At 55.2% G+C, this 121,896-nt stretch overlaps 1 protein-coding gene across 1 annotated transcript; it reads left to right on the forward strand.

Moving 5' to 3' along the window:
• Positions 1-18,109: 18,109 nt before the first annotated feature.
• On the forward strand, positions 18,110-121,653 carry PTPRS (protein tyrosine phosphatase receptor type S). The gene is made up of 35 exons (XM_079917099.1): positions 18,110-18,325; positions 57,377-57,578; positions 64,169-64,314; positions 64,885-65,026; positions 71,123-71,311; positions 77,482-77,604; positions 88,392-88,661; positions 90,154-90,735; positions 91,801-91,934; positions 92,183-92,327; positions 97,564-97,869; positions 99,244-99,437; positions 99,587-99,613; positions 101,695-101,812; positions 103,426-104,034; positions 104,490-104,587; positions 105,184-105,437; positions 106,318-106,411; positions 106,504-106,719; positions 107,208-107,365; positions 107,885-107,896; positions 108,075-108,187; positions 109,903-109,950; positions 111,183-111,280; positions 111,360-111,483; positions 112,068-112,243; positions 112,323-112,442; positions 115,245-115,399; positions 115,498-115,783; positions 116,006-116,184; positions 116,928-117,054; positions 117,141-117,266; positions 119,208-119,362; positions 119,554-119,689; positions 120,359-121,653. The coding sequence occupies exons 2-35, from the start codon at positions 57,488-57,490 to the stop codon at positions 120,425-120,427; spliced, it is 5,820 nt and encodes a 1,939-aa protein (XP_079773225.1). The 5' UTR covers positions 18,110-18,325; positions 57,377-57,487; the 3' UTR covers positions 120,428-121,653.
• Positions 121,654-121,896: the final 243 nt, after the last annotated feature.

Below are 121,896 nucleotides of genomic sequence, written 5' to 3' on the forward strand. Positions count from 1 at the left end.
GACCACATTTTGTTTATCCGTCACCTGTCGATGGACAATTGGGCTGTTTCTGCCTTTTGGCTACTGTGAATCATGCTGCTATGAATACCTGCGTGCAAGTTTTTGTCGGAACACCTGTTTGCAATTCTTTGGAATATGAGACTGTCGTAACTGGTCCGCGTGGATGGACATATAGGTTGCTTTCCATGTTCTTTCTGCTTTTGGAGCTAGTGCTGCAATCAAACATCTTTGCCAGCTCTCTGCCTTTGGCAAGTCGTGTTTTCTCTTGGTGTATCGGTCTCCCCACCTATACTATGGGGCTCATGATACAGACATCCTACCTTGTAGGACTGTGAGCGAATTAGATGTGGAAACTGTAATAAAGGCCTTGGAACAGGGCCTGGTACATAGTAAGTGCTCAATTAACATTATTCCTCTTGGGGCGTTTGTATGTGCCTCACCCTCCTGCCCCCCTCCAATGTGACAGGTTTTGAAACTCACAGCCGAGAGGCAGCTGGCAGGAGGAAACACGTGGCAGGGGATGCGGGTTGGTATTTTACAGGGGTGACGCTGGCCCAGGTGGCCGCAAGCGTCCTGACCCACATGGGAGAACAGCCGCACACGCTCCCACATGGGCTCTCTGACGAGTGGCTTGGGCATGTCCCCAGACAGAGATGTAGCGGCCGAGACCCACTGGATGTTATAAGCCCATCTGCCTCCCTCATAGGCAGAAGCAGGGATGTATATGGGGGACACAAATGCCACAGTGACATCTGGACCCAGCACCCCTTCACTTAAGCCCAGCTCATTGGCCCCAGAGAGACAGAGCTCTGAGAGGCCACCAGAGAGGGGCTAAGCAGGATAAACTTGGGCTCTGAGAGGTAATGAACCTGTTCATTGTTTGTTCATCCATCCATTCATTTATTGGCGCTGTTCTAGGTGCTGAGATGCAGCAGGGAACAAGATGGCCAATTGTGGGCCCACTGCCTAGTGGCTCATACCCCTATTTGACAGATGAACAAACTGAGGCTCAGAGGAAGGCAGAGGCTTGCCCAAGGTGACACAGCTCTAGCAGGAGACATGGACGCTGAACAGGTAAGTCATCCCTGACAAATGCAGGGATTTTTTTTACCAAATGGGGATCGGAGCTAAGAAGAAAATGAATGGGGCAGAGAATAATTGGGCATGTGCTCAGATAGGGTGATCAGGGAAGGCTTCTCAGCAGAGGTGACGGTTAAGTTAGGTTTGGCCAAGAGTCTGGGAAACAGTGTGTCAGGCAGTGGGTACAGCATGTGCAAAGGCCCTGGGGCAGGACTGTGCCTGGAACGTTGGAGGAACAGGGAGGAGGCCCATGTTCTGGAGCAGAGCGAGCGAGGGGGAGAGAGGGAGGAGGGGAGGGCAGGGAGGGGATGGGGGCAGGTGGTGCAGGGCCTTGTGGGCCGCGGGGAGGAATGTGGACTTTATTGAGAGGGTACTGGACTTATGGAAGGATTTGGTGCAGGAGTGACAGGATCTTCTGATTCAGGTTTTAAAGAGACGCCCCTGGCTGCCGTGTGTGAAACAGGCTGACAAGCACAATTCATTCGTTTGTTTGTTTGTTCATCCATTCCTTCTTTTTTTTTCTTTTTCCTAAATATTTATTTATTTATTTGGCTGTGCCGGGCCTTAGTTGCAGCATGCGGGATCTTTAGTTGAGGCATGCAGTATCTAGTTCCCTGACCAGGGACCGAACCCCAGGCCCCCTGCACTGGGAGCGTGGAGTCTTAACCATTGGACCACCAGGGAAGTCCCATTCCTTCATTTATTTTTGAGTCACTCATTGAACAAGCCCCACCTGCAGTCATGATCTGCAGATGAGAGAACAGGATCCAAGATGGGTGAGGTCACTGATCCGAAGTCATACGGTGCATGGGTGGAACAGCCAGGTTTCAAACCCTAGCCAGCCAGGCAGACCTGTGTTCTGGTACCTGAGTCATGGGGACCCTCACGGAGGTGACTCCCTGGAGGGGTGAAAATTCCATCGAGATGATGCATATCAGGAGCTGGGGCTCAACAGGCGATCGGAGCTTTGATGGTAGACACACAGGGAGGGGCATCTAACCCAGACTGGGGTCGGGGGACGTCATCAAGGGGGGCTTCCTTAAAGAGGTGACATTGAAGCTGAGACTTGAAGATTGAAGAGTTGGCCAGGTGAAGGGGAGGGAAAAGCACTTTGGGTAGAGGAACAGCATGCGCAAAGGTCTGGAGGTGAGACCAAGGTTGGCCTGTGAGAAGCATGAAGCAAGTTCAGAGACTCAGAGTTTAGCCTGGAAGGGGGGCCAGATGGGGGAGGGGAATGAACAGGAAGAGGATGGCTCAGGGGGCCTCCTAGGCAGTGGAAAGAGTCTGGGATTTAGCCCCGGGGGTAAAAGCAGCCGCAGAAGGATCCAAGCAGAGGAAGGAGAGGATACAGTTTGTGTTTTTAAATGTCCCTCTGGGGACTTCCCTGGCGGTCCAGTGGTTAAGACTCCGGGCTTCCGATGCAGGGGGCACGGGTTCTATCCCTGGTCGGGGAACTAGGATCCCACATACCCCATGGTGTGGGAAAAAAAATGTCCCTCTTGTTCCTGAGCGGAGGATGGAGTGTCGAGGGGCCGGGGGGGGGGGGTTGGGGGGGTGGGGGGGTGGGGGGGGTGGGGGTGTGGGGAGGGAGCTGGGAGAGGCTGCTTCTGCCTCCTGTTCCCCAGGTTGGTTTCACCCTGTCTCCTCCTGCACATTTACTGCTTTCCAAAGTCACCCTTGGGTCAGGCCCCAGCAATATGCATTTGTGGTGTCCCCCACTCCTCAGAGTACCCCCAAATCCCTCCATCCGTGCCAAGTAACAGGGGAGGAAAAGTGGCCCCAGCCACCTGCAAGCATAAATGCTGATGGTGGGAGAGCAGGCCAAGAGCTGGGAGGCAGCCAGGCATTGGGACAGTCCCCACTTCAGTTGGCAAGGAGAACCCTCCCTGGTGGGCCCAGTTTGGGGGGCAGCCAGTGGAGGCCAGGTGTGGGAAACCTCCCCCTCCACGAGAGTCCCAGGCCATCTGTCCCTGTGCCTACTTTGTTTCATGCACACCGTCACCAGGTGGGGGCATGTCTGTGGGTGATGGATGCCAAGGCTCTGGCAGCTCTGGGGACAGAACCCAGGTGCAAGACACAGCTTAGGGTATCTGCCAAGGTCTGGGGGACAGAGTTGGAACCAACCCTGGAATTGGGTCTGGAAATAAAATGGATTCAGCTTCAGAACCTGGGCCGCAGCAAGAGGGGCCTGGTGAGGCCAATATCCACTACAGCCAAGTCCTACTGCATGGCAGGATGTCCCACATGCCCCTTCGTACAATCCACAGACTAAGTCCGTAGGGTGAGATTTCTGCTCCTTCTTCCCAGAGGAGGGAATGAAGCTCAGCGTAAGAAAGCAACTTACCCGAAGCCGCACAAGGAGGGGACACTCAGGCCAAAAATTGAACCCTGTCTGTCTGGGTCCAGGATCCATCTTACTGTCCTTCCCAGGAGGGTGGAGAGAATTTTCTCTGAGCAGAAGCAGCCTCTTAGCCCTGGACAGCAAACATGTAACATACAGACAACCATAGGCTGTTCAGTTGCCTGTGACAGACATCACTAACCAATAGCAGAACTCTATCACAAGGAGACGGGACCCAGGCATCACTAACAGATTGCAGCACTCCTTTCCCTGCAGAACTGGGACTCAGGCTCAGAATCCTTCTTAACACAGACCCCAAGCAGCAACTTCCCATCAATGAGCAGATGTGCAGTCGGGGCTGTGGGTTAAACACAGGCTGGCTCTTTTCAGGAAATGTTGCTCCTTCATCTTCTAGATTGACATTCTTAAGCCACAAATTTAATCCCTTTCCTGTTAAAAATCTCTTCAGTTTCTTTTCATTGCCCCAAGGATGAAATTCAAACTCTTTGCTCTGCCTTTGCCCTTGCTGTACCCTCTGCTCTACGTGCCATCTCTTAGCTTTTCAGAGAGGTCCCCCACCCCCCGCCCCCTTGACTAAAGTTTCTTCCACACGTACCCCTCCATCATATTACCGTGCTTTTATCTCTTTGTAGCAATTGTCATGATCTGCAATTACCATCTTTATTCTTCAGTTTGCTTGTCCCTCCGGCAAGGCAGTGGTATGTTCTGCATGCTTTGGGGCCCTCACTCCAAACTCCTAGAGGAAAGAATCTGATTGGCTCAGCCAGCTTCCCTGGTCTAATCGCTTAAGACAGGAGGGTGGGGTAACACTGTGAATGAGACAGAGGGCGCTGTGCTAGTGGGACTGAGGGGCAGGGGCAATTGTCAGGAAAAGTCCAGGGGCTGGGCATACTCCCTGCAGATAGGGTATTATAAAAGCAACAACAAAAACAATACGAAGAGCTAATAATAATAGCAAATAATCATAACTAATGTTAAAACTTTAATATTAAATTATTGCCTGTATTTGGCAGATAGGGAAACTGAGGCACAGAGAGGGTGGGCAATGTGCCCAAGGTTACATAGGGGTACTTGGATGTTCACTAGAAACCTCCCTCCCCAGGAGGATAAACATCTGTGTAAGACCTGACCGAGACAAGACTCCACCTGTAATAGGCAACAGGGCATGAGAATCCCTTCTCCTGGAGGCAGAGCCCCTCCGCTTCCTATCTCCTGGGAGGGCCCCAAGGACAGTTCCTTCCCCACAGCATCTCACATCCTCTGTGACCTTCATCCAATCTTGGCATGGCTCTGCGAACACGTAGGGCTTCAACTCCAGAGCAATTATAGTCTCTTTGCGGCCGCCCTGCCCCAGCCATTCTGCAGGGCCTGGCACTCACAGCTGTGGGTAAAGTTTGCGTGTGGAGGACAGGAAGTGTCTATCTTTATATTCCAGCATTAACGAGCCTCGATTTTATTGAAATGGCATTTTCTTTCTCCTCCTAATACGCGAGAATGTATTTTTTTTAGCTCTTCGCCATCACTTGATTCTCAAGTCTGAATTGTCTGAAGGCTTAAAACACTTCTGACTACATCAACATATTTTAACATTTTCTGCTCCTGAATGAGAAAAACTGAAAAAGGGGGGGGGGGAGTGAAAACATTTTGATGGTATTAAGAGGAGTATGGAGTGCAAAAACAGGGAGGTGATGCTACCCCTTTCTCCGTTTGCCTCCTCGCTAGGAGGAATGTATTCAATTCAAATAACTGGTAAACTGGAGCATAGGGAAGAAACAGGCAGAATGGTGGTATAACACAAGTCCTTCATTGTTTTCACTCACAAGCATTTCTCAAGCGCCTAGTATGTGTCAGGTGTTGTCCGAGCTGCTGCGGCTACAAGTATGAAAAAGCAGATAAAAAGTCCTGCCATCGTGACAGAATGTGTGGGAAGACAGATATTAAGCGGTTAATTACATAATTCACTATCACAGTTAATGATTTAAATGCAAACTGTTTGAGAAGGGAGGGAGCTGGATGGAGGACTCCTCAGCTGCCCAATAAAGGATGAAAAGCAAAGCAGGAGGGAAGAGCATTCCTGGCAGAGGGAACAGCGTGTGCAAAGGCCGTGAGTCAGGAAGAAGAGTGAGGGCAGAGCAGAGAGAGTTTGTCTGGGTGCTTGGTGAGGGGGTTACTCTGGAATGCTCTTAAGAAGGGTCAGATTTGGGGACTTCACTGGTGGCGCAGTGGTTAAGAATCCACCTGCCAATGCAGGGCACACGGGTTCAAGCCCTGGTCCGGGAAGATGCCACATGCCACGGAGCAACTAAGCCCGTGCGCTACAACTACTGAGTCTGCGCTCTAGAGCCTGCGAGCCACAACTACTGAGCCCACGAGCCACAACTACTGAGCCTGCAAGCCACAACTACTGAAGCCCATGCACCTAGAGCCTATGCCCCGCAACAAGAGAAGCCACCGCAGTGAGAAGCCCGCTCACCACAACGAAGAGTAGCCCCCACTCACCACAACTAGAGAAAGCCCGCGTGCAGCAACGAAGACCCAGTGTAGCCAAAAATAACTAAGTAAGTAAATTTATAAAAAAAAAAAAAAAGAAGGGTAAGATTTGGAGCATGCAAGTAGTAATCAGTGGACCAATCATTGAAAGGAAAAACATTCGTTTGACAAATGTTTATTGAGTATCTGCTGTGTGCCACACCCTGAGCTGGGCATGGGGGCCACAGGGGCGACGAAGATGGGATATTGCCTTCTTTTTTACAAATGAGGAAACAGAGGTTCCAAGGGATCACATGACTTGCCCAAGGCCGCAGAACTGCCAAGTGGCAGGTGTGTCTGACTCCAAACCCTGGAATTCATTGATTCTCCAATTCTGCTCCTTAGACTGAAAGCTGAGGGCTGCCTGGAGGCGGAGGAGAGGAAGTGGGGGAGGGAAGGGCAGAGGAGAAGGAGGAGGGCGAAGAGAGACACATTTCCTGAGCAGCCTCCAGAGAGCAGGACCAGGGCCAAAGGCGGGAGGTTAAAGGGAGAGGTCAGAGACCAGATGAATTAAAGGAAAAACTAGCTCTTGGCATAGTCCAAAACCAAGGCAGCTCTCTCATACAGGGAGTGCGGGTCCCATCGCTGGAAGCATTCAAGACTGGCCTGTGTCAGGGAGGGGTTTCTGCTCTGGGAAATCCACTGACCTTCCAGGCCCCTCAAGAGCCAGCAGTACAAGGGCAGAGGGGACCACTAACCCAAGACCACAGGGCAGCATTGGCTCAGCTCGACTCACTGAAGCCTGGGCTGTCCTCGCCCTCTCTATGCCTCACCTGTAAAGTGGGAACAGTATCATCACAGACCTCCCAGGGCTGTGAAGGGTCACTAGAAAGCGCTGGGAACAGAGTCTGGAACAGAGAGTGTGCTCAGGAAATGTCATTTCTGGTGATGCCTCCAGCCCCAGTCACTGGTTGGCTGTGCTTGTCACTGGGGCCTCAGCAGGGTGTGGCACACACTGGGAGTGGCAATGGGCCGCTAGGTTTGATGTCATTGGTGTCTCCGGCTCAGCATTCTGGGGAATTCTGCTCAGGTGCTCAGGGTAGAGCGGGCACCTGGTTACTGAGGCTTGGGGGCACAGGCTGCCCTGCCTGGGGGGCGGGGGCTCCTGCATCTCAACCTCGTTACACAACACCTGTGGCACAGCTGCAGGAGCCAGAGGACTCAGGCGGCGGGTTGCAGGCACCACCCCTTATCGGGGTTTAGAATATAAATGTGTCCCCATTCAGTCCCTTCAGGTTGCCCAGGCCCCAGAAAGACTGCAAGGGAAGTGTGGTCAAGGATCACTCTGTCTCCCAATTCTGTCCCCCATCTGGCCACTTCTCCCCCTAAGTTGCCTGCACCCTGGTCTGACACCGTCATCAGCCACCTGAACCAGCATAGGCACCTCCCGCCCTCGCCCTCCACAGTCTGTTCTCCCTGCAACAGCCAGAGGGCGCCTGCGAGCACCTGAGTCAGGTCCTGCCTCTTCTCTCCTCACAGCCCCCCAGGGCTCCCACCTCCCTGGAGGGAAAAGCTCAAGTCCTCTAGGTGGCCCACAAGGCCCTGCACGACCTGCACCTTCCCCTCCCTGCCCTCCCCTCCTCCCTCTCCCCACCCCCTCACTCTGCTCCAGACACACAGGCTCCTTGCTGTTCCGCCAACATGCCAGGCACGGTCCTACCCCAGGGCCTTTGCACTGACTGTTCCCTTTACCTGGGATGTTCTTCATCCAATGCCTTCAGACCTTTGTTCATCACAGCATAGCCTTCCCTTACCACCCGATTTAAAATTGCACCCCCAACCCTTCCCCGCTCCTACTTCCTCTTCCTCCCTAGCACTTCCCACCTTGCGTTTATTTATCTGGTTTTATGTCCATCTCTTCCTCTAAAAAGTCAGCCAGGGATTGTTGCCTATTTTGTTCCTTGCTGTGTTCCCACTCCCTGGCACACAGTAGGTGCCCAATAGGTATCTGTCAGATGCATGAATGGATTAAGAAATGAGCTGAATCAAACCTGGTGTCCTATACCCAGTACATCCCTTCTCTCTCTGAGCCTCAATTTGCTCTGCTGTGAAATGGGCAGAAATCATCAGTCTTACTCCATGGGGATGATTCCAGCTGCTTGGCGACAAGGGAAGCTCTCAGCCCACAGCCCAGCACATAGTAGATGCTCATCAGATAGATTCTGTTATCCTGTGTCAGCGACCCTCCCCTTTCCCTCAGCAGGAGGCCTACTCCCAGCTCAGAAACATACGAATATTTTAGTTTCTTTCAGTTCAGAAAAGTCACGACAATACTGGGGGACAAGGGCAGTGACCATAGCCTGGGGGACCCGTGTGCAGTGTCTGAAATGCTGCAGCTGCTTTGAGTCTCACGGGCACAGGAAAAGCACCCCCCTCCAGGGCCCCAGAGTGCCAGGCACCAGGAGAGGCGCTCCACGGGTAACTGGGACGCCAGGCGAGTGGATTTATTTAGCACTTCCTGTTTTATCCTGCGCCACATCTCTGCTGCCAGGACGATCCCACTTGTGGTCGGGTGGGAGCCAGGGAGGGTGGCAGGGAGAGGGCTAAGCTCCAGCCCTGCTGGGACATCCATGTCTGCTGTGTGTCCTGCCCACTGTGTGTTCTGGCTAAGCCACGTCCCCTCTCCGAGGCTTGGTTTCCTTTAGAGGTGTGAAAAATGAACGCTCTGACATCTATTAAATGCCTACTATGCATGTGATTAAATTCACACAGTGGTTAAGCCAGGGTTGGTTGAATTGTTGCGCCGCTTAAATTTTTGGAAGAACGTACCATATACCCAAACTGCAGATAGGTAAACTGAGGACAGCTCCTGGGGGGGGACCCCCCTCTGGATGCCTGCACCTCTCTGATTGGTTCATTATAGGGAAAAGGAATGTCACTCTAACTAAGCCCCCCCTAGTAGTTAGGGTGATCTGTGCCTCACTCCTGCCCATATCCCCCGCTCAGACCCTTCTAGCTCTGCCCAGAAGAAACCCTATCCCTTTCATCCACTTCTCCTGGTGCTCCAGGACTACCCTCCCACCCCTACCCCAAGCCCCTGCATCGTGCTGCAGTCTGTTCCCAAAATGCATCTGGGCATGGTATGCAAATGAAGTGAGTTAACCCTTTTCACACACAGGGACGGTCCCACACACTGCACAAGTATTCAGCAAGCCCCAGGGTGTGCTTGGCTCTGTAAGAGGGACTGATGAGCCCCCAGCCCATCCTGGGCCCCCAGCCCAGCTTTCAGAGTGATTTGGGGGCTGGAAGAGTCAGAAGGGCCTCCTGCAGGTGGCGGGCAGGAGTTGTCAAAACTGTGAGGTGGCAGAAAGGGGCGGAGAGGGCAAGCCAGCAAGTGGGAAGAGCCTGGGAAACGTCTGGAGGGAGGACCGTTGGGGAATGAAAGAGTATAACTTCTGCAGTCAGGCTAATCTTTGTTCCACACTTGTCCCTGAGCTGGTGATGTCACCTCCTGGAGCCTCAGTTTCCTCATCTGTAAAATGGGTCTCATGGAGGCCCATACTGCTCGGGCATCACCAAGTTTCATCAAGACAATTCAGTCTGCCCTGGACTTTAATCCTCCTCAAACATGGGGGAGGTGCTTGACCATCGGTTACTTCATATTTTCTTTATGCCCACTTGTTTGCTTCTAGGTAACCACACTTCTTTTTACAAAAGGAACATTAGGCCACCCTTCTCTAGAGCTGGATGCAAATGAAATGAATACACAAAAGCAAGTAAAAGTAACCAATCCCACGAATAAGTAAGGCCAAAGTTTACAAGGAAAAAGGATGAAGGTCCAGCCTTGAAATTATTCGAGGGCAATGATCCGATCTGAGCTGTGACCACCATTCTCGGGCACAGACTCCCAGCAAGACCATCTCTCTCCTTCCTGGAAGAAGTGTTGAGAGAATGTGAGCAGGCAGGCGTTCATGACTCAGCTAGCACCACCCAAGACTTTCTCCTGGAAAAGAAAATAGAGAAGCGAATAGCTTTGGCCAGCGTGATTCTGTGGCGTTTCATGCTCTGTGTACGTAGAACTTAAAATCACCTTAGGTCCACCCAGATGTTCAGGTGCTATGCTTGGGGACCCAAGGTGTTGGCGGTAGGAGGACCCTGGCTTGGTGAGGTTGAAGCAGGGGGTCTGGATGGTGAGACTAGGTGTGTCCCTTGGGCCCTGGATATAAGACTCAGCCCCCACCTGGTGGAAAATCCAGGCCACTGTCCCTTAAAGTGGGTGAGTCCAGAGACCACATCTACACCAGGTAGGAGGTAACAGAGGCCAGTTTGGAAGATTGTCATTGAGTTCCCAGGAAGACAGTGCAATAAAGTCCCTTGATCTCTCCATGTTCCAGGCAGGCCTTAGAGCTGACCTGAGGCATGGCATCTCCAGCCTCCCTGAAAGCCTGGATCTTCTTGCCATCAGCAAAGGGTGCTCCTGATGTATGGGCCACGGTCTGGTGTCTCTAGTAGTATGTCTTGGGGATGCTAAGCCCCTTAATTACCCAGCAGCAGCTGAAGTCCTAGATGGATTTCAGCTGAGTCACCTTCTGGGCGAGGCTGTTCTGGGTTGAATCATGTCCCCCCACAAACAAGTTATGTTGGAGTCCTAACCATCAGGACTTCAAAAAGGGACCTTATTTAGAAATAGGGTGTTTACAGAGGTAATCAAGTTAAAATGTGGTCATCAACATGGGTCCTAATCCAAAATGACTGGTGTCCTTAAAAAAAGGGGAAAGTTGGACACAGAGACAGACATGCACGGAGGGAAGGTGATCTGAAGAGATACGGGGGAAGATGGCATTCTGTAAGCCAAGGAGAGAGGCCTGAAACAGAGGCTTCCCCTCACAGCCCCGCCAACACCTGGATTTGGACTTCCAACTTCCAGAATTGTGAGACGATAGAATTCCATCATTTAAACAACCCAGTTTGTGGTGCTTTTAGGAAACCAATACAGGTTCAAAATGCCAGGGGAGCAGAGGGGTCCAGACATAGAGGCCTGGGCTCCAACCCACATAGGCTCCCTATTCTTCATGCTCCAAAAATTTAGGGCTGCCTCACTTTCTTCTCTCACTAACCGTCTGTAAGAGCTTAAACGGAGAATGGCTGGGTTTGGAGAGTTAGGGAAAGCAGCTTGCGTGGATGGGTGAGAATCAAAATGTTTAGCATAGTGTTGTCTGTAGGCACTCCAAGTAGGGAAGCAACACCCATGCCCAGCCCAGTCATGGGGAGCAGACAGAACATGCACACCGCACCTCAGCCACCCAATATGCTCCTTGAGAAGCATTTATCTTGAAATGATTACAGATTCACAGGCAGTTGCAAAGATAGTACAGATTGGTCCATGTACCCTTCACCCAGCTTCCCCCAGTGGTCTAATCATAGAACATTGTCAAAATCAGGAAACTGACATTCTACTGACATCTTCCAGACTTTTCAGGTTTATAGGCACGTGTGTGTGTGTGTGTGTGTGTGTGTGTGTGTGTGTGTGTAGTCCTTACCATTTTATTGCATGTTCAGATTTGTGTAACCACAACCACAATGAAGATTCAGAACTATTCTGTCACCACAAAGAGAAAGATGTCATTTTAAGAGAAATGTTTGAATGACCCATCCATCCCATCTTTTGTGTATTTTGCATGATGGTGGTGAACTGGCTTTATAGATATGCAAATGTATGCATTTGCTCATATTAAAATAAGGAAGGATAAGCTGAAAACTTAGGTGGAAGGTGGAAGGTGGAACAAAGCTCTCCACTTGCATTTATCATGAACAAATTATCCTGGAGATCCTTCCTCATGGGTCCATGCTACCAATTCTTTTTCATAGCTGTATACTAGTCCCCAGTGGGGTTGTACCTGGTAATTCAAGCTTTTTCCCTTCCACTGGATTCAAGTATTTCTTTACACTTGCCAAAATAATTTCCTGTGACATGGCTCATTTGACGCTCACAGAAAGCCTGAGTGGGGTAGGTCTAATTATACCTGATTTCAGGACAAAGAAACTGAGAATAACAGAGACACACATGGTTTGCTCAGAGTCATGTAACACAGAGGTGGCATAACCAAGTGTTTTTGTTTGTGTGTTTTAATGTCTTCTTAAAATTTGAAGTATAGTTAATTTACAATGTGTTAGTTTCAAGTGTACAGCAAAGTGATTCAGTTATACGTGTACGTATATATTCTTTCCCAGATTATTTTCCATTATAGGCTATTAAAAGTTATTGGGTAGGGCTTCCCTGGTGGCGCAGTGGTTGAGAGTCCGCCTGCCGATGCAGGGGACACGGGTTCGTGCCCCGGTCTGGGAAGATCCCACATGCCGCGGAGCGGCTGGGCCCGTGAGCCATGGCCGCTGAGCCCGCACGACCGGAGCCTGTGCTCCGCAACGGGAGAGGCCACAACAGTGAGAGGCCCGCGTACCGCAAAAAAAAAAAAAAAAAAAAGTTATTGAGTATAGTTCCCACTGTTATACAGTAGGTCCCTGTTGCTTACCTATTTTATATATAGTAGTGCGTATATGTTAATCCCAAACTCCTAATTTATCTCTTCCCCCCACCCCCACTATCCACTTTGGTAACCATAAGTTTGCTCTCTATCTGTGAGTTTGTTTCTGTTTTGTAAGTAAGTTCATTTGTGTCTTATTTTAGCTTCCACTTATAAGTGATATCGTATGGTTTTTGTCTGACATACTTCACTTAATCTGATAATCCCTAGGTCCATCCATGTTGCTGCAAATGACATTATTTCATTCTTTTTGTGGCTGAGTAATATTCCATTGTGTACACATACCACATCTTCTTCATCCATTCCTCTGTCAATGGATATTTAGGTTGCTTCCATATCTTGGCTATTGTAAATAGTGCTGCAATGAACATTGGGGTGCATGTATCTTTTTGAATTACAGTTTTCTCCAGATATATGCACAGGAGTGGGATTGCTAGATCATATGGTAGCTCTATTTTTATTACAGTTTTTTTAAAGAAACTTCCATGCTGTTCTCCATAATGGTTGTACCAATTTACATTCGCACCAACAGTGTAAGAGGGTTCCCTTTTCTCCACACCCTCTCCAGCATTTATTGTTTGTAGATTTTTTGATGATGGCCATTCTGACTAGTGTGAGATGATACCTCATCGTAGTTTTGATTTACATTTCTCTAATAATTAGTGATGTTGAGCATCTTTGCATGTGGCTTTTGGCCATCTGTATGCCTTCTTTGGAGAAATGTCTATTTAGATCTTCCACCCATTTTTTGACTGGGTTGTTTGTTTCTTTGATATTGAGCTGCATGAGCTGTTTGTATGTTTTGGAGATTAATCTCTTGTCAGTTGCTTCATTTGCAAATATTTTCTCCCATTCTGTATGTTGTGTTTTTGTTTTGTTTATGGTTTCCTTTGCTGTGCAAAAGCTTTTAAGTTTAACCAAGAGTTTCTTAAATGACAGCTTTATTGAGACATAATTCACACTCCATACAATTCATCCACTTGAGTTATAGAATTCAATAGTTTTTAGTATATTCACAAACCACCATCATCATCACCAATCATTTACAATCTAATTTTAAAATATTTTTTTCATCCCCAAAGAATCCATTGTCCAGTCTAAAATCATGAAGATTTATGCCTATGTTTTTACCCAAGAGTTTTACAGTTTTAGCTCTTACATTTAGGTCTAAGATCCATTTTGAGTTAATTTTTGCATATGGTGTGAGGTAGGGGTCCAAATTCATTCTTTTGCACGTGGATACAATTTTCCCAGTGCCACCATTGAAAAGACCATTCTTTTCCCCACTGAGTGGACAACCTTGTGAAAATCAATGAACCATAGATGAGAGGGTTTATTCTAGACTTTCAGTCCTATTCCATTGACCATCTATCCTTCTGCCAGGACCCCACTGTCTTGATGACTGTAGCTTTGCAATAATTTTGAAATTGGGAAGTGTGAGCCCCTCAACTTTGTTCTTTTTCAAGATTGTTTTGGCTATTCTGGGTCCCTTTAATTCCCATATGAATTTTAGAATCAGCTTGTCAATTTCTGCAGAGAAGCCAGCTGGGATTTTTATAAGGATTGGGTTGAACCTATAGATCAACTTGGGGATATATTGCTATCTTAATATTAAGTCTTCCAATCCATGAACATGGGATGTCTTTCCATTTATTTAGGTCTTCTTTCATTTCTTTCAGCAATGTCTTGTTGTTTTCATAGTATAAAATTTTGTATTTCTCAGTAAAGGTATCACTAAGTATTTTATTCTTTTTGATCAGTTGCAAAGGGAATTGGTTTCTTAATTTCATTTTGCTTGTTTATTGCCAATGCTTAGGAAATACAATGGATTTTTGCGTAATTGATCTTGTGTCCCGCAGCCTTGCTGAACTTGTTTACTAGTTTTAATAGTTTTGTTTTAGTGGATTCCTGAGGACTTTCTATCTACCAAATGATGTCGTGCAAATAGAGATAGTTTTACTTCTTCATTTCTAGTCTGGATGCCTTTTATTTCATTTTCTTGCCTAATTGCCTGGCTATAACCTCGAGTACAATGTTAAATAGCATTGGTGAGAGCTGACATCCTTGTCTTTCTCTTGATCTCAGGGGGACATCATCCAGTCTTTCACCATTAAGTATGATGTTAGCTGTAGATGTTCTTTATCAGGTCAAGGAAATACCCCCTATGCCTAGTTTGCTGAGTATTTTATCATGAAGGGATGTTGAATTCTGTTAAGTGCTACCACCAGGATTTGAAACCATGTCTTTCTGACTCCAGAGCCTTAATGCTTACCTGATAAACTAAATCAGGGGCCCCACAAGGGGGTCCCACATTGAACCCAGTAAAGAGCAGCCAGTCAGCAAATGGGGTGTTTCCATCTGCCCCTTTTCTCTTTGGCATTTGAAGTGAACTTTGGAAGAGACAGAGAGAAATGTTTAACTTGAAGGAATGCACAGAGACAGTGGACTCTCTGGCTTAGGGCAGAGTTGTAAGGGAGATGTTTTGGAAATGGCTTGTAAGAATTTAAGGCTGGGGGCTTCCCTGGTGGCGCAGTGGTTGGGAGTCCGCCTGCCGATGCAAGGGACACGGGTTCGTGTCCCGGTCCGGGAAGATCCCAAATCCCGCGGAGCGGCTGGGCCCGTGAGCCATGGCGGCTGGGCCTGCGCATCCGGAGCCTGTGCTCTGCAACGGGAGAGGCCACAACAGTGAGAGGCCCGCATACCGCAAAAAAAAAAAAAAGAATTTAAGGCTGGGTTCCGTGAACTTGGCATGAGGAGTCCTGTGTACATACCATGATGGGCAGTTGATGGTTTCTCTGGAGTTGTCTCAATGAAAACACAATGAAGCTAATTACCAGGTTCTGGGAGATACTGGGGTGGAGGTTGGGCGGTCAGGGAAGGAGGAGGAGGGTGGAAGGGTGAAGAAAGCCCACCACTCCCCTGCAAAAGGTGGAGATGTTCATTAACTGAACGTTTCACCCAACAAGAATTGAGTCACATCCACAGCTTGCCAGTCCCTGTGGTTGGCAGACACAAAAGAGACCCAGAACCTACTATGCCCCACCTTCCAATTCTAGTATTTTCCACCTTGTAGAACTTTGAGGCTTAAGCCGTGCTCCCAGGGAGAACATTCTCTCCTGTTTCCTCTACAGGCTTCGGCTTGCAGGAGGTCTTGGTTTGGTGTTACAGGATCTTTAATGCCCTTCTGACACTTGTCAACCCTCTGGGGATGGCCAGAGGCTGCAACAATATCAGACTAGAATGTTCTGTTTTCCCTGTATTGATTTTTATGATCACCTGGCTAGACATCTTGGTTTTTCCATTGACAGTGGTCACATTTATCAATGCTTCTAGACTCTAGATGGTGTAACTCATTTCACCCTCCTAACAACCTTAGGAGATAGAGACTATTACTATCCTACATTGGCAGATGGACAAACAGGCACAGATAAAGTGGGGAGATAGACAGAAAACAAGCAAACTTCCCCAGAGAGTAATCAGTCCCAAATTGTAATAAATAATCTGGTACTGAGATGAAGATAAACTTTGGCAGGATGGTCAGGGAGGGTCTTTCAGAGATTTGAAGGATGAGGAAGGTCCAGTCTTGGGAAAAGCAGGAGGAACAGCATCCTAGGCAGAGGGAACAGCCAGTGCAAAGGCCCTGAGGCTGGACTGTGCCTGATGTTTGCAAGGAACAGTGAGAAGGCTGGCATGGGTGGAATGGAGTGAGCAAGGGGTGCAGATGGAGGAGGTGAGGGCAGGGAGGTGATGGGGGCAGGCATTGGGGGACCTTGTGGGCTGCAAGGAGGACTTGGGTTTTTACCCCAAGTGAGATATTGTCTATTTCCTCCACTGGACTCAACTCCTGGAGGGCAGGAATTTTTTAGCCTTTTTGTTTATTTCTGTGCCCCAGCCCTAAAAACAGCCTGGCACACAGACTGATGGCCTGAATGGGTTGGTTTCCTGCACCATATTTTACAACTGTTTTCCTTTGCCGCTCACAAGAACTCTCAGAGGTAGATGTGGTTGTACCCTTTTTGCAGATGGTAACAGTGAGCCTCTGAGTGACTTGTTCAAAGTTCCTCTCCTAATAGGTGGCAGGGCTGAGTGTGGCTCATGCCCTCTCATTTCACTCTACCTCCGTCGAGTATGCAAGGCTTGAGCATCTACTGTGTACCTCAAATCAGCTAAGCGTTTGTGCACAGACCATCCCATTTGATTCTTCAAGATGAGGCTGTTTCCCAATTGCTTGGATGAGAAAACCAAGGTTAGATTGTCAATGGCTAGGTCAGGGTCACACTGCTAGGAAGGAGGACAAAATAGGTTCTGCAAACCTGCACTGGCCTCTGGGAAACTCCAAGCTTAATTTAGGTTGCTTGTTGAATTATTCATTCTCTTCCTCTCTTTTCTCCTATTTATGACTTCCGCCTTCTCATTTTGTTCCCTGAGTTAATGCCTTTTGTTTATATCTGCATCTTTGGCCAGGAATGAATGAATCAATGGTTTTGGAGGAAAAAACCCCAAATTCTAAACTTGAGTCGTTTTGTGGGGATGAGGCCCTCTCCAAACACATACCTTGGAGAAATAAAACCCTTCCAGCAGGTTCAGAATACGATAATTTTATGTGCAATCTTGTTTGTTGTCTTTGAGCCCTCCCACCCTCCGTGGTAATCTTTCCGTTTTTCTTTTCTTTTTTTTTCCTCTTCTCATTATCCCATTTTCAAGCACCAACTACAGGGCAAGCAGGCACAGTATCACACTTCATCCTTACACTCTCTTGTGAGCAGCAGACACCTTGCCCCATTTCACAGATGGGAAACTGAGACCCAGAGAAGCAAACCCATTTTGCAGGTGGGAAAGCTGAGGCAGGGCCCCACACGGCAAGTTAGTGTTTGAGCTGGGGTTCCTACTTTGGTTTGTCCTGCCTCAAGGGCAACAGCTGATGGTAATTAGAAAAGATGTTTGTAAAGTGGTTACTCTGCAGGAAGTGTTCCCTCACTCATTCCCTTATTCATGCAGCCAAGACACAGGGATCTCCGGGCCCCATGAAGATCCACACCCTAGCATGACCAGAATTAAATCAGGACAATGGCACAGAGAATGGAGCGTGGGGTGGCTGATGGTCATGGTCAAGGAAGGCTCCTCCCAGGAGCTGCAGGTTAAGCAGAGACGGGGAAAAAAGAGAAGGGAAAGATCTTGGGGGAAGACTATTCCAGGTGAAGAAACAGCAGGGGCAAGGGCCCTGAGTCAGCAGTGAACAGATTGAAAGAACTGTAAGAAGCTGGCTTGTCTTAGGTATAGACACCTGGAGGCAGAGTGATGGGTGCGAACACAGAGAAACGGGCCCCCCAGAGGGGGCTGCATTTTACACGGAGGGCACTGGGGAGCCATGGCAGAGTTTACAGCAGCACATGGCAAACACCATGGCCTTTGGGCCAAGCGCCCTGGGGCTAGCGGGCGGACCCGCGGACAGACGGGTACCCCGGGCTGACGCCGCCACCCACGTGTCGCGCGAAGCCCCACGCCCCACGTGCTCCCACAGCCCTTTAAACGCCCAGGGCCACGTGACCCCGCCGAGCCGCCTCATTGGACGAGGGGCGTGGCGACTACGCGGCTGCGCAGTGACACGCCCGTGCCAGCCCCGCCCCGGCCCCGTCCCCAGCCGGCGGCGGCGGCGCTAGCGGAAGGGATGACGTCACCGACTGGGGGGGCGCGCGAGCCGGCGCGAGGGGAGCGCGAGCCGCAGTGAGTGTCCTCGCGCCGCCCGCCCGGCAGCCCGGCCGGCGCGCGCACGCCGCGAGCCGCTGGCGCTCGGGCTCCGCTCGAATCCCATGCAACAGCCAGGATGTGAAGCGGGGCAGAGCCGGGGGAGCCCAGCCCAGCCAGCCTCCAGGTAAGGGGGGAAAAAAAATCATGAATTCGATTTAAAAAAATGCAGGCGCTCCAATGGGGTTCTCGGAGGCAGCGGAGTGGGCAAAGCGCCGGCTTTGTGCCGGGGAAGCCTACACGGCCATTGTGCTTGGAGGATGCTCCGTTGCAGCCGGCTGCACGCCCAGCCGCTGAGCCTGGCAAGCTGCGTCCGAACAATGCCCCTGAGGGGCTGGGTCGGGGCAGACAGGGGCAGCGGGGAGGGCTTGGCGGGCGGGGTGGGGGGCTTCGCCGCGGCGGGGGAGGGGGCTGGGCTGGACTCGCCCGGAGCGCGGCGTTGGAAGCTGCCCAGCGCCGCCGGCTGCACCACCCCGGGCTGCGGGCGGGGCAAAGGCGCGGAGGGAGGACGCGCGTGTGTGGGGAGGGGGTGCTGGCCCCAGCGGCGCCCGGCCAGGCTCCCCGGCCGGGTCCCGGAGGCAGGGAGCGCCCCGGAGTGGAGACCAGCCCGGGACAGTCGGCTCCCGGTGGGAGCGAGGGGGGCACCGACTGGCCGGTGCGCTCAGAGCCGCTGCTCTGCCCGCCACCTTCGCTCTCCAATCCCCCTCCCCTAGAGAACCCCCCTACTCAATGCTGTCTCCCCCTAGTGCCCTCCCGGCCTCATCTATCCTTTGGTGGGGAGCCTTCCGCTACCTTAGCCTTGCCCCACCCTACTGTGGCCCCAGCTCCCCCTCCCAGTTTCCCCAGGTAGGGCAAGGCAGCCCCCAGCCCCAGGGACTCTGGCGGACGGGCGGGCGCACGCGCCCGGCCCCCGACCTCCCTTCGGAGCTGGGGGCCCCGTGGGGATCCCGGGAGAGGGGAAGCCGCCCCTGGAGCTGCCAGCCTCGCGGGTTCTGCACGCCCCGGGAGCCCCCTCGGGGGCTGCGGGGGGGGAGGGGCGGTGACGTCATCCCGGGGGCGGAGCCGTCTGAACCAGGTTGAAGGGGGTGCGGGTAGGGGGGCGCCGTGCCCGGAGGGAAGCCCTCCGAGTTCGAGCGCCCATACTCTGAGCGCAAGGGTTTTGGCCGGGTTGCGGCCAAGTTCACTGTTCCTTACGGAAATCACTCCCAAATTTAGAATTCCACCCTCCCCCCCTCAGCACACAAACAAATCCTGGGCACTTACCCCCACGAAACTCCCCCTAGATCAGAGAACTCTCCTTCGTCTGCCTTCTCTCCAAAATTCCCAAATCAGAGAATCCACCCCAAAGTGGAATCTTTTTTTCAGCCACACCCCCCCCAAATCTAGAGCCTCCTCTTTAGTGATTCTTCCCCGATTTCAAATCCTCCTCTAGGAGCCGTAAATAAGCAGCTTTTGAGCGTCCTTTCCTCTGCAACCCTTCCTCAAATTTAGCCACCCCCTAGGGTCCTCATCCCCCAAATTAACAAACCTCCCCAGCGCCTTCGTCTGGGAGGTGCCTCCCCTCCCCCTCTCGGGCTCAGCTGGGATTCCCCTTTCCCCCCATCTCCATCTGGGGGAGTCTTCATTCTGAGTGTGGGGCCCTTCTGCCTCTGGCCAAACCCCTGAAAAACCAGCCTGGCCCCCAGCTCGCGAAGAGGTGGGTGGGCGTCTGAGGTGTCCAGGCTGGGTATTAGGACTCTGAGAAGCGGGGACAAAAGCCGGAGGGTCCCCGAGGGTCCCGAGGACAGGGGCCCACCTGCTCTGGGTTCCCATTGGTCTCCTCGCGCCCCCCCCCCCAGGACTTTGGCTGCCGGGGTTCTAGTCTTCCCTTGATGTTCCCCATTGTTGCTGTTCCTGGGGTGCAGGGGGCAAGAGTTCCTTTTGTTTGGGGTGCCCTGCTTCCCCCTCTGAGCCACCTTGCGCCAGTGAGAAGAGAGAGCCAGCCCGCGCCTCTACTCCTGTGATACCAACCGCCGCTGCTGGAGCTTTTATTAATCGCTGAGGGACTCTGTCGATTCTACCATTTGCATAGCTCCCCTCCCCCTCCCAGGGTCCCCTTCCTTTGTGCCCCCTCCCCCTGCCAATCTCGCCTACCTTCTGTCCCTCAGCTCTCTTCTTCCTCTGCCAGCTGATACTTTGGCTGCGGAAGGCAGGCAGCTGGGGCTGGGGGGCGGCTGCTTCCCACCCCCCAATCCTAGAGCCCACCAACTTGGGCCTGGGTCTCTGGCTGGCTCCCCTTACCCGCCCCCAACAATGCCCTCCGAGAGGCATCTCTTGATGCCTGCTGTTGTGTCTCCATTCTTCCCCCTCCAGAAAGCTTCGTCTTGCCCTGTGCCCGGGCCTGGGGGGCACCTTCACCATGATGGTGCACTTCTGCCTGGGGCCCCGGCCCCCCCCAGCCCCCTGGGGGCAGCCACCCGCCATACTTGATTGCCCTGAGAGTTTGGTATAATTGGGCACAGGCAAACAAAACGTCGTGGGAGACCCGGCCTACCTGGTGAGCTCATGCGCTTTTCTATTCCTGCCACCCAGCCGAGGACATTGGCCCCCAGGAGGGGACGGGGGCTGGTGTTGTCATGTCGGTGGCCATCCTGCGAGGAGAGGCCACGCCTGGCCCACTCCTCACCCTCTGCGGGGACAGGGGGATGGGTCATTCTGGTGTGGCCGGGGTGTGGCATTGGAAGGCGCTGCTGGGGTGTGGGCTGGGCTCCTTGGGGGAACCCTCCTCCCTCAGGGACCCTGGCCTTGTGGTGGGCACAGAAGGAGGAGCACTGCCAGCCAGGCGCCTGCCTGCTGCCCGCACAGGAATCATCGCCCACTGACCGTGCTTCTGTTTCTAGCTCCTTGCAGCATTCCAAGCACCTTTCTTTTTCCCCTGCTTCCCAGGGGATCTCGGGCATCTTCACATATCTGTGGGCCCCATTCAGAGACATGGGGCATTTTTTTCCCAACACTGGGGCTGTGGTTCTGGGCCGAGGTGTCAGGACCAGGTGGAAGGGGAGAAGCTCCCTGGATGTCAGGGATTTAGTTGTGGCATCTGGGGGGACAATTCTGGAGCCATCCCTGTGCGCTCATTTTCTTCTTTGGGCTGTTCAGAGCGTGGGGCTTTGCCTGGTATTCCCTAGACCCGGGACGGGTTGGGGAGACAGATCCACTTCCCCTCAGCAAACGGCTTTCCAGGGGTGACTCGATTTCCCCTCCTGCCTTCTGGGTTGGCACTGAACAGCCTGTCGCAGGTGTTGGAGCACAGCGCACCTCCAGCTGCCGCTCCCAGGAGCCAGGCGCTAGGAGACCTGTGGCTTCGCTGATTACTCCACCGAACAATGGTCAGCGAGGTGGCTGGGAAGGGGCAGGCAGGAACGGGCAGGGACTACGTGGCTCTGAGGCGCGGCACCCGGGAGCCCCAGGTTCACCTGCTTCGCGTGACTTTAGTGTAGCCATTGCGTATGGGGGGGGGGGGCATTGAGAGACTTCAGGAAGGGGAGGAAAACCCTAAAAATAAAGACGGATATTTATAAACCTGGCGGGTTTGGGGGATAATTGACAAAGCTTAATGTTTGCAGCTGAAAGCTATCCCCGCCCCACCCCACCCCCCACCCCCAGATGGAGCGCATTAGGTTCCATTTGTAGAGTCATCTGGAGCCTGAGAAAGGTCCTTGGGAAGTGCAGTGGGCTTGGCCAGCACGTTGCGGGCCGTGGCTCCCTTTCTGGGGGTAGAGGGAGGGCTTGTGCTTCTGGAAAGAGGCAGGGGGCCTAGGCAGGGGCACTGAGATGCCACCCCGCTTTCCTCTGCACCTAGGACAGCCTCCTGGCACACCCTCCGTGGGTGGGTGGCCTGTTTCCCAGAATTTGCAAGGAGGAGGTGCCCCTCTCTGCCCTTGCCCTGTCCTTCCCCGCTACAAAATATGCCTGGCGGGGGAGTGTGGAGAGACCCCAGCTGCCCGCCGCGCAGGGGGGCTCAGCCTCCAGTGGGGACAGTGGGCAAGATCCAGGTGCCAAGCTGACAAAAGCCCGTGTGGGTCCGTGGACAAAAGTCACACCACTGCGCTGGGGAGGATGAGGGCTTTTCAGATGGTTTCAAACATTTTGTCTGACTTCAGCCTGGAACCAGAAAGCTCCTGGCTTATAGCCGGAGAAGATGGGGTGTTGGAAGGGGGTGAAATTCAAGCGCATGCCAGCCTGTCACCAGGAGGACGGACAGCCCGGACATGGGCAGATCTTAGCTTGGGATGCACAGGAAGCGGTGATACCTGGGTCTGCTGACCCAGCGGTCCAACTTGTCACACCCTCTGGCCTTCTAGAAGCTCACGGATTTCGAGTGTGGTTTGTGGGTTTTTTCCCCCTTCTCTCTTTTTTCTTTAAGGAAAGAAAAGGCGCACACACACACACACACACACACACACAAAGGGAAAAAAAAAGAACCCCGACGTACCATTTCTGTCTTGTCTCTGATATTTCAGAAGCGTTGTCGGGGGGCGGGGGGCGGGGTGTTGTGTGTGGGGAGCATGAAAAAAATCAATTGGCTTACACTTCTGCAAAGGCGAAAATTAACAAGCGGGTGGGAGTGACTCACGGACAGGCCCCGACTTTCGTGTTGCTTTATTTTTGTCTCTCTTCTCTCTCCCCTCCTCTGAGGAGCTGCCGATACCGCTGCCCCTCCCCCGGGTCTGGCCAGGCTGGACCTGGGGGTTGGTGCTATTCCGGGCTGGCCGTGGAATCCCGGGCTGGCCGTGGAATCCCTCTCCTGTTCTCGGAATCGAGGCGCCCTCCCAGTCCTGCGGAGGCCAAAAGGATTCCAGACCTGAAAACACACCGAGGTTTCTTTCCCCGGAGATCCCCATACTCATTCCCATGGATTCCACCCTGATCTGGGGCTTGGAGCTTGGGTTTCTGGGTCACAGTGACCCCGCTCCCATAAATACCCTTTTTTTGAAGCAGATTTTCTCCAGAACTCCCTGGATGGTCCCTGCGGCTTTTGAGTTTTTTTCTGTTTGTTTTTTGAACTCTTTGCTATTACATTAGTCCCCTGTAGGAAGGCCAGGCGTTTCCTCCTAGGGAAACTGAAAATCCCGATATTTTTGTTTCCTGGTTCTCTCCTTCCTCTCTCCCTCTCTGTGTGGCATCGCCTCTGCCCTTTAACCTCTCTGTGTGGGAGCCTTCTCATTTGCAAAATGAAGTTATGCCTCTGGCTTGGAGGGGGGCGCTGATTTCCAGCACCCACCCTACTGTGCATACTTGGGCTGGTTGGTTGACCTCTCTGTGCTCCTTCATCTCTAAGATCAGAGCAATCACAGCCTGCTTCATGGCAAGCCTGGACAGGAGATGCTGTAGGTAAAGCGCCTCCCTCAGCTCTTGGATGTGTCATCGGTTGCTGGCTGCATCTGTCTTACGACGCCCGGCCCCCAAATGGTGTCGCATCCTCAGTGCCAGAGGCCTGGGACCCTCGGATGGAGGCAGGCTAGGTGGAGTGGGGCCGGGAAGATGCTCTATTGTCGTGCTGTCGTGTGGGTAATGGAGTGTTGGTGGAGATTCAGGGGTTCTGGGGAAGGGAGGTCGATGCGTCTGTGTGTGTATAATTTAATGCCACTTATAATTAACCCTGTGATCAGCAAATGAGGGGATGTCGGGGGATAATAATAGCTGCTCTGACTTATTTGGGGTTGGTGCCCGTGCCAGGTCCTACGCTGAGTAAGCACCTTAGGAGCATGCTCGGAACCCCATTTTGCAGACAGGGAAACTGAGGCACAGAGAGAGGTCTTCACTGGCCTGAGGTTACACAGTCCACAAGTGACAGAACTGGAAATCTTACCCAGGACTAGTGGCTGCCAGAACCTGAAGTCTTAACCCCTGGGAAGGAGCTGGGGCTCTGCCCCATTGTCAAAGAAGTAGCTTTGATGACGGTTCACCTGCTGGGTGCGAGTCACTGTGGAGACTCCGGGGCTCCCAGCTGCCTTCCTCAGAGGGTAAGAGTATGGACGCTGGTCCGAGGTTGCTTGGTTTCAAATCCCGGCTCTGCCTCTCGCTGGCTGTGTGACCTGGGGCAAGTTGCTCAACCTCTCTGTGCTTCCATGGTCACATCTGTAAAATGGAGAGTAATGCTATCCACCTCATAGCTTTGTTGGGAGGATTAAATGAGTTAATGCGTGTAAAGTGATGTGTTGATCCATAGCCAGACCTGCCCGGTGGGGGCTCCCCAGCAGCACCCCCCAACCCTCAGCCCCTCACGGGGTCTAGCATGGGAGAAACATTAGGATGACTCAGCCACTGCAAACTGGGGCGTTCCCCGTCACTGGCTGCCTAATCAAGGCCGCCCCACTTCTGCAGCAGGACCGGGCCAGGGCCTGGCAGGATCTGAGCCATGGGAAGCCAGACAAGGCAGGCGGAGAGGGCAGGTGGCTCCCGCACTCCTGAGACCTCAGACAGTGGACCCCCGACTTCCAGAGCTGTGGTGGATCTGGGTGAGTGCCTGGGGGAAGGTCCGGGACAATTCAGGGCCGTGTGGGCTCAGCTTTGCCTCGGGCCCTGCTGAGAGGTGTTCAGGAAAGCAGTCAGTTTATAAGCTTGGTGTGTGAGCCTTCATTCCTTCATTTGCCAATTCATTCATTCAGTCAATCAGTATTTGTTGAATACCGGCGGCCAGAGAACTCAAGAGCCAGACTCTGGGTTCAAATCCCAGCTCTGCTGCTCACCAGCTGTGGGGCCTCAGACTATGTATGTAGACCAGCTGTGGAGCCTTGGACTAGTTATGTAGCGGCCGTGCGCCTCAGTTTACTCATCTGTAAGATGGGTGCTTTGGTGTTGCTTTACTCATGAAAATACATGCCAGGTAGACAGAAAGCGCTTTGTACATTCTTTTCCTTTCTTTCTTTTTGTAAATAAAAAAGTCGAATTCTGGGGATACAGCAGTAAACAAGGCAGGCTCGGTCCTCCATCCCCTGGACCCTGCAGTCTGTTGGGAGAGGCTGAATACATAAATAAGCTAAGCAAGAAAAAATATCGGCTGCAGTAGGGCTCTGCAGAGACTGGAAATCCCATGGCCCCCGACAGGTCACCAGGCCACTGTTTTGTCTGGGGGTGGGCATCAGGGGGACCTTTCTGAGTTGAACAGGTATTGGGAACAGCAGGTGCAAAGCTGGGAGGTGGAGCATCTTCAGCTGTGTGGCAGGAGGTGAGGGAAGCAGAAGCAAGAGGTGGGTGACCACATGGGGTCCTGACACTGAGGAGTTCACATTGCAGTTTCCACACGTGCAGCTAGAGTTTGCTGAAAGCCCCCAGAGCTTGGGTGCAAAGATCATTGCTAGTGGAGACCTGGGAGTTGGGGAAACACCTCTTGGAACAACTGTCATGCCGAGGCCCAGAGAGGGAGAGCAACTTGCCTAAAGCCACACAGCCATGCCTGCCTGCCTGCCTGCCTGCCCGCCCGCCCGCCCGGCTGGGCCTCGCACTAGAAGGGTGGGCTGGATGTCTTCACACCAGTCCAGAGAGGGTAACACGGCAGAACAAACGTTTGGATACCAAGGGGGAAAGGGAGGCGTGGCATGAATTGGGAGATTGGGATTGACATATATACACTATTGATACTGTGTATAAAATAGATAACTAATGAGAACCTACTGTATAGCCCAGGGAACTCTACTCAGTACTCTGCGGTGACCTGAATGGGAAGGAAATCCAGAAAAGAGGGGATATATGTATGTGTATAGCTGATTCACTTTGCCGTACAGTAGAAACGAACACAACATTGTAAAGCAACTATACTCCACTAAAAATTAAAAAAAGAAAAAAAGACATAGCAGAAATGTCATTCTCAAACCCCAGTGCGCACGCATCAGGGCTGGGCAGTTCATGCCAAGGGGTGGTGGGCACCAGACGGGCAGCCCTGAATGGCTCCACAGCCAGATCTGCTTGGTTTTCCAAGATAAACCAGAAATCTAGATTTTTTTTTACATGAAATTGCCCTATTTTTCCATTCTTTGATCGTTCTTCTCCTTACAACACCTCCGTTTGCCAGTTTTGTGGACTCGACAGCTCACTTGCCGTCCCCAAGCCTCAGGTTCCCGGGCTGTAAAATGGATCGAAGAATCACAGCCACATTGAGGAGCTATTTGGAGGCAGCGGCGCGATTATTCACAGGGAGGGCGGAGAACAGGGCCTGGGCCAGCAGCTGCGCTCGATAAACGTTGGCTCTGATTATATTAATATTGGTCGTAATGATAAACTTAAATGCTACACAGAAGGAAGCCGGCTCGTCCCACGGGGCAGGGCTGTGACTTACCTTCTGTCTGCGGGAGGGTCCCTTGCCTCTTGTCTTTTCTGGAAATACCTGTTTGCTCTCGGGGCTGGGGCACCGGGTCACCTGCGTTATCAGTAGAGTTCATGACAGTGGTTCTCAACGAGGGGCGATTTCGCTCCTCCAGGGGACACAGGGCGATGTCTGGGGACGTCTGTGGTCATCACGACTGGGGGCTCTCCTGGCATCGAGCAGGTGGGGTCAGGGATGCCGCTTAACATCCCGCAGCGCCCAGGATGGCCCCCCACAGAGAATGATCAGGTTCTAAATGTCAGTAATGCTGAGCCTTAGAAAACCTGATTTGTGCTCCAGACCCCAGTGGTGAGAGAAATCAGGCGGCCGGGCCATTGGCTTGTCCATGAACGTCCGCCTCCCGTGCCTTGCACCGTCTTGCTGGACTCAAACGCCGAGACTGCTAACGGGTTCCCGCTGCCCACCTGTCCCGGCCCCACGGCCCAGTTGATTATCACAAGCGGGTAGTTGCGCCTGACGTATGGATTCTAGAAGCACGAACGGCTGGGGTTTCTGGTGACAGTGCTGGATCTGGGAGATGGAGGGGCTGCTGCGGGCAGGTCTTTCCCCTTTTTTCCCACCTGGCCTTTGGAGGCCGGAGCACTAAGTTCGAATCCTGGTACAGGCCCTACCTGGTTGTGTGAGGTGACCCCTTATTCCCTGCCCCCAGCCTCACTTTTCTCATCCATGAAATGGGAATACATCTTGCCTGCTGTGTCATTGGGAGTTAAATGCTGTCACGCTGATAGGGGACCTGGCACCCAGGGTACACAAGCAGGGACTAAATGACTGTGCTCTCCCATCCCCCATCTTCATGAACCGCTGGGGGAGATGTGGATGGAGCTCCACACCCACAATTTCCCAAACAACTGCAACGGAGGAGAAATAACCCAAACAGGCATGAAGTCCCCGTCATGGAGCCTACACTGCGTGTCTGGCCCTGGGCTCCGGCTTCACTCAAATTTTCTCCTTTCATCCTTAGAACAGCCCTGAGAGGTGGCAGCTGTCGCCCCACCTGGCAGATGGGGAAACTGAGGCACGGAGTGAGGATGAGAAACTGGCACGCTGGAGCCTTTTCCTGGGGCTGCCTATGTGCCCACAGGCGAACTGAGGTGGCATTTCTGTGCTTGTGGAGGTTCAGGGGGTCTTTACTTGGTTGAATGATCTGCTCTTGCTTTCTTGAAATTCTTTTTTTTTTTTTTTTAAAGAAGATGTTGGGGGTAGGAGTTTTTATTAATTAATTTTTCTGTGTTGGGTCTTCGTTTCTGTGCGAGGGCTTTCTCTAGTTGTGGCAAGTGGGGGCCACTCTCCATCGCGGTGTGCGGGCCTCTCGCCATCGCGGCCTCTCTCGTTGTGTAGCACAGGGTCCAGACGCGCAGGCTCAGTAGTTGTGGCTCACGGGCCCAGTTGCTCTGCGGCATGTGGGATCCTCCCAGACCAGGGCTCGAACCCATGTCCCCCGCATTAGCAGGCAGATTCTCAACCACTGCGCCACCAGGGAAGCCCTGAAATTCTTAATTTTTGCACAAGGAGGCTCTGCGGTTTCATTTTGCCCAGCTGGAGCACATAGCAATTATGGAGCCAGAAGGCTGGTCACAGAAGGAGGGACATGTTGTCGGCTGGTCTGGATGTGAGATATGTTTTTGCCTCTTACGAGCTGTGTGACTTCAGGGAGGTTGCTTTGCCTCTCTGGTTGGCACACCCAAACCCTGCTTGCCAGCCAGTCCCCTGCCGGCTTCTCCATCCACTCCCTCCTCACTCATTCTGTACCAACCACCTTGACCTTCCTTCTTCTCCCACCTCCAGGCCTTTGTCCTTGCTGTTTCCTCCGCCAGGAGCTCCGTTTCTGGCCAGGCCAACCCTATCCAGCCAGTGTTCCCCAGCACTCTTTTTATTTTACTTCTTCAGTTGCTGTTTTGCGGTCTGTCTGCCCCCCTTTTCAGGATGGGAGCTCCACCTGGCTCCCCCTCCCCAGACCTGGTTTTGGAGAGCCACTGCCCTCCTGCACTAGACCCAGCGTGTCTAATTGTCCAGATTAGGTGGGTCATGGTGGCTGGGAAAGCCCCCGCATCAGGCGGCTGAAACGCCCTGACTCAGTTCCCACTGCCCTGGGCAGGGAGGCTAGGACACCAAGTCCCCAGTGGAGGTGCTGTGTGACCTCGGCCGCTTGCCTGCCCTCATGAGTCTCTGCATGTCTGAGCTGTTTGGCGCAGAAGCCATGATGATTGGCTGCTGAGAGCCAGGGGCCCTGAGGCCAGGTGTCATGGGGTGAGGGAACCCTGAAACAGTCCATGAGGTTTCTTGTCTCCTGGGGAGGAGGTGAGAAGCCCAAAGGAGCAGGGAACCCCCAAAGGGCATAGTAACTGGGCCAGGGGATTTTTAAGACTCAAGGAGCCCTGATGTTCATTTGACACCGTGTGCATCCGGCCAGATAGGTAGAAAAGTCACTGAGGAGCCCCCAGGAATGGGCCAGGCTTTCTTTGAGGGATTGAATTGGACATCTGAATAACCCACGTTTGAATCTTGGCCTCATGCACAGCATGACCCTGGGCCTCAGTCTCCTTGTCTAAAATGGGAGCAAAGACCGTCTCTTGAATGATTAGAAAGATCTGTACCGACTGTGCTTGGAAAGTGCTGGCATGGCAAAATGGAACTGGCTAAACATCGTACAATACAGCCTGATGATGAATGCCTTCTGGGGGCAAATTGGGGGACCTGCATACAGAGCTTTGGGGGACAAAGGGTTTGGGGGTCCTGGGAGCAGCAGGGCCCAAGTCTGGCTTCTCCCAGGGGTGTCGAGTCTCCTGCTACAGTGCTGAGAGCAGGCTGGCAGGAGGCCTGCCCCAGGACCACCTGAGCCGCGGTGGGGAAACTGAGTCACACCTGTGTGGCCAGAGCCCTCGACAGGTGCAGGGGGTCAGTTCTGACCTTCTAGTTCTGTGCCTCAGTCACCCTGTGGGCTGCGTCGAGGCCTCTGGACTCCGCATCCAGTGCTCTCCCCGACATCACCCAAATTTCAGTCACTCACTTTGACGTGTGCCTTTTGCCCCATCTACCTGGTCCTCCTAGTGACTTGGTAGTTTTCTTGAAACCCATTCTCTTTGAAAACTTAAAGGAGAAAAATTTGTCTTACTCTCATGAATGGGCAACGTGGTATGTCCTTGACATAAGAAGGCAGAACCTTTGAAATAAATGTGATGAGAGCCAAACGAAAAAAAGAAAAAAAAAAGGACATTAAATCATCCTGCTACCGCCACAGGCTTAAAGCAGAGGCCAAGGGCTACTGAGGCGTTAAAGCCCAGTTAGCACCCACCGGAGACTTCCAACCTCGAGAAGGCTGGAAGAAGCCGGGGAGGGGGATGGCGCCCTTGCTGGTTGAGTTCATGTGGCTAGAACCGTTCAGGGGTCTCCACCTTCCGACCAGGGTGCTAGGACTTTCTTGTGTGTGTCTTGAGTATTCCTTCTCAACAGCCTGGGGAGAAGGTTATTTCTCCCTGAATTCAATTAATGAGCCTATTAAAAACTATTTATTTTCCCTGACAGTTGTTTACCAAGGAGAAGGAGATGAATTGGCTGGGCGTCCTCACCAGGCAGGCGCAAGGTGGGATGGGAGATGCCTGGTGCCTTGGGCCCAGGTGCTTAGCGAGCACAGACCGTAGGTGGGGTCCTGCCTTCCGAGGGGCCCCTGGAAACACGGAGCCTGAACTTGGGCTGCAGCCAGTTTCTGACCTTGGGGTATTTGGGGAGGCGGAGCCTGGGATGAATGAAAAGCATCCTGGCATGGAGGCAGGGGGCTGGCCCTGATAACATCTGTCTTCTCTATGCAGGCCAAAGTCTCTCAGATACACTGGTTTGAAAGTAAGACCTAACCCCGTCGGGCTACGTGTTTTTGGTGGGGTCTACCAATATCCCGTCTTTCTCCTCCACAGCAATTGAACCCTTTGACTTATCTAGGCACATAGCCACCTGGTGGAAAAAAAAAAAAATTTCCCATTGTACCTTGCAGCTGTCTGTGCTATATGATTCAGTTCTGACCGGTGGGATAAATGAACAGAATTTCCTGGAAATGCCTTCAAAGGGAGGTAGCACATGCTTCCTTCTCCCCACCCCCAGCTGGAATACGGAGGTGATGGTAGGCACCCAAGCAGCCATTTTGGACCATGAGGCAGGTATCAGGGATAAGAATGGGGGATCAAAGAGATGGAAGGAGCCTGGACTCTGATGATTATGGGGTGGGCAAAATAGCCCTGAAAGGACGACCTGGGAGCTTCTTTTATGTGAAGGTGCCTCTCTTGTGAGTTTTTTGGCATCCGCCGCCCAACTTGATCCTAATAGCGGCAGTAGGTGAGCCTCAGGACACAGTGCTTTTCTTCCTTCTCTCCTCGGGTCTCTGCTCATTTTTAAGTGAGGCTTCCCCTGACCGCCCTGTGAAGATTTGCAAAGTTATTACTTGCGAAACGATTTGTAAGAGTGTTATTTGCAAATCCGCCTGTCTACCTGGCCACCATCTTCCCCTCTCCTGCTCTGCTTTTACTGGAATCGCTGTCACCATCTCCATGTCTTATGCCTTTTACTTGTCATCCACCTCCTTTTCGGCCGTCTCCTCTGCTATGTCCACAGCAGCGCCTGTGCACAGTAGGGCCCCGTGCACGTTTTGCACCCACAGATCTCCATTCACAGGGCAAGAGATGAGGCTCTGAGACGCCTGAGGTCCTCCAGCTGGCTCGTGGCAGCGCCTGCGTTGGCACCAACCAAGCAGGTGGCTCCCGAGTTCTCCCTTTTCACTCGCCTCTCCCCCCTCCCCCCCCCCTGCAGGCGGCCAGTTCGGGCCGCCCAGCGGCTGCTCCTGATCCTTCCTCCCGCCCCCGTGTTCTCACCTCGGCCTCCAGAAATAGCCCCTTTAAAATAGCTGTGTCCCTGCGTTCTGGGGCTTCTGCCTGCCCACGGACGTGATGCCGTGCTGACGGTCCAGCCTCTTTATTCCTGTGGAATTTTTAAAAATACAGTTGGTGTTAGGTGTTCCCCCCCCCCATTTTTACGCCTGAAGAAGCCCAGCCACCCACAGGCTGTTTCCATGCCGACACTTGTCATTTGGGGTTTCGCACTGTGTGTCCCCGTGGATCCTGCCCCTCCATCGCGGCCAAGGGGTGTCTGGTTTGCAGAGCTGAGAGCTTCCACTGCAGGCTCACGCCAGCCCACAGTTCCAAGTCTGGTCAGGAAGCCCTGGGTCCGAGTCCCAGGGCTGCCTCTTGCTGGCTGTGTGGCCTCAGGCACATGGAGCAACTTCTCTGAGCCTCGGTTCACCGGTCTGTGAAATGGGGACATCTCGGGACCCAGGCACATGGCTGAAGTTCTCTGAGCCTCAGTATACCCACCTGGAAATAAGACCCCTGATGGTTTTTCACTCGGGCCAGCACACAGTGGGTGTTCTTGAGATGTGAGCCGACCTCATTCTAGCACTCGGGCCACCTCTGAAACAGCCTGCATTACCCATCCCAGGGAAGGATGGAGTGAATTTGGTGCCAGGTCTGGGCACTGCCGCTTCTGGGGACCTTCAGGAAATCACTACCTCCCTCGGGGACTCAGTTTTCCTCATCTTTAGAATGAAGCATGTTACCAGATTGTTGGAAGATGGCTGAGGGATAAGGTACACTCGCTGTTTCCCCCTCCCCCACGAGGCCAAGGACACAGCCAATGGTCCGTAGGTGTTGCAGATGTTTTCCTGCCGTGTTTTATACTTGTATTCATTGAGACCATGTAGACTAGTGGTTAAGAGGCAGACTCGAGGACCAGATGGCTTGGGTTCAAGTCCCAGCTCTATTCCTCATCTGCTGTGATTTCACCTCCCGGCCTCAGTGTCCCCATCTGTAAAACAGGGAAAATGATGACCCCACCCTCCCAGGGTCCTTGGGAGGATCCGATGAGTTAGCAGGGGTGAAGCCTTACTGCTGGGCTGCGAGTGAGGGTGACACGGCGCCCCTGAATAATACGTCTATTCCCTAAATAGTTATCAGGCACCTTCCAGAGCGGCACCTCTTCCTGGCAGCGGGATCGGGGAGGTGGATGCTTCTCGAGTCGGTCTGTTTGTTTGGCTTGGAGGTCCTGGCTCAACCTCTGGGGCCTCCCTTCCAACGGGGCAGGGATTAAACTGCCCGGAGGAACATGCCCATCCCAGGCCACAGGCACCACGGAGGCCGCCCCTGCTTCCTGCGTTTCCTCAGCAGGTGTTGGCTGGAGGCTCAGGAAAGGGGGCAGAGGGCAGAGTCTAGGGATAGCTCAGAAATGGGGACAGGAAGGGCCCCCCGGAGGAGGCGTGGATTTGCTTCCTCCGCCAGCCAGCCCTGGAGGACCGGTGGCTGGTTCAGCTGTGGCTGCCGCCTCCCCACATCTGTGCCTTGTCATCCGGGCACCTACTGTGTGCTGGGTCTCTGCTGGGGCCCAGCGGGGAAGAAGAAGTGTATGCCTTTGTGGGGCTCACGTTCTGATCAGGAAGAGGTAATAAGCAACATAAACTATGTGTCATGTCAGGTGGTGATAAGAGAACACAGTAAAAGAGAAAAAGGGGTACGTGAGTCGAGGGATGAGGGCTGTCGTGTATGTTATTTAACTTTTTAAGTTTTAAAATTGATCTTTATTTTTTTAATCGATGTTTATTTTAAGTTTCTTTTTCTTTTTCTTTATTTTTTTTGAAGCATGCGGGATCTTAGTTGCCTGACCAGAGATCGAACCCACGCCCCCTGCAGTGGGAGTGCGGACTATTAACCACTGGATCGCCAGGGAAGTCCCAGGGCCGTCATTTTATTTTTATTTATTTTATTTTTATTTATGTGGTCCATTTTTTAAAGTCTCTATTGAATTTGTTACAATACTGCTTCTGTTTTATGTTTTGGGGTTTTTTTTTGGCCGTGAGGCATGTGGGATCTTAGCTCCCTGACCAGGAATCGAACCTGCACCCCCTGCATTGGAAGGCGAAGTCTTAACCACTGGACCACCAGGGAAGTCCCAGGGCCATCATTTTAAATGGGGTTGTAGGGACGGCTTTTTATTGAGGAGTTGACAATTTGAGTAAAACCCTGATGGAGGTGAGGGAGGAAGCCAAGTGGCTGTGTCAGAGGAGAATGTTCTGGGCAGAGGGCACAGCCTGTGCAAAGGCAGCACCGTGCCTGGCGTGTTGGAGGAACATCGAGGAGGCCAGTGTGTCTGGAGCAGAGTGAGTGAGGGGGAGAGAGAGAGGAGGGGAGGGCAGGGAGGGGATGGGGTGGGGGCAGGTCATGTAAGAGCACAGGCAGGGAGGCCTTGGGCTTTTACCCAGAGGAGGGAGGTGGGTACCTGACTCAGACACTCACAGGAGCCCTTTGGCTGCTGCAGGGAGGCTAGACAGTGGGAGTGGGGGGCACAGGGCAGAGGAGACTGTACTGGTCCAGGCAGGATGGTGGGATGGAACAAGTAGAGACAGAAGATGGGGAGAAGTGGGAAGATTTGGGATAGAGTTTGAAGGCAGACTTTTCATAGGTTTAATCTTCATGGTAGCTCTGTGAGGCAGGGACTCTTATACCCATTTGGTGGGTGGAGAAACTGAGGCCCAGAGAGGTTGAGTCATTTGCCTAGTGTCACACAGCTAGATGTTGCACAGCGGCTGGGTGGCCTGGCTGGGGTGCAGCTTGCTCTCTAAGCGCTTCACATGTGTCACTTCCTCCTAATTTATGTATAGATTGACCCTCTTTAGTTATTTGTTTATTTAAAATTTTATTGGAGTAGAGTTGATTTACAGTGTTGTGTTAGTTTCAGGTGTACAGCAAAGTGATTCCGTTGTACATATATTTATTCTTTTTCAGATTCTTTTCTCATATAGGGTATTACAGAATGTTGAGTAGAGTTCCCTGTACTATACAGTTGGTCCTTTTTGGTTATCTATTTTATATATAGTAGTATGTGTATGTTCATCCCAAGGTCTGATTTATCCCTCCCCCCACGTCTCCCCCTTGGTAACCATAAGTTTGTTCTTTTTTTTTTTTTAACATCTTTATTGGAGTATAATTGCTTTACAATGGTGTGTTAGTTTCTGCTGTATAACAAAGTGAATCGGCTGTATGTATACATATATCCCATATCCCCTCCCTGTTGCATCTCCCTCCCACCCTCCCTATCCCACCCCTCTAGGTGGTCACAAAGCACGGAGCTGATCTCCCTGTGCTGTGCGGCTGCTTCCCACTAGCTATCTATTTTACATTTGGTAGTGTATGTAAGTCCATGCCACTCCATAAGTTTGTTTTCAATACCTGTAAGTCTGTTTCTGTTTTATAAATAAGTTCATTTGTATCTTTTTTTTTTTTTTTACGCCGTGTATTTAAAGGCTCCTGTGAGGTTGAGTTCTCTTAGTCAAGATGTTGGCTGGGGTCCCCGCCCTGCCCTATTTTAGAAAAATACATTGTAAGTGCTGTTGGCAGGTAGACCGGGACAAAGCCAGGGATCCTGGATTTGAATCTGCCCTTACCTCTTACTTTGCTGTGTGACTTCATGGCTTTTGCCCAACCTCTCTGAACTCTCATTTACTGTGAAATCAGACTCAGCTCGTCATCCCAGTAATATGTTTTGAGCTCCTGCTGTGCGCCAGGTAGTTTTAGGCAGATTGGTTATTCCTGTCTTGACCACTGCAGCCCCCAAAATGTTAGTTGACAAAACCACAGTGCTTGGGCCACACGAGGGTGGGTGGGAGCCTTCCATGCATTATCAGTACCTTCCGTGGATCCCTTAGTGCGGGTGTCAGAGGCTTGGAGGGAAATCTTGGGGCAGCCACCCATGGGAAATGCTAGGTGCCTGGGGCCTGGCCGCACAGGGACCGGTGCCACGTGCAGAACCCCAAGTCAGCAGCACTGGGGTGAAAAGCAATTCAGAAGAGGTGGGCTTGGAACACAGAGGTGGTTTAGAAAAACTTGAACCATATGTTTTACTTACACTTTGCATTTATGTTCAGGAGAGAAAGGTGATCAAAGTGTACGTCCAAAGAAGTCTAACAAAGCTCTTTCAGTTGCTGTCAAATGATAATTCTGTGTGATAAGGAAGTCATGTCCAGTTTAATTGGCAGCATTTTTTCTTTCTTATTGACGCGTAATATAATTACGCAGCTTAAACTCAATGAAATACAGAAATCGTCAGCTCTGGAACTGGGATGAGGAAGAGGGAGAGAGGATGCAAGGCTCTGAGAGTGAACAATGGGAGGGGAGGTCAAAGAAGGCTTCCTGGAGGGGGTGGCAGCTGATCTGAGATGTGGTGGTTGAGTAGGAGTTACTTGGGCAGAGAGAGGAGGGAATGGTGTTCCAGGCAGAGGGAACAGCATGGGCAAGGATTCCCATGCAAAGTCACTGTGAGCCTTCAAGGTGAAGTGGTTAAATCTTGTGTCTTTCATGGGGCCCAGCTCATAGTAGGTGCTCACTGAATGGATCATGGTAGATGTTAGACCAATGGGTCCGTAATAGGCAGCCGGTCAGTGGGCACGAGGTAGGTGCAAAGTAAGCAGGCGCTGCCCTCAGTCCCAGATCTGGATGATGCCGTGTGGATGTTGCTTGCCAGCATCTGCGTTCTGAAAGATCTGAGACCCAGAGGTTTGAGTCTGTTTGAAGTCCCTCAGCAGGTTGACTGTTGCGCAGGGATAACCTTGATGGTTATCCTCAGCTTCCTGCCATGCTACTAATGAAGCTCTATCCTCAGTTGCACAGTGGGCATGCAGCTTGAAAGGAGGAGAAACCCAAATCAACTGACTTTAGTTTTTTTTAAAGAAAGCAGATGGATTGATTGGCTCTTGTAACTGAGAAGACTGATGTTAGAATAGACCAGCTTCAGGCATGGCTTGATCCAGGGGCTCAGACAAGGATCCTTTAACTCTTTGTTAAAGAGAAAGAAAAGCAGACCCAGATTGCTTAAACTGCTTGCCCGAGGCCACTCAGCTAGGAGGTTAAGCCACAGTTCAGACTCGGGTTGCTCTGAATCTAAAGCCTGTGACTTGTCCCAAGCCAGGGAGTGATGACTCCATTTTACAGATGGGGAAACTGAGGTTCATGGAAGGGAAATGACTTACTTCAGGTCATTGAGTAAGCAAGGAGCAGAGCCTGGGACCAAACTCACATCAAACTCATGGTCTTGGACCTCATACCATATGGTTCTCTGTAAACACAGGTTGAATGGTGAGTTGGTCCAACTGAGGCAGAGCAGAGGAAAGGTTTGCCAGGGACCACATTGACCTTGGGCCAGGCTCTCCCCTCCCCCCGCCAAAAGGGCCCACGCACACTCCCTCCTGCCACCCACCCTGGATGGTTATGACTTTCCCCTCGCTCTTGATGAACACATCACAGGTGACAGGTCAGGAGGTCCCTGCTGGCCCTGGCTTCATGCCAGCTGTGGGTTCCGGCCAGCCCTGCCCATCTCTGTCACAGGAGGAAATGAGATTGGCAGCCAGTTGTTCTCTTCCGAGCCAGCCACCTCGCTCCCCGATGCCCGGTTTCCAACGTTTGCATTGATTGCTCAAGCCCTCCTCCCTTCTGCTCAGTAACTCTCACCGTTTCCCTCTGAGCAGTCCTTCCTCTGCTCCCTTTGCCCTTGGGCATCTCCATGGCATTGGGCACCTACTGTCTACCAGGTGTTGAGCTCGACTGCTAGCAAGCTTTGTTCACCTCATCCTAGGTCAGGCTCTGGGCCCAGGTGACCTGTGCTCATATCCCCTCTTTGCCACCTCCAAGCTGTGTGACTTTGGGTAAGTGGCCTGACCTCTCTGAGGCTCAATTTTGTCTTCTGTAAAATGGAGAGAATTAGGTGAGATATGTGTCTAGCAAATAATACACGGTCTTAAAATATTAGCAAGTATTCATCTTATTATTTCAGCATTAGTACCTCTAGGTCTGTTGGTCTCCTCGCTCCTTTCCCACACATCCTACACCCAACTCTCCCGTGCCGTGCTTTTTCACAAACAGACTCAGTATGTACAGAGCCTTCATCTCCTTTTTCTGGGCTGTGTACTATGCCGCTGGCTTGTCCAGCCCCTTCCTGACCGTCATGCCCACCCATCTCTCTCTTTCACTTTCCTGTGAGATGAGCTGCAGTGCTTTTCACACACAGGCTTCAAGCACGAGTAAGAGGTTCTATGTGGAATGCACGTTCTAGAATTCGCTGGATCTCACCTGGTCACCCTACAGAGTGTCTGTAATCTCCATTCCAGCCACCAGCAAGTGAGCACAGGCTTCCGCTTAACGGTTTAGTAGGATAGGAATGTTTTTATTCTTTGGCGGTTCCCACCAGACCAGTAGCAGAAACCTCCCGTGGTTTCAGATCTAAAATTTTATTTTAGGCCCCAAGAAAAGCTTCTAAGTGTTGAGAAAATAATCACAGTGCCTCCTCTGGGTCCAAGATCCTGCTGGGGAGCATCTAGAGGTTCATCAGTGGATATTTATTGAGCACCTACTGTATGCTGGGCCCTGACCCAGGTGCTGGGAATAAAGTGGTGAAGAAGACAAGAAAAAGTCCTGTCCTTGTGAAGCATAGCAGGGAGAAGAACAATACACAAATAAATAGGTTAAATATTTAAGGAGCTATAGCATGCCTTTAAGAAAAATGAAGCCAGGGAAAGGGGTAGGTGATAAGGAGGGACTATTTTAGTTATGGAATCAAGGTAGGCCGCTCTGAGGAGGTGACTTTTCAGTAAAGACCAGCAGGAGGTGAGAGAGTGAATTATGTGGCGATCCAGAGAAAAGGTGTTCCTGGGGTGGGGGTGCTGGGGGGAGAGCCGTGCAAAGGCCCAGGGACAGGACCATGCCTGGTGTGTGGAGGCCTGTGTGTCTGGAGCAGAGTGAGCGACGGGGAGAGAGGGAGGAGGTGAGGGCAGGGAGGGGAGGAGGGCAGGTCGTGCAGGACCTTGTGGGCTGAGGGGAGGACTCGGTTTTTTGCTCTCAGGGAGGTGGGAGCCCTGGAGGGCTGTGGGCAGAGGAGGGACGGGGCCTGACTCAGGTGCTCACAGGCGCCCTTTTGCCACTGCAGGAGCTGGGGAACAGGGTGGGGGCGACTGCCCTTGTCCAGGTGAGCAATGATGGGGCTGGACCAGATGGAGACAGAGAAGGGGGAGAAGTGGGTGGATGCTGGAGAGATTTTGTTTTGGAAGAGCCAGTGGATTGGCCAAGCAGTGGGTGCAGGGCGGGCTTGAAAGTCATCAAGGATAACTCCTAGATCTCTGGGCTGAGCATCTGCAAGGATGGGAGGGACAGGTATGGGGACCCCCGTGTTAACAGGACACCTGCCAAGGTTTCCAGAAGGCAAAGGGAGTGGTTCTCTCTGCAGGTGTTGGAGGGGACCTCCTGGATCTGGTGACTCCTAAGTTAGCCCATGGGTATGATCTGGGGCCAGGGTCCCATGCTACAAGCAAGGCAGTGGCCCCTGACCAAGGCACAACCTTTTCTCAGCCTCAGTTTCCCCATCTGTATAATGGGGATGGTAACGGAAGGGAATGAAATGAGTTAATATGTACAGAGTACTTAGAACACAGCCAGCTACACGTTTGGGTTTAGGTGGGGCTGGGCCTTCGCCAGCTCCAAGCTCCACTGGGGCTCTTGGGGCAGAAATTCTGAGATTCACTGAACTTCCAGTTCAAGATACAGAGGAGGCCTGGTTCACAGACCAGGAGGGTGAAGCCCAGAGAGGTTAAGGCACTTGCCCCAGGCCATACACCCATGGGCCCACACGTCCTCCCCACCTTGCTCCTCTCCCTTCTCCTCTGTGTGCTTTCCACCCCTGGGGCTGCCGGCTTTAGTTCTTGGTGGTTTCCAGGCTCCCCTTGGCTCCAGCTTGGCACTCACCTCCAACTTCCACGCGCTCTGGGTCCAGGGCCTGGTGCCAGGCGGGCCCAAGGGCGGGAGGTGGGGGTCTGGATGGACACCCTCTGCTTTATACCCAGGGTTCCCTCTGCCCCTGCCCCTTCCCCGTTGCTCCCACAAATGATGGAAGTGGGACAGGAGGGAGCGAACGAAATTATATACACACGAACATATAAAAATTAGTTTAGGATCTGGGCCAAGAACCACTTGCGCTTGGCTCGGCATTGTGGGTAATTCATCCCCGATTACCATAAAAGCCAGAGCCTAGCTGACAGGCAGCCGTGCGGCTTTTGTTTAAGATTCTGATGAATATATAATCTCTCTCCCGCCTGGAGCCCGAGGTTCCCCCCACCCTGCCCACACCCCCTCTGCTGAGAATGGTCCCCGGGAAGGATGTCCCCAGGCTCCTGCCCAAGAGGCTGCTCGGGAGCCAGGCCGGCCCCAGGTCCATTGGTAAGCCTGCCTCAGAGAAGCTCGGCTTGGCATTCGATGCCCGCTGCTGCCCCCCAAGGATCCCAGACCTTGTAATGCAGCCCCAGCCCTGGGCCCAGTTCCCTCAGACCCTCATTCATCCACTTGACACACATTTATTGGGCACCAACTGTTTGCCTGGTCCCACACGGGTGCTGGGATGCTACAGCGACTGAGATGGATGGGGTCCCTGGCTTTTCAGAGTCTGGGGGCTGATGGATGAGTAGACAAGCATTTATCCTATATTTAAAGATTCCCCATCTCTTGCCCAGAAGATGCAAATTAAAACAAGATCCATTTCTTGCCTGTTCACTTGGCAAAAATGTCTGAAGCTTGATGATATCCAGAGTGGAAATGGGAGGGGGACCCCTGGGCGTCATCAGCGGGAGAATAAATTAGCATTGCCACTTTGCAACATGTTTTATTTTTAATTTTTTTTTCTGGCCAGATAATGCATATATGTAAGACACAACTGAGGATGTACAGAAGAGTACACAGGGGAGAGGCTCTCTACCACCATTCCCTTCATATCCTCAGTCCCCTTCCCCACTCCTTCCTCAGAAGCAACAGCAGTGTCCTGCTAGGACAGGGTTTGGTGGACTTTTTCTGTAAAGGGCCAGATAGTAAATCTTTTCAGCCCTGCTGTGAGGCGGGTGGTCTCTGTCAATGCTATTCAATGCCACCATTGTAGCATGAAAACAGCCAGAGACAATAGTGAATGAATGGCTGTGGCCGTGTGCCAATAAAGCTTTATTGACACAAACAGCCAGTGGGCCAGATTTGGTCCATGGGTTGTAGCTTGCTGGCCCCTGCTCTATATCAGCGCTGTCCAGCAGAACTTTTGTGCAATGTTAGAAATACTCTCTGCTGATGCTTCCTAATAAAGTAGCCTCTGGCCACATGTGCTGTTGAGCATTGGAAATGTGGCTAGTGCAAATGAGGACTCAACTTTTAAATTTCATTCCATTGTATTGCATTTAAATAGCCACGTGGTGGCCTGTGGCCACCATTTTGGGCAGCGCAGTTATCTAGACATCTTCGGTGAACATTAAGTAGGCAGGTAGATTTGTATTCCTTTGTTTAACCAAATGGTAGCATCTGTTCTGTACCTTGGGGTTCCCCCCCCTTAAAAATGTAGTATCTTAAAAGTAATTTCATAATTATACATCTGGCTCTCTCCTTTTCACAACTGCAATACTAGTCTCATAATATTAAAAGATACTAATCTTTTGTGGCATTATTTGGCCCCTTGCACTGTTATATGTTTAATCAATCCCCTATAGTTGAGCACTTAGGTTGCTTCAAGTCTTTTGCCGTGAGGACTTTCTACAGATGTCATTTCATGGGGATGTGTCTTTCAGATAAGTTCCGAGAGGTGATGTTAGCAAGCCCAGAGGGAAGGTGCAGACACCCCAGCTGCCCATCTCTCTGCATTGAGATGTGGGAGGCATGGACGCAAAGATTCACAGGCATTGGTCGAGAGTGAGAAATAAGATGGAACCAACCTAAGTGTCCATCAACAGGGGATTGTAATAACTGGGCACAGCCTTGTAATGGAAGATTATACACAGCAGGTGGAAAGAGTTTTGGGATGTGTATGCACACTGTAGCTACAGTGTCTTGTGAAAGAGCACAAGTTGGGAAATGATACAGACAAGATGATACAATTTCACGGAAGAAAAAGAAAAACATTCTGTATTCTGGTGTTACCTTCGGTCTGTAGCTGCTTGGGAAAGATATGCAAAGATTGACACAAACCAGCAACAGAGGTTGCTTCTAGGGGCAGATAAGAGGGACTCGCCATTCCACAAAGGTTTGCATCTGCTGTGTGCCAGCTGCTTCCTGGCCTCAACAGGAGGAATTTGAAAGAACAAATCTCCTGCCCTCTTGCAGCTAGCACTCCAGCTGGGGAGCTTGAGAATAAACAAAGCACAGGGGGGAAAAAAATCAAATATCAGAGAGCGGTATGTTGCTCTAGGGGGAAAAAAGATTTAGAGAAGGGGACTGGGGAGGGCCCAGAGTGGGAGGCAAACTTTTAAAGAAGGCATTCCAGAAGACCTCACTGCAGAAGTGACACTTGAACAGAGGTGGTGAGGGAGGGAGCCATGTGGGTTTCAGGGGGAAGAGTGTTCCCAGCAGAGGAACAGAGAATGCAAAGGCCTGGAGGTGACATCTCCCGGGACAGTTGCTGAGCCCAAACCACTGTCCTCACCCAGACCTGTACCTCCTCCGTCATGGCTCCCAAATGAGCACGGCTTGCTGGGGACCGCTGCCGGGGAATAATTAATAATTGATCATAATAACTGATACATCTGGGAACCAGTGGTCCATCCTTGTGCTTCCACGAGGCAGCCAGCCCCCACCCACGTGTGGGCTGCAAAATCACAGATGGGCTAGGTTCGAGATGCCACAGACTCCTGGACTGGCTGACCTCCAGTCAGGCAGGAGGAGAGGAAGCCAAGGCCTGAATGAGTGGTGTGGGGAGAGAAGTTGAGAACCCGGCTTGGGTTCAAGTCCTAGTTCTGTTCTAGTGGTGAGAATATGGACCCAACCTCTGGGCCTCAGTTTTCCCAACTGAAAAATGGGGAGAATAATAACACCAATCTTTGAGGTGGTTCAGTGAGCAGCTTCATGGAGGCCTGGCCAGTGGGAAGAGCCAGGAATAGGAGCTAGTGTGCTCGTTGAGCACCTACTGTGTGCCCAGCTTGGTTTGGAGCACTTTGCCCCATACTAGGTCTTTTTTTTTTATGAATTTATTTATTTTATTTTATTTATTTTTGCTGCATTGGGTCTTCGTTGCTGTGTGCAGACTTTCTCTAGTTGTGGCAACCGGGAGCTACTCTTCGTTGTGGTGCGCGGGCTTCTCAGTGCCGTGGCTTCTCTTATCGTGCAGCACGGGTTCTAGGTGCACAGGCTTCAGTAGTTGTGGCATGTGGGCTCAGTAGTTGTAGCTCGCGGGCTCTAGAGCGCAGGCTCAGTAGTTGTGGCACACAGGCTTCATTGCTCCGCGGCATGTGGGATCTTCCTGGACCGGGGATCGAACCCGTGTCCCCTGCATTGGCAGGAGGATTCTTAACCACTGCACAACCAAGGAAGTCCCTCCCATACTAGGTCAAGCGTTCTGAGGTCTTGGGAGAGGAGGGATTGGGTACAGGTCCCAACCCTTGTCCAAAGATGTCACCTTCCCCCTGGTCATCCAGGACTTGAGAGCTTGGAGAGCTGCGCAAAGAGGTTGTGCCTGCAACTGAGCTCACACGACAAGTCTGGGCCAAGCAGGGAACCTAGCTCTGCTGTCCCATCCCCCTCAGCAGCCCCTGGTCCCTCAGGCTTCTCACCTATGGGATGGGACTTGGCCCAAGCTTCCTATTCCCACTTCTTCCATTCAGTCCAGTGCCACTTAGATTTCCTCTCCCAGTTCCCCTTTTCTTTCACATCTTAGATATCACCACCTACCAGAAGCCTGCCCCGCCCCCATGCCAGATGCATTCCCCATCTCACATCTGGTTTTTAACTGCCAGAGACCCCATCTGCCTCCTCTACAGCCTATGAACTTCCTGACGCCAGGCCAAAGCTGCCTGGGTCATCCTGTGTCCCTAGTGCTCAGCCTGGAGCCTGGTATACAGCAAGTGCTCTATAAATGCAGGGGTGTGTGTGAAAGAATTGTTACTGAAGTGTGATAATTGTTCATGCCTCAATGTGTGCATTCCTCAAATGACATCCCCCCACCTCACTCCTCTAATCCCATCTCCCTCTCTTTCCCTAGAACTTAGTGTGTTCATTCCCACCACAGGACCTTTGCATGTGCTGTGTCCTCTGCTCAGAATTCCCTCCCCACCCCTATCTTTGCATGGCTACGCCATCTGTCGCTCTCCCTCCCTAGAAGAGAAGCCCTGGGAGGTTGTCTGTCCTGGTTCCTGCTGCATCCCCAAAACTCAGGATAGCGCCTGGCACATGTTGAGGTTTCAGCAGTGACCAAGACTGGATCCCACTCTCACAAGGGAAGTCAGTCAGGAGCTGCGTGAAACCCTGTCCTGGGGACCTCTCTGGCCAGTGCCTCAGTTTCCCTGATCTTCAAAGGCCTTGAACCCACAAAAATCAGCCCCAGGCACTGAAAACCCAATCATCCTCTGCACAGATGGGGACACAGAGGCCCTGAGAAGGGCACGGACTTGCTCAGGGCCACATAGCCCCCTGGGGACAGAGCTGGGAAGAGAACCTAGGCCTCCTGCCTCCTCTGGGCCATGAATTCTAAAGTGGGGGACCTGCCCCCAGGATGAGGTTGTTTTGGGGTGACCTGTGGAGGAGGCATCCGACAGCACAGAGCTACACGGACCAGCAGCAACTCCGCTTTTGGTCCATAACAAATCAAAGGGAAAGTCTCAGTCCGGTGCAGGGTGATTTTTTAAAACCAACACCTGCCAATCTCTCTATAACCAAATCCCATTGGGCTGCTGGCCTTAGCAACAGTATCCAGGGAAAGTGGAAGGATTCGGTACATAGTTTCATTGTAATAATTTTTCTGGTGACTTTCAAGGCTCTGCAGTTAGAGCCTGGCATTATAGAGTTAGTTTCTAAAGTAAATTAGTTTAAGGGAACTGCTGTGAGCCAGTTGAATGAAAGATTTAATGAGGGTTAAGGGAACAAGGCGGGGAGGATTTAGGGGGCATGCCACACATGTCCTCACAGGGGACCTGGCGAACGCAGAAGCATTAACAGAGAGAATGCGGCCAGATCCATTAAAGCGGCCACAGCTGGTCCAAGGTGGGAGATGGGGGGCTTGGGGAGGGGCCCAGCCTGGAGGGACTGTGCCTGGCAAGGGCACTACCCCTCCGCCCCCTGCCTCTGGCTGAGTCAGCACGTTGGCGCCTGGCAGCAGAGCGGAGCCTGGCTGTGCTTGGAGCAGCTGTTTACATATTTCTGCCCTTGGGGCCAGAGCAGCAGCCCCCAGAGGGTGCCTGGGACGGACGACCCAGGTTCAATTCCCAGCTTTGTGGACTTGTGGCTGCAGATGGTGCCTGCCAACCTCTGCCCCGTCCTGCAGATCAGCCCCGCCAGACTTCACAAGGCCTCTTAGCCATTAGTTTGTTCTTTCATTTATTTATTTATAATATTTATTTATTTATTGGGCTCTGCTGGGTCTTAGTTACGGCACGCAGGATCTTCAGTTGTGGCACGCAGGATCTTCAGTTGCGGCATGCGGGATCTAGTTCAGGGATCGAACCCAGGCCCCCTGCTTTGGGAGCATGGAGTCTTAATCACTGGACCACCAGGAAAGTCCCTTTTTCATTCATTTAGAAAGCATTTATTGAGTACCTACTGTACACCAGGCCCTAGGACCAGCGATGGCCGAAACCGACCTGGCCCTGCCCTCCGGGCTCCCACCTCCTCCATCAGAGCTGTGCACAGAACTTTCTACGCTGATAGAAATATGCGATGTCTGTGCCAATACTGTGGCCACGAGCCACACCGGAAACACAGCATGTGTGACTGAGGAACTGGATTTTGAACTTTGTTTAACTTTATTTCATTTTAATTTAGTCACATGCAGCTAGTGGTTCCTTATTGGACATCACAGATCTAGACAGTAAACAAGAAATAGGTAATTTCAGATGAAAATAAGTGCTAAAAAGGAAACAAAGCTAGAGAAAGGATGTGTGATAAAGGCTGATGGAGGAGGTACCTGAGCCGGGGTGATCAGCTTCTCTGAGGAGGCAATGTTTGAGGGAGACCTGAATGGCGAGAAGGAAACAGCCATGAAAATGTGGGGGAAAGATGTTCCAGGCACAAGGGAACCAGCATGTGCAAAGGCCCTGGGGCAGGACCATGCCTGGGGAGTTGGAGGAACAGCCAGGAGGCCCGTGTGTCTGGAGCAGAGTGAGCGAGGGGGAGAGAGGGAGGAGGGGAGGGCAGGGAGGGGACGGGGCAGGTCATGCAGGGCCTTGTGGGCAGTGGGGAGGACTTGGGCTTTTACCTGGAAGGAGGTGGGGGCCCTGGAGGGCTGTGGGCAGAGGAGGGACGGGAGCTGACTCAGGTCCTTACAGGCACCCTCTTGCTGCTGTGGGGAGGACAGATTGTGGGGAGTAAAGGCCGGAGCTGGGGGACCAGGGCAGAGGTGACTGTACTGGTCCAGCTGGGCACTCATGGGGGCTGGACAGGGTGGGAAGGGCATCTGGAGAGAGATGAAGAAACTCGGGAAAAATTTAGGAGGGAAACTTGAGAGTATTTCCAGACTGGCGCAGCATGAAGGAAGAAGAGAAGTCAGGGTCAGCCCCCAGCTTCTAGGCTGAGCCTCTGTAAGGATGGAGCTGCCATCAGCTGAGCAGGGGAGGACGGAGGGAAGAGCAGGTTTGCTGGATCCAGCTACACCTGAAAGCATCCTGGATTTGTCCAGAAGGAGAGGATGGTAGCCGGGCCTGGGGGAACCAGAAGGTGAAAAGGACAGATGAAGAGCTGGTGCGTGCCTGTGGCGGGCTGCGGTGCGGCCGCCAGGCAGACACGGCGCCAGGGCCGAGATGTGAGTATGGGCGAGGCAGGCACTGGGCTGGTCCGCACATGCTTGCTGCTCCGGGGCATGAATGCTGAGCTGGGTGGGGAGGGGCCCCGGTGGGCAACCTGGGGCCTGGGAGCCCTGGAGCCCGAGAAAGGAGGAAGCTGCCCAACCAGTTTCTCTCTTGCTCCCAAAACCAAGGGTGTGGAGTTTGGTGGTTGCTCCTAAATGAAATTTTCGGGAATTCTGGCCCCAAATGTGAAGTCAGGGAAGGGATTAGGAGTGGGGCGTCCTGCCCAGGGTGTCCAGGGTGCCGTTTTACCTGGGGCTGCCACATCAGGGAAGGTTTCAAAGGCTTGTGACCGTCCCAATGGAATGACCCTTTGCTTGTAAACGATGGGTCGCAGCTTCATCTGAGGACATGTCTCTCTGCTGTTTATACTACAGCTCAAGTGAGGTCCCAGTAAACTCTGTGGGCTGGACCCTGGCAAATGGTTTCATACTGGTGATCTCTGTGTACCCATGTAAGCACATCGGAGGCAGACTGGAAGGAGGCAGTCAGCCTTGGCCTTTGTACTTGCCGTTCCTCCTGCTTGAAACTCGGTTCCCCTAGGAGTTGTCTGTCTGATGCGCTCAATTCATCCAGGTGTTCTGAGAGGTCCCCCCGACCCCTCCACGCTTCTAGAGCCTTACAGGTCATTTTATTTTCTTTTTCATGCCTCTCAGTACTTCCAGCCTTATGTTATTGACAATGTTTGTTTCTCTGTGGATGTCTGTCTCTCCTGCTTATCTTGAGCCCTGGGATAAGGGGTGGGGGGGCGCGTGTGCGGTGCTTGTCATTCCGCTGCTGTGTCCTCAGTGGGCCGGCACACAGTAGGTGCTCAATAAGTGTTTCTGGAAAGAATGAATGAAAATGACCACATGCTAACAGATTCTCTCCAGGAGAGGGGTGGATTGTGGGCCATTTTTATTTTCTTCTTTATGCTGATTTTCCCCAATTTTCTGCTGCACACGCCTATTTTATAATTAGAAGAAAAGTTATTTTGAAAAAAATTATCCCCCCAAACGTCCCAGCTGCAGGAGCTGACGTGATCTAGCCCCATGCTCCATCCCAAGGACAGCTGCCTCCTGGGTGTATACAGAGGACGTAGCAACTGAACGTTTGTGGGCTCCCGGGGTCAGCCCTCGGGGGCACTGGGTGGGCAAAGCAGTCAGGGAGGACTTCCTGGAGGTGGCAGCCCTACCCTTCAAGGGGCTCAGGCCAGAGTTGTCAAGGTGCTCATCTTGAGTCCCCTCTTTAACTTGCACCCTACAGCCAGTCCTTTAGAAAATTTCCTTGCCTCTGCCTTCATAATCTATCCAGAATGTACATGCTTCCCGCACGCCCCCCTTCTCTGCCTCCACCTGATCAGTCCCCTCATTGCTTGCCTGAACCTGTGCAGTCACCTCTGCCCTGGTACCCCGGCTCCCCCCACCCCCAGTCTGTCCTCCTCTGCCCACTGCCCTCCAGGGCTCCCACCTCCCTCAGGGTAGCCTAAGGTTCTGCAAGACCTGCCCCTGTCCCTTCCCTGCCCTCCCCTCCTCCACTCTGCTCCAGCCACACGGGCCTCTTTGCTGTCCTTCACCATGCCTGTCACAGTCCTGCCCCAAGGCCTTTGCACATGCTGTGCCCACTGCCTGCATCACTCCTCAGAAACATCCATACTTCCTTCAGGTCTTACTCATGTCACCTCCCCACTCCCTGACCCTCCGTTGTTTTTTTTTTTTTTCCTTCTGTACGCGGGCCTCTCACTGCTGTGGCCTCCCCCGCTGCGGAGCACAGGCTCCGGACGCGCAGGCTCAGCGGCCATGGCTCACAGGCCCAGCGCTCCACAGCATGTGGGAGCCTCCTGGACCGGGGCACGAACCCATGTCCCCTGCATCAGCAGGCGGACTCCCAACCACTGCGCCACCGGGGAAGCCCTGACCCTCCCTTTTAACACTGCATCCCACCCCGTGCGTCCCCTCTTCCCCCGCTTTGTTCATCTTCATATCGATTCTGCACGAGCCCTTTGCCTGGGCATCAGCCCGCAAAGCACCTACTATGCTTCTGGGGGCGTTTTCTGAGGGCCCCACTGTGTGTCCTGCCATGCTGGGGGAGGTCCTGTCACTCAGTTTCACCTCCACGTTGACCCAGAGCACCTCCTGTGTGCTTGCCACTTGGTGCTGTGGCGCCAGGGGTCCCACCTCCATGAAGCACCAACTGTGGGCCTCCCAGGGTTAGGGCTGTGTGGGGGAGGGGAGATGTTGGAGCATCTCGTGTTTAGCAGCACCTACTGTGTGCTCCATGTAGAAGGGGCAGGTAGAGAGTCTGCACGCGGACATTCACAGAGCACTTACTCTGTGCTCGGTGCTTTGAGGACCCCAGTGCACGCCTCCCCAGTGCCAGGGGAGGTGGGATTATATGCTCTATTTTGCAAAGCAAGGGACTGAGGCGCCGGACTGGAAAGGGCAGATCACCCAGGGGAGGGTGCATTTGGTGCTGGGGAGAGATGGGGGGTGGACATGCCAAGGCAACCATAGCAGGGCGTGGATGGGCCACCTTGGGAAGTGAGTCGTCCCTGTCCCTATCTGGGGTGCCTCGGGGCTCAAGCAGCTGCCTGGGTGCCGCCCATCAAAGCCCATGTTCTTTGTCCCACTTCTAGATGCTGGGGCCTGTCTGTCTCCAGCACTGCCGTTTCCTCCTGGGCTTTAAATTTATAGTGATTTGTCATTTTCTGGCTCCAGGCCTCTGTAGCATTGTGGGTAAGGACGCTTAGCCTCTGGACCCAAACATTGGTTCGAATCGCTGCTCTTCCTGACCTTGGTAATCTCTCTCTATTCCTCCCTAACCCCTTTGGTTAATGGGGCTGATTGATGGCGGGGCGATGTGAGCCGTCACAGGGCTTGGAATATACTAAGATCTCAGTACACGTAGGCTATGGGAGTCGTCCAGAGCACTAATGGTGGAACTGATCCCAATTCGCCAGGGATGGGATCAGATGGGGGGAACGCCTCCCACCTCGCACCGGCGGCTGCCCTTGGGTCTCCGTCAGGGTCCCTACCCCTCCCTGAAGCTTCTCTGCCAGCTCCCAGGACCTGCTGGGGCTCGGCGTTCCCGGCCTCTCCCTTGGAGTTTTCAAACCCGCTCCGGGCAGCAGCGCCGGCCAGGATTGGCTGCCTGGGTGGGGACGCCCCTTCTCTCCCCCCCCCCCTCGGGATCGGGTGTCTCGGGCCTGGCACGGTGGCCCCATCTGTTTCCAATCTGGCCCTGCGCTCTCCGCCCCCTCAGGGTTGTGGCTAAGGTTGAGGCCTCTGCCACGGTGTCCCCGTTCATCCCCCCCCAGACCCCAACTGGACTCCCAGCAGGAGAGAAGCCTCTTTGTGCCTTTGCCCCTCCCCCACACTGTGGGTTTCTGTGTTTGTAGGGGGCGCGGCCTCTGCCATCCAACCCAGACTGGGAGGGGATCTTCTGCCCCTTCTTCGACCTCCTGTATTTGGGTGTGTTTGGGGAGCTCTCTGCCGCCCTGTCCAGCATCCAGCCCTTTCATCCGTTGCCATGGCCATGATCAGCGCCTGCAGGGGAAGGGGGAGTAGGGTAGGGGATCCCTCTGGCATCAGGCTTCCAAAGGGAGGGTCCTGAGCTGTGCCACTGGGGGCACCCCCTTATGTATGTGCACATTGCGGGGGACACAGTGACCTCCTTGGAGGCCTCCCCGACACAGCACCCCATCCACGTAGGATTTCAGTGCCCGCTGATCTGGGTCCCGACTGGTCCCCCGCCCTACTTCCGGCCGGGCCCGCCCGAGGCTCGCTCTGGGGGCCCCCTCCCCGGGCCCACCCCCTGGCCGCCCCGCCCCTGGCCCCGCCCCGCCCCGCCCCCAGGCCGAGCTCGCTGCGCCTCGGCGTCTCCGAGTTCTCGCTGCGCTCCCGGCGGACCCTGGGTAGGGCTGCAGCGGGCACGGCCGAGGCAGCGTGGGGCCCGGGCCCCGATTTCTGAGCCGTAGGGTGAGTGCGTCGGTACCCCCTTCCACCTCGAGGCCCAGTCTGCACTGGCCTTTGTCCGTCTCCTGGCCCCTCACCCCGGGTTCCCCCCATACCCCCTCCCCGCGCGGCCTGGCCCAGCTGCCCTCCAGGGATAGCTCGAGCCCGCCGCTGCCTGGCGCGCCGCCCCACCCCGTTCAGGCTGGTCGCTCTCGTACTTTGGAAAACTCCAGACCGTTACGCTCTGTGGGGTCCCCTCCCCCGCCTGGCCCCCAGCCCGACCTCTTCCCCCACCTCCTGGGGGCGGAGCCAGGCTGGGGCAGCCTTCGCTGCCAGCCGTGAGGGGGGGGCGGTGCTCTGATAGCGGGTGGGTGCTTTGGCATCCTTCCTTCCGCTGGGGACCCGCTCCGCGGAGGAGGTGGCAGAACTGCTGGGCTGGGGGTGGGGGGTTAGTGGCTGGGATCCCTGCTCTTAGCCACTCCCCAGAACTCACAGAAAGTTTTCCTCTCTCACTTTGTCCCTGCGCCCCTCAGGCTTATGGGCTCCAGATCGATGCTGTGGCTGGTCGGGGCTTTAATAAACTGAGGGGTTGGGCAGGCATATCAGCTCCCACCGTCCCGCTTTCCATACCTGTCTCCAAGCTCCAAGCCTCTGAACGCCCCCATTATTGCCTGGAGAATCCTGCTTCCCAGGATTCCTACTCAGAGTCCTGGGCGACCTTAGAGGGGCTTCCTGTGACTCCTGGGCTGACCCTCCTTGAGCCTCACCTCCATCCCTTAAGGCTTGAGCAGACATCCCCCCACCCCCAACCAAGAGCAGATGTAGGCTGCACCTGGAGGCCATGTCTGTGTTGGCCTCTGCTGCCTGTGGCGGCTCCTTCTGGCCTCAGTTTCCCTCTCTGAAATGGACATGACCACAGGAGTGGTATGGGTAAAGTGTCAAATGGGGCCAGGCATGTAGTAGGCATCTAATAAGTGCACGTTCCTAGGGTGGGGAGAAGACTCCCATCCTGGAGGATGATGGGTCTGTGACAGGAGCAGAGCTGGGATGGGAGACACCGGTGCTGAGGGAGCCCAGAGGGGACCCTGGTCCCTCCTGCGGCATCCAAGAGGGCTTCCCGGAGGAGGTGCCAGCTCAGCCGAGACCTGAGGATGAGCGTGAAGGCTGAGGTCTGACGGAGAACGAGGAATGGTGCGCTGGGTGGAAGGAAGAGCGTGCACAAATGTCCTTGTGTGAGCCAGAAGGCAGTGGGTAGGGACACCCATAGGGCCAACAGGGCATTCGGGGTGCAGCATGATGGAGTTGGCAGTTCTGGAGGCTGAAGTTAAGAATCTAGATTTTAATGGATTTTGATGGAAGCCATGGAAGGTTTTAGAGCAGAGGAGGGGCAGAGTCAAACACAGCTACTTCCAGCCCCAGGGTTGGGGGGGGTGTCAAGACTGGGCAGAGGAGGGGTCCCAGGGCTGGGGGAAGAGTCCAGTCTCAGCCTGGGGTGGGTAGGTCTGCGGCTACGGCTTGAAGGATGAGTTGACAGGTGGGCCCCCTGGAAGTAGGACCTGTATTAAGAAAGGACCAGAGGTGGACCGGTGCATTCTGAGAACTGTGGTGACCTGTGGGAAGAAGCAGCAGGGCAAGCCCAGGACACTGAGCAGAGGCGCTGGGGAGCCCTGGCAGGTGTGAGCAGCAGGGCAGGGGTGCACCCAGATCTTGGTGTTTCAGGCTCCTCCACGAAGCCGGCGTGGGGGACATGCTGGCAGGGGCCATCCTGGCAGGCTGGGCACCCGGGGAGCGTGGACTCTGGGCTTGACTGAGAGCTGGTCTCTGGCCTCTAATCTTAACCCAGCCCAGCCCCTCCGTGCTGCGTGACCCTCCGTGTGCAGCTAGCCCTCTCTGAACCTCAATTTCCTCTGCTGTCAAACAGAAGGAAGCACGGGGAACATTTAAGAGGGCTGGGCATGTGGAGGGGGGCACGCAGCTGGCGTTACCCATGACTCCCTCTGGGGCTGGGCCTGGCTCCCCAGCTGCCCTGCCCATCCGCTCCTGGCGGTGGGGACCCTTGGGGACAGCACTCAATCCGAATCGATAGTCAACTAAAGGCAGATCCCTCAGCCCTGGTCCTAGCCCGTTCCAGGAAGGTGGCAGGGCCAGTCCCACCCGGCTACATCCTGAGCCCGTTGCCCGGTGGGGGAACACTGAGGCCCCAGGAGGGAGAGGGGCTTGACCAGAGCCCCTTGGAGCCCACCAGGGGCTACCGAGCTAGAGCTTGGACCCTGTCTCACACTTTGGGGACAACCCAGGGAGGCTGGAGACCCAGGTCCTGCCCTCTAGGGGCTCTGAGGCCCTGGGAAAGGGGTTCCAGGCAGCAGCAAAGTCCCCTGGCCCTGAAGGGGGGCTTTGGGGCTGGAGGGGTGTGGGGCGTTGGTGTGAGGGCGGAGACGTTGTGTGTCCCTAGGGGGCTTTTCCTTCAGCCCCGCTGCCAGTGTCACCCACCTCTCCTTCCCCTGGCCCCGGGAAGTCCCTGAGAGTCAGGGTTGTGCAGGTGAGCCCCTAGACCCCCAGGACAGACCAGACCCTCAGGCAGGGCAGGGAGAGGCAGCCCAGAGTCCTCAGGCCCTGGGACACCCGGCCCCATGTGAGTGACACAGAGCCTATTGGCTGCCTAGTCCTGTGTCATAATCACTCTTTTATGCTCCCTGCTTTGCGTGGGCACACAGAGCTGGCTCCAGGATCGCGTGACCTGCACCCCGGCACCTGACTGGAATGGGTGCCCACTCACCCCCTGTGAAAGAGGTCTGGGAGCCCCCAGAGGCCATCCAGCAGGCCGCACCGGGCCCAGAGAGGGTCGTCCACTTTCCTGAGGTCACACAGTGGCCAGGGAAGGACACAGTCCTGTGTAAACGTGGTCTCTGGAACCAAGGCCCCAGCCAGCCGGGGGTCCTTGACAGTCCCCGCTCCTTTGTGAACCTCAGTTTCCTCATCTGTGCAAGACGGGCACCCACCTCTGCCCGGCTGCGGGGAACAGATGGTGGGCAGCTCTGCGCCTGGCACAGAGGTGGGCAGGGACCCTTCCGGGGCCCTGGGTTCCAGGTCCAGAGGCCACTCCCTTCCCTCCTTCCCATTCCCTGCCCAGCCTCATTTCCCACCCAAGTTATTTCCTGTGACTCCCATCGGTGGCTGTTCCCTTCTTAATGGCCACGTTCCTCCTCCAAGACCTTGGGGGTTGCCGCGTCATGCAGCTCTGAGGCACCTACCTCAGTTTCCCTTTCTCAGCAGTGGGGAGGCTGATGGCTCAGGCTGCTTTACTGCAAGACCTGTCAGAGAGGAGGCTTGGCGTCGTGCCAGCCTGGCCACATCCCCTCCTGCCCAGAGCTGCCTAGGGTTCCTTGTTCTGTGGATTCAGTGTGTGGCCACCGCTCTGCCTTAATCTCTCCCCATCTCCCTGCTAGGACTGCTCAGTATTGCTGCTTGTCCTTCCTTGTGCTGTTCCTTCTGTGGAGACACCCACCCCCATTCCCATTCCCCCTTTAATTCTCAGTCAAGTCATAATATTAACATTAAATCTGGAGGCAGAGAGGTCCAGGCAGAGGGTACCAACCCGTGCAAAGGCCCTGGGGTAGGACCGTGCCTGGCATGTGGGAGGAACAGCCAGGAGGCCCGTGTGTCTGGAGCAGAGGGAGCGAGGGGGAGAGAGGGAGGAGGGGAGGGCAGGGAGGGGACGGGGCAGGTCGTGCAGGGCCTTGTGGGCATCAGGGAGGGCTTGGACTTTTACCACCAAAGGAGGAGGGATGGGACCTGACTCAGGTGCTAATAGGTGCCCTCTGGCACTGAGGGGAAGACAGACGGGGTGGCGGGTGGCATGGCAGGAGGTGACTCCATTGGTCCAGGTGAGCAATGAGGGGGCTGGACCGGGTAGAGGCAGAAGAAGGGGTAAGAAGTAGACAGTCTCAGCCTAGATTTTGGAGACAGAGCTGACAGAATTTGCTTATATTCTCCCCCAGCCCCTTGCAGGGGAGCCTACCCCTGGTCTCGCAGGAAGCTGGAAGAGGTGGGAGGGTCTGGGGCTTTGCCATGGCAAAGTTCTTCCAGGGAGAATGGGGGCCTAAGAGACCCAGGAACTTTTTTTTTTTTTTGGCTGTACCTCACGGCATGTGGGATCTTACTTAGTTCCTTGACCAGGGATCGAGCCCACACCCCCTGCGTTGGAAGCGCAGACCGATAGGGAAGTCCCAGCCCTGGAACTTTTAAGCTGCTGTGTTCTGTCTGATCCTTTCCACCCTGATTTGTCCCACACCTCCCACCCCCATTCCTGCTCCAGGCCTTGAAAGCCCCCGTGCCATGTACTCCCCCGGCCCAGCAGGCTGGAATGACCTCTTTTGGGGAGTTGGGAGCTGATGGCTGGGCCCCGCCTGTTCCTGGATCAGCCCCATCCTGCCCAGTAATTGGGAAGGCGGGGCTGCAGGAGCCAGGGGGTAATTAGGGGCCTCCTTTTTAGAAGGCGGCTGCCCCTGGCTCCAATGGGGCATAGGGGGTGGGGGAGGCATCGTGGCCAGGGCCACGTGACCCCTGCCCATGCCAGCTGGCATCGGAGGTGAGGAGACTAGAGCAGGGGAGTCACACACACACCCGCCCGCCCCGGGGTGGTGGGTTTGAGCCCCTCCGTGTTAAAATTCTACCTCGGTTTCCCCAGATGCTCTGTGCGGGCCTGGGCAGCCGATCCAAGCGGCCTGGGCCAGAGCTGAGCCCCCTCCCCAGATGTGGCCAAGCCGATGTGCATCTGTGGGCGGGACCAGCTGCTGTGGTCACCCTGGCCCCAGCTGGCCATGGGCCATTTCCCCAGCTGGGACCTTCACCGTCCTCATCAGCCACTTGTGCTCTTAAAGGGCCCGTGGTTGGGTCCCAGTGTGTATCTGTGGTCTGACTGTGTGCCTGCCTGTCTGTGCACCTGCATGTGAATGGGGGATCTGACGTTACGTGTCCGTGTGCATGCTATCTGGCTGGGTGCAGGTTTGCTCTGCTGACTGCCCATCTCTGTAGCCCCACTGTGTGCCCGCATCCGAGTCTGTGAGCCGTGTGTTTTTACCTGCCATGCCCTGTGGAGCTCCAGCATGCGTCTGTGTTCATGCTTGCCTGTAGCCCAGCTGTGTGTGTGTATTGCCTGCCTGCCCGTGACCCTGTGTGTATATCTCCTCTGGCTGTGTGTCTGTGGTCTTGGCACGTACCTGTGTCTCTGACCTGACTGCTTGTGGTCAGACTGTGTATGTGTATTGTCTGCCCCATTGGGACCCTTTGTCTGCATCTTGCCTGATTCTTTGTGTCTGGGGTCTGATTTTGCGCCTGTCCATGTTTGTGGTCTGTGTGTCAGTTTTATTGGCCTGACTACACGTGTGGACCCATCTCTGTTGCCTGACTGTACAAATACATCAGTGACTATGTCTGGTCTCCCTGTCTGTCTGTGGTCTGACCGTGTGTCTGGGTCTGTCTGTGGCTGGCCTGTGTGCAAGCATCCTCCTTTTCTGTCTGGTCTCACTGTCCATGGTCTGACTGTGTGCCCGTTGAGTGCCCCTATCCGCACCCCCCTCATCCCACCTTCTCCACTCTCCACCCTGGGCCATGACCCGGCCACCACCAGCCCAGCCTTCCCCTGGGGCCACTCTGGGGCTGGGTGTGGTGACCACAGCTGGATATTTTGGGAGCCAGAAACACAGGGGCTGCCCCATGATTACGTGGCACCCGTCCCCGTGGCCATGGTGCGGACCCGCCTGGGGCATGGCCTGGGGTGGGTGTCCAAGGTTGACCCGGCCACGAGGGCCTCATCCTTGGGCCTCCTCCTGCCCCCGCTTCCACCCTGGCCCTGGCCAAAGTGGAGAGGAGGCCATCCTAGGGTTTGGCCCCTGAGAAGGACCCTTCTGCCCTAGAGGAGTTTGGATTCTCGCCGGAGAAACAGACGCTGGGTGATGAACATTCTCACTTGATTTGCAGACTGGGGTAAATGCTGTGAAGGATGATCTCCGTCATTTCTGAAGCCGTGGGATGTGCAATTGGGGGTGGGGGCTGACCTGCCAGGGGCAGGGAGGGCTTCCAGAGGAAGTGACGGTGGAGCTGAGACCTGTCACGCGGTAGTGTGGGGACAGCATTTCCAGCAGAGAACACAGCAGGGTGTGACTGAGCTGGGACCGTGTGGCTGCATCTCCCGTGAGAGAGGGGACGAGACCAGTAGGCGCAGCTTCCTCTGGGGCTGACGGGAGCCATGGGAGGTGTTAGAGCAGGGCAGGGACGGGCAGGTGTGTTCGCGGGGAAGGTCCGTCTGGTGGCCGAATGGGTGGATTTGTAGGGACTGTCAGCAGTGTTAGCTGGAGCCTCTTCCTTCGGGTGGGCGATCCAGCCTGCGAAGGGGGGGGGAATTAGATGTTCAGAGCGCTTTCTAGAGGGGTTGCTCAGTCCTGGTCTGGGGCTCAGCCTGGGGTCGGGGGCTCAGCCAGGGGTAAGGGCTGTCTCAGTCTGTTCTGGCTGCTCTAACAGAATGCCATAGACTGGGCGGCTTATAAACAGCACACATCTCTCACGGTTCTGGAGGCCAGAAGTCCAAGCTCAGGGCGGTGGCAGAACTGGTGTCTGGTGAGAACCTGCTTCCTGATTCACAGACGACCATCTTGCTATGCCCTCACATGGTGGCGGGGAGCGAGGAGGGAGTTCTCTGGGTCTCTTTATAAGGGCACTAATCCCATTCACAAGGGCTCCACCACATGACCTAATCACCTCCCAAAGGCCCCTAAGACCATCACACTGAAGGTTAGGTTTCAACATAATAACTTGGGGGGGGGGACACAACATTCAGTTCATCGTGGGGGCTCAGCACTTTCTGCCCCATCGTCGCCCCCTGACCCTCCCCCATTGTCCTGTAACCCTCACCCTCTCATCCCGTGACTCTCCTCTGCCCCTCTGTGATCCTCCTGCTGCCTCCCCCATGAAGGCCCCCTGGATTCCCCTGCTCCCCTCTCACGGCCCCTCTTTTTGTCTCTGCAGACGCTGCCCCGACTGACGCTTGGCTTGAGGCCTCTCTGTGAGGGACCGTGGGGGGGGGGGGCCATCCCCCCTCCAGGGCCAGAGGTTGGAGGTTGCAGGTCACGGCCGAGCATGGCGCCTGCCTGGTGCCATGGTGTGGCATCTGTGGTTGGTCCCATGGGCCTCCTCGTGGTCCTGCTGGTAGGAGGCTGTGCCACAGAAGGTAAGTGTGGGCGTTTTGAGTTTGCATGTGCACGTGTGAACACGTGTCCCCACCCCCCCCCCCCGGGGGGGTGGGGAGGGTGCTGGTTTTGCCGTGCAGAGCCTCTGTGCTCTGTGAAGGAGACCGAGTAGAATGCTTGCTGTGCACTGGGTCCTGAGAGGTGCAGAGGTGAATAACAAGAATGGTATGAAAAAGCAGTCATGCTGACGGTGATGACAGTGTCTGTTTGCCCAGCGTTGAATCTGCGCCAAGCCCAGTGCTAAATGCAGGCTTTACCTGCTTCATCTCCCTCCACCTCACAGAACCCAGCATGCTAGTTTCATTACCATCCCCATTTTTCCATGGGAGAAACCAAAGCTCAGAGGGGACTGGGGCTTACTTGAAGTCACTCCTGAGGTAGCCACAGAGTTTTCCTTCCCTTGCCACAGGTGGAAATACCAGCACCCAGTTCGTAGACACACAGGCAATCAATCAAACCTTCCCAGGCGGAGCCAGGGGAGGCTTCTTGGGAGAGAGAGCATTGGAGCTGGGGTTTTGTGGGTGTATAGGAGTTTACCAATAGAAAGGGCATGACTGGCGAAGGTGTTAGCACACAGAAAGGCCTGGAGGTGAAGAAAGATGTTGGTGTAGTTTGGGGATGGGCAAGGCTGTGCTTCTGGCAGTAACATGGAGAGGATGAGAGTCAGTCCTAGTCCTAATGCCACGGTCTATCCCACCACGAGGGGCCTAGAGGAGGTGTCATTAGGCTGATGGGGACACAAAGGGTCAGGTCAGCAGGGAAAGAAACTGGGATCTGCTGTTAGGCTGGGTTTGAATCCTGACTTCACTGCTAACCTGCTGCGTGACCTTGGGCTAGTGACTCACCCTCACTCAGCGGCCATTTCTACCTTGACAGAATGAAACTCGGCATCATTCATCTCCCAGCATTCCTGGGACAAGGACACACGATAAGCCCCTGCACGCTGCTTGCACACAGTAGGTCCACAATCCCGGGTTACCGCGAGCATGGTAATTATTGCCCCTGGGTGAGAACACCAGAGACATACACACCTGCCTCGTCCATCCGTGCTTTTTCTCGTTTTTATATTATTTTGTAGTAATTGCCTAACACATTCACATCAGCCACCACCACCTGATGAGATGGAGGCTATTCTCCCCACCCCCATTGTACAGATGGGGAAACTGAGGCACAGTGAGGTTACGTTTTACAGCGAGGAATCGGCCAGTCTGCCTGGCGCCAGAGCCCGGGTTGCTACCCATCACCCCACACAGCCAGGCGTGCCTGGGCTGCGATCCATCTGGTCACCTCCCAGGGCCTGTGTCTTCTGTGCTCTATTCCTTGCAGTGGGAATAGTGGGCCGAGGGCTGAGCAGTTTCAGCTTTTCATTCATTCACTTAACGCAGGGTTTCCCCTGCCCTCGGCACTGCTGAGGTCGGGGCCAGAGCATTCTCAGGGAGTGGGGGGCCGTCCTGGGCACTGTGGGGTACGGAGTAGCATCCCTGGCCCCATCCCCTCGATGGTACCCCCACGTGCCCACCACTGATTGAACTTACACTAGTGGAATAAATCATATATTTACGACTTTGACATCTTGCTCCAGTGCAGCCTTGGGCAGGATGCTGAGATCATTCCCATTGACAGGTGAGGAAACTGAGGCTGCAAAGTGACCATTGTGAGGAGGGGGTAGAGATCCCAGAGTTTGGAGGCTATCCTGTCCTGAGTTCGAATCCTTGCTCTATCGTGTGACCATGGGTGGGGCTGTGCTCTCATTCATTCAGTGGGTTTTTCATAAGCACCTTCTGTGCGCCAGGCATTGGTTTAGACCTGCGAGACAGAACAGATATCCTACCCCCCCCCCTTTTTTTTTTTTTTGTGATATGCGGGCCTCTCACTGCTGTGGCCTCCCCCGTTGCGGAGCACAGGCTCCGGACGCGCAGGCTCAGCGGCCATGGCTCACGGGCCCAGCCGCTCCGCGGCATGTGGGATCCTCCTGGACCGGGGCACGAACGCGCGTCCCCTGCATCGGCAGGCGGACTCCCAACCACTGCGCCACCAGGGAAACCCCCCACCCCCTTTTGGAGCTGATAATCTTGAGGGAGAGACACCGAGTGTGCTGGATGGTGGATGTGCCCGGGAGCAAGATAAACAGGAAGGGAGATGAGAGCATGAGTGGAGGTTTAGGGGCTGCATTTCAAATGGGTGGGAGGGCATCGGGGAAGGTCACACCAAGGAGATGACATCTGAACAGAGACCTAAAGGAGCTGAGGAGTGCACCCCATGCATGTCTAGGGGGAAGGTGTCCTGGGCAGAAGGCATAACCTGTGCAAAGGTCCTGGGGCAGAACTGTGCCTGGTGTGTTGGAGGAACAGTGAGGAGGCCTGTGTGTCTGGAGCAGAGTGAGCGAGGGGAGAGAGGGAGGAGGGGAGGGCAGGGAGGGGACGGGGCAGGTCGTGCAGGGCCTTGTGGGCAGCAGAGAGGACGTGGCTTGTACCCCAGGGAGGTGGGAGCCCTGGAGGGCTGTGGGCAGAGGAGGGGCAGGTCCTGACTGAGGTGCTCACAGGTGCCCTCTGGCTGCTGAGGGAGGACAGACTTGAGGCTGGGGAGGACAGGATGGGGGGATGCCAGGGCAGAGGAGACTGCAGTGGTCCAGGTGAGCCATGAGGGAGCGTGACCCAGGCTATCAGCACGGGGCACGTAGCCGGGGCTAGCTCCGTGGATGCTCCCTCAGTGAGCCCTGAAATTCTTTTTTTTTTTGGCCACACTGCGTGTAGCATGTGGGATCTTAGTTCCCTGACCAGGGATCGAACCCATGCCCCCTGCAGTGGAAGTGCGGAGTCCTAACCAATGGACCGCCAGGGATTTCCCCTGGAATTGTTAGTACTGTATCCCTTTAGGTGTTGGTAGTGGCCTAGACTCAAACCCAGGTCTCCGTCCCCAAAGCTGGGGCATCTTGACCCCAGGAGGTGGTCTGTTTAGCAGGAACCCTGTCATCTGGGGGCCAGCAGAGGGGCTGTGGGCACCGTGATTGGCACTGCCAGCTTCAAGGAGTAGCCCAGGTCCTCAGGAAACCATTCGGGTGGGGGCTGTCAGGTGGTAGAGAGCCCGGGCAGGCAGCTGATGTGTCCACCATCCAGCACCAAGAGGAGTGATTTCTGCCCTAAAAACAGCTTCTGGTCCTGTGGGGCCTTCCCAGGGTGCTGTGCGGCCAGTCCAGGCTGGGTTGGAGGGGACTGGTGGGTGGGTCTCCAGCTCTGGCACCAGATTTTTCTCTGCAAAATCTGAAATGGAAAAACAGAAATCAGGCCAAGCCCTTCCCAGGCTCTGCGCTGTTGGCATCGCCACTCTGAACCTCGGTCTCTTCATCTAAGAAACAGGAACACCCCGGGTGCTCCCCATCACTGAAGACCCACAACCCTGTATATCGGGTGTACTATTTGCAAGGCTTTGGGAGCCCAATAGGACCAGGTTGGAATCTTAGCTCTTGCCCGCCACAAGCTGGGTGACTGGGGGCCAGTCGCTCACCCTTTCTGAGTCTCAGAAGAGAGCTGGGTGTGAGAACAGGCCCAGCACAAAAGGAGCACTTGCTTGCCACAGGCTGCGGCCATACCCCAGTGTGTCTTTCTTATGTCTGGGGCCCCTTTGCCAAGAAGAGGAAGGGAGGGTTTGTCCAAATGAGAGAATCTAAGCATCTGCAAGAAATATTCTAATGGGGGATGCAGCGGACGGAGAAAGCTCTTCCGGGCTGGCTGGGATCCCAGAGCTGCCTGGAGGTAAGCTGAGAGGCGTCTGCCCTGCAGCGAGGGGGCGCCAGGGAGCGAGGGGGCAGCTTCATTGGGCCCAGTATTAGGCAAGCATCAAGGTTCAAAGCCCCAGTTTTTCAGGGGTCACCGGACACAGAGAAGTGGTGTGGTGGGGTCCCAAAGAGTGGGGTCTGTTTCATGCCCACCTTGCCAGGTGGCACATAACCAAGTATTTCAACCCAGTGTGATCAGGCCGTGATGGAAGGGGGCGCCCATGGAAGGATGGGGACAGAGGGGGTCCTGACCCGGCCAGTGGTAATCCAAGAAGGCTCCCTGGGGGAGGTGCTGGCTGAGCTGAGGTTGAAGCCGCCAGATGAAGAGAGGAGGAGGGACAGCACGGGCTCCCATCGTGTCTCGTTTCCCGGATTGGAGGGTGCTCGGGGTGTCTTCCCGGCTCCGAGTCATAAAAAGGCAGCTGGATGCTTCTCGCTCCCTGCAGCCCGCTTCTGCCCTTCCTTCCAGTGGCTCCCCAGGGAGGATTTTTCTCAGAAGCGAGATTCCTGACCTGACCACAGAGACTTCCCCCCATGACCTTGGCTGGGGACCCACATGGCCCCAGTCACCATTCCTGTAGGAGGGGCAACCCAGGCAAGGCAGAGCCAGAGAGGCAGGCCCAGTCCAGGGCTCAGCGTGGAGCAAAAACATCGAAATCAGGCTCAGGGCCTGGAGCTGAGAGGAACAGAAGACGTGGGCTTGGGGACTGATAGACCCAGGATCCAGCCCTGTTGCTGTCATTTCTGAGCTGTGTGACGTCATGCAAGCTCATTAAACTCCCAGAATCTGTACAATCCCATCTGTACAGTGGAATCAACAATCACTTCCCCAGTAAGACACACAGGCTTTGAGTGAGCCCACTGATGCCTGCATGCAGTGGGTCTGCTGATTTTCCAGGGAGGTGGCCAGTGTAGACTTACATGGTCATATCAATGGGAGCACAGCCTGGAATGAGGGAGGTGAGGCCAGTCAAGGCGCTGAGACGGGGACTCTCTTTTGTTCAAAGCCCAGCCTGAGTCACAGATGGGAGAAATTGGGCTCTGTGGCACCCAGACTTGGAAGCTGAGGCCTCCTTGAACTTCTCGGCACTTCTGAGCAGCCAGAACTTTCTAGGTGAACCTGAGTGGCTCAGTGCTCGGAGGCCTGGCCTTGCTCAAGCTTGCGTTGTTCATCCTCTCTCTGCCTCTCCTCAGAGCCCAAACTTTTACTTACTTAATATATTTCTCTAATTGGCTCACCTTTCTATTCAAACCTTACAAAAATAATCATTTCAATTTATCTTCAAATAGTTCTAAATGTAAAAAAGTTACCAGGGTATGAAGCCTTCTTTCCCCTGTGTCCAGCCACCTGCTTTCTCCTCCCAGAGGCAGCTGTTGTTTCTGTGCGTGCACGTGCACACACACACACACACACACACACACACACACTTTCCCCATTTTCATTTTTCTCATCACACAAACAGGAGCATTGACTATACTTTTTACCCCTCACTTTTTGTCCATTTCATAGTGTATCTTGCTGTTCCTGTCCTAGAAGTTCATTACAAAAGCATTCTTGTCCCTTTTTACGGCTGCATAGTATTCCACTTAGTGGGTGGCCCAGTGTTCATTTAATCATCCCCTTTTGTTGTTTTGTTGGATATGTAGGTTGTTTCCCTCAGGACCTTGTAAGTATGTTGCAGCCCTTGGGTCTGTCAGTAAAACTCTCAGAAGTAACTGAATTCATTTTATGGGCTACATTGTAGCAATTACTGTGGATGGAAATCCAGTATCCCTTTGGGCGATTCAGAGGTTACTGTGAAAAGTCAATAAAAAAAGAGGACAATGTTAATGAACTCTCAGGTACTGTAGCCTGTTCCACGTGCGGAGCGTGCGGAGCTGAGGCTGTGTAGGCATCAAAGACATAGTAGCTCCCACTTGAGACTTTCCTGGGGAGACTTAGCACATCAGATCATCATGAGGGGCAAAGGATGGGGGGCACAGGACCAGCCCAGTTCAAATCCCCGCTCAGCCACTGGCTGGCTGTGTCGAAGCAAGTGCCTTGCCTGGTGTGTGCCTTGGTTTTCTCGAGTGTGAAATGAGGATCATGGTGGCTCTGTCCCCCAGCAGTGTCGGAAGGATGTGCTGTTGCTGAGTGTACACCATCCGCATACAGTAGGCGCTCAATAAGCACTTGCTCTAGAGGTTGGCAGCATCCGATCGCCCATTTTCAGCTCTGGCCTCCAGCTCTGACTCCTTGTGTTTGGACACCTCCCCCAGATGAAGAGGCTGGAGCCCTGGGTTCGATCTCTGGTCTGGCTCTGACCTCAGGTCCCTTGGTCACCCCCTCTGCTTCCCTGTTTGATGCCTCAGTCTCCCCACATGTCCCATCAGGGATTGATGAGACCAAGTTCTCTCCTCCCAAGTCTTTTTAAGATCAAGGACCCTCCATAGTTTGGCTGGTCACTACTGAGGGCCTTCAGGGGCTGAATTTAGGGACCCTGAAGTCTCAGGGGTATCCCCTCTCACCTTCCCCTGTGGCACTGGGTCTGAGCAGGTGTGCCCACGTGAGGTGTGTCCTCGTGTGAGTATGTGTGGCAGTTGTATCCGGGTCGGGGGGTGGAGGTGCTGGGCAGGGCCCGGGGTGCCCACAGGGGGCAGTGGTATCATTTCTTCTTCTCTCCAGCCCTCCTGTGGGGCCCACATGGTATCTCTGTGTCCGGACAGAGGATGGAGGGCATGTTTACCTGGCCCCATAGGGTCCTTGTCACATGCCCTGGCCCACCAGAGCCCCTCCGCTTCCTGCTCTCTCCCCAGAGCCCCCGAGGTTCATCAAAGAACCCAAGGACCAGATTGGCGTGTCAGGGGGCGTGGCCTCCTTTGTGTGTCAGGCCACGGGAGATCCCAAGCCACGCGTGACCTGGAACAAGAAGGGCAAGAAGGTCAATTCGCAGCGCTTTGAGGTGAGTCGGGGAGGGGGGGGAGGGGAGGGGAGACAGCTGAGGACCAGCCCCACCCCTGGACGGGGCCACGGCAGCTCAGCCACAGAAGCTGTCCCAGAAACATTCCCCAGATGGAGCACGGGCAGAGCACAGGCACCCTCTCCAGACAGGTCCCTTCTCTTCTCCCACCCACTCTCTGCCACATGCACCCCCCACCATGTGCCCCATGAGGGCCCTTCAGGCTCGCTTGTTCTGCCACCTTTGTGCTGTGTGGCCTCAAGCAACTCCCTGCCCTCTCTGAATCTTATCTCACCACTGCACACAGAAGGGAACTCACAACTCTGTGCACAAGTATATGGTCAGACACACACATTTCCACGTCCAGCATGCCTTTGCATGCCTGTCACCAGACTTACGTGCGAGTGTCACACACCCACTTATGCACAATACCCTTTACTTGTACAGACCGTTTTCTGCCTCCACCATCTTTACATGGATGTATACACACATGTGTGTACAGCCCCCAGCTCCTCTCCTGTTCACGCCTGGGACCCCAGCCTCACCCTGACCTTTGTCCCCTACCCATGGCAGACGATCGAGTTTGATGGGAGTGCAGGGGCCGTGCTGAGGATCCAGCCACTCCGGACACCCCGGGATGAGAACGTGTACGAGTGTGTGGCCCAGAACTCAGTCGGGGAGATCACCGTCCATGCCAAGCTCACTGTCCTCCGAGGTATTGGGCTCCCCGGGGTGGGTCGGGGAGGACCTGGGGCCTGGACTTTGGGGACAAATACCAAAGGGATTCATGAAAGTCTTGCTTTGGATTTTCTCTTTGGGGGGGACCTTGATCTCCTTTTTTTAGCCTGCAATACAACTGGGGCCCAGAGCCTTCTGGTAGGAATTTACTGAGTCTTTGCCGAAAAGAAGAGTGTTAAGGGACTAGAGTCATCTTCATTTGTCATCTTAATAGTGCTCTTCTGATTACAAGAGGCAGATCCAACTCAAATTGAGAATTCATTGGTTCATGTAATTAAAATCTCTGTGGAGTAGACGAGCTTCAGGTTCAGCTGGATCCGGGAGCTCACATGATGTTCTCAGAGTTCACTTTCTGCCTCTGGGTTTGTTTTGTTCCCTATCAACGGTATCCTTAGTGAGATTCCCCCCATTAGCCCCAGGCTCCGGGGCCCCCTGGACTGAATGACCCAGGACCGTTGCTGTTCGTTGGCCCAGCTTGGGTCAGATGACCATCCCTGAGCTGGTCACTGTGTCTGGAGGAACAAATACTCTGATCGGCAGAGTCTTCCTTGGAGTCAAGTAGATGGGGTCAGTAAGGGGTGGTTCCCTTAAAGAAACAAAGGAGGAATAGAAGGCTGGCTAGGCAGAAACAGCTAAATATCACCTCCTCATAGATTCACACAGATCCTTCCTGTGGGCTTCTTGCTGGCCTCATTCAGGTGGGCTAGGGACCAGGAAATGGCTTCCTTATCGTAAACCAGTATCATTCAGACAGTCTCACCACAAACCCGCCTGCCCCCGACCCCAGCTGCTCCCTGCTGCCTTCTCCCTTGCAAGGCGGTTTTAACCCAGGGGCCCGCAACTTGAGTTCGCATCCTGGCACTGCCCCTCCGTAGCTTTGTGACCTTGGGCAAGTTAATGAACCTCTCTGAGCTGCAGTGTCCTCACCTCCAAAGTGGGATAATAATGATGTTCACCACAAGGGATTGTTTCAGAACTAGATACAAGTGGGGGACCAGCATGGTGCCACGAGGGGAACAAGCATTTGGTTGATTCTACCGATCTGATATTATTATTACTGTCGTTGTTATTCTGGTTGTGACAAGACAGCTGCCACCAGCCATACTGCAGCTGTCAGGTGGGTGGGTAGGTAGGTGGATTCTGCCTGTCGCCTACAGGGGCACCCTGGCCCTGTCTGATCTCTAAGTAGAAGCCACTTGGAACTTCCCTGGTGGTCCATTGGTTAAAGACTTTGCGCTTCCACTGCAGGGGATGCGGGATCCCTGGTCAGGGAACTAAGATCCCATATGCTGCGCGGCATGGACAAAAGGAAAAAAAAAAAAAGTACAAGCCACTGCCAGCCATTGGGGGCAGGTGGCCCCCACACGCGGCTCCCAGCTTGGGAGTCATCCCATGTCCTCCCAGGCAGTGGGGCCACGGTCAGCTTGGAGCTCTGGGAGGAGCTGTCACATTGGCCCCAGGGGCACGTGGTCCCAGACCCTGGTGTGCGACCGCCCTCAGAAAGCCCTGCCGTTACCGCCTGGAAATTCCTAGTAATTTTTTAACAAGAGGCCTCATAGTTTCATTGTGTGTGTGTCCTGGAGCCCATCCTGCTGGCGGATTGAGGGAGGAGGAGGGAAGGGGAGGAGTCCACCCGCCCCAGCCCGCCCCCGCCTCTTCCCAGCAGATATTTTTGCCCTGACCTTTCTCAGGAACAGCCCGCCTCCCGCCCCGCCCCCCCCACTGTGCCAGCCTCCTTTGTAAGCGCTCAGAGAGTTAAAAGGACACGCTGTGAATCTATTAACCGCACAGTCTCTGGGAGTCTGGGAAAGACACATCTCCGTTCTCCGCCTCCCCCAACAAGACCCTTGGCATCTCTCTGTTCTCGGGCCGCCTAGAAAGACGTGGCGCTTGGGCTGGGCGCCCAGCCCAGAGCGTTTGACCCAGAACGCCTGTGCCCCCTGCCTCCCCCGCCTCGGGCCGCCCCCCCCCCCCCCGCGCCCCGATCCCCAGGGACACCCTCCCCCCCCACCCCACCCCCCCGCGGCTGAGCGGGAAGGTCTGGGCTGCCGGGCCCAGCACCCCCAGCTTCCCTTCCTCCGCTGCCATCTGATTGTGGACCCTGCTCACACCTCCCGCGCTGCTGTTTTAATTAAACTCCGAGGAATCAGGCACAATGTGGTACTCGATGAACATTTTTGTTTAATTAGGAGCTCTCGGTAACGTCCGGCGGCCGCGGCCTCCCCCACCCTGGCTGGCTGCCGCCCACAGGCACTCACGGGGGCCCCTCGCGGGGCTGCACGCACCCAGGAAGTGCTCATGTGTGGACACGCGTGGGGTGCGGGTGCATACGTGGGTGAGCACGCATGCACACTCGTGCACCCGTGCGCACACACGCACACACACGCACACACACACACACACAGAGGAAACGGGTGCACAGAGGGACACCAGCAGACCCAGCCCCCAGCACGCCTGGGCCAGCTTTGAGCACCAAGAATTGAGGCCCAGTTGTCTTGGCCCGAACCTCCGGTGACGTCATCAGTAGCCAATCAGAACCATGCATGAGGTGGTCCAGGCCTCGGGCCGGGAAGAACAAACTGGGTGTGGAACGAGCTCAGACAGGATCCAGCCACCCCATCCGACCCCACAGGTCCAGGCCTGGCTTGGGGGTTCTCCAGATGCAGGCCACACCCAGCTTCCTCCAGGCTTAGCCCGGCCTGGGTTCAAATCCCAGCCTTGCTGTGTCCTGGCTGTATGACCCGGGCAGGTACGCATGTGTTTGAGCCTCAGTTTCCCCCTCTGTGAAATAGATCCCATCTCAGAGGTGGGCACAGAAAGCTACCTTACAGGGCCTGGTACATAGTGCCCAGGACTTGGGACTGGGGCCGTCTTCCTCTACGAAGCGACCCCTGCCTGGGCCGGAACCACAGCTCTCTTGTTTAACTGGGGACACAGGTGATGGTGCCCCGGCCAGGCTCTCCCTTACCCCGTCTTGGCCTCCTGCCCCTTCCATGTACTTGGGTCTCTGTTCCCTCCCCCAACACACCCACCATGCCCGGTGCCCCTCCCGGGCATTTGTAAGCAAATAAACATTTACTATTTCCTTTTTACGCAAATAGCAGCTTTATCTTTACCAAGAGGCAGCAGGCTTCTTTTATAAAACACCAGAGTAAATATTTTTGACTCTGCAGGCTAGACAGCGTCTCTTGCAACTTCTCAGTTCAGGAAAGCCGTGTAGACGATGAGGAAACCAATGGACGTGGCCATGCACCAATAAAACTTTATCAACAAAAACAAGCGGGGCCCCAGGTTTGGCCCAGGGGCTGTAGTTTTTTGTTTCTGTTTTCTTTTAATTAATGAGTTAATTAATTTGGCTGCGCCGGGTCTTAGTTGCAGCACACGGGATCTTTCATTGCGGTGCACGGGCTTCTCTCTTGTTGCGGCGTGTGGGCTCCAGAGCACACAGGCTCAGTTGCAGCACACAGGCTTAGTTGCCCCGCAGCATGTGGGATCTTAGTTCCCCTAGCAGGGATCGAACCCGCATCCCCTGCATTGGAAGGCGGATTCTTAACCACTGCGCCACCAGGGAAGTCCCAGGGGCTGTAGTTTTTGATCCTTGGTCTACACATCTTTCACACTGAACTCTGTCCACTTAGGAATGCATCTTGGAGTTTGTTACGAATCTGTCTGTAAGGCGATTCCTTCTGCTTGTTTTGGGGACCCATCCATAGATGGCCCAGGTCTCTGTTGACAGGTGTTTAGATTGTCGCCAGCATTTTCCCGTTACTCTCGGTGCCTCAGGCATCCCTCTGCCTTCCTACTTGAGTGCACGGGCCTGGGGAGCCAGCCGCTGAGCTGAGGGCTCGGGGGGTCTCAGGTGGATGGTACCAACTCACCCCTTCTGGTCCCGCTGTACCAACGAACATTCCTGCCAGCTGTGGACTCGCAGGCCTGTCTCTCCTCGGTCTCATCAGCCCTGCGGGCGATCACTTTTTTGTCACTTGTCCATCAGGGGTGGGGCAGGGACTGTGTTAGTTTGCTAGGGCTGCTCTGACAAAGTACCACCGTCTGGGCGGCTTACATCACATGTTTTTTTCAGTCTGGAGGCTGGAGGTCCTAGATCAAGGTGTCGGCAGGGTTGGTTCCTTCTGAGGCCTCTCTCCTTGCCTCAGAGACAGCCGTCTTCTCCTGGGTCTTTACATGGTCTCCACTCTGTGTGTTCTTAATCTCCTCTTCTTATGAGGACACCAGTCGCGTTGGATGAGGGTCGCCCTAATACCGCATTTGACTTAATGACCTTTCTAAAGACTGTCTCCAAATACAATCTAATTCTGAGGTCCCGAGGGTTAGGGCCTCAACCTATGTATTGGAGGAGGGGGGAGGTACACATTTCAGCCCATAACAAGGGGGCTAGTGGCTGTTTTAATTTTAGCTGAGGAAGCCTGCCCTACCCCAGGGGACCCTTTGTCCACTGGAGATGACAGGCCAGACCAGAGCTGGGGGTTTTAGGGGTGAGAGCAAAAGGATCCAGGAGTCCAGGTGCTGGAGGGGGAGGGCAAAGGTGCAAGAGGGGGTGGGACCTGGTGGGAGGCTGATGAGCTGCGTACCCCACCCTGGCATCAACTCCAGCTGAGTCAGGCCATGGAGCCCATGGTGCGATGTGCAAATTACATGAACGAAGGCCACCCGCCCCATCGCCTCAGGCCAGAACCACATTCTTCTTCTTTTTTTAAAAAAATTTTTTATTGGGATATAATTGACTTACAGTGTTGTATTAGTATCAGCTGTACAGCAAAGTGTATCTGTTATACAAATACGTATATCCACTCTTTTTGTTTTTTAAATTTTTGTTTTAAATTTATTTATCTTTGGCTGTTGGGTCTTCGTTGCTCCGCGCGGGCTTTCTCTAGTTGAGGCGAGCGGGGGGCTACTCCTCGTTGAGGTGCGCGGGCTTCTCATTGCGGTGGCTTCTCTTGCTGCGGAGCACGGGCTCTAGGCACACGCGCTTCAGTAGTTGTGGCACACAGGCTCAGTAGTTGTGGCACGTGGGCTCAGTAGTTGTGGCACATGGGCTCAGTAGTTGTGGCACATGGGCTTCAGTAGTTGTGGCACATGGGCTTCGGTAGTTGTGGCTTGTGGGCTCTAGAGCACGGGCTCAGTAGTAGGCACACCTGCTGTGTGCCAGGACCTGCATGGGGTGGTAGGGACATGGCGGAGACGCGGATACATCACGATCCATGGAGTTTGACACTTGGATGTTCTGGAGTCCAGGAGAACTTTTTATGATTATTGTTATTATTTTGGCCATGCTTTGCGGCATGCAGGATCTTAGTTCCCCAACCAGGGATCAAACCCATGCTCCCTGCAGTGGAAGCATGGAGTCCTAACCACTGGACCGCCAGGGAAGTCCCCAGGAGGATTTATAACTTGGGGCCACGAGCTAGCCCGAGGTGACGTGGATGCCCAGGGGTGATGCAGGAGGGGGCGTGATGACTTTGGGGACCAAGATGACTGGTGAGGCTGGATGGAGAGAGCGAGAAGTGTGAGGCTGGCGTGCGACGGGGCAGCCGAGGCCGGCGGGGGCCAGCGTCGGGCAAGGAGGCTGGGTTCCTCCAGAGGGTGGTGGGGGCCACTGGCAGCGGGGGGGGCGGTGTGGTACCATTTACATTCCGAAAAGCTCCTTCCGGCCGCTGTAAAGTAACCCAAGGGTTTTGTAGCCTCTGCGCTGCTGACATCAGGGCTGGATCATCCTCTGCAGGGCCGTCCTAGGCGCTGGGAGGGGTGGAGCTGTATCCCTGGGCCCACCGACTCAATGCCAGGAGTGACAACCACAGGTGTCCCCAGACATGGCCCAGTGTCCCCTGGGGGCAGGATCGCCCCGGGTCAGAGGTACTGGTCTAGCCCTGGTGTCCTCCCAACAGTTCCCCGACATGAGACGGGTCTTTCTCACAGACAGAGAAAGAAACAGGCTACAGGGAGGTCACCCAGCCAGGCAGGGGCTGGACCCGGGGCCCGTCCCGGAGCCCCACCCTGGTGGCATGGACTTGTGACAACTGGGCCTCTGCTTTGTTTTTCCCGTCTCCACCCTCAGAGGACCAGCTGCCCCCTGGTTTCCCCAACATCGACATGGGCCCCCAGCTGAAGGTGGTAGAGCGGACACGGACAGCTACCATGCTCTGTGCTGCGAGTGGCAACCCTGACCCCGAGATCACCTGGTTCAAGGACTTCTTGCCTGTGGACCCCAGTGCCAGCGATGGACGCATCAAGCAGCTGCGGTCAGGTGAGCACAGGCGGCCAGGAGGGTGCGGGAGCCACAGAGGGTGGAGGGGGGAGGGCGGCATCCCAGGGCCCAAGCCCTGGGGACAGATGGAGGACAGAAAGGCAGAGCGGATGCGCAGACACGGAGGGCATTGGTATTGGGGGAGAAAGTGTCTTCAGAGCTGAACCAGTGGGGATGTGATAGGATATAGACGGGCAGGGGTAATGGGGAGCTATGGCGGATGGTAGGGGGAGAGTTCTTCAGTGCCTGCATGGAGATATAATGGACCCAGATATGTACAACGATGGGCAGCTGCAGAGGCCGCAGGGGCAGAGGGTCTCCAGTACCCAAGCAGTGGGGTCCTAATGAGGCACAGATAGTTGCGGGTGATGGAAACCCACAGAGGAGGGTGGGTGTCTACAGTGCCCCAACAGTGGGGACACAGTCGGGGAACAGACAGGCAGAGGTGATGGGGAGCCATGGAAGGTGGCAGAGGGAGGGTATCTTCTGTGCTAAAGCAGTAGACTTGTCCAGTGAGGATATAATGGGGTCCAGACAGGTAGGAGTAGAGGGGAGCATAAGGCAAAGGCAAGAGAGTATTTCCAGTGCTGAAGCAGTGGGTGTCTCCAGAGGAGATAGTGGGCATAGACAGGTAAGGTACTGGGGAGCCGTAGAGGGCTGCAGGGAGAGAGTGTCTCCAAGACTGGAGCAGTAATGACGTGATGGGGCACGGACAGGCAGTCCAGCCTGTTTGTCCAGGCCCCGGCCGGGACAGGGGAGCCTTGGACAGAGCACAAGGCCTTGGCCACCTTGGGGCCAGGCACTTCCACCATCGTGTCTTAGCACAGCACCTCTGTGCCCCTGTCTGTGGGTCCATCTCTCTGGGGGGCTGTGTGTGCCTCGTGTCGGCTGTCTTAACTGCCTCACGAACGTCCGCGTGTGTGTGTCCGGGCTCCCTGTGTGTCCTGACCTGCTCCGCATCTGTGGGCACACGCAGGCTGTGCTATCAGGGTTGCCTCCCCACCCCACATAGCAGAGCTCGTCCACGTGTGTCTCTGTCACACGTGTATCCGCGTGACAGTCCCTTCCGTGTGCACGTCTCAGGCTGGTCCTTGTGGGCGCGGACACGTGTGTGGTCGGGCTGTGCCCACGGGCACTTACGCATGTTTCAGTCACATGGACACGTGTTGGTGCACCCTCTCTTTTCTCTCTCCCCTTCCTCTGAGGGCCCCGCCCTGGAGCCACCCCTGCCTGAAGGCCACACCATCATTCTCAGCGCCCCTCCCCCCCCCACTCACTGCCCAGTCCCGTCCTCTGAGGAGTCCTGTCTGCCCATCCTCTGCTTTCTCCTTCCCTCAGCAAAGACCCAAACCCTGAAAAGGGGCAGATGTTAAGCCCAGAATTTCTTCCCGGGAGAGACCTGGACCTCGCACTGGGGAGAGACGTAGCCTTCCCCGTCCCGCCCCGTCTGAGGGTGTTTGCAGCTTGGGGGGTTCAGCTGGAGCAGCGATGGCAACCTTCGGGATCCAGTTGCTTCTCTGCTGGTTTCCACCATTGTCGCCCCAATATAATGAAATGACTAAGAGTGTGGACCTCGGCGCCCCATCCCCTGGGTCTCAGCATCCTCCTAAACCGTGCCTATTCCCCAGCGTTTCTGTGAGGGGCCCCTGACCGGCTGCCTGGCATATAGCAAGTGCTCAGTGAACATCAGCTGCTTTAAAAATCATGATCAAGGGACTTCCCTGGTGGTCTGGTGGTTAAGACTCCGAGCTTCCACTGCAGGAGGCGCGGGTTCGATCCCCGGTCGGGGAACTAAGGTCCCACGAGCCGCACAGCACGGCCAAAGGAAAAAAAAGAAAATTGTAATCAATCTGCTCATTATTCTGACCTCCCCTCCCGCACCCACGAGGATACAGGCTTCTGCATAACCACCCGTTAATGTTCCTGTTCTCTTTTCTTGTCCCTCCGTTGTAAACGTTCAGAAACCTTTGGTAAGTTTAATTTCTTCACCACGTCAACAACTAACGCCCCCCCCCACCGTGTCCCCCCTTCCCGTCCCCTCCCCTCAGACTAACGGCCACTGTGACAGTAACTGTGACCCACTCCACGTGGCATGTTTACTAACGTCTCCCCCCACCCGCCCCCCTGCCCCTGACCACCTAGCCCTCCCCATCCGGACACCCGGGGGCTGCAGAGAGAGGAGCCCAAAAGGAAAAGAGGAAAAAAGACAAGACCACGAGGGGCTAGTGGAGCTTTGCACATACGGCACCCCCTGCCCCATTCTGGGCCTTGACACTGCTGGAAAATGTGAAATTACGGAAGTTTGCGGGCTGGATCTAGGGAGAGGGAGGAATGTTCCAGCTGGGCTAGTACTGGGTGTATCTCGTCCTCTTTTCCCAGCCCAGCCTAAGTCCCCTGAATCCAACTTGCTGGGCTAATTCTTACTAAGGTAAGAATGACTAATATTGGCCCGTGATAGTAACTTCTCATCTTCCTCGGAGTAGAAGGCAAAACCACCTTTCATACCCAAGAGGTATAGTATCTTTTCCTCCCAACATAGTGGCCGTGGGCTATTTGGCCATCTTGGGAAGTTCTGTCCTTTGGCCTTTGCCTTCTGTCACTTGGACTATGGTGATAGGTCCAAGTGTAGCAAAACAGCCTGAGCCAGAGCTGACCTAGATTCCCACTGACCCAGATTTTCGCTCTCCATGGTGCAGCCTTAGGCAAATTCCCCTCCTTCCTCCTGTCTCCCCTCCCTCCGTGTGAAGAGGGGGAGTGGCCCCATTAGGTTGGGGATTTTGTAAGAGATAATATAGGGCCCCCCTAAAGTTCTAGAGGGGCCCCAGCCTGGGAGGCTGGAGAGCTGGGTTCAAGGCTCACCCCTGCCTCTGACTCATGGCATGACAGTTCCTTGGCCCCTTGTGGGCCTCAGTTTGTCCATCTGCAAAACGGGCCTGGGCCAGACAGAAAGAGCTGTGTTTTCTTACCCTCGGCGGCTTCCCTGCCCTGGCCTTAGGGTGCCCAGGTCCTCAGCAGAGAGGGAGGGGGCCCAGATCTCCCCTGGGAAGATGAGCAGAGGGTGGGAAACTCTAGCCCGGCACCACCATTTCTGGTCTCCTGAGGTGTCCCAGCCCCCAGCGCCCATATAGACACATAGATCGTTCTCTTCCTCTTTTCCTTTTGGACATTAAGGAGGCTGCAGGGCCCTCCCTCTGCCCTCCATCCCCTTTCACTGCCCTCCCCTGTCCCTCCTACTTGGCCTGTTTGTAACACCTTCCCTTTGCTTTATTAATGCCCAGCCCTGGGGCGCTAACCCCTCTCCCCCTTCTCTAACAAGACTCCTGAGACCCCCATCATTCCGTGACCCTCCCGAGAAGGAATAGGAGGGGAGGTCGTGGACCTCCCTCCCTCGACCCAGAAGAAAGGCAGCCCACAGGGCCAGGCGAGGCCATGGACCTCCCTGGGGCATGGCCACGCCCCTCAGGCCAGTCCAGAGGGGCTTCTAGACTCAGCCCCTCCTTCCCCAGGAGATTCTTGCCTCCTATGGGAAGCCCTCCTGATTCTTCCTCAGCAAGGCCTGCAGGGTTTGTAGGCCCAGGGCTGCCTCAGTGCCCTCTCCCAGCCCCCGGGGACAGAGTGTTCAGGCCTGGCTCGTGGCCCAGCCCCGCCTCCCTGGGGCCCCCTGGCCCCGCCAGGACTGCCTTCTGACATTCACCTGACTCTCTCTGCTTCCCTTACAGAAAGCACTCCGATCCGAGGTAAGAGGCTCTTTCCTCACCCACCCACCCACTCACACTCTCTCTCACCGCCCGCCCAGCCCCCCAGGCTCCACGGGGGGCTGCCCCAGGCCCCCCTCCACATGTGTTCTCCTCGCCACCCCGCCCAGTGTCTGTGCAGTCTCTGTGTCTATGTCACTATCTGTGGCTGGGGGCTGAGTGTGGCCGTGGTGGTCCTTTGGGTCACCTGGCCGCAGTCAGGGGGTTGTGTCCTCAGGAAGGGGCAGCGTCTCCCATGCCCACCCAGAGCGCTGGGAGTCAGGCTTCTGACCACTGCTCTGTATGCAGCCCTCATCCGTCCCTAGCCTTGGTATTCCCATCTGTACAATGGCCGTGCAGAGGGGGCCTTCCAGCTCTGAAGCTTTGATTTGGGTGGCGGGGCAGGAGGAGTAGAGAGTCCAGCTTGAGGGAGCAGAGAGGCAGTCTCAAGGGCAGCCCCATGGTGCTGCCCTTAGAGAATAGACTAGAACAGGCCTGGGTGGGAGCCCTAGGGAAGAGTCCATGTCTAGTCCTGACTTTGCCACGAAATGCTGTGTGACCTTGAGCAGGCTCCCTGCCCTCTCTGGGCCTCCATAGTGATACCTGCCTGCCTGCTTCCCTGGAGCCTTGAGGTTGGTATGAAGTGTTATGAAGGGGCAGAAGCCTAATCCACGGCCCCCAGAGAGAACTTCCCGATCTGTGGGTTCCCCTCACTTCCGTGGGACACCCACAAACAAAGCTGGGAGGAGGGGTCCGCTTGCGACCTTGGACTGGATTTTTGGACTCCTGGTGCCAGGGACTCTGATCAAAACCTGTGATTGGGAAAAACAACAACAGCAAACAAAACAACAGCAAACAAAAACAATGTGTGATTGAGACACATTTGGAGGTGTTCCCTCACCTTCATTTACCAGTCAACCAGTCACAGGGTCCAGGACTGTGAGTCGAATGTACTTATAGATATTTACGCAGTTTTATTTACTTATGAAAAGGAGGACTTTGGTCCAGGCCTTTGATTTCAAACGTAACTGTGGAAACCTCTGCCTCATTTTTAATTTGTTCATGGGCCCTCAAGTATTGGATCAAGGCCCGTGATTTCAAACATACTTAGAGATGTATTTTACTTGTGAAAATGAAGATATGTCCCAGGCCTGTGGTTTCAGATATCTTTGGGGAAATCTTGGCCACGTTTTCATTTAGTCGTGAGCACCGTAGTATGTGATCAAGGCTCTGTGCTTTTAAATATTCTTAAGAAGGTTCATTCATTTTCACATGTTCATGGGAAGTGAAGTCTTTCATCTGGGCCTGTGATTTCAAACATATTGTAGGAAAATCTGCCCTATTTTCATTTGCTTGTGGGCACCAAGACCTTTGATTTGGGCCTGTGATTTTAAATAAGCTTGAGAAAATTGACCTCTTTTTAAAATTCTTATTCACTCATGACCAACAAATTTTTTGATCCAGGTTTATAATTTCAAGCACGCCGGGGGCATTTCAGCCTCAACTTTCTTGGCACGGGTTAGAGGTTTTCCTTCGCACTTGATTTCAAACACTTTGGAAAATTCTCCCCGTTAAGCTATGAGCACCGTGGACTTGGGTCTCCGTCTGTGATTGCAAACACACTTGAGAAAATTCATTTACTTGTGAGCATCCGGAATCCTGAATCCAGGCCTGTGGTTTTAAAACAGATCTGTGAATTCAGACTGACTGACTTAGATGACTTTAAATCTCTGGGGAAATTCACTCTTCAGTTTCAGGTATAGAAAGCGTGGATCCAGGCCTTTGCTTTCAAACATACTTGATGTGTATCACTCTCGGCCTTCTTAACCTTTGCTTTTGTGGAGTGGTAACCCAGTCCTGAAATTTAAACACCCTTGAAGATATACAACCCTGTCTCCATTTCTAGACACCGTGGGCCTTGAGGCCTGGGATTCCACACATACTTGAGGAACCCAGACCCACGGTCATTTACACACAGGCACTGGTTGAAACCAGCAGGCGATCACCAGCTCCCTGAATTGGCACATCATTTGTGGTGGCCCCCTAAGTGTCAGGGTCTTTGGAACGGCTGCTAGGGGTTGGGACTGCCAACCTGCTTTCCACCCCACCCTCCCTGGAGAACATCACTTGGTGCTTTCCTGAAAACACATTCTCCCCAGTTTTGTCACTCAAGTTGACAGTCGTTTACGAGGTCCCGGCTGAGGGTGGAGGATGTGTGGGGCAGGCGGTATGTTCAGGCCAGGATGGGCCAGGATCGGGGTGGGGAAAGGCAGGCAGGGAGGCCCTGACCCAGTAGGGGCTTCTAGGCTGACTCAGCGTTTTCATCTGCCTCTCCGGCCCAGACCGACTAAGAGACAGTACTGTGGGACAGCCCTCTCACCACCTCAACCTCGAGGTTTCCCCTAATGGGCCAGGCCTTGTCCCCTTTACCCACAGGAGCCCTGCAGATCGAGAGCAGCGAGGAGACCGACCAGGGCAAATACGAGTGTGTGGCGACCAACAGCGCTGGCGTGCGCTACTCCTCACCCGCCAATCTCTACGTGCGAGGTAGGGAACGCCGTGTCCAGGTCGAAGGCAGGGACCCGCCCCACCCGTCCCCCTCCCTCCTCGGGCTCACAGCCTCCGGGCTCCCCTGTCCCCTGCAGACCCCAGCAGGCAGGCCCAGCCCCGCTTGTGGCCGCGGGACCTTGGGCGAGGCTGTGTCCCTCTCTGGACCTCAGTTTCCTCGCCTGTAAAATGGGGGCAGCTTCAACCCCCACCCCCACCCCCGTGCCTTGTGACGGCCGCCCCGTGGGCTGCAGGACTTGGGGTGGGGGGCGGCAGGAGGGAATGGGGCAGGGCCGGAGGGGTCAGTCGTGGGCCTACAGGGCCGGGGGAGCCTGCAGGCCTCTGCCCCACCCCGCCCGCCCGCCCATCCGAGTCGGCTTCTGTGGTGTGTCGTGCAGTGCCTCCCCTTTGCTGTGTGCTCGCTTCGCTTCTCCAGACTCGTGGCCTCGTAGCTCCCTGCTTCACCGCCCCCCTAATCTAAGAGTTGGGGAGGGGTCTTCAAGGCTGCCCCTGCCAGCCCCACACCCTCAGCTGTCCCAGAGCCTGGTGCTGTCCTAGTCACCCTCAGAGAAGGGCTCCTTTAGGCAGACACCCTGGGGCCTGGGCTGAGGCATGTCATTTTCCCACTGAGTCACGCCTGGAAGCACAGGGGTCCTTGCCCTGACGCCCCCACCCACCCAAGGAGGGCCTGGGAAGTGGCTACACAGACTTTCTTCTGGGCCCCTTGGTGTCCCCTCAAAGGTGCCGGGTTGGAGGGGGGCGCTGCCCCTGCTCCTAGATGTCTCTGTGGACCCCGTCTCATCCCCGGGTCGGTTCTCTTCCGTCCTTTCAGAAATTTTAATTTGTTTCCTCCTCCATCTCCTGTATCCCCTTGGCTGTTTCTGATCCGATTCGTGGTAGAAACAGCTCCCGCCTGCCGGGAAACAGGGTCCCGTTCATCCCCCCGGGCTGCCCCAATTGGCTCTGTATACTTGAACCCATGCCAGCCTTCTTCAGGCCTCTGTTTCCCCCCGTTCGACGCACCAAGGCCCTGCCGTTCTCCACCTGGGAGGCCGTGCGGCTCCTCCCTCACCCGGAGACCCTCATCCCCTTGGTCCCCAGCAAGCACGGCCCCAACTAGCCCTGAAGCAGCACCTTGGCTGCCCTTGGGTTCTGCATCTCGTCTCTGAGGAGGAAGGAGGCTGCCTGGCGGGAGGGGACGGGGACGCCGGGGCGGGGGCGGGCAGGGGGCACACATCCGATCCAATGCCATGGCACCTCTGGTGAGTTATAGCGCGTCCACGACTCCAACTGACTGGTCTTCGTCTAACCTGCGTATTTCTCTGCAAACACCTGGGATGGGGGTTTGTAAGTCTGGCAGAGTTCAAGGAGGACAGTATGGGCAGCAGGCATGGGGCAGGGCGGGGGCGGGGCCTCTAGCCCAGGGTGCGACAAGGGAGGGGGGCCTTCTGTGTCCTCAGCACCCCCCCACCCCATCCCAGAGGTGGGGTCCTTTCTTTTGGGGGGGTCCAGCTTCCCATTCTTTGCCTGGGTCTCAGACGCTCCAAAATTGAATTAAAAAAAAAATCGTGGAAGGCAAATGTAGATCTTGTATGTCAAGGAAAGAACGGAGGAAAGACTAAAAGGTCGTTGCTGTTCTTTTTATTTTTTAATTTTAATTTTTTTTTTTTTGGTTTAAAGAAAACAAAAAAAATCAACAAACTATTGCAGCTTTTAGCCTTGGGAAGTCCTCTTTTTACTCTCTGTATCTCCCCTATTTTTTCTCTTCTCCCCATGTCATTGTGTTCTGCATCAAACCCCCTTTACATCCCTCAGAGCTTCGAGAAGGTTGGTGTGTTTTTTTCTTTTTTACTTTCTTTACCCACATTTTTACATTCCGAAAGTGACACACACACGCAAGAAACGCACACAGACAGGCACACGGACACACGCAGACATGCACACAGAAAATAATAGAAAAACGAAAAAAAAAATGACGAATATGAATAATGAGCTCAACGTGAACAAAACAAAACAAAAAACCACCAAGTGAGAGCAAAAACCCAGAAAGACACAAAAATCTCAGCTGCGCCCAGCCCGGCCTAGGGCCGGCCGCACACATGCGATGCTTGCATTGTGGTCGCCTCTATGCATCCTTTGGTAATGTTGTTGCTAAGTTTTTTGCACTCCTCGTCGTCATGGTAACTTGGGCCTGATGCATGCTGGGAGAATGTAAAAATCTTCTCTGCATGCCACTGTTGTCGGTTCGGTTTGGTGAATTCCCAACGCCTTCTGTTGGAGTGTTTCTCGTCTTCCGTTCCATTTTTCTCCTTTGGTTTTCTTCGTTTTTTTCTTTCTTCCTTCCTTTTATTTAATTATTAATGTTTTGATTTTGTTTCGTTTGGGGGGGGAAAACCGATTGGTTCGTTTCTTTTTCCCCCCTCCCATCCCCTTCACCCAACCCCCTCCTCCCCCAAAGCGTTTTGTCTTTGGTTCTGTCCTGTGTTTCCGTGCTCTTTGGTTTGGGTTTCTTGGGCTGAGCTGTTGTGTGGTTGTTCTCCAAACGCATTGTGATTTAAAAGCCAGTGTTCCTGTCCCAACTACCATCCAGGAGGACGGAAAGGGTCCCACAGCTGGGATGCTGGGGCAGAAAGTGACCGCCTGGGCTCAAGAGCACAAGGGAGGTGGCATAGACAGATGGTGGGAGGTCAGAGCCTGGGTGGGGTGTGTGAGGAGAGCAGCCCAATTTGCCAGCTCTGTTTTATCCAGAGCTGATGCCTCAGCCCCACAGGGCAGCCATGTTGGAAGGGAGCTTAAGCAGGCATGTTTCCATCCTTCTGCCTCAGCATGATACCACCTCCCACCCTCCCAAACAACCCCAAAACAGGCATTTGAAGCACAGCTGAATGGGTAGAGGCATTTTGAGTTTTTGTTCATTGGAGCAACACGTCCAAATATGAGAAATGGCCACCTTTCAGTGGACCGTCCTCCCGAAATGATGCATGCTTGGCACTGCGTAGGCGGTGCTCAACATGGTAGCTGGTGTGATGACTTTTTGCATCCTGGCTGGGTACCAATACGGATCCACCCATCAGAAAATGTAGCATGACAGACTTTGGAAGAACTACTTGGCCAGTTATTCTGCCCTTTTCTGCCCTTTAGTGCTACGCCTCTGCCTCCCAGATGATGTTGGCTGCTTCCCCCACCACCTCACAGGCTCTGGGCCCAGTCACAGGTGTCTTTTGTCCAGCAACACAGCACGGTCACTTTCTGAGTACCTGAGCATCAGAACTGTGGAATTCTGGAGAAAACCCTGGGGAACTTTGGGCACAGCCCCCCCCCCCCCACTTCCCAGCTCTCCCTCTGCCTTTCTCTCTCTTTCGGCTCTCTTTCTCTGTGTGTTTCTCTCACTCTTGAAACCCTTGGAGACGTTCGCTCCCATCTTCTGTTCCCTCCCTGAGGAAAAGCAAGCCCTTTCAGAGCCCAATTCCAACCCCAAATAAAAAACAACCCCCAATAAAATATCCCTTTAGATTTATAGCCACTAGCCCCCAGCTTACTACCCAACACTGATGATAGTGGAGGGCTGAGATCAGCCTGTTTGGGGTCACCTTTTTCTCTCTCTTGTCCCTCACCTGCCTTCTCTAAACTCCCAATTATTAAGTTCAGGGGCGAGTTGGCAAGAGGACTTCAGATGCAATAACAAGGGATTTATTTTTCCTGTCTCTTTTGAATCCAGAGTGAGAGCTGCCAGGCAGAACCTCTCCAAAAGATGGAAGACAGAGGTCTCCCGGCCCCTTCACTAAAGCTGGGTCCCAGTGAGTTGAAACTGAGAGGTGGCTGAGGGTCTCTGAAGACCACTTGGACTTTTGGGGCAGTATAGACTGGTGGTGGGAGCACAGACTTGCTGCTTGGGGAGACCTAGATTCAAGTACTGCCTCTGCCCCTCCCTGGCTGTGTGACCTTGGGCTAGTCACTTGGTCGCTCGGAGTCCCTATTTCTTCATCTGAATAATAGGAAGCATTGATTTCCCTAGCTCACAGGGTAGTTGGGAGGATTCCATCGAGCAAATTAATGCTCATCTTGTGCCCTGTGTAGTGCGTGGCACATAAGAAATCGCAAGTGAAGCTGTGAAACAGGGACATCGAGTTCAGATAAATGGTCTTGGGCAAGTCACTTCCCTTTGGGGACCTCAGTTTCCCCATCATGTATTTCAAACATCCGCTGTTTGAATAAGATGGCTTATGGGAAACTGCTTTGAAAAGAATTGGAGGGCAGATGTTAATTCATTTGCTCAGATCTCATTTTTTGCTAATGCATTTCTGAGCGCATCTCATGGTCTCAGTTTCTCCTGGCTCCAACCCCATTCCCATGAGATCAGTGGCCTCCCCAGAGCCACATCTCTCATCTTACTCCCTGTCACTCCCCCAGGAAGTTCTGTGGCCAGATTATCAGAAGGGGGCAAAAAAAAAAAAGAACAGTTTGGATGTTAGGCTACGCTTGCAGATACGTACCAGCCCAGCAGAAGAGAAGAGCCGCCTGGCATGTTCTGGCCTGAAAGCTACAAGCATTTACAGTGTTACCAGAGCAACCAGTCCTGGGAGTTCTTTGCACCGAATCCCCACTCTCAACCTAACTCTTCCTTCAATTCATAATCTCCAGCTTCTGCTGAGCCTGGGTGATCCAGGGGGTGGAATATCCAGATTTTACCCTTCTCCTGAAGTGTATCTCTGATATTCAAAGGACCAAGGTCAAAACCAAGCCCGTTTTTTTTTTTTAATGCAGCTGGGAGCTCTGCTCCCAGAACTCTCCTAAGGAAGATGCAGCTCAGACTTTGACAAGGTGGGAAGATGATCAGGTTATATTCTCCCTGGCTGTTAATATTCTTTAAAATCTTTAAAATTGTCAGCCTTTAAGGTGTGAAGTAGTGGCTAACGATGGTGTCTTTACCACTTGGTCTAGCATTATAGCATTATTGAACCATGGTGCAGGACCGGGTTAAATGGTGTGCCACCCACCCGATGATGTAGGAACGTGCGGAGAGAACTTGGAGCGAGCTAGAGACATGGGAAAGAACTTTCCACCTTCAAGGGACTTAGGATATTCTCAGGATCTCGGAAGAAGCCAAGTGGAGATAATTTAACGCCAGTTCTCCATGCTGAGCTAAGAGATCGGGACTCATATAAAATGTCAGAGGGGGATCCAGATTGCCCCAATTTCCAGGTGTTCTTCAGAACCCTTTATCTGAAACCCATCCCCAGGCCTCTTCAGATCAGTTCATAGCATGGAATTCTGCGGGGCAAATTGTTTTTAAAATTAAAACTCTGGCACCCAAGCCATATAATTGGTGGATGTGACCTCTAGGTGTTCCCCTTACCTACTGGCACCCCCAAACAAGAGTAGATACAGATATTGGGCCTGGAACCCACCCACCGCCACCTCCTGTATCTCCAGGAAGAGTACCACTGGGGTATGTTGGCGACCTCCCCGGCTCCTGATCACACCTGGCATGCCACCCCACCCTTCACCCCCAAAGCCCCTGACTTGACCCTGGTGGTAGGCAGTGGCACGTCAAGACCCAGCCCTTCTCCTCATCCCACCCTCATCCCAAGGGGAGAGGGGGCTCCAGGGGTGGGAAGGCAGGCTTTCCTCTGGGCATGACGGGTCGGGGTGGGGGGGGCGGGCCGTTCTCCAGGAACACTGAGCTCTAGACACCTCGCCTGCTGCCTGCCTCACACCCTTTGCATTGCTGTTTCCTCTGTTTTTGGGGGGTGAGGGGAACATTAGATTACACCTTGTCGTTCGGAAAGCCCCGTGTCTCTGGCGGCCGCGGCGAGGGGACAAGGGGAATCAGTCGATTGGCAAGATATCATCCCATTTTCTGCTAGAACCAGGAAAACAAAAAAATCGGGAGAGAGAGGGTACCAAAAAAAAAAAAAAAAAAAGTCCAGCTCAAAACGACAAGAGCTTGCCAAGGCCGCTGGTCAGCCCGTGGGCCAGGGGTCCAGCCAGGTCCCTCCAGACCTTGCACGCTATCCTGATGGCGGAGGGAGCTGGTGGTGGGAGTGGGGAGGCAGGGTGGCGGAGAAGGGGGAGGGGAAGGAAGATGCACAGGGCAGACCGCGGGGCGGTACCCACCCTCCCTGGGCCACAGGCTGGGGATCAATGGAGGGGCTTTGGAATTAGGCCTCGGACCCTTCCCGTACCCTGACAGGTGTAATCTAAGCTTAAGTAAACCCTGGGGAGGCTGCAGAACTGGCACCTCTCCCCTCCCCTCCCCATCCACATCCTCATTTTGGAGTCCGGAGGGGCACCAGCAGCCTCTCCCACCCCAAAATGCCCAGCAGAGCCCCCCCACCCTTCAGAGCTGTGGCTTGCTGAACCGTTGAGATGTCTGACACTGTTGAGTTCCCTACCTAGTGCTCCAACCAGATCACCTCACTTTTGAGTTTTCCCCCTCACCCTTCCCCAACCCCTCCTCCCCTGGAGCACCCCTCCCCGCCCCCCACTTTCTTGGTTTTTGAGTTTCTGCCTCTTCCTGCCTGGGGGAGGGGTCGTCTCCCGGTTGCTTTGAAGGTTTTTGAGTTGTTTTTCCATGTGAATCGGGGTTTGAAGCGACCCGCCCCCCCCCAACCCACCACCCTCCCACCGCCCACCCTCCTGATCCCCTCACCCACGCGGGTCCCCCCCACTGGGACCCCCCCGGCTACTCGGTGACGAGAAGAGCTGGAAACGAGAGCCAGCTGGAGCGTGCTGAGGACCAAGGCTGGTGTGGTCCCCTTATAACCTGCCTGGACCCTCCATTCAGGTCGGTAATTGGGGGCGGGGGTCCCGCGGGGCCACTCCGTCCCATGGGTTCCGTGCCCACCTTACTTTTCTAACCTGCACCTCAAGCTTGCAGCCAGGGGTGGAAAGATGATGTGGGTGGGAGTCAGCACCAAACTGGGCAGAACACAGCGTCAGCCGCCCGCCCTCGCCAACTGGAAGGATGCCCAGAGGCCTTCTGAGACCCCCCTCAGGGGGGTTTTAAGCCACCTAGTGCTCATGGGCACAGTCCTCCCCTAACTCGTGGCAAACCAGCCCTCTTCCTGCCGCACACCCTCAGAAACGAATGGGGTAGGTGAGAAAGCAAGTGGGCAAAGTGTCTTAACGTGTCAGCCTTTATAGCATATTGGCAGATCCATTTAATTGATGGCTGCCGGCCATGTTGGGGATTGTGAGCACCAGAATTACAGTTGTTGATAAATGCCCTCCCACACTGAACTGACTTATAATTAACAACCCTGTACAGCAAGTCTGTTACGTGTTCAAGATGTATGCCTTGTGTCTACTTCTGGAAAGTGTTAGAGGTACCTTCCAAATTATGACACTCCTAAGGGAAGATATTTTAAGATAAGATCCCACGTGAACAGGGTCTTTGGGACATGATGTTGAGCCTTACACACATAAATTGGGGTTATATTAACCTTTAAATCCTAAAGCTAGCCCTTATTCCCTTTGACGTTCCAATAATCCCTTTCAGTACGAACCTTTTACTGATGGCTTCTGGACACTTATCTTGATGGCTGCTGGATATTTTTCGACTGATGGTTATTCAGTTGATAGGTGGATATGGGTGATGGGTACTTTTGCCCTCTTCGGTATCCCCAGAGGGTAAGGACACAAGTTTGAAAGAGCCAAGAAGGGACACGTGGATATAATTCTTGCTAAATACCATGGTAAGAGAAGGTTCACTTTATCTCAGAGGTAGGGATCAGGCATACCTGGCTTTGAGCTCTGGCCCTACCACTTCCTTTCTTTGTGTCTTCCAACTAGCCCTAGCTCCTCACTGGGCCTCCACTGCTTCCTCCACAAAATGGGCATGAGGTCACTGGCCTCTCAAAGTGGGAGGGATTCAATAGAAATTCTTCCCATTCCTTTTTTTTTTTTAAACGAATTCATCCCCAGACTCCCTCAATGATGAGCATCTCATTGATCTTTCCAGCATCCTGGAAGGCCAGAAGGAAACTTCACTGGTCCATGCCCAGGCTGAGCATCTTCTGTGTGCTGGGCACTGCCCCGGTCAGCTTAATGGCCTTCTCAACACATCACCGATGGCCTCCATGTCACAAAGGAGGAAACTGAGGCTCCCGGAGGATGAGGGCCCTTCCCAGGGCTCATCCAGCCTCATCAGCCCCCCACCTCTGCCGGAGCAGGTTTTCCATGGGACTCTGAGGTCTTGAGGAGTTTTACCTTGCTGTGTGATTTAAGTGACTTGGCCTCTGTTCTGCTCTAAACGAAGAGCAGGGAGAGTCACTGAGAAGTGGGGCTTCTGTGGCTGGGTTGGTTTGCTCCGAAGGTTCTTTTTCGATGAGGATCTCACCACTGTGCCGCCTCGAGCCTCTGCCAGGACCCTTGGGTGCTGGGTGGGGAGGCCAGATGCTGTGTTCTGCCAGGGTTGGGGGGCACCTCCCTGGGGAAGCCACAGCCGTCCTCCTTTCAGACCCCGATTTTCAGCCCCACACCCATTCCATGTTTTTTTGTTTGTTTTTGTTTTCTTGCTTTCAGGTGTTTTGGAGGGGTTTTTTGTTTGGTTGGTTTTTTTGGATTATTTCCCCCCACCACCCCACTTTGTTTTTTCATTTGGTTCCCCTGGTTTTGTTTTGGATGTCGATGCCGTTTTTCTGTCCTTGATTAATTAGCTCCCTCACACTCATCCCCCATTGTGTTCCGTTTCCATGACAACGCAGCGTTTGGGCATCCCACTCGTGCCTCGCTGTGGATGCCGGCGGCTGGCCTGGACCGCGTCCGCTGGCTGGCCGGACCCCATTCTCCCCCGATACCTCCACCTAGCCCTGCCAAAAAGCCGCTCCCCCATCTCAGAGCCCAGCCCCGCCCCTCACCCCCAGTCTGTCTGCATGGCCCCTCTGTCTCCCCTCCCTGCCCACCCCAACTCCTCCCCGCTGCCGAACACCTTCCACTTCCTCCATCCTGTCTCCAGCGTGACTCCTGGACTTTTCGCGGGGCTTCCTTTTCCGAAGGGCTGCCAGCTTTCTTGGCCCTCCCTCCGCCCACACGGAGCTCCCCCTTCTCTCCAGCGGGGATTCAGAGAACAGGGATTGAGATTTCCAGCTTGGAACCCACGGAGAGAGAGCGAGTGAGACCCCTCCTCCGTAGAACAGGGCAGACACCCCTACAGCGACCCCCTTAGGGGTGCGGCTGCAACCGCAGTTCCATGTGAAAATTAGAGGCAGGTCGGGTTGCCCAAAGTCACTTGGTGGCCCTGTTTAGCCTTGCTGAGCCTCCAATCTGTCATCTCTACAGTTTGAGACAAGACTCCTTGAACTGCCCAAAGCTGGGGGCACATCCACGTGTCTCCTTGAAGCTGGGGACAAGCTCCTTCTGGCTAGAAGGGTTTACCAGCTAACCCAAGTCCTTTCCACTGCAGGGAAACATCTCCGACGGGGCAGCCGTGCCTCTTGGCAGTTCAGGTGCCCATTAGCACCCGCCCCTTCCCCCCGAACCCCGAAACCCATGCAGCTTCCGAAAATGGAGCCCCCGAAATGCATCCTGCTGCCTTCATGGTCTGCAAGATTGGGACAGAAGGCTGCATTCGCTTCCCCGCTAAGAAATGCACAGAACATGTCCCTGTTTTCTCAACGTTCAAGTTCATTCCCTCGTTTATTATTATTATTAATATCCTATTTATTCTGCCAGGGCTGTGATGTGACAATGTGACGTGTCACATTGGGTCACATCTAGAATTAATATGCAGCATTGAAGTGGGCCCCCTCCCCCCTCCTTTCTCTTTCTCTGTCCCTCCCTCTCTGTGTTCCTGTTTTCTCTCTTTCTCTGGACCCATCTCTCTCTTCTCTCTGGTTCCCCCCACCCACCCCGTGAGTATGCACTAAAGGCCCCTGAGATCCAGGCCTCTTCACATTAACCTCCTCTCTTTTCCTCCTTCTGCCTCTTTCTCTCGTCTCTCTCTGTCTCTCAGTCTCTCTCTCTCTCTCTCTCTCTCAACCAACCTATTTTGCATGCTGTTTGTGATTCTGAGAGCTGCATCTATCAATGGAAACTTGTCAGATCCGACAGAAGCTTTTAGAAGGGTTTCTATACCCAAAAACCACAAAAATTTCATTAGAGTTTCTCATCTTTTCCTCGAGGGCCCCCCGGGGAAGTGGGTGGGGCCCCCGGGTCACCAGAGGGAGTGAGGATGGGGGGCCAACATCCTGGTCCCCTCTGCCTCTTGGTCCCAACTCTTCCCATGACCTCCCACACACACACACACCCCGTCCCGTCCAACCTTCCCAGAGCCCCCCGACCCCTGCAGCCCGAATCTTCTGAAGCTCCCCAGTTGGGAGAGCGGGCGGAGGGGCTGCTCCCCGAAGCCACGTCTGACAGCAAAGATGAGAAACGGCTGATAAATTTTTGTGTTCCTAACTGTGCTGTGGACCAGCCACTCTGGTCTCTGAAACCCTGTTGCTATGGAATAATGCTTCATGTCTCTTTTATTATATATCGATATATCTCTCTATATATTGTTTGTGAAGTACCTTCCTTTGAAGTTTTGGTTTCTTTGTGTTGGAATTTGGTTTTTTAATTTTTGTTGTTGTTGTTTTCTTTCATTTGGAAGAAAAAATTTCAACTGGGGGGAAGGAAACAGCCCTGTTTATATTTAAATTGTTTTCCACTTTTTTTTTCCTTTTTTTCTTTCTTTTCTTCTTTCTTTCTTCCTGCTTTTCTTTCTTTTCTCCCCTGCATTCCGTCTCCCCATCCCCCTGCATCTCCCTCCCCTCCCCTCCCCCACCCCGACATCCCCCACCCACCCCATCCCCCAGTCCGCCGCGTGGCTCCACGGTTCTCCATCTTGCCCATGAGCCACGAGATCATGCCAGGTGGCAACGTGAACATCACCTGCGTGGCCGTGGGCTCGCCCATGCCATACGTCAAGTGGATGCAGGGGGCCGAGGACCTGACGCCTGAGGATGACATGCCCGTGGGCCGGAACGTGCTGGAACTCACAGATGTCAAGGACTCTGCCAACTACACGTGTGTGGCCATGTCCAGCCTGGGCGTCATCGAGGCCGTGGCCCAGATCACGGTGAAATGTAAGCAGGGGCCATGGGGCATGGGGGAGGCAGGTGGGACCTCATGTGTAGGTGGGGGGTACGGGTGGAAAACCTCAGAGTTACTCTTCAGGATTCAGTCATTCCTGGCTGTGAAGAGGACAGTCAACAAACACTTATTGGTGACAAATTATTCTGGGCCTGGCCCCGTGGAACGAGACCCAGTCTTGCTCCATTGGGCTCACGGTCCAAAGTGGGAGATGACACGTAGCCCAGCAGCTATGATGCAGACTGATGAGAGCAGTGATGGGGACTATGTAGCACCACTCAGACCCGCAGAATAAAGGTTCCAACTCCCAGGAAAGCTAGGTCAGGGAAAGACTAAAAGTTGAAAAGGGAAACAGGCTGTGCAGAACTCAGAGAGATAGAGCATTGGCGGGGTGGGGAGTGATTACAGGTTCTCCTGATGTCTCAAGTTTCTGGCAAGATTCAGAGGAGGGTGCCCTCAAATAATTTTTCTAGCTTTGTAACAGGGGCCAGCAGACTACAGCCCATGGGCTGAATCTGGCCCTCCACTTGTTTGTATAAATAAAGCTTTATTGATACCTGCCCATTTGTTCACACCTGGCTTGTGGCAGCTTTGGGGCTACAGTGACAGAGCTGAGTGATTCTCAGCAAAGGCCACGTGGTCTGCAAATCTGAAAAGATTTACTGTGTGGCCCTCTGCAAGTAAAGGTTGCCGAGCCCTGCCCTAGGGCCATAGAAAGTGTCAGCATCAGCTGGTGTGTTTGTCATTTTGCTGAGGGATTGAACGTCTTCTGGTGCATGCTTCCTGGGGCCTGTGTGATATGAGATCTTGGGACAAGTGGGAGAGAAAGTCACAATTTTATCCGGGTGCTGGGGACACACCGTAAACCAACCTCAGTCCCTGCTGGTGGGGACAACATACAAACCTGGTCATGACGTACCGTCAGGCAGTGATAAGAACTGGGCAAGGGCACCTTTAGCCAGGGTGGTGAGGGTGGCCTTAAGCCATCTGGCCATCTGAGCATTCCAGGGGCAGGGAACAGCAAGTGTGAAGTGTGAACAGACACGAGGGCCCTGTGGCTGAGCAGAGTGAAGCAGAGTAAAGCACAGAGAAGAGTTGTAGCCCAGGGGCCGCCACTGTTTCCTTTAGAAGTGAATATTTTTCTTACACAGCCAATTTTTTTTTTTAAGTAAAAATTTTCAGCTTTATGGGCCATCTAGTCTCTGCTGTAACCACTCAATTCTACCTTCATAGCACAAAAGCAGCCAGCAGCGACACATAAGCGTGGCTGTGTGCTGATAAAACTTTATTTACAAAAACAGGTGCCAGCCCTTGGTTTGTAGTTTGCCAACACCTGCTATAGATGGTGGGCTAGGGGTCGTTAGGCCCATGGTTGCCACCAAGGAAATGAAGGCTCAGAGAGGGCAGTTGTGTGACTAAAAGTCACACAGCCTTTGGGGTCTGCAGCCAGCGTGCCTGATGTGTGAACTTGCCTCCCACCCACAGCTCTCCCCAAAGCCCCTGGGACCCCTGTGGTGACAGAGAACACAGCCACCAGCATCACCATCACGTGGGACTCCGGCAACCCAGACCCCGTGTCCTACTATGTCATCGAATATAAATCCAAGAGCCAGGACGGGCCATACCAGATCAAAGAGGACATCACCACGACACGTTACAGCATTGGCGGCCTGAGCCCCAATTCGGAGTATGAGATCTGGGTGTCGGCCGTCAACTCCATCGGCCAGGGTCCACCCAGCGAGTCGGTGGTCACCCGCACTGGCGAGCAGGCCCCTGCCAGCGCGCCCCGAAACGTGCAGGCCCGCATGCTCAGCGCCACCACCATGATCATCCAGTGGGAGGAACCCGTGGAACCCAACGGCCTGATCCGGGGCTACCGGGTCTACTACACCATGGAGCCCGAGCACCCCGTGGGCAACTGGCAGAAGCACAACGTGGACGACAGCCTGCTGACCACCGTGGGCAGCCTGCTGGAGGATGAGACATACACCGTGCGCGTGCTGGCCTTCACCTCCGTAGGCGATGGGCCCCTCTCGGACCCCATCCAGGTCAAGACACAGCAGGGAGGTGAGATGCCCGCGGGAAGCACAGCTCTTGGGGGGGGCGGGGCGGGCAGCAGGTTTCGGGGCTGTCCCACCAGAGGGAAGGAGGCGGCCACGCAGTGATGTGTCTCCCAGGATGCAGCCGGCCGATCTTAACCTGGAAGCCACCACGTGGTTTATTTGGCCTGCATGGTGCTTTCAAGTATTTTCACGCCAGTGTTGCAAAGCAGGAGGTTGTCCTAGAAAACCCAGATTTCTGGCTACCCTTGGAAAATCCGATTTGGCAAGCCCATAGGGCTACAATCGGTCATCCAATGGCATCCAGATAGATGCTGCCGCCGGCTGCATCTGAGAAAAGGGGTGTGGTTTCCGTTCGCCTCCCTCTTCTCTGTTAACTGCCCCGGCTCCCATCCATCTCTGAGTTTGAGAACCCCTGTTCGCTGCTCTCACTGGAGGGATCCATGCCGCCCATTTTGAAATAATAGAAAGTGTGTTAACCCAAAGTCTGTGAGCCGGTCTGTCACCTGCCGGGGTGAAGGACGTGGGGTAGGGGTGTGGAGCATTTAGGTGCATGGGGCCCCAGCTCTCTGCAGGTTTCTGGGCTTTTTCTTACGGACTCAGGCTTTGGAACCTCAAATCCAGGAAGAGTCAGGCAGCTGTCCAAGCAAAGGGACAGGAGGTTTGGAGCTCTGCTGCCGTAAATCAGATACAGGGTGGAGATCCACATTCCAAATTATGGTCCCCACCAGTTTTCTGTTTAACTGGGGGAATGGGGAGGATGCTGGGGTGCGTTGAGAAGGGGATTTTTTTAAAATGTTTTCCCACTGGCAACAGAGAGGATGGGGGGATTGGGGTGGGCAGCTGACAACGAGGGGCGGTAGGGGGTCCCTGAGAAAATAAGAGAAATAAGAACAGTGGAGAACACTCCAGAAGCATCTAGAGCCTAACAAGCCCTTCCTTTTAGGGTGGTGCTGAGCTTCACGGGGCCCTTTTTGGGAGAATGGGAACCGGGCGGGTTGGATACCCTATGCGGGCCCACCCCTCCCAGGCCTCCCCCCAATGCCAGTCCTCTTCGCCCCCTGCCCCGCAGTGCCTGGCCAGCCCATGAACTTCCGGGCCGAGGCTAAGTCGGAGACGAGCATCGGGCTCTCGTGGAGCCCCCCGCGGCAGGAGAGCATCATCAAGTATGAGCTCCTCTTCCGGGAAGGCGACCACGGCAGAGAGGTGCGTGGGCGGGGGGAGGTGGGCTGGCGCTCGCCGCCGGCTCCCACTCTGGGCGACTCTCTTGTCTCCCCGAGCCTGTGCCGGAATGTCTCTCTTCCCCCCTTCTCTTTGTCCCTGTCCGTTGCTAATTTTTCCAACACTCACTCTTTTCTCCTCCATTTCCATCACTCTGTGAGGTCTGTGTCTGTATCCCTCTGGTTTCTCTCTGTCTCTCTCCATCTCCGTCTCTCTCCCCGCCCCGCCCCCAGGTCGGGAGGACCTTCGACCCGGCCACGGCCTTCGTGGTGGACGACCTCAAGCCCAACACCGAATATGCCTTCCGCCTGGCGGCGCGCTCCCCGCAAGGCCTGGGCGCCTTCACCTCGGTGGTGCGGCAGCGCACGCTGCAGTCCAGTAGGTGTCTCGCGGACCCCGCCCTGAACTGCGGGGGTGGGCACCTGGCCGGCGCCTGCGCACTGACCCGGGCGGGGCCTGCGCAAGCGCGGGGAGGGGGGGCGCCTCCGCCCGTCCCGCTTCGCTCTTCCGCCTCGGGCGTGCTTGCGTCCACGCTGCGCCTCGGTTCCCCCACCAGTGCAGTGAGGGGCTCACCCGTGGACCCCGCAGGCTCCAATTTCTCCATCTCCCTGGGGTACAGCCGTGTTCGGTTTCGCTGATGGTACCTCCTCTCGCCTCTGCCTTTCCCGGATTTGGGGTTAGTGGAATGGCCACGTTGCGCCCATCTCACAGGTGTTTGGAGGGGTCCGTGATGCTGTCACAGCTCACACCCCATCCTTCCGAGAGAGCAGAGGATGCACAGACGATCCTGCCTCCCCAGATGGCCTTTCTTGCCCCCCAGGCTGGGTCCCCATTGCCAGGGGCTCGGGGGCGTGGGGGAGTCAGAGCTGATGCCAGGTTCTGGGGGAAGCGCAGCACCCCCAAAACATAGGGCCCTTGAATTACTGGAGTTCTTCGCTGTGCCCGCCTGGCCTCCCTGTCACAGAAAGTCACCTTTTGGCCAGGACACTGCAGCTGGCCCTGGGCCACACCGTGGCACCCGCCGCGCCCTCCCTGCCTGCTCTGAGCTCAGGGCCTAGGCAGGCCCCTCCGACCGCCGCCTCCCTGCCTCCCCCTCCTCCCTCTTCTGTGCTCAGTCTGGCCCAAGTGGCCCCCGCCGTGACCCTCCCTTTCTTCTTCTCCCCTCCCCCTGCTCAGTCAGTCACGGGGTAGCCACCCCAGGCCTTGTTCCGGAAGCTGCCTCAGTGTTCAGACCTTCAAGCCCCCGCCTGCCCCGCCCCCAGGCGTGTGCACACAGGGGGTCACGGGTCAGTCCAGAGTGACAGCAACTTGGGCCGGGGTGTCTGAGCCGCTGGGATCAGGGGACTTGGAAACACAGCACCCCACTGTCAACCCCGGCCCCCTCCCCTCCTCCCCGCCCCACTGGGGCCGAGCCGAGCGCTCCTCGACTCACAGGAATGTTTGTGCGTGAGGCGATCAGTGAGGGTGTCCTGTGGCTTGGGCGGCCACGTGAGAGACCGGCACAGGTGCCGCGAAGGTGAGTACGCGCTGGTCTCCAGCGGGTTCACAAAAACGGCCCACCCTGCGTGCCCCCTGGCCTGTGCCCCAGCAGCTCTGGGCTGTGCAGACCGTCCAGAGTACAAATTCAGTCCCCTAAACTGTGCACCCCGCTGTCGAGTGGCACACCTGCCCAGGAACGTGGAATACGGAACCACGCCCCTCCCCCCCCACACCGCGCGTCCATGTGCGCATCCACGCTGCCTCGCACCCTCCCGACAAGTCACGCAGGTTGGGCCGGATTGTGAAGGAGGCGGCCTCCAAGGTCGTCGAGAAAGCGGCTTTGGCCCAGCCACGCGAACCTCCGAACCTCCGGGGCGGCCCAGGACAGGGAGTGGGGGAGAAGGGACTCCCCACTTCGCACCCCAAGACGGGTGGGGCCCGAGAGAACTGGCAGCCGAGACGCAGGGCCAGGCGTACCCCCACCCCCGGGGAGTGCGGGCTTCTTAGGCTGAACTCAAGGGTAGGTGGAGGCCAGACCACTCAGCCGTGGGTCTCCCCAGACACCGTCTAACCTTCCTGCCTCATCGGCGCCAGCCCGGAACTGCAGCGTGCCCACACTGGGGCCGGAGCAGGGCTGCGCGCCCGCTCGCGGCCAGAGACCCACCCAGAGCTCGGTCTGGCCTTGTAGCTCAGCACTCCGCCATTCCCTCCCTCGTAAGAAAGTCTTTTAAGTTAGCAGTTGAAGAGTGGAAGGTAGGTAACCAGACTGGGAGTTTTCTGGAAAGCGTCTTTCTTTCTTTTATTATGGTTTTTCTCATCATCATCACCATCATCGTTGTTTCTTCTTTTATTATGGTTTTGGTTTTATTTTTCCTTCCCCTTTCTTAGCGAATCCATTCCTTCTGGCACATTCCTCGGTTGGTTTTTCCACTCCTGCTTGACTCTCCCCGGGCACATTTGGTTGGGGTGGCTGGTCAAGAAATGGGGGAGGGGACCCCCAAGTGTCTATTTCCGGAGGAGGGAACCCCAGTGTTTCAATTTAAGTGAGGCCAGAGAGTCATTCTGGTTGCAGTAAGCCATTGGAGTGGCCTCTGGGGTCTCTGGTAGCCTGATGTCTTTGAGGATGGGGGCCTCTGATTCAGCTCTGGGTCCCAGACCCTAGCATGGGGTGTGCACAGAGTAAGTGGTCTGTAAACACATGCAGTGAATAAGTGAGGCTGGCATGATGGTGAAGGTTCTACATGCCTTGACCTCAAGCAAGGCCAGTGACCTCTCGGAGCCTCCCTCCAGACGAGGCGGGCTCTAGGGTCGTGGGCTTTTGAGGGGGTGTGGCTCCAGCCATCGTCAGCTGGCCTGAGCTGAATAAGGCACAGGCTGAGGTCTGAATTCCCAGCCTCAACCAAGACAGCCCATGGACAGCAGCTGAGCCTGGCTTCAAGGCCTGGCTCGCGCCATGTGCCCTTGGGCAGGCCACTTGCCTTTTCTGGGCCTCAGTTTCCTCACCTGTAAAATGGGAGGTGAGCGCCCAGAACAGGTGGGACCGGGCACCCAGTAGCTATACAACCAGTGAGAAAAGAATGCCAGGCAAACCAGGTGGGCTTTGAAACCCATTTCCCCACCTGGAACATGGGGGCGGGGTGGAGGGGTGCTAGTTCCAGCCATGTAAGGGGGTCATGAGAATTAAATGAGGCACGATCAGTGGGCTGTATCTTGAGTCTGCAGAGGGCCTATGCTGCTGGGCGTGCAGAAGATGTATAGAACGTGAGGACTATCATCAGTAATGCTCTTAACACAGGGCCTGGCCCATAGTAGGTGCTCGGCACATGGAGACTATTACTGATACTCCATAAAGCCCTTAACACACACAGTTCACGCTTAATATAGGGAGAGTATCACTGTTATTTAACAAAGTCCTTAGCATGCTGCCTGGCACACAGTAGGTGCTCTATAAGTGGCAGCTTCCACTTTCAGTCTAAATATGGATCAGCAGGGTGCTGGGCACAGAGTCGGCAGCCCATGAATGGAAGCTATTAGTAGCTTGTAACAAGGTCAACCTGGTGCCAGGTACACAGTAGGTCCCCGAAACATGGGGGCTACGATGATTGCTCTGCAAAACCCTTGGCACAGTGCCTGGCATCCAGTAAGCGCTCAATAAGTGGCACTTTAAAGAGGTTGGCCTGGTGCTAAGCACATAGTAGGTGCTCAGATGGGAGCCACTGTCAGTCTGGAAGGGCCTAGCATGGTTTCGTTTTTGCTCCAAACGTGAAACTGTTGTCTGCCAGGTTCTTGGTACTGTGTGTGTAAATAGTAGGTGCTCAATAAGTAAGAACTATTACTATTTTTATATAAGGTCATTAGCACAGTGCTTGACACATAGTAGACGCTTAAAACGTAGGGACTATTACTGTTATCCAGAAATAACAGGGCCTGACACACAGTAGGCCCTGTTAAGAAATGAGAACTACTAATGTTCTACATAGTCCTTAGTATAGTGCCTAGCATGTTGTAGGTACCTAATATGTGGGAACTTTTTCTGTTCCAATAAAGACCTTAGCAGAGTGCCTGGCATGCAGTATGCGCCGCGTAAAGGGCAACAGCTACTTTCATCTTCAGAGGGCTGTTGCAGTGACCAGCCCATAGTAGGTGTTCAGTCAATGAGACGTGCTATTGATCTGCAGTGGGCTTAGGTTGGCATCAGGTGAACAGTAGGGGCTCAAAACAGAAGAACTATGAGCTACTAAAACTTTGGCACACCGTAGGTGCTAACTGTGGGCTGTGTTATCTGTAAAGCCCTGACCCAGTGCCATCACAGTAGGTGTCCAATACACAGGGGCTTTTATTATTACTCTGTATAGCCCTTGGCATGCTAACTGGCACACAGTAGGTGCTCAAGACTCAGACATTGTTTTCTTTGCAAGTGAGGCCAGGAAGTAACCACAGGGTTGCCCTCTGGGGTCCCTGGCAGTACAGGTGTTCAGTAAGTAGATGCTATTACTGTTAACCTGTGAAGCTTTTAGAGACAGGCCTGGCACATAGTAGGTGCCCAATAAATGAGGCTTTACTGCTAGTCCCCGGTTACCCAGTAGGTATTCAGTAAATTAGTGTTTACAGTTATTCCATCCCTGGTGCTGTGCCTGGCACATAGTAGGTGCCCAGTACATGGAGCTTTTGCCATTCTTCTGGCACAATGCTTGGCACACAGTAGGTGTGCAATAAATATTTCACTGTTATTCTGTGCAGCCCTTGGCACTGTGCCTGGCACATAGTAGGGTTCAATAAGTAGATTTTTCACCTGCCATTCTGTGCAGCCCTTGGCACTGTGCCTGGCACATAGTAGCTACTGAATTAATGGGGCTTTTATTGCTTTTGCGTTTGGCCTAGTGGCTGGCACGTAGTAGGTGCCCAGTACGTGGAGCTTTTGCTATTCTTCTGGCACGGTGCCTGGCACACAGATGTTCTATAAATAAGTACATTTACTGTCATTCTGCTCCTGTGCTGTGCCTGGTGCACAGTAGGTGTTCACTAAATAAGTACACTTACTGTTATTGTGTGAAGCGCTTGGCACGGTGCCTGGCACATAGTAGGTCCCAATAAGTGAGGCTTTTATTGCTATTCTTCCGGCACAGTGCCTAGCACACAGTAGGTGTTCAATAGATAAGTACATTTATTGTCATTGTGCTCCTGGTGCTATACCTGGCACACAGTAGGTGTTCAATAAATAAGTACATTTATTGTTTTGGCACCGTGCCTGGCACATAGTAGGTGCCCAGTAAATGGGGTTTTTACTGCTGTTCCGCTTGGCACGGTGCACAGCTTACGTGCATATGCTCCTTGGGGACTGTGGCTACCCTCTCCCTAAGAACTACTGTGTGCCACGTGCAGCCCCATGTGGTGAGTGCAGCGTTCTTGGCCAGCCCTCTCTGCCCCCATCCCCGCCCGCCCACCCACCCACCCGCCCATCTCACCTTTGGTTGACACCCGCTTCTTTTGGGTTCGACTTCTCTTTGGTTTGGTTCTGTTTTGTTTGTTATCATCTTCTTTTTTATTTTCTCTTTCCCATCTTTTGTTTCCCCACCCCCTCCCCGCCCATCCCGCCTCCCTTCCCCACCCCCACGTTCTCCCCCCCCTCCAATAGAACCGTCAGCCCCCCCTCAAGACGTTAAATGTGTCAGCACGCGCTCCACGGCCATTTTGGTAAGTTGGCGCCCGCCGCCGCCGGACACGCACAACGGGGCCCTGGTGAGCTATAGCGTCCGCTACCGACCGCTGGGCTCAGAGGACCCGCAACCCAAGGAGGTGAACGGCATCCCCCCGACCACCACCCAGATCCTGCTGGAGGCCTTGGACAAGTGGACGGAGTACCGCATCACCGCCGTCGCTCACACAGAGGTGGGACCAGGGCCCGAGAGCTCGCCCGTGGTCATCCGCACCGACGAGGACGGTAAGCACCGGCCCCGGCCTGGGACCCCTGGGACCCCCAGGCCCCAGCCCGGCCCCTGCCTTGGAGCCTTCTGTCCCTGGAAAACTGGGCTGGCTGGTGGTCAGAAGGTATTGGGTTGGCCAAAAAGTTCTTTCGGGTTTTGCAGTAAGATCTTATGGAAGAAAACGAATGAACTTTTTAGCCAACCGTAGAAGCCATAATCAGGAGAAGGAGACAAGTGGCCATCAGCCTCCCCAAACCAACCGGGCTCCTTGATCTTGGAATTCTCTGTTCTGGACCTTCCGGGCTACCTTTTCTCTCTGAGCCTTGGGCCTGGAACGTTAAGCGGGGAGCCCTGTATTTTGGTCTGGTGGTGGAAGCCATGGAAACGGAGTGTAGGAAACAGCAAGCAGCACTTGCGACAAAAATTATGGTCCCTGACCCCAGAAAGCTGGTTTTTTAGACTCTAGGGATAACCTGAGATTTGGAGCTGCTTGGGTCTGAGCTATCCTACCTAGAGAGTAGGTAGATTGCGTGCTGATGGTGGTTAACCGCCAGCTCTCTGGGGCATAGAGACCGATTGGTAGCACTGGCCGATTTCTGTGGTGTAAATATTCCCACCGTAGCTGAGCTAGAAAGTTCTAAGACGCTAGTCACACAGTAGAAGCTGAGGGCATGGGGCAAAATGAAGCAGGCAGCTTCCCCAATAAAATCGCAGGAAACCTGGACCGGCTGTTTTCTGACCCATTGGCCTGGAAGTTTCGGTTGGCAGCCCCAATATTTTGTCCTAACCATGGGGAAGAAATGAAGCGGTTCTTCACGCCAGGCCTTGGGGTGGGGGTGGGGTGGGTGGCGAGGGCTCTCAGCTTGGGGGCTGGTTGAAAAAGTGCTCCAGTGCGGAGTGGGCTGGCTGCACCCTGGGGTGTGTAGGAGCGTGCAGCTGGACTGCCTGGGTTCCCATCCCGGCTTTGCCTCTTGATAACCCTGTGGTCCTGGGATCAACTCTCTGTGCCTTGGTTTCCCCATCTGTAAAGGGAGCATAAGGACTCCTATCTAGAAGGGATGCTCTGAGGTCGGAAGCAGTGTGGGTAAACCTCTTAAGAGTGGGGCATGCACGGCCCGTTCATGTCTTGTGGCCCTGGGCAGGTGACCTAGGCTCTGGGGGATCTCAGTTGCTCGTCTGTAAATGGGGTGCACCATCAGAGCCCCCTCCCCGGGCTGTGGGAAGCGTGAAGGAGGTATTCCCTCCGGGCCAGCGGTGAGCGCTCAGAGCGCCGGGTTAACCGGCAGTCACTCGGCACCTTGGCATCGGTCAGTGGCGCTGCCCGGGGCAGGGCTGGGCACCCCAGTAACGGCCCCGCCCGCCCCTCCCCTCCCCTCCCCCCCACCCGCCAGTGCCCAGCGCGCCGCCGCGGAAGGTGGAGGCGGAGGCGCTCAACGCCACGGCTATTCGCGTGCTGTGGCGCTCACCCGCGCCCGGCCGGCAGCACGGCCAGATCCGCGGCTACCAGGTCCACTACGTGCGCATGGAGGGCGCTGAGGCCCGAGGGCCGCCGCGCATCAAGGACATCATGCTGGCCGATGCCCAGGTGGGCGGGGCTCCGGGGCGGGGCCTGGCGGTGGGGCGGGGCCCGGGCCCCCTGCGCTCCCGCCCTCTCGCTGCTTCTCTGTGTTTCTCTGTCTCTGGCTACTCCGCTCACCTCCTCCTCTCTCCCCTGCCGCCTCCTCCCGCGCTCAGTGGGAGACGGACGACACGGCCGAATATGTAAGTAGTGCCCCCCTGCCACCCCGAGCCGCTGCCAGTGCTCTTCCCGCGGGCGGGCCGTGCAGTGCTGTGACCCCATCCCCTGCACGCCCCCTGTAAAAGGGTCTCCTCCCCTGGGCCCCCGATGCACACCTAGTTACCTCTTGGAGCTAGCTGGCAGCCTCGGTTCTGCATCAGGCACATGGGCTTCTGCTGGGGACCACGGAGGTATCCATTCTTAGCTGAATGGCCCCTGGACTCCGCTGGCCTCCTGCCTCCCCACTTCCCTCCTCCAGCCTAGCTCCCGGCCTGGGTCTTCTCCACCACACCTTTGCTCCAGCTGTTCACAGCATTAACCACCCTCCTCCAGCCCACAGCTTCCCCTGTGGCACCCAGGCCTGGCAGATCGAAACTGAGTCACTTGCCAGCCTAGCCCGCCCCTTTTGTTACCTGACTCAGCCCTTCCTGACCTCGAAGTTTCTCTCTTAGGCCAAAGTGTCCCCTTCATTCTGGCCCTGGCGTGATGAGAGGGGTCAGTGGGCCCCAGGTGGGAAAGGAGGCCTGCAGGAGGCCCTGAACCAGAGTCAAGATTACTGTGTGGCTCTGGGCTGTCTTTCTGCCCCTAAAATAGGGACCACAGGCTCTTCTGACAGCCCCAAGCCTGATGTTAAATTGACACGGCCCCACCCACTCCAGTAGCTCTGCTTCTCCCCCGCCCCGCCCCACCCCAGTCTGGGGGGAGGTTCCCACATGGCTCTGGCTCAGACCCTCCAACCCACTAAGACCCCGGGAAGGACTGAATGTGAGGCTCAGGGGCAGGAGACCCTCTGTGTGTGCATCCTGTCCCCGCTCCTACGCTCCTGACCTGGGGCCACCCAGGCATGCCGGCCATGTTTGTGGGTATGCATGTATGGGAAACAAGGACACGGGTGTGAGGGTGTGAGGGTCGGGGTACTCTGCCATTCACTGAATGAGCAGTGATTTACTGAGCACCCGCTGATCCTGAGCTAGGTGCCATGGATGCGGCAGTGACCGAGACACGCCTGAGCCCGTCTTCCTGGGGGTCACGGTTCAGGGGAGAGGGATGTTACTTGGAACAAGGCACAAACACGTGTCTAGTTACAGCTCTGGTGGGAACGGGGCATAGATAGTGGTGTAAATGCTTGAACAGCCAGCTGTCGGGTGGGCGCAATCCTGACTGGTAGCATTTGCCCTTTTCCATGGTGTAAATACTCCCACCGTGTCGATTTCAAGCTACCTACCGGATTTGTGGTAGCTCGTCTTTGTATAGTATTTGTATCGCACAGATATAAGAGACAGAATAGAATAATCTCGAGGACACAGATAATAGTAAACACGGTAAAATAATGACAGAGGGGTGGGTTTTGAGTACTTATTACCTTTGTTTTTACTATTTATTTGATCGTACGTTTATATAATTTTATTTATAATAACGGCTGTTTAATAAGCGGCTTGCAAATTTTCTGAAAATTCGACTGCTGGCTTTCAGGAGCTGGTATAAGGAATCTCCAGCACAACAATGGATGTAGTGGAGACAGGTGTCGGGTGGGGGGGACACAGCCAGTGCAAAGGCCCTGGGGCAGGACCATGTCTGGTTGGAGGAGGGATAGAAAGGCAGCCCCGTGTGGCTGGAGCAGAGTGAGCGAGGGAGGAGGTGAGGGCAGGGAGGGGACAGGGGCAGGTCGTGCAGGGCCTTGTGGGCGGCAGAGGACTTCTGGTGGTGCGAAGGACTTGGGCTTTTGCCCCCAGGGAGACCAGAGCCCTGGAGACCTGACTCAGCTGCTCACAGGCACCCTCTGGGGGCCACTGCAGGGAGGAAAGAACGGAGGTGGGGCAAGAGTGGTAGCTGGGGACCAGAGGGCCGGGGACTGCACTGGTCCAGGCGGTCCACGACGGGTGTCAGGCCACGTGTGCCCCTCTCAGCATGGACGTGCTACGTGTCGGGGTCTATGCATGAGCTCGGGTGCACGTCTCTGCCCGCAGATTGGGCCCCGTGTCTGCCTTGCTTGTCCCTAGCACGGGGAGGAGGGTGGGCAGCCCTGGTTGTGTCACTGATTCCCCACCCCTGACCCCACCCGCAGGAGATGACCGTCACAAACCTGCAGCCTGAGACCGCCTATTCCATCACGGTAGCCGCCTACACCATGAAAGGCGATGGCGCTCGCAGTAAACCCAAGGTGGTCGTGACCAAGGGAGCAGGTGCGAGACCCTCTATGGCCCCTTTGCCCTCAGAGCATCCCTGCAGAGTTTTTGAGCCCCTGTGTGGGGGGGGGGGTGCACCAAGCAGGAGGAACAGGGAGAGCAAAGGTATGGAGCTGCTCCGGAGGATATTAAGACCCAGTGTGGGCCAGCCCCGCTCAGCTCTAGCCAGATGGAAACCTTTAACAGCCAACTCCTAACTCCTCACCCTCTGCCTCCTGTTCCCCCTGCCTGGATACCCTTCTCCGGGCTGGCCGTCTCCTCTGCATCCTTTGGGTCTTTGGTCAGTCAGCACCTCCTCAGGAAGCCTTCCCCACTCACCCCCATGCCACAGTCTTGGTCAGGCCGCACCCCTCCTGCCCCCAGCACCCCGTGCCTCCCCCATCCCAGCTCTGATCACCCCAGGCGGGTTGTCATTTCAGGGTGGTGTGCCCGTCTCCCCCGCTGCACCCTGAAGCCTCCTCTCCTGGCAGCCCTGCCTCAGTTTCCCCCTCAGGCCCCTCCCATCAGTCCCAAGAGGCTGGTTTTTCACCAGCCAAACATAGCTGAGTGAGGAGAGAGAGCGAGCCATGAAAATGTAAGGGGAGAGGGTATTCTAGGCAGAGAGCACAGCCCAGGCAAAGGCTCAGAGGAGGGAACAAGCTTGGTGTGTTCGAGGAACAAAGGCCCCCATGGCCTCCACCCCACTTCCTGCACTCTCCATGCCTCACTGCTGACCACAGAGCCTGATGTTCAAGGCCTCCCAGCTGGACACAGCACCCCTCCACACTGCTGCCAGCCCATGCCCCCACCGTTCCCTTCGTCTGCCTAGTCTCTGTGTCCTCTAGCGCCCATGTCACCTCTTCCAGGAAGCTTCCTGTGATCTGCCGTCCTCTCTCAGGGACGTTACATTAGAACCATGCTTGCTAAGCAGAACCTGTTGCATACACTGTGACTGTTCACACCACTGTCTATTAAAGGTCCTGATAAGTCCTGCAGTGTTGAAGCCTGGTTTCATGTATAGAGCTTCAGCACTGCAGGGCTTCTCAGGGCCTTGACACATTGATCACTACTCAGACTGTGAGAACCATGGGGGCAGGGACAGGGTTTTGGACACTCCTACGTTCCATGGATATTAATCAGGTGCCGGCAGGAGGCAAGGGGTGAATAAATGAGGCAAGAGCTGAGTGACTTACTAAGAGAAGAAGGAGAAACAGAGATGCGGGCCTGCTGTGACATCTGTTGATGTTTTCGTTTATCGGGTCCTCTGAGTCTCCTGCTTCCTCGCTGTTCCTTGCACTCCGGACAGTCTCACCTCAGGGCCTTAGCACTGGCTGTTCCCTCTGCCTGAATCACTGTTCCCCCCAGACCTCCCCGCGGCTCCCTCCCTCACCTTCAAGTCTTTGCTTCTGAGCGAAGCCTTCCCAAGACCACTTTTAAAAATGGCAACCCCTTGGGAATTCCCTGGCGGTCCAGTGGTTAGGACTCCACGCTTTCACTGTGGAGGGCCCAGGTTCAATCCCTGGTCAGGGACCTAAGATCCCACAAGCTGCACGGTGTGGCCAAAAAAAACCCCGGCAACCTCACCCTTGCTCCCAGGCTGACCCCTGCCTTGTATCTCACCCCCCAAACAGTGCTGGGCCGCCCCACCCTGTCGGTGCAGCAGACCCCCGAGGGCAGCCTGCTGGCACGCTGGGAGCCCCCGGCCGGCACCGCCGAGGACCAGGTGCTGGGCTATCGCCTGCAGTTCGGCCGCGAGGACTCATCGCCCCTGGCCACACTGGAGTTCCCGCCCACCGAGGACCACTACACTGCGTCGGGCGTGCACAAGGGCGCCACGTACGTGTTCCGGCTGGCGGCCCGGAGCCGAGGCGGCCTGGGCGAGGAGGCGGCCGAGGTCCTGAGCATCCCCGAGGACACGCCCCACGGCCACCCACAGATCCTCGAGGCGGCCGGCAACGCCTCCGCCGGCACAGTCCTGCTCCGCTGGCTGCCGCCAGTGCCCGCCGAGCGCAACGGGGCCATTGTCAAGTATACAGTGGCTGTGCGGGAGGCCGGCGCCCTGGGCCCCGCCCGAGAGACCGAGCTGCCCGCGGCGGCCGAGCCGGGCGCCGAGAACGTGCTCACGCTGCAGGGCCTCAAGCCCGACACGGCCTATGACCTCCAAGTGCGGGCCCACACGCGCCGCGGCCCCGGCCCTTACAGCCCCCCCGTCCGCTACCGGACGTTCCTGCGGGACCAAGGTAGGCGCGCGGTGATCCCCGCACCAGAGCCGGACCGGGCCTCGCGCCCACCCCCACCCCAGCCCCCTCCCTCTCCCCCGCCCAGGTAAGTGGTCACTTTTCTGCTTCCTCGTGGACGCTCAAGGCGAGTCCAGACCCCGAGGCTCCGGCGTTGGCAAAGGTGGGACACGCCTAGGTGGCACCGCCGCCCCCCCTACACCGCCCCCAGCCCACCCCGTCCCCCCCCCCAACCCCCCTCCACCTCCGCCTTCTCTCTCCAGCTGCGCCGTCTCCCGCGGCAGGGACTTGGAACAGGCAGGGCCGGGCCAGGGCCAGGCAGTAAGGCCACGGGCACAGCGGACGACAGGGAGCGCCTGGGCCGCCCCACACACAACCCCGTCCCCCCGCTCCCCCCGCCCCCCAGCACTCACGGGACCTCTCCTTTGCTCTTTCCCGCCTGCCGCTGCCTGGTGCAGTCTCGCCCAAGAACTTCAAGGTGAAGATGATCATGAAGACGGCGGTTTTGCTCAGCTGGGAGTTCCCAGACAACTACCACTCGCCCACGCCCTACAAGGTGCAGCCTCCCGAGGAGTCGGGGGGCGGGGCTCGGCCGGGGCTGGGGCCAGGGTTGGGGGTCAGCTGGACTCACCGCCGGGTAGGCTTGCGGCTCAGTCTGGGGTTGGGGCTTAGTTCGGTGTCAAGACTTATTAGTCTGGGATCAAGGCTCAGTCAGAATTGGGGCCTAGCCTGGGATCGGTCCCAGGGGTTGAAGTTCAGTCTGGGTGTGGGGCTCAGTAGGGGATTAGTGCTCAGTCAGAGCTGGGGCTTAGCCTGGGATCGGGGCTCAGCTAGGATTCAGGCCCAGTGTCTCAGTCTAGGCTCGAGCCTCAGTCTGGAGTTAGGGCTGTTTAAGGATTGGGACTTAGAGCCAGGACTTGGCTGCGATGGAAGCTCGGCCTGGGTTCGGGGCTCAATCTGGGGTTGGGGCTGAGTTTGGGGTCGAGACTTAGGCTGGGATCAAGGCTCTGTTAGAATCGGGGCTCAGCTGGGATTGAGGCTCAGTCTGGGGTCACAGACTGAGTTGGCAGGGTCAGGGCTAAGTCTGGGATCCAGGCTCGGTCAGGACCAGGGGCTCAACCCAGAGCCCTGCTGAGCTGGCCCGTCCCACAGATCCAGTACAATGGGCTCACGCTGGACGTGGACGGCCGCACCACCAAGAAGCTCATCACGCACCTCAAGCCCAACACCTTTTACAACTTCGTGCTGACCAACCGCGGCAGCAGCCTGGGTGGCCTCCAGCAGACGGTCACTGCCTGGACCGCCTTCAACCTGCTCAGCTCTAAGCCCAGCGTGACCCCCAAGCCTGACTCCGAAGGCTACATCGTGGTGTATCTGCCCGACGGCCAGAGCCCTGTGCCTGTCCAGTAAGCTCAACTCGCCCCCCTCAGGGATTTTGCACCCCTCCACCAGCCAGCCCTGTGACTGGGGCCAGCCGCTTGATCTCTCTGTGCCTCAGTTTCCTCACCTGTCTGTAAAACAGATCGCATCAGCCCCACCCCGTGTGGTTCCCCTGAAGGTTCAGTGCTTCTCGTAGATGTCGCTAAATGTGGCCTCGTGTCTGCTCCTTGAGCATTCCCTGACACCCCCATATGCCTGACCTTCTACTGGTTCTAGGTTCCTAGACTGGTGGGGAGACAGAGCTGGACACAGACACCCTTAGTCCCATGGTGTGGCAGTGAGAGGCACCAGGGCTGAGAGTCCCCAGTAAGGAGAGGAGGACTCTGGGAAGCAGGGAAAAATCGAGGATTACAAAACTGTGGGCATGGAAGCTGGGGTTTTGAAGGGTGTATAGGAGTTTGAGGAATACACAGTTGACCCTTGAACAGCACAGGTTTGAATTACATGGGTCCACTTATATGCGTATTTCTTTCAAGAAGTACAGACTACAGTATTACACAATCCATGGCTGGTTGACTCCACAGATAGATAGAGAACCATGGATACAGAGGACCAACTGTACTTACATATGGATTTTTGACTGCGCAGGGGGTCGGCCCCCTTAACCCCCACGTTGTTGAAGGGTCAACTGTAATTTCACAGGGTAGGCTTTCTAGGCAAAAGGTACAGTATCATGAAAAGCCTGGAGGCTTGAATCAGGAACTATAGTCCTATGTGACTGGGGCCGTATGCCCAATGTATGAGCAGAAGGGAAGATTCAGAGAGGGGCGGCTCCCCATCTCAGCCCTAGATAGCATCCCTTGGTCATGCTAGTAGACAACCCCCCATGACTCCATCTCCTGATAGGAACTACTTCATTGTGATGGTGCCACTGCGTAAATCTCGTGGTGGCCAGTTCCTGACCCCGCTGGGCAGCCCAGAGGAAATGGACCTGGAGGAGGTAAGAGCCAGTGGGGCCCAGACAACGTCCCAGCTTTCGTGAGCCCAGTTGCTCCCAGCCAGGTTCGTGAGCAGCCCATTCTGTTCCCACAGCTGATCCAGGATATCGCACGGCTGCAGAGGCGCAGCCTGCGGCACTCGCGCCAGCTGGAGGTGCCCCGGCCCTACATCGCGGCTCGCTTCTCAGTGCTGCCACCCACCTTCCATCCCGGCGACCAGAAGCAGTACGGTGGCTTTGACAACAGGGGCTTGGAGCCTGGCCACCGATATGTTCTCTTTGTGCTTGCTCTGCTGCAGAAGAGTGAACCCGTAAGTCCCAAATAGTGTCTGCCCATATCGAGCCACACCCACTGAGTGAGGCAGGCCAGTCCCTAGGGCCCTGACCTCAGAGCCAGACACAGATCCTCCTAACTGTGGTCAGAGTTGGGCAGAGGGAACGGTTTGAGGTTGAGGGTATGCCATAGGGAAGGTTTGTTAGAGGAAAGGACTTTGGAACTAGAGCTTTGACGGATATGTAGGAGTTCGGTAAAGAAAGGGCATCCCACAGTTTGCATGTGCAAAGGTCTGGGGTGCAAGAGGAGCAAAAGGGATTTCAGAGTGGCTGAAACAGAGTGAGGAAGAGGGAGAGTGAAGAGTGGCAAGGTCCAGGCCTTGTAGGCCACCAGGGTCAGGGTTTTTGGGAGCTGTAGGAGGGTTTAGAGTAGGGGACGGACATGGATTTGTGTTTGAGAAAGACCCGTGTGGCCACCGTGAGGAGGACGGGCACTGATGGAGGTCCCCCCACCCCATTCCTGCAGACATTTGCGGCAAGCCCCTTCTCAGACCCCTTCCAGCTGGATAACCCGGACCCGCAGCCCATTGTGGACGGCGAAGAGGGGCTCATCTGGGTGATCGGGCCCGTGCTGGCTGTGGTTTTCATCATCTGCATCGTTATTGCCATCTTGCTCTATAAGAAGTGAGCCCCCTGCCCCGCCCCCCACTTGACAGGAGGGAAGGCTTCCTAAAAAAGGAGGGGGGTCTGGAAAGATCCAGGGGGGAACAGTCATCTCAGAGGATCATCGCAGAAGCCCTGTATGGTCCAGACAGGGAAACCAGGGCTCAGAGAAATTAAACCACCTGATCAAAGTCACACAGCCTGGGAAATGGCAGGGCTAGGGTTCCATGCCAGCCAGGGATTTGACTCCTGTTAAGTCTCGCGCTCCACCTGGCAAGATTTGGGGTGGGGGCTGCCTCTGTCCAGTTTAACGAGGTCACGTGGGACATGTCCGAGCTTAGAAAGGGAGGGCTGAGATGTTATTCCTTGTGGCGGGGGACCCACGCAGGAAGGATTAGCCCCATTTTCTGGAGGAGACCGAGACTCAGAGAGGGAAAGAAAGCCACCCACAGTCACAGAACAGGCCCTTGATGGCCAGCACACCCTCACCTGTCTTCTTTCTCCCCCCCACTCCTCACCTATGTCTGTTTTCGGGAGCAGTAAGCCTGACAGGTAAGAACTGGTCCTGCCCTTTGGAGGCCAAGGAGGGGAACTGGGGTGGCGTCGTGCCTGTTGGGTGAGCGGGCGCCTGGCTGCTCCAGCCGTTGCACACGTGTCTGTGCGTGGTCGTGGGAACCCCAGTTGCGCGCAGCTGGGTCACATGTTCGCGTGTCTGCTTGCTCCTACAAAGTAAACGCAAGGACTCAGAGCCCCGCACCAAATGCCTACTGAACAACGCCGACCTCGCCCCCCACCACCCCAAGGACCCCGTGGAAATGAGACGCATTAACTTCCAGACGCCAGGTATGTGCTGATCCCAGGTGCCAGGGACGACAGTGACGGGGGAAGGGGAGAGGTAGCATAGGAAGAGAGGAAGCTGCCACCTCGGTGGATCCCGAGGACTGCCCCCACCGAACTGTGCTTGGTACGATTCAGTTCCCAATTCCCAAATTGCTCCGTGGCTTGGAACTGTCGTGGGTTGATTCTGCTTACGACCAAGGGAGGCTTTCGAAGAGTTGCCTTTAACTGGTGGCTGCTGTCTTCTCTGGGAGCTTAAAGGACACCTTCAGACAAAGACAAAAGCAAAACTTTTCCGAATCCTCATGTCTTTTGGCAGAAAGAGCTCTGCTTCTGTTCACACCTCTAGTTTTAAGGCCACTCAGTGGTGGGTGTTAGGGTTTTTCCCAATCCCCAGGGATGTGCCCCTAGCAAGGTGTAAGAATTCCGCCTCCACCACACTCTGTCTCTCCTCCATGGCCGCAGATGCTCATGTTCTCCCTGCCTCTTCATAGTTCCCTGTAGGTTAATAGGATTCAGCCTAGTTGCCTGCCATGCTTGGTGGGAGAACTGAATCAGGACCTTGCCCTTGATCATCTTCATGTGCAGTCATCCTCTCATTCCCTCACCTCCTCCCTCTTTTTTTTTTGCGGTACGCGGGCCTCTCACTGTTGTGGCCTCTCCCGTTGCGGAGCACAGGCTCCGGACGCGCAGGCTCAGCGGCCACGGCTCACGGGCCCAGCCGCTCCACGGCATGTGGGATCTTCCCGGACCGGGGCACGAACCCGCGTCCCCTGCATCGGCAGGCGGACTCTCAACCGCTGCGCCACCAGGGAAGCTCCACCTCCTCCCTCTTAACGGGCTCATGCCAGCTGCTTCTCACCAAATAAGGAATTTTTAACTTAACTGATGGCTGCTGTTCTCCTTATGAGCTCACAGCATGGTAACGTCTGTCTCTCTGCTTGCACCCAGCTCTTCACTTCTTGTCTCTGAACTCGTTCATATTAACTCTTTCCAACCAAATGGAGATTTTAAAACATTTATATTGAACTGATGGCTGCAGTCCTCTTGAAGGGCTCATGCGTATAGCCTTGCATGCTATTCCTAATGTATTTATTTCTCTCTCTTTTCTGCTGCTGGACTGTCTCATGTTAGTTCCATGTTTATCCAAACGAGGATTTTGATCATTTAACTGATGGCTGCAGTCCTCCATAAGAGATCATGAAAGGTCTCATGACACCCCTAATGTACTCCCTTCTCTTTTCTGTCTCTGGACCAGCCTATCTCAATTCTGTTTCCATCCAAATGAGGATTTTAAATGTGTGTGTTTAAGTGATTGGTGCTGTCCTCCTTAAAGGCCACGGCATGGGCCCGTATGTCCTTCCCCTGCCCCCAGGTTTCTCCCTCACCATCCTGCCTCTCCTCCAAAATCCCCTCTGCTGACCCCAACAGGGGACCCAAGGCCAGGTTGGTCTGGGTGGACACGTTGATAGAAGAGCCTAAGACTTTGGGATCTTTCCGAGGTCACAGCTGAAAATCAGGGCTGGCCGATGTCCAGCCGGAGGGAAGCACAGCAGCTGCCGTTGGTTCTCTGGTTGGGGCCCAGGCGGCCGTGTGTCCCTCACTCGTTGCTCTGCCCTTTGCGTCTGTCCGCCGGCTGCTGTGCGTGCACCCAGCGAGGGGCGGGGGGAGGTGGCCTCCCCCGCGTGTTTTCATTTATTTATTGTTTGCTGTTTCTGCAGATTCAGGCCTCAGCAGCCCCCTCAGGGAGCCGGGGTTTCACTTTGAAAGTTAGTTCCTGTGTCTCTCTGTTCTTAGCTTCCTTTCGCCCCTGTTTGTTTTCATCCTTGGTTTCTCCATCCCGCCTCCTCTCTCTCTGCCCACCTGTCCTGCGCTGGCTTCTCGAGGCGGGGCGGGGGTGTGGTCTGCCGGGCCCTGAGGTTTTGGGTTGTGACTGCGTGTGTGTGTATGTGTGTGTATGTGTGTGTGTGTGAGTGTGTGTGAGAGAGTGGGAGAGAGAGAGAGAGAGAGAGTGGGAGCGGGAGTCTAGGTGAGACATGTATGTACATGTAAGTATCGCCCATGTGATAGGGGACCCACCAGTCAACTGGACACCAGCCTCAGACCCCTTAGATGTGGGCTCTGGGACAGCACCCGGGGTGGCGGGGAACACGCAGGGGCTCAGACCAACAGCTCCTCACCAGCTGGCTCAGCACATCTTTATCGGTTTAACACCAGTGCTTGGGTGCTGGCGCATAGCCGTCAGCCTCCCTATATCTGCAGAGCGAATGTGTGAGCACACGCATGGCCACCAGGCCCCAGCAGAGGACGGGGGTCTGGCAGGCTCAGATATGGGGAGGAAAGAGCCAGGCCCACCCCATGACCTCCAGCCACCCCCACCCACCCCGGGGGCTCCAAAGATAAGGGACGTCACCATCCCATGTACCAGATGAGAAAATGAGCCCTCAGAGGTCAGGGGTTCGTGGCAGCTGCCCCGCCATCCAACACACACATACCCCGTGTCTCCCCTCCCCGGTCCCTCAGCTCCACCTGGCAGGGGACTTTTGGGTCCCTCTGATCCCCCAGGGGCCGGAAGGGGTACCGGCCTCCCGCCCCTGCCCCAGGGATGGTATTTCCGAAAGCCCGGCCAGCTGCATCCGCTTCTTCATCTCTGTGTCACTTGCCTGCTTCACGAGGCACCAGGAGCTTGAAGTCCTGGGCGCGTTGAACCTTCCCCAGCCCCTGCATCCCCAGCTGGTTGCAGGGGGGCACTGGGGAGGGAGGCCACTGGGAGCTGGGGCTCAGCCCAGAGCCGCCGCCTCGTGCTCCCCCCTTCAGCCCCGCAGGCCTGGGGTCCCTGCCCCCACGGGGGCTGCCCTGAACCTTCCCCTCCCCGCCACTCCCTCTAACTGCAGCTCGTCCATTGCAGACTCACACTGTAGAGCACCCCCCCTCCCCCCCCCCCGCCCCCGGGCTGGCCCCCGAGTGACCGGCCACGCCGTTGGGTCTTCTCTTCCCGCAGGCATGCTCAGCCACCCGCCCATCCCCATCGCGGACATGGCGGAGCACACAGAACGCCTCAAGGCCAACGACAGCCTCAAGCTCTCCCAGGAGTACGAGGTGAGCTGGCCCCCACCTCCCACTCTCCCGGGCCCACAGACACCCCCCCTGACACCCCCCCGCATCCCCTTCCCCGCAGTCCATCGATCCGGGCCAGCAGTTCACGTGGGAGCACTCCAACCTGGAAGTGAACAAGCCCAAAAACCGCTATGCCAACGTCATCGCCTACGACCACTCTCGTGTCATCCTCCAGCCCATCGAAGGTAGCACGCGGGGCCCCAGGCTCCGTCATGCCCAGCCTCGTTCCACAGAGAGCGCATACACCCCATGCCTCCTCTTGGCCACGGGGCCAGGCCAGAGTGGACTAGCTAGGGGACGGGTGGGGAAACTGAGGCCTGGTTCAACGCTAGCCGGAAGCCACTGGGAAGTTTTAGATGTGTATTTAACTGATGGCCGCTGTCCATTACATATTTCCATCTATTCCTCTACATCAGTGACGCTCATCAGGGCAGTTCCACCACTCGGGACGTTTGGTGATGTCTGGGGACATGTTTGTTATCACGGCTTAGAGGAAGGGGGTGTTAGTGGTATCTAGGGTATAGAGGCCAGGGACGCTGCTCAATAACTTGCAATGCACAGGACAGCCCCCAGCATAGAATGATGCGGCCCCAAATGGCTATCGTGTCGAGGTGGAGAAACCACGAAGTACATGCCGCACGATTTCCTTGGGGACAGATTGGGGCAGTCCAGGAGGGCTTCCAGTAAGTGGGACGTGGTGGACCAGGTGGAACCAGCCTAGAAGGACAGAGTGCCCCCACTGATCTCTGGCTTCTCACCCCGGCTGTAGGCATCGTGGGCAGCGATTATATCAACGCCAACTACGTGGATGGCTATCGGCGGCAGAATGCGTACATTGCCACGCAGGGGCCGCTGCCCGAGACCTTCGGTGACTTCTGGCGTATGGTGTGGGAGCAGCGCTCCGCTACCATCGTTATGATGACACGGCTAGAGGAGAAATCACGGGTGAGGCCTGGACTCTGTGGCCCCCAAGCCCTCGGCCGGCTCCGGCCCACACTCACCTCTGTTCTCTTACCTGGTACAGATCAAATGTGATCAGTACTGGCCCAACAGGGGCACGGAGACCTACGGCTTCATCCAGGTCACCCTGCTGGACACCATCGAGCTGGCCACATTCTGCGTGCGGACGTTCTCCCTGCACAAGGTGGGGCCCAGGCCGGGACTGGGGCCTCTGGGGAGGGGGTGATGGGGGCGGAGGAGGAAGATGAGTTTCTGCCCTGGGAGCTCCCCATGGGACAGAGAAGAAACCATGTTGTCCCAGGCTGACCACATTCTCAGGTGGCCCACTTCACGGATGGGGACACTGAGACTCAGAGGGGAACAGCTCTTGTCTCCAGCCCCAGCAGGACAAACCAGCAGAATCCTACTTAGCAGTGAACCTGCTGTCCCCTTGCCATCAGTCCTCCTGCCCCCCACACCAGGTCTTCCTTGCTCTCTGGCCTCACCCAGCCTGGGTTTATGGCAGGGTCCTGGCAGGGTCTTGGCCATGCAGTCAAGGGGCTTCCAGCCTTGGATGGAAGACACGGTGGGCAGCAGAGTGGGGCAGAGGGAGTCTTTAGATATGTATTTAACTGATGGCTGCCGTGCATAACATGGTTCCGTGTGTCCTTGTACCTCAGTGGCTTTCAGTTGGGGCATTTTGCCATTCAGGGGACATTTGGCAATGTCTGGGGGCACGTTTAAAAGATTTTTTTATTGAAGTGTAGCTCATTTACAATGTTGTATTAATTTCTGTCGTCTAGCAAAGTGATTCAGTTATACGTAAATATACATTCTTTTTCGTATTCTTTTCCATTATGGTTTATCACAGGACATTGAATACAGTTCCTTGTGCTAGACAGTAGGACCTTGTCGTTTATTCATTCTGTGTATAATAACTTACATCTGCTGACCCCAACCTCCCACTCCTTCCCTCCCCCAACCCCCTTCCCCTTGGCAACCACAAGTCCGTTCTGTATGTCCGTGAGTGTGTTTCTGTTTCATAGATAGGTTCATTTGTGTCATTAGATTCTGCATATAAGTGATATTATATGGTATTTGTCTTTCTCTTTCTGACTTCGCTTAGCATGATCATCTCTAATGGCATCCATGTTGCTGCAGGTGGCCTTATTTTGTTCTTTCTTATGGCTGAGTTGTATTCCAGTGTATATATGTGCTACATCTTCTTATCCATTCCTCTGTCAGTGGACATTTAGGTTGTTTCCGTGTCTTGGCTATTGTGGATAGTGGTGCTGTGAACACAGAAGTGCATGGATCTTTTTGAATTGGGGTTTTGTCTGGATATATGCCCAGGAGTGCGATTGCAGGATCATATGGTAGCTCTGTTTTTAGTTTTCTGAGGAACCTCCATACTGTTTTCCACAGTAGCTGCGCCAACTTACATTCCCACCAACAGTGTTAGGAGGGTTCCCTTTTCTCCACACGCTCTCTAGCATTTGGTATTTGTGGAGTTTTTTAATGATGGTCATTCTGACCTGTGTGAGGTGGTACCTCATTGTAGTTTTGATTTGCATTTCTCTAATAATTAGCGATGTTGAGCACCTTTTCACGTGCCTCTTGGCCATCTGTATGTCTTCTCTGGAGAAATGTCTATTTAGGTCTTCTGCCCATTTTTCCATTGGGTTGTTTGTTTTTCTTGTCGTTGAGTCGTATGAGCTGTCTGTATATTTTGGAAATTAAGCGCTTGTCGGTCGCATCGTTTGCAGACGTTTTTTGTACGTTGTCTTTTTGTTTACGGTTTCCTTTGCTGTGCAAAAGCTTGTAAGTTTAATTAGGGTTCCGTTTGTTTATTTTTGTTTTTATTTCTAGTGCCTTGGGAGACAGGGGACGCTTTTTAGTGTCATGCTGGGGAGCGGAGGTGCTCCTCGCACCACAGTGTTCCCCTGGCTGCCAGCCAGGGCCTCTCAACATTAAGCGTACATCTGGCCCAGGTGCCAGAAGACGGTCAACGGACACGAGGGGGTACAGATTTTCAGTTGATTCACACCTGAAGCACGCACTGTGTGTCAGACCCTTACCTGGGCATCAGGACACCCAAAGTGTCCTGCTCTCGTGGGACTTACAGTCTAGTGGACAAGACACAGACAATAAATATGTAAAATGACAGGAAATCTTACACATAAAACAGGGCAGAATAGAATGGGTAGTGGAGGACCTGCAGTTGGTGAGGAAGGGAGGAGATCTGGGGTAACAGCATTCCAGGCAGAGGGCACAGCCGTGCAAAGGCCCTGGGGCTGGACTGTGCCTGGGGTGTTTTAGGAACAGCCAGGAGTCCCGTGTGGCTGGAGCAGAGTGAGTGAGGGGGAGAGAGGGAGGAGGAGAGGGCAGGGAGGGGACGGGGCAGGTCGTGCAGGACGCTGTGGGCTGCAGGGGAGACTTGGGCTTTTACCCCCCAGGGAGGGCTGTGGGCAGAGGAAGCAGAGGAGGGGCGGGACCTGACTTGGGTGCTCACCAGTGCCCTCTGTCTGCTGAGGCGGGAATAGACTGCGGTGGGGATGCCCGGGGATCAGGGTGACTGCTCTGGTCTGGATGGATGATGGTGGGGCTGGACCAGGGTGGTCCCCATGGAGGGGGCGAGTGAGAAGTGGGTGGGCTTGGGGTAGACTTTGAAGGCAGGGCTGACAGTGCTGACTGATGTCTTGGATGTGGGAAGGCGGGGGAGGGGAGTCAAGGGCGACCCCTAATTCCGGCCGGAGTGCGTGGAAGGATGGCGCCGCCATCAGCTGAGATAGGGGGAAAGGGTTTGGGGAGAAAGTGGGGGGCACAGTGCTGGCCGCGTTGAGCGTGAGATGCCAGTGAAACTCCCAGGCAGAGACACCCCCAAGCCCCGGGGCAGCCGGGCACCTGAGTCAGGCGCCCGGAGTAGTGGTGGTCTGGAGGTGTGCACGTGGCCCCCAGCACGTGGGTGATGGGCTGCGGTGACTGGCGGTGTCCCTTTGGCCCCCAGAACGGCTCCAGCGAGAAACGGGAAGTCCGGCAGTTCCAGTTCACGGCGTGGCCGGACCACGGGGTGCCTGAGTACCCGACGCCCTTCCTGGCTTTCCTGCGGAGAGTCAAGACCTGCAACCCGCCAGACGCGGGTCCCATCGTGGTCCACTGCAGGTACCCCTGTCCCAGTCCCCCTGCTCCCCGCTGCGCCCCACCGCACCTACCCACCCCCTTGCCCGGGGGGCCCCTGATGACCCTGCCTGTCTCCGCAGCGCTGGCGTGGGCCGCACGGGCTGCTTCATTGTCATCGACGCCATGCTTGAGCGGATCAAGCCGGAGAAGACGGTGGACGTGTACGGCCACGTGACGCTCATGCGGTCCCAGCGCAACTACATGGTGCAGACCGAGGACCAGTACAGCTTCATCCATGAGGCCCTGCTGGAGGCCGTGGGCTGTGGCAACACGGAGGTGCCTGCCCGCAGCCTCTACGCCTACATCCAGAAGCTGACCCAGGTGGAGCCCGGCGAGCACGTCACCGGCATGGAACTCGAGTTCAAGGTGGCCTGGGGGCTAGAGGTTGCTGTGGGCCGGCTGGGGGAGGGGGCTGAGCGGGAGACCGGAGTTCAGGGGACCAGAGGGTGGGGGGTTGGTGTTCCCCTGCCTGCCAGGCCCCTGTTAGCGCCCTGGTTGGAAACACACAGCCCACCCCATCCCTGGGGAAAGCAGGTTCCCAGCCTGAGGCTGTCCTGATGGTGGCCCCCCGTCCCCTCGTCCCCACAGCGGCTGGCCAACTCCAAAGCCCACACATCCCGCTTCATCAGTGCCAATCTGCCTTGTAACAAGTTCAAGAACCGCCTGGTCAACATCATGCCCTACGAGAGCACACGGGTCTGTCTGCAGCCCATCCGGGGTGTGGAGGGCTCCGACTACATCAACGCCAGCTTCATCGATGGCTACAGGTACCTGCCCCTGGCCGCTGCAGGGGGCCTGGCCTTTGCCGGGCGATGCTGAGGCTCCAGAAAGGTCCCAGCCCTGCCCTCGGGGGGGCCTCCAGTCTTGCATGGGAGAGAGCTAGACGGACCTTGCCAGTCTCGGTCACAGCGGAGGTGGAGGGAATCTTTAGACATCTGTTTAAGTGACGGCTGCTGTCCGTAACATGGTTCTATCTGTCCTCCTCTATCAGAGGGTCTCAATCTGGGCAATTCTGCCACCCAGGGGAAATTTGACCGCATCTAGGGACGTTTGGATGGTCGTAACGGGAGTGAGGGAGGAGGATTACTGCTGGCATCTCGGGGTCAGAAGCCAGGGGTGTTGCTTAGCGCCCCACGGTGCACAGAACACGGCCCCGTCACAAAGAATCATGCAGTCCCGAATGTCGGTAGTGCCGAGGCTGAGAAACCCTGGCCGAGGGAGGCTGTTCCAAGGAGGGGGTACTGCCTGTGCATAGCCCTGGGGAGAGCTTGGCCTGTGCAAACAATGGAGATTAGTTTAATGGTACCTGAGTGCGGGCAGAGGAGGGACGCAGGACAGGTCAGCAGGCAGCCCTGCAGCCTCCTGGAGAAGCGGGAATCTATCCTCGGGCTGATGGTCTCTCCCTGTGGAAAATGGGATTATTTGGAGGGTTGAACCGGACAGGGAGGGAGATGATGCCTGGGCCGGGGTTTCCCCGTGGCCCTGGACTCACACACACCCCGCCCCGCAGGCAGCAAAAGGCCTACATCGCCACGCAGGGGCCGCTGGCGGAAACCACGGAGGACTTCTGGCGCATGCTCTGGGAGAACAACTCAACCATCGTGGTGATGCTGACCAAGCTGCGGGAGATGGGCCGGGTGAGCCGGGGGCCGCGGGGGAGAGGGGCAGGGGCGGGGCCAGGGGCGGGGGGCAGGGCTGACCATGGCGGCCGCCTCCCCAACAGGAGAAATGTCACCAGTACTGGCCGGCCGAGCGCTCCGCCCGCTACCAGTACTTCGTGGTGGATCCGATGGCGGAATACAACATGCCTCAGTACATCCTGCGGGAGTTCAAGGTCACAGATGCCAGGGTGAGTTTGGGGTCGGAGTGCTGGGAAGGACCAGAACCCGGGCCGGACCCTATGGGCTGCTCACCGTTCCGCTAGTGGTCCGGAGAGGGCTTCCCTAGTTGGGGGTAGAAGCAAAGGCCCAGGGGAAGGAGAAGCCCCCAGGGCTGGTTGGAAGAAGAGTGAGTTGGCCATTTGGACAGTCACTCCCACCACCGAGTGGGGGAAGAGAGGGCCTTGACCCCACGGCCTCCCCGTTGGACCGTGCGTCACACCACTCACTAGGGAACACGGCCCCAGGCGATCATGTTCAAGGGAGTGAGTGGGGCGTTTCCCTGGAAGCAACAACCCGTGGGAGGGTAGTAGCGTTAGAGGACTGAAAGCGGGCTGGGGGAGAGGTAATGGATTGATGGTGCCGGGTGGTGGTCGACGGAGCCGTCGATGGAAAAGAGCAGAGAATCCACGGGTGGCGTGATGGGGCGTGGGAATGTCAGTCAAGATGTTGCCAGTGGACGGCAAAGCCCGATGGGTAAAGAGCATCGTTAGTCGTCATGCGTGGGTAGCGCTGTTGGATTGGTGGAGTGGGGGGATCGGAGAATCAGTGGAAGATGTTGCTGTTGGGTGGTAGTGGAGGAAGGTGGTAAACAAGGATGGTGTTGGGCGGGAGGAAGGTGGGACTGGAGATTGGAACGTATGGATAACAGGATGGAGAATGCCAACAGAACATGGGTCACTACGGGTTAGCGAAGTGTGACGTGTTATCAGCAACGGGTGGAGGAAGATGAGGTTGGAGAGGGCAGATGTTTGGCTGGTGGCGGATGGAGACGATCAATGGGAAATGACTTTGGAGAGAGTAAAGAATGACGAACATTCAGCGATCAATGGTAGTAGACAGTGCTGCTGATGGTATAAGGTAGAGGAAGGTGGGGTTGGAGGAAGGAAGTGTTAGGTGGTGGAGGATGGAGACCATCAGGGTAAGACGGCATCACTGGATGGTACCATTTTGATGTAGAGACCGTGACTGGGAAAAGGTAGATGATGAGTAAAGGATGGTGGTGAACGTCAGTGGAAGATGGTCCTTAGAGGGGGGAGAGTGCTGAATTACTAGGGGCGGAGTATGGAAGATGGTACCATTGGGTCGTGATGAATGGAAGGTGGCAGAGAGCCGTGATGTTGGATGGCCCTGCTGGGTCGTGGGAAGATGGGATTGGCGAGAAGGATGGTTGAGTGGTAGGGATGGAGTACGTCAGCGGGAGGCGGCATCGTGGGATGCTCAAGGACTGAGTTACCCGCAGTGGATGGTGAAAGTTAGGAGGTAACGGTGTTGGGTAGCGCGGGTAGAAGGTGAGCTTCCAGTGGTGGCTGGTGGAAGATGGCGCCCTGGGGTGGTGAAGGATAGTAGATGCTGGCGCTGGTGGGTGTTCGAAGACAATGGGCAGTCAGTGGTGGGGGATGGAAGACGGCACCACTGGAAAGTGAGGGTACGGGGCAGTACTCTTGTACTCTGAGATGGTGCAGAGAGGAGGATGCCAGGGAGCTGGAGAATGGGACCAAGAAGGGCAGATGTTGGGTGCACTCTGGGACGGCACAGGATGGAAGACGGCAGACAGCAGTGGTGGATGGGATTGGAGCTGTGCAGAGAGGAGCAGTTTGGGGGTGGGGGGGTGAACGATGGCCATATAAGGTGGTGTCACTGGATGGTGAAGTTAGAGGATGAGCATGGCATCCTCGGGTGGTGAAGACGAGATTGGAGCATCTCAGTGAAAGATGGTGCCCTTGGACAGTGTAGGACAAGGAGTCGTCAGGGTGGATGGCAGAAAATGGGGCGGAGGATGGGGAAGGACGGAGGGTGGTGTTGGCTGGTGGTGGAGGATGGGACTTTGGCGAGGGTGGGAAAACAACCGTGACCGCCACTGACCTTGATAACAAGACTGGGCTCTCTCTCTTGCTCTCTCTCTGTTCCAGGATGGACAGTCCCGGACTGTCCGGCAGTTCCAGTTCACGGACTGGCCGGAACAGGGCGTGCCCAAGTCGGGGGAGGGCTTCATAGACTTCATCGGCCAAGTGCACAAGACCAAGGAACAGTTTGGCCAGGACGGCCCCATCTCTGTCCACTGCAGGTGAGCTGCTCCCTGAGCCCCGGCCCACGGCCCGGCTAGGGAAACCGAGGCCTCGTGAGGACAGCCTCAGGCACTCCCGTTTGGGCTCTTTCCATCCCTGGGAGGCATCAGAGCAGGAGGGACGGGAATCGGGCAGTTAGGTCAGGCTCCCCCAAGCACCCGCCCCTGAACTCCCACACTGTCCCCAACAGCGCCGGCGTGGGCAGGACGGGTGTCTTCATCACGCTCAGCATCGTGCTGGAGCGGATGCGGTACGAAGGCGTGGTGGACATCTTCCAGACCGTGAAGATGCTGCGGACCCAGAGGCCAGCCATGGTGCAGATGGAGGTGAGGGCGGGACGGGAGGCGGCGGCCGGGCCCCATGCCGGCGCTGGCCCGGGCCTCTGTTTTCTCCCCTGTGAGATGAGCACAGCCACCCTCCACTCTCTGGGTGCTTGTGGGTGGAAGGTCCTCAGCCCCTCCTGCTTTGGGCTGACCTGGGATGCGTCCATCCTGGCCCCAGAGTCACAGCAAGGTCAGGCTCAGCCAGGACCCCGGCACGGGCCACGAATCCTGAAGTGAGGCCCAGAGCAGGGAGGGGCTTCCTGCCATCGAGTTCACAGGGACATTTTAACAATGTCCTCCAGAGACCTCTGTGGCGGTCCAATGGTTAAGACTGCGCTCCCAATGCAGGGAATATGGGTTGGATCCCTGGTTGGGGAACTAAGAGCCCACATGCCGTGCGGCACGGCCAAAAAAAAGAAAAAAATTAAAAGCAAAAGAAACACCAATGTGCTCCAGACTCTCCCGTCTCTGGGGAGACAGAGCTGGAGTGGCAGCCTGCCAGCCCCCCGGGGGGTGTCGCAGGGTATGGCCAAGCGGCCGCGTCCTAAGAGATGAGAAGGCAGATGGAGCCCAGCGAAGGCGCAGGCTGCTCTGGGGGTCCCGGGGAGCCCCGGGCGGCTTCAGAGCAGGAGAGGCGCTGACAGAGGCCCACCCCTCCCCTCCCCCACGCAGGACGAGTACCAGTTCTGCTACCAGGCGGCTCTGGAGTACCTCGGGAGCTTTGACCACTATGCAACCTAGAGCCTTGTCGGCCCGGCCCGACTCCAGCGGCCCCGACGCCTCCCATGCCGGGCGGGCCCCGAGGCCTGGACCCCGGCGGCCGGGACAGGAGGCGGCGGCCGTGTTTCCGCAGGGTCTCCGGGAGCGACGCGGCCCCTCGAGCCCCCAACCCCCGCGTGGCCCCAGCCACCCCGCCCTGGACCGGCCGCCGCCTTCGCTACTCGGCACATTCCTCATTTCCTTCCAGAACGAGATTCCAAAACGAGAGATTCCGGGGTGGGGGGAGGGGGGAGGCGGTGAGCAAAAGGGGGTTCTTCCCCAGAACCGGAGAAGGGCGGGGGCTGTGAACTTGGCCCTCGTCCTTCCCCGGGGAGCCTTCCTGCCCCACAGCCTGGAGGGCGCCGGGGATGGGGACCCGATGCAGCTCTCTTTCGAACGCAGTGTAACTATCCAGTGACATTTCCTGTTTTTTTAATAGTGTATTTTTTTTTCCTTTTTTTTTTTTTTAAAGAAGAAACAAACGGGGGGAAAACAAAGAAGACTTGACAGTCAACGAATTTAAAAGGAAAAACTTGGCTTATTCCTATTCTGTTCACAGACAGTCAGTCTATTTTTTCACTGTAGCAGCCGTTCTCGTGTACCAGCTGTGTTGGCAGGCGTGCGCGGGCTTAAGCTTGCCCCTGTGGCTTGCTTTTTTTTTTTTTCCTACCATCTGAAGGTGTGCCTCACTCAAGAATAGGACCTTTTGCTCCTGATTTTTCTTTTTTTTTTTTTGCTTCTTTTATAATGAAATTCTCAGACATATCCAGAAGGGTGAGGGTGGAGGGCAGGGGGACTCGGGCCCACCAGCGTCAGGTCTCGAGCCCACGGGCTGGGCGCTGCCACAGAGGAGATGGCAGCGACCCCCCCCTCCCCGCAGCCTCAGCCCCCATCCCCCGGTCTCCTACCCCGAGGAGAAGGACTGAACAAAACGGGAGGTTCTCACTTCTTTGGGGAGAGAGAGGCCACGTGCTGCCCCAGATCAGGGACCCTTTCCGCCCCCTGGGACCATGGGGCAAGTTTTGGGGCAGAAGGATGGGATTTCCCCCCCCCGCCCCCACCCCTGAGCAAGTAAGTTTTTCTCTTTGTACAAGAGCAGATCTGCCGTTGCTTTCAACACTGTTTATTCAAACGGAAGCAGCTGGGTGGTTTTCCCACCTCTGTGTATGTAGATAAATCGACTTTGTATTAAAGGAAGATCGTCTGACCCCGGCCAGTGGTGGAGTCTTTGTCAAGCCCCCACCTCGTCTACCCCATCTCCCTGGGGCAGCCGGGGGCCTGGAGAGCTTGAACGCAAACCCCAAGCCCTGGCCCTGCAGGGGCTGCCTCATTGATAATAGTTACTCTTGTTGATAACTGTGACCACCACTGAGCATCTACCATGGGCCAGCCCTCTGAGGTGGGAGTCAACCCAATTTATAGATGAGGAAACAGAGAGGGCAGGCACCAAT

The sequence above is a fragment of the Stenella coeruleoalba genome (assembly GCF_951394435.1).
Source record: "Stenella coeruleoalba genome assembly, chromosome: 3".
NCBI classification, from domain to species: domain Eukaryota; kingdom Metazoa; phylum Chordata; class Mammalia; order Artiodactyla; family Delphinidae; genus Stenella; species Stenella coeruleoalba.

What these genes read in the sequence shown, in the direction of transcription:
- PTPRS (XM_079917099.1), top strand. Translation starts at nt 57,488, where the DNA reads ATGGCGCCTGCCTGGTGCCATGGTGTGGCATCTGTGGTTGGTCCCATG. An exon ending in AGGAAATGGACCTGGAGGAG is followed by an intron (nt 106,412 to 106,503) that starts GTAAGAGCCAGT and finishes CTGTTCCCACAG; the next exon opens with CTGATCCAGGATATCGCACG. An exon ending in CAGCCATGGTGCAGATGGAG is followed by an intron (nt 119,690 to 120,358) that starts GTGAGGGCGGGA and finishes TCCCCCACGCAG; the next exon opens with GACGAGTACCAGTTCTGCTA.